This window comes from Hemicordylus capensis, chromosome 2 (assembly GCF_027244095.1).
Source record: "Hemicordylus capensis ecotype Gifberg chromosome 2, rHemCap1.1.pri, whole genome shotgun sequence".
Taxonomy (NCBI): domain Eukaryota; kingdom Metazoa; phylum Chordata; class Lepidosauria; order Squamata; family Cordylidae; genus Hemicordylus; species Hemicordylus capensis.
The window spans coordinates 199663215-199806773 of record NC_069658.1 but is presented as its reverse complement, the minus strand read 5'-3'; the positions used below and the strand labels follow the sequence as shown (position 1 = coordinate 199806773).

At 46.0% G+C, this 143559-nt stretch overlaps 3 protein-coding genes and 1 long non-coding RNA gene across 9 annotated transcripts; 2 read left to right on the top strand and 2 right to left on the bottom strand.

The window, feature by feature from the left end:
• Positions 1–34087: 34087 nt before the first annotated feature.
• On the bottom strand, positions 34088–106226 carry CBX5 (chromobox 5). The gene is made up of 5 exons (XM_053303451.1): positions 106071–106226; positions 63895–64072; positions 60960–61143; positions 45830–45927; positions 34088–41261 (listed from the first exon to the last, which is right to left on the bottom strand). The coding sequence occupies exons 2-5, from the start codon at positions 64029–64031 to the stop codon at positions 41111–41113; spliced, it is 570 nt and encodes a 189-aa protein (XP_053159426.1). The 5' UTR covers positions 64032–64072; positions 106071–106226; the 3' UTR covers positions 34088–41110.
• LOC128347998 (uncharacterized) lies at positions 65147–97614 on the top strand. Of its 2 annotated transcripts, none has more exons than XR_008317872.1 (3): positions 65147–65442; positions 96913–96983; positions 97516–97614. It is a non-coding gene; the product is annotated as an uncharacterized LOC128347998 (long non-coding RNA). The 2 variants fall into 2 exon arrangements; XR_008317871.1 differs by lacking the exons at positions 96913–96983; positions 97516–97614 and adding exons at positions 79744–79876; positions 81752–82024.
• Positions 106227–106797: 571 nt separating the features above from the next.
• Positions 106798–115741, top strand: HNRNPA1 (heterogeneous nuclear ribonucleoprotein A1). Of its 5 annotated transcripts, XR_008317870.1 has the most exons (13): positions 106801–106951; positions 107043–107081; positions 108379–108495; positions 108780–108926; positions 109530–109740; positions 109834–109926; positions 110006–110098; positions 110593–110667; positions 111065–111178; positions 111644–111772; positions 111880–111942; positions 115255–115333; positions 115615–115741. XR_008317870.1 is itself a non-coding variant. In XM_053303447.1 (12 exons), exons 1-11 carry the CDS (start codon positions 106937–106939, stop codon positions 111933–111935), a joined length of 1089 nt encoding a protein of 362 aa, XP_053159422.1. In that variant the 5' UTR covers positions 106802–106936; the 3' UTR covers positions 111936–111942; positions 112175–112497. The 5 variants fall into 5 exon arrangements, 4 of the variants coding, with proteins under 4 accessions (XP_053159423.1, XP_053159425.1, XP_053159424.1 ...); XM_053303447.1 differs by lacking the exons at positions 115255–115333; positions 115615–115741 and adding an exon at positions 112175–112497 and having other exon boundaries at positions 106802–106951; XM_053303448.1 differs by lacking the exons at positions 107043–107081; positions 115255–115333; positions 115615–115741 and adding an exon at positions 112175–112497 and having other exon boundaries at positions 106798–106951.
• A 1414-nt stretch (positions 115742–117155) lies between these two features.
• On the bottom strand, positions 117156–141272 carry NFE2 (nuclear factor, erythroid 2). Its single transcript, XM_053288551.1, has 5 exons — positions 141110–141272; positions 133951–134064; positions 123431–123512; positions 121736–121948; positions 117156–119913 (listed from the first exon to the last, which is right to left on the bottom strand). The coding sequence occupies exons 3-5, from the start codon at positions 123479–123481 to the stop codon at positions 118924–118926; spliced, it is 1254 nt and encodes a 417-aa protein (XP_053144526.1). The 5' UTR covers positions 123482–123512; positions 133951–134064; positions 141110–141272; the 3' UTR covers positions 117156–118923.
• Between the last annotated feature and the right edge of the window lie 2287 nt (positions 141273–143559).

The following is a 143559-nucleotide window of genomic DNA, read 5'->3' as shown; positions in this document are numbered from 1 at the left end:
AATGAGCATAGTATGGAATAAAACTGGTTCAGAACTACCAAAGAAAGGGCTTTTCCCATGCAAGCCTTCATTAACTTGTGGAACTCACTGCTACAAGGTGTGGCTTTCAGAGCTTGAAAGAAATGTATTATTTATGATCATAAAAAATATTGAAATATATTAAAGATATATTAAGTGGTGTCCAGTGCAGAAACAGGTGTGGGGGTGCTGAATCTCAGGAAGTCCAGTGTACTGGAAAAGCATAATTGTGCAACAAGAAAAAAAAGAATGTCCTAGCTTTCTACGCATGCGAACAGAAAGCACCTTAGGGGTGGTGATTGAGGGAAGGCCTGTAAAGGGAGTGAGCTTGCAAAATCTGCTCCCATATGGACAAGAAAAAAGCAGGAAATAAAACAACTGTTTAGCTGTAGATGCCCAAGAATGAATGACTGCCACTATCAGTTCTTGTCATAATTCACCGAAGGTCCTGCAAAACAAGTAATACCCCTCCTCCCTTTCATGAGCATAGTATAGCGGTTTGAGTGTTGGACTAGGACTGGGGAGAGCTGAGTTCGAATCTTCCCTCTCAGCCTACCCTACCCTACAGGGTTGTGGTGAGGATAAATATAACCATGGAGACGGCTCTGGGCTCCTTGGAGGAATAGCGGGATGTTGATGTAACAATAAACAAATGCTGTTATATAAATTAGACCATGATGCAACATTCCCTCACAAAGAAGAAGGAAAGTGGAGCTGAAGGATGGAAGAGACGGAAGTTGGAGGCGGAGGAAGCCAAGAAGTCAAGCAACTTCTTCATGTCCTTCTTTGAAAAGCCCGGAACAAGTAGTTCGACACGTTCCATGGAGTCGCCTGCACTTTTGCAATGTTGTTAGAATCCGAAATGTGTCACAAGCTGAGGAGGAGAAAGTCAAGTCAGATAAATTCGAGTATGACGAGATTAAGAGTGAGGCTGCCACAGAGAACGTGGACATGACAGGAGGGGAAAGTGGTGGTGATGCTGAGTTTATTGACGAGATTTTACCTGACAAGATTGAACCTGATGACACTGAACTCAGTGAACTGGATGGTGTCAAAGAGCCTCAAACTGTCATACTAGAAGTGATTGAACAGCATGACATTGGACTCCTGAAGTTCGACAAGGATACTGGAAAAGCAATTCTGCCTGACACGTTGAGAATAGAAATAATAAAGCTGGGTTCGAAGTATTTCCAGAACAGTGAGGGGCCTTTCCTACCAACAAATAACCACTCAATTAACAAAACTTGGTAGAAGAGGAAATTGGGAGATGGTCGTGGTGAGGAAGTGACTCGCAGACTTTTTAGAAGGGGAATAGACCAGCCATGTGCATTTTGTATCTGTTGTCTTCTCTATTCCCAGTCAGACCATCAATCCTCATTGGAGCAGGAAAGTGGATTCAACCACTGGAAAGCACCTGAAAGGATTAGTGTTCATGAAAATGCCAAGAATCATCGGGAGTGCTTCAAACAGTGGAAAGAAATGGAAAGAAATTTAACTGGAGTTATTGAAGCAGTATGTCAGTCACAGATTGCGAAGGAAAAGCAGAAGTGGCAAGAATCCTTTACTGCATAAAATTCCTTGCGACTCAGAACCTGGCTTTGCAAGGACACAGGGAGTCACTTCAGCTAGACGATGATGACTCCAATATAGGAAATTTCCTTGGCTTACTGAAACTACTAGCTGTCTTTGACCCTGTCATGAAAGAACACCTCACTCATGTGGAAGGTCATCCTGGATCCACGTCTTATCTTTCACCGCCCGGTGTCTAGAACGAATTCATCCACATGATGGCATCCACTGTTCGCCAGAGTCTACTGAGAAGCATTCGTAAATCCAAGTACTATGGTCTCATGTTAGACTCAACTTCTGATCAGGCACACCGTGAGCAGATGTCAGAAGTAGTGAGATACGTGGTAGTTGATTTTGAGAGGAAAACAGTCCGTGTTAGAGAGTCCTTCCTTGGTTTTATCCAGGTAAGCCGGAAGGATGTTGAGAGCTTGGTTGAAGAGATCTTGAAACAGTTAGAGAAGGACGAAATGGAGCTACAAGATTGTCGGGCACAGTGCTATGACAACGCTGCTGTGATGGCTGGACACAGGAGTGGTGTTTTATCAAATAATGAGTGAGAAAAACAACCTGACAGTGTTTGTGAATTGTGAATTGCGACAATCACTCACTCAACTTGGTGGGTGTACATGCAGCCAAACAGGATACAATGATGGTCACATTTTTTGGAACCATTGAAACTCACTATGTGTTTTTCTCTTGCTCAACACAGCGCTGGGAAAAACTCAAAAATGCCGTGCCTGTGGTCGTTAAGTCAGAGTCCAAAACCAGGTGGAGTGCAAGGGCAGAAGAAGTGAAGCCCGTCAACAAGTACCTTGAGGAGATACTTCAGGTTCTTCAGGACATGATAGACAATGAAAATGACACCCTTGAAACAAGAAGTGATGCAAGGCTGATGTACAACTGCATGTTGAGTTATGATTTTCTGACTTTGCTAGGATTCTGGAACAAAGTACTCATTTGCATTGACCATATTCAAAAGAGGCTGCAGGATCCTAGCATGAACTTCCACAATGCTGCCCTGGATCTGAAAGCCCTCCGAGATCATTTTGACGATGAAAGAGAAGTGTTGGTCAGTGAGTGTTGGTCAGTGAGTCCCTCGAAGAAGGGCTTGGTCTCTGTCAAGAATGGAATATTGAAGTTGAAAGACGTTAAAGAAACGAATGGCTGATGAGAACTCAAGAGATGCTGGGTTAACAGCTAAGGAGGAAATGGAAAGAATAATTAAGGGAACATTTGACCATCTTCACAGAGAAATGGATGAAAGGTTTGCTCATTTGCATGACACTGACGCCAAGTTTGGGTTCCTTCTCGATATCGAGGGACTGTGTTACGGTGCCGACAGAAACGACCTAAAGAAGAAGTGTGAAAATTTTGGCAAATTGTACAGCTCTGATGTTGATGATGGACAGCAGTTATATGAAAAACATTTGGATTGCAGAATGTTGCTATCAAGGACCAACATGAAAATATCAAGACCTGAAGAGCTTCTCGAATTTATTATTCAGTATGGAGATGAGAGCGTCTTCCCCAATCTTCGCATTGCTATTCAGATAATGCTAACCATCTCAGTTTCCATCGCCAGCTGTGAGAGATCATTCAGCAAGTTAAAACTAATACTTTTGTATTTGAGAGCCTCCAGGGGTCAAGGCAGATTCTGTGACCTTGCTCTGCTGAGTGTAGAAAGAAAAGAAACTGAAAAAACTGACTTTGATCACATCATAGACCAATTTGCATCAGTGAAAGCAAGGAAGGTGCAGTTATAATTTTCATGTAGTGCCATAATTTGTTAATTAAAAAAAATAACTAGCTTGACTTGTATTTTTGAGCTGATATTATGGTAAAGTTATCTGAAAGATGGGTGTCAGATGTTTGGACCGGGGCGCAATTTCAGTGCTTGCCTTAGGCGCTATTTTCGTAGATACGCCTCACCTGGAAAGTGAGGTCTCAGATTTTTGTCTGTGTAGGTTTGTTTGACACCTACAGAGGGTAAATGCTCAGGAAGATTAAGCCATCTCCATCATCACATCTCTATACCAAGGAAAGGTTCAGCCATTGAACCTCTATCTGTATTTTGAAGATGCAGAAGACCTGCTGAGAGAAAAAGTTGGCAACTTCAGCTTGGTTTTATGCCTCCCCTGCTTTGAATGCTCTTCAAACTCAAGGTGTTTGAAGGCTCGTTGTGGTTATTGGGGTGGGGGGGAGAACCCTGCACAGGCATCAGCACTACATATCATTACTTTGTAGCTTCTGGGAGCCCCTTCTTTTATAAGTAGTGCCTTTCCCTTAGTTTCATATGTGCTGGACTGACTATGGAACTTCTGAGCAGCATTTGGCATATGCTCAGAGGCACTTCCTTTCACAGCAGTTCTGTGACTTTAAAAATTCCACAGCCAAGCAGTGGTTCAGCAGGTGAACTTTTGCTTGGCGTATGAATGCAGCAATGCACTTGCTGAATTTCTGCTTGTCATGCAGCTGCTGAAAGGCACAGAATTCCTGTGGGGTTGGGAAGCTGGTAGCCTTGGGCCACAAAAGCCTAGAACCTATAAAATGCAGAAATTTAACAGATCAAGTTTCCCCCCACTATGTCAGGAAATGCATAGCCTGCTAAATGTCTATGTGTCTGGCTGTTGTTGAAGGCATCAGTATTGGGCCAATAATAAGGAATCAACCATACCCAGGAAAGTCCTGCTCAGCACTTCCATCCCAGAGATGTCTAGGATGTCACTTCTTCTCCTTCAAACGTTACAATAATCAGAAGCTTTCCCTGCACCCCATCCATGAAACATTAAAAGAAGTTCAGCTTTGAAAAATCTGTCTTCCTCTGTTGTTGTTTTTTTTTAAAGGAACAGAAGCCCCTATTTCAGATGGATTAGAGCAGGGTTTCTTAACCCTCGGCCCCCAGATGTTGTTGGCCTACAACTCCCATCATCCTCAGCCACAAAGGCTATGTCTGGGGATGATGGGAGTTGTAGTCCAACATCATTTGGGGACCCAAGGGTAAGAAACCCTGGATTAGAGCAAGGACAAATGTGTCCAATTTGTTGAATAGTTAGATCATTGGTAATAGAGCTATCTTTATTTTATATTGTAACAGCAATGCAGTGTTACGTCATGTGAAAGGGTATCTATCTGTAGGCTTATATAATCAGTAAAGATGCTCCTTAACCTAAAGAATGCTTGCTTAAATTAGCATCCACGAATGGATGACTGGTGGCTACTAGCTACAAACACATTCCACCTGCTTTAGCATGGACAGGGCTCTGAAGGGGAACAGTTTCTGAGCTGGACAGCAGACAACAGGAGAGACAGAAATCTGAATTTGGCGGCTGCTTGGGAAGAAGCAGCCTTAGTGGGCTCCAGAGATCCGTAAACATTTTTGCTTTAGGAGCCATTTATACTGCCTTTAAAACTAGCACTATCTGTCTGAGTGCTTACCTCTATCCCGATGCTCAACATCTAAATCTGTAGATAGATTACCCACCCACCCCCACCGCAAAAAAAAAAAAGCCATAAATCTCTGATCTTCTTTCCTTACAATGAAACTGGCTCTGTAGGAGCTGCCCCCTGGAGCGTCCTAACACTCGGAGTAGCGTGAGAGCACCTAGTAATATCCAGAAGCCCTCCGAGTGCTCCAGTGCAGAAAAACATAGGAAACAACTCCCTCCGCCTGGCAATCTGGGTCCCATCCCCTACCTCCCATGTGCGGCAAAGTTTGCCAGCACGGCTGGGGCGGGCAAAGAAGGCAAGCGATCAATCCTGGCGCAGTGTAATTAACATAAAGCAGAAGCAATTAATGAATTGCATTCCTAGTCCATTAAACCTGCGATGGATTTGGAGTTCCCCGATCTGACATTTAGTACCTTTTAGCCAGTTAAATACCAATTGCTTATTAAAAACTGCTCACTGATGTTTAGTGCCTTCTGCGATGAATGGCTGGCAAGCAAACAGGCAGGTGGGCACCGGGCACTCCGGCTGGCTGGGGACATGCCAGCATGGAGTGTCAGGTTCCTCGCTATGAATGCCCGGTGCTTCCTTCATATGTATTGTGGGGAGGAGGGTCACAATTCCTGGGTTGGTTAGGAGCCACTGGGAACAAATAATTTCAAGGGCCGGACTTATGTGATCTAAGGATTCAAAAAGAGAAGAAATGTGAGGTGAAATGCTTTATCAGGATTCTGGGGGAAAGACCCTGGAACATGGCTTTGTGCCATTTTCCACGCTTGATTCTTTGTGCTGAAAAAGACTACAATTCCCACCCCTTTGGGTGGCTTCTTCTCTCCTGCTGGCACCACCTCGACTGTCTGCTTCCCTGCTGGCTTGAGGCTCCCATCCCCGCTACCGCCGCCAAAACCTCCACCCACTGCTGCTGTCAGACCCACCCTGTTGCCTCTGCTTCTTCCACACATAGGAACATAGGAAGCTGCCATATACTGAGTCAGACCATTGGTCTATCTAGCTCAGTATTGTCTTCACAGACCTGCAGCGGCTTCTCCAAGGTTGCAGGCAGGGATCTCTCTCAGCCCTGTCTTGGAGAAGCTGCCAGGGAGGGAACTTGGAACCTTCTGCTCTTCCCAGAGCGGCTCCATCCCCTGAGGGGAATCTCTTACAGTGCTCACACTTCTAGTCTCCCTTTCCTATGCAACCAGGGTGGATCCTGCTTAGCTTAAGGGGACAAGTCATGCTTGCTACCACAAGACCAGCTCTCTTCCCAAAAACTCCGAATGGGCCTGACCTGACCCACATGCTGTAATCTCCTAGGGCCAGTTCAGACTGCTTTGCGCAACTGGCCCACCCTGCATGATCAAGACGTGAGTGTGCTATGAGCACACACAGATGCGCCATTCCTTAATTGCAGGGGGGAGTTACTGGAACTGCCCTTCTGCATGCACCCCAAATAGTAGCATTTGGGGCGCTTGCAGAGGGTGGTTTGAATGAACCACGCCCAATGATGCATTCAGAGAAAGATGTGTGTGTGTGCTCATGTCTATCACAGGGGGTGGGTTGGCTGGGGGGAAAGATTGTCCGAATCATCCTCTGAGGTGCCAAAATGCATGATGAGACAATGAGGGATAGCAGCACATGGTGCTGTTTTCAGCAATCAAAAGTCTGCCAGACATTTCAGATATCCATGTAAAAGCACACAATCAGTGAACTCAAACCAAAGAGCATACCCTCCAACTCCTGACAGATGGGAAAAGGGACAATTTTATAATGCCCCCCTCTTCTCACCGGAAGGCTTGTTGCCTGAGCCCTCTCCAGAACAGAGACTCGAACCCGTTACATACTGCTGTAGGCTCCACTCTCCACTCCAGCGGCTGCCTGCTGTATTTGTCTACTCTGCAACCACCTGCCTTCCTCCAGTTTCAAAGCTAGGAGAGTGTTTGTTCCTTTTGTTAAAAACATACTAAAAAAATATCATTGTCCTAAAATAAGTTATCAACAGTTCGAAATATCCGTCAGCAGCTGCGGTGTTCATGCACATGCATTTATATGCAATTGCACCGGAGACAAACTGTATCCCCCCTTTCACTCAGAGATTTATCTTCTAAAACCCTCTGGAGAAAGGACTGAAACCAGAAGAACGGTGATTCTGCTTCTAGCCACTGGCACTAACAAAAATTTTAACGTTCTCAAAAGACAAAAATGAGGACAAAATAGGGAGTCATTTTCCAGGGACAATTACTGCAAAAGAGAGACTGGCCTTGGTCTTGGACACTCTGAAGAAGTACAAGAAAAGGCTGTTGACTTATTGTGGACTAGAAAAGTCCACAAGAAGGCTCATGTGCTCTGAGCTGTACAGGGAGGTTCCTTCACGTCCCGGAGCATGACCTGAGGGCACCCGATGCAGCCACCTTGCTAAAGCTAAGCAGATCTAGGTGTGGCCGGTGCTTGGGTGGGTGACCACCTGAGAAACCCCATGTACACCACCCTGTATTCCACAATGGAAGGAAGGCAGGATATAAGTGCAATGCGAGAAATGGGATAAAGGCTCTTAGTTTAGAAACAGAGTGAGGACTTGTGTGTCCAAAGAGTTGGTGGGGGCCCAGATTGCAGATATGAGGGGGAAGTAGAAAGCAGAAGAGCTGAGTGCTTGTTCCCTGTTGAATAGGACTTAATTTGAGCTGGGGCTCAGGTCTAAAAACTCTGTTTTCAGTCCTCTGAGGATGTATGAAGTGTGTTCACTCCCTCACTCTGGAGTAACTAAAACTAGTCTCTACACATCTGGAATTACAATTCCATCAGAGGGCATTGTGACTTCCAGGCAGGCCTAAGCCACTTGTTCAAAATTAATTGTAGTCACTATTACACACACACACACACACACACACACACCCCTACACTTCTGTAGTGTAGGTCACTTTCCTTCATTTGGGTGTGCTTTTGGCTTGCATAGTTTACAGTGCATTTGAGAGTGGTCATGTAGCTGTAAAAAAAAAGGCTTTGAACAGAGCAACCCAGGATGTACCTGGCTGTCCTTAGCAGCCCAAAGAGAGGAAGCAAAGAAAGTGTGTATGTGTAAGTTGCATTGATTAGTAGACAGACAGTGGCTGGGAAGACCAAGGTGAATGAGATCATGGGGTCCCACATTACTGGGTCTGATTCACTATTCAGTGGGCAGCAAAGAAGCACCTGGGTGCAGAATGGAGATGAAATCTAATACCTCAGACCCAAGATAACACTCCAAGATTCTACACAAATTAATTCAGAATAACTGCCACGCAGGGGGTTGTGTACTCACAATCACTAATACAAATCACACTCACTACCCTGCCCATATGCATGCATCAATGGAGGAAAATTGTCCATCCATCTGTGTATGTTTTCTCTATTTATTTGGGATGGTCCACATTTTATTGCTCTCTGCCCTGATAAATCACTGTACTTATTTTGACTTTTTTATTTCTTTATTACATGCATACCCCACCTTTCTTCCACTATGGAACTCAAAGCAGCATACATGGGATTCCTAGCTGGTCACCCATCCAGGCAATGACCAGACCTGCTTAGCAAGGTGGCTGTATCATGTGTCTTCAAGCCATGCCTGGGACCACCAGATTTTTGGGGCGGGTGCTGTAAAAAACCAGAACAAAACACCCTGTTATTAGTTGCGTACTTGAATGCATGTGTTAACTTCCCTTTGATCTCCTCCACAACTACCCATCCAGATGTAGTAAATGTTGCTCAATGTGATTGAGTTACAATGGTTCACCAATAATGACATCCATATCCACTGTGAGACTGAACGTTATATTAAACATCCTTGAATGGTTAAAAAAAATATTGAGCCCCTAGAGGGCTAAAAGCAGGGTATGCACTTAAAATACAATAAAAAAATAAATATAAGGAAACCGATATGGCTGCTTTACTAGTACACCTGCTTGAAGCACAAGCGCTGGACAGCCCGTGGCAGAGTAAATGAAGAGCAGATGGAAATTAGCCATCGGCATTGTAATGGGATACTGCAAAGGACAGAAGCTCAGGCAGCAGTCATGGGTGTGTGGAGAACAGAGGTGTTACAAATATACTACTTTGCATTTCAAGGTGCTCCAAGGTCCCTGTTTTCATCGGGGAAAGATTGGAGGGCATGCATGTAGCATCCTGACTGCAAGGACAACTCTTGGAAGACAGTGACTTCCCAAGGGTCTCGCAAGGTAACTATCTGCCATCAGAGGTGCGCCTAGGTAATTTTGGAGCCTGGACCTCAAGGCCTTTGGAGCCCCCTCTCCCCCCACTGCAAGTTAAGCATCATTTTTTAACACGTAGGTTTCTGAGGGCACAAACCACACTGCCCAGGACAGACTAAAGAGGGTTTCGAGGGCCCCCCCCCGAGGGTGTGGAGGTCCTGGACTTTGGCCCTGAAGTCCAGGGGTAAGAGCGCCTCTGTCTGCTGTTCTAAGAAGGGAGATGCCACTGGAGGTTAGCAGCACCTGGTGCAATGCAAGATGGGAAAAGATCCCTACTGGCATCATTTCCCATCCTGATGATGATGTGCTCCAGGACATGCAGACTTCTAAGAGTTGACGCTGCAAGTATGAAGATTTGTGGGCACAGCCCTGCTCTCGGGGCTGCCATGGCAACACCTGCCATCCCAAAAGCACACAGATCTTGGGAGATGCGGCTGGCCCCCAGATGTAAACCTGGACAAGACCACAGCTTCCCACTGAGTCCTTGCCCAGCCCAATTGTTGGCAGCCCTGGAGCGGCAACAGCAGGAAGCGATCCAGTATGAATGAAGCAAAGACAGATTGAGGGGAGAGGCAGATGCAAAGAGAGAATGCAGCTGGACTGCAAAACAGGTCCACGCTCACACCTGCCGATGCAGCCACAAAGGCACGTCCACCAGAATTGCAAGGGGAAGTCGGTAAGGATTTGTGAGGTTCTGCTGTAAACCGCCCAGAGAGAGACATTTGGGGCAGTGTACAAATAAAATTAAATGAAAAGGGTTTCTTCTAAGCCCACCATCCGTGCACAGGTGTGTTTCAAAGCACTCTTCCAAATGAAGATCTCTTGAGCTTTCTTCTCTGGATGCCAGACACCAACACGCTGGAGGAAAAAGAGGGTGCCCTGAACATGCAGCCCTCCTCAGCTCACCCTACCCCTTTCTGCCAACAGCACACTGCCCCTTCTGTCCCTGGGCCCTTTCTGCTGAGAATGGATCTCCACTCTGCTTGAAATAGAGATGGGGGGGGGCGTAGCTCAGCCGTGGAGCATCTGCTTTACAGAGCCGTTGGACTAGGGTTGGACTAGGACCGAGGAGACCTGAGTTCAAATCTTTGCTCAGCCATTTTAATTTATTTATTTATTTATTTATTTAACAAATTCATTGACCGCCTGACTTCCATAGACTCAAGGCGGTTTACATAAACTAAAACAACAATAGCAAAGACCCATGAAACTCAGTTGGTGATTCTGGACCCGTCACTTATCTCTCAGCTTAACCTACCTCACAGGGTTGTTGTGAGGATGGGCATGACCATGTTGTGCGGATGGGCATAACTCAGGGCTCCTTGGAGGAAGAGCAGGATATAAATGTAAAAATGAATAAATATCCCTGGCCTCTCCAAGGCCGTTCCCAGGCGGTGATTTTACTTTCCTTCACCACGGGAAGGGCAGATATGTGTTCACATATCGTCCAGATTTACATTGAAGTCCCTGCGAGCTTTCGAGGAGCACTTCACACCTGATTCAGGTTTTTTTATTGCACATTGGGAGCTTTGCCTGATTTAAGTCCAGGGTAAAAAATTCCACTTTTTGCATTGGTTTGGGGGGGGGGGATTTGAAATATCTGATGTACCCTGTAACTCACAGTACTTCACCCCTCTTAATCTTGCAGTAAAGCCTGCTGTCTGGGAAAGGCCTGGGCACGGCTGGGAAAGATCCCTGCCGGAAACCCTGGAGAGGCACTGCCAGCCAGTGCAGACAGTACTGAACTACATGGACTGATAGTCTGACTCAGTAAAAGGCAGCTTCCGATGTTCATAAAAAATCCCATGACACTTCAGCCAATCACTGGGGGTGGGCGGGAGGGAGAACATGGCTTTTTAATAAACTGAAGTCAAAGCAGTGCCTGGGGCGAAGCACCAAATGCTGCACCTTCCAAAACTGACCCTTGCAGGCTTTGAAAGTGGTGCAGGGGGTGGGAAAAAGGGAAGGTGGCCAGAAGCCTCCTTTTCTCCCCTTGTCCTTCTTGCAAGCTTTGCAAGGCAAGTGAGGAGAGGCGCTCCAGGTAAAATGTGTGAGGATCAGATCAGTCCCTCCGGGTTGCTCCGATGACAGCAGTGGGGAACATCTTGCTGCCCTGCTGGCACTCCAATAATCTGCCACCTGAGGTGACCACCTCCCCTTGCCTCATGAAAGGACCACCCCTGCCACCCAGTTTCTCTGTGGCATTGCGACAATTCCACCAACGGCTAGGGAGGGCTAGGCGAACAGGGTGACCGCTGGTCTGCATTTATCACAGGTTTTGCTTTTGTTGCGTGCCTGTGGCTTTGAGGTTTTTTGGCAAGCAATAAAAACAATCCTAGTCAATCATATTCTAGCAAACTGACATGTCCTGCATTTTCATTTGACTCCTTGTTTGTAACTCTATAACCATGGCAAGGGCTCCAGGCACAATCCTCTTGTTTGGAAAGGCAACGTAGACATGCGACTGTCGTTCTGGCCAATTATATTTACAAGGCAGTATCCTTTTAGTCGTCTCTTGATGTAGCATCCTGTGGCATGATGTGACTGCATCTTAAACTAAGGCCACAATCCCATGCACAGTTACCTGGGAGTCAGTCCTACTGAAAACAATGGGACTTTGGTCTCTGCTTCCCTCTGCAGACTCCTGTGTCTGCTGAAAAATATGCCCCTACGGTTCGAGGGCCCTCTCAGGGAGGTAATGGTGGCAGGCAAAAGGGTAGCCAAGGGAGGAGGGCAGCAAACGTCTCCCCTTGGGCAAGGGGAAGAGATCAAAAGACTGGCTGGCTGGTCATCCACCTGCCAAAAAGACAGGACACACACCAGCTGGCTCAGAGTTTGCCACAGGCAATTCAGACCCCCTAAATGCCTTATGGGGGGGGCAGGACTAGCGAACTGCAGAAATGTGACCGCAGAGCAAATAGCTTCACTGACTCAGGTTCAAACTATACAAAAGCAGTGGAGTCATTAGCTCAAACCCAGGTCTACCACGGTGTGAGTGTGTGTGGTCAGTCAGTCTGATTTTTAAAGCAAAAGGAGCACACAGGTGAGGGGATGTGAACCCTCCTTGCCACAAGGAGGAATGCAGGCTGGGAAAGGCACCCTTTACCCACACCTCCCCAAATCCTGATTTATGTGTGACTGGGGCACGTCCCGATTTTACTGAACAAGGCTGTCACCATCAAGAAAAACCTCACATGACAGGGGGAGGCCAAGCAAAAGAGGTCAGGTTGCTGCACCTGCGAACTCTACTGCTTCCCTAGTAGACTGCAGGGAGGCACATTTGGTAGATCTCATTGGTCTGCTATTTCCAGGTTAGGTGAACTTGAGGAGGAGAGCTGGTCTGGTGGTAGCAAGCATGCATGGTCCCCTTTGCTAAGCAGAATCCACCTTGGTTTGCATAGGGATGGGAGACTAGATGTGAGCACTGTAAGAGATTCCCCTTAGGAATATCTAAGGAATACTTTATGCTCAGTAGCAGAGCATCAGTCTGCTTGCATGCAAAAGGTTCCAGGTTCCCTCCCTGGCATTTCCAGGTAGGCCTGGGAAAGACTCCTGCCTGAAACCTTGGAGAAGCTACTGCCAGTCTGTGTAAACAATGCTGAGTTAGATGGACCAAGGGTCTGACTCAGTAGAAGGCAGCTCCCTATGTTCCAGGACTGAGATCGGATCCGTGACGTTGGCATTCCCATAGGTCAGTCCAACTCCTTTGCATACATGTATGTGCCTGCTTGTGTTCGGATGTATAGCTTGCTTCAACCTAAAGGTTCAGGGTGGTCACAGAAGCAAACTTCTTCTCTCCTAGGAACATAGGAAGCTGCAGTCTACTGAGTAAAACCCTCAGTTCATCAAGCTCAGTATTGTGACGGGCAGCGGGCTCTCCAAGGTTTCAGGCAGGAGTCTTTCTCCATCCCAGCCCTACCTGGAGATGCTGCTGGGGATTGAACCGGGGACCTTCTGCATGCAAAGCCGATGCTCTGCCCCTGAGCTACAGCCCCATCCCCTCAGCAGAACAGAATAACATGCCATCATGCTCAGTGGCGAACTTGCCCATTCTGATGATCACATGATCACAAAGTCAGCAATGCATTATGGTTGCCCCCAAATGCAACTTGTCCTATCTCCATGTTGTGAAGCTGCACCTGTTGAATTTCTGTCAAGCGGGGTGTGTGTGTGTGTGTGCGTGCGTGTGTGTGTGTGTGTAAGCTGGCAGCCTTAGTTCAGAGAAGCTGCTTTGAAAAGCAATCTGACACAGAGAGTCAGCAGGTGAAGTTTTACCCTCGGCTACCTTTGTGCTAGGAAGAGCTTCCCCTGCTGAATCCCTCTGTGTAGGCAGCTGCAAAAGGCAGAGGAGTCCGGTCAGTTTAAAGAAGAAAGGTGGCAACCTGTGCAGGCAGCCTCTGGCCGTGTTTCAGCAGCAGCAGCAGCATGCCTTGGTCTACTCCGACCCTCCATCGGAACCGGTTCCTTCCCATGTATCCGTCCCCCAAGGAAGCTGCTGCTGTGCAAATGGGGAAGCCTCCCGTTGCCTTTTAATTGAAACGAATGTTGCGCCGCAGTGTGCGCGGGAGGCAATGATTGGTGTAACGGCCTCCCTTGGCACTGCTCCCCTCATGACAGATCTCTGTGCTCCATCCAATTAAAGCCCTCAAGTGCCTTTGGCCGGCTCCATGCGCAGAGAGCTCATAATTCCCACCGCTTTAAACAGGCACTTCAAACAGTGGCACATCATAAACAAGGCTGGGGCCCTGCCAGCTCCTCGCCGGCGCGTCCAGCCACTCCGTGCACGCGGCGGATTCCAGGGGCTTTGGCTGACAGATTGACATCCCTGCCACCTGTAGGCTGCCAGCTCTTGGGAAGGAGAACCACACCGCACCCCGCAGGTTATTTTTAAAACACCGACACAAGTCAACGTCTTAGTGGACTTGATCTTTTGAATGCTTCAGTATGTATCCGGATTGTGAATATGGCTGCCAGCCCACCAGGATTTGCTAGCACAAGTACCGCTAGGTTTTGACCGGATTGAGGCCTGAAAAGCCAGCAAACGCCAGGTTTTGCCAGGCTTCACCCAGAAGGCACTGCCAGGTCCGACCAGACTCTGGCCAGAACACCCTGCCGGGTTCTACTAGGCTTTGCCCTTGATCCCTCCAGATTTCATCCGGGCTAGAAACTAGCTTAGAGTCTGGACTTGGTCTGTCCTCTCAGTCTACCCCATTCCTCCAAGCTCCCCCCATGTCTAGCCAGGTTTTGTCCACCTACCCTGAGTCCACCCATGGACAACATTCTAAAAATCAAAAGTTAGCAACCTTAAATCAACTCATCCTGAACAATGAACATAAGTAACTTGAACCCAGATCATCAGAATCATACAGTATTTGAGTGCAGAAAGGAAATATATGATGGTTCAAACCTCTTTTAAGACTGTGCTCTCTAACCCAGGAGCCCTGGCCCCTAATCACAGCTGTGCATGGGCTGCCTCGTAGTGAGTGCTGAGGCAAGGGCACTCTGTACCTGCTCAGAGGTATTCTTCTCATGCTCTAGAAGTACTGAGCTTTGTAATTGAAGTCATTTTAAGCGCTGGCATGAACTAAGAGATCTGGACAGATTTCACATCCAAAACAAAAATCCAGTGTCTGCAATTAGGGGGATCCTGTGTTTGGACATAGGTCCAGTGCTCACTAATGATTTATCTTGTTTGTATTTTCCCACAGGCAGGTATAATCTCAGGTGCAGGGAAAGTTATATCTTCAGAACAATGTTGTCAGGTCACAGCCTGGAGAACTCCCTTTTTCTCTCTTCACAAAGGAGGATGCAGCCAGCCAGCTGTGACTTCCCCATTTTCTTGGTACCATCACCCCCTTTCCCATCCAAACTGCTATGGGGAGGCAGGGTAGATGATGTGCTCCATCACTAGAGTTGCCAGACTGCAACTAGAAGGCTGGCTCTGCTTTAAAACGACTGAGGAGGTGCAGTAGAAATGGCTTCTCCCATCGTGGTGTAGTGGTTAGAATGCTGGACTAGGATTGGGGAGACCCGAGTTCAAATCCCCATTCAGCCATGATACTAGCTGGGTGACTCTGGGCCAGTCACTTCTCTCTCAGCCTAACCTACCTCACAGGGTTGTTGTGAGGAGAAACTTAAGAATGTAGTACACTGCTCTGGGCTCCTTGGAGGAAGAGCGGGACACAAAATGGAAATAATAATAATATTATTAATAAATAATAATAATAAACCTGGCCCGTTGACAAACAGACAAACATCTGCCACACAATACACCAGATATAACTGTAGTCGAGAAGAAAGAAAAACAAGTTAAAATAATTGACATAGCAATACCAGGGAATAGCAGAATAGAAGAAAAAGAAATAGAAAAAAATCACAAAATACAAAGATCTACAAATTGAAATTTGAAAGGCTGTGGCAGAAAAAGACCAAAGTAATCCCAGTAGTAACTGGCACCCTAGGTGCAATTCCAAAAGACCTTGAAGAGCACCTCAACACCAAAGAGGCCACAGAAATCACCATCAGCCAATTACAAAAAGCAGCTTTACTGGGAACAGCCTGTATTCTGCGACGATATCTGTAATAACAGCAACAACATTGACAACAAAATTCAGCCATCCCAGGTCCTTGGGAAGGACTCAATGTCTGGATAAAACAAACCAGTCAATAACACCTGTCTGACTGTGTAAATAAAATCAATCAATCAATCAATCAATCAATCAATAATAATAATAATAATTTGATCCACTGTCCTCCCCATCTACTGTGTGACATGCCTGTAGTCCTGAGAATGCAGGTTAAAAGACCAAGGAAGGACTACTTGCAGCAATTAGAGCAGATGTTGGCCCACCATTCCCATAATCCCCTGAGTATTTACCACTGTGGCTGGGGATAATGGGAGTTGTTGTCCAAAAATATCACCAGAGCGGGGTGAGTTGTGCAGCCCTGGATCAGAGTGTCCTGCTTCCTTCAGAACTTGCAAATATCTGGGTTGCCATCTGGCAACCCTACTGCGAGACCAGGCTGTGCGGCTGTTAAAGAGGCAGGAGTGGATTGTGGGCTGCCACTTGGCAACTCACCTGTAATGTAGGAAATCACGGTTGGCTTCTTGCAGCCACACGACCGCACATACTGGCAGCATCCTATCATCATAACATGAGAGACTGAGAGAAGCTGCCGTTTAGGCCCGCCTGTGTCTTCCCCACCCCCACCGCCCTGGTACCATTTAGAAAAAGAAATGCCTGATGTGGTGGAGCTGACATAGTTGGCATGCAGAGGGTCCTGGGTTCAAGCCAGAGTGGAAGGATCAGGTAGGTAGCAGGCGATGGGGAAGGGACTGCTGCCAGAGACTCTGGAGAGTCACTGCCCATCAGAGTAGAGAGTAGTGGGCTAGATGAGGCAAGGGCAGCATCCGCCCACCTCCTGCAAGTGACAGCCACTCAACTGGAATGGAAGGGGGAAATAGTGACACTCCGGTATGATGACACACATTTCCTTTTTGCAGTGTTATCCGGGAGACCAAGGTGGGGGGAGGGAACATGGTTTGGTGCAGGTCCAATGTCAGGGGTCAGGATCCTTCTCAGGCATCAAGGGCCTGGAGCTTCAGAAGGGTCCTCTGCTGGAGTTGCCAACCCTCCAGGATGGGCCTGGAGTCTCCGGGAGTCAACATCCGTCTCCAGGTGACTCATGAAAATAATTCTAGAGATCTTAATGGCTTGATACTAGGCATCTCCAGACAATTCTGGAGATAAAGTACAGGATGTTCAAAGCTTTTGCACCAAGCTACCAGCATGATGATCTAATTCCCCAGACACACACTGCTGCAAGCTTCTGTGCTGCTTCCTAGCACGATCTCACCCTCTATACACATGCTGAACTGGAACCGTGTGTGATTTTAACAGTGCCACCTGCTGACCAGTTCTTGCATTCTGAGAAGAATCTGTCCCCTTTTCATTACTACTTTTGTGGCAACTGGGGGAAAGGGTGGGGTTCTTCTTGTAATGCAAGAGCTGGCCAGCAGGTGGAGCTGCAGAATTGTGCTCAGCATGTGGACAGAGGGTAAGAGCTTGATAGAAAGTACCACAGACGCTTGCAGCAGTGTGTGTATGGGAGTGAGATTGCACTTGGAACTTGCATAAAAGCTTTGCATATCTCACAGTTTACTGCCATCTGGAAATGGTGGCTGTGAAAAATCTTGCCGGGGAGGTGGGGGAGGAAGTCTCCAGGAATAGCTTCAGTCAGGGTTGGCAACCCTTCCAACCAGTGTTCCCTCTAAGAGGGATTCCCAGATGTTGTTGACTACAACTCCCAGAATCCCCCAAGCAAAAGCTACTGCAGCTGGGGATTCTGGGAGTTGTAGTCAACAACATCGGGGAATCCCTCTTAGAGGGGACACTGCTACCAACTGCTGATCCTGAAGCTGTGCCCCAGAGCCTCTGAGTGATGCTGGAAGGATGCTGTGCTGGGGTCAGAGAGGGACCGTTGCTCTTCCCCTGTTACTAAATATAAGAGAACCGCCGCTTTAAAAGGTGCCTCTTGGCTCAGTTAGCAGGGGTTACTGAGGGACCTGTGGAGGGCAGCCTGGCAAGGGCCCTCTGGAACCCGGAGCAGCCCTGGGCGGGTGGCAGCCCTTCACCCCTGTGTAACATTTCGCCAGGTCCTTACAGTCAAGCAAAAGGAAGGAGGCAGGAAGCAGCTCATCATTCCTGGGGTCAGACCTCAGAGTAGACACCGTTAGCCGGGCTTAATAATTAATAATAACTAATAATAATAGGTCAGGCCAAGCTTGAGCGTAGTCTGATCTGTGCAGCACTGCACTCTGTGAAATTAATGTCCTCACTGATACCTAATAAATATACATTGATTAATGTCCCCAGTGTTAACTAATAAATATACTTTATCCTACTGGGATTGTTTGGGATGATACTTATTTTGTCTGAACTCACAAAGCAAAAATTTACGGCACGGAGCTGTGGGGCTGCCTTGGAGCTGGCCCGCATCCCCATAATTTTCAGGCTGGATCAGGATCAGGGCAATTTCTCAGAATGCCTTTCTGGCTGTGGGTTTGGAAGGGATCCTTTTGCAGGGAGCAGAGATCAGGAAGGTTTTGGGAATTCAGAGCCATTCCAACCCACACCTGGGCCTTTCAGAGGCAGGGCCCAGCTGCAGAAGTGCGGAGGTCCTCGCTCCTGTGCTGCCTCCAGGGAATGCAGAGGCTTCCTAAGGAGGGCCCTGAACCACACAGAACAGTTCCTGCAGCGTGTTGATTTGCGTCATTTAAGCTGGGCCTTATATATTCCAGATTTCTGCAATAGCGTTGTCTATGCTAGGGATTTAGCATGGGGAAAGGGGGCTATTCACCACACTATGTTCAGCGCATGCACAATCACAGTATAGTTTACGTACGTTCTCGCCCATTATGTCCAATGCATGTACAGCAGTGCTCTTTATCTGTACCCTGCGTTTGGGGGGTGTGTGTGTCTCTAACAAAGTTCACTTCCCAAATGAACACATGTCCAGGCATGTACACAAAAACAGAGACGTGAGTACAGCCGCCTGTGCAGTGCACACGTGCAATGCAATGTCTACACAGAGCTAAAGTAACACAAGGTGTAACCGTGTTATAGTGATTTGAGACCGGCTAAGAACGGGCATCCATCACAGGCCAATCTCTTTCTTACTACATTTCTATCCCACCCTTCCTCCAAGGGACTCAGAGTACTGCACAGGGCTCTCCCCTTGGTCCTCACAGCAAGCCTTGGAGGTGGGTTAGGCTGGGAGGGCTTGATGGCCCTGGCCCAAGTTGCTTCATGGCTGAGCAGGGGTTCCCGTGGCCCCTCTTCCACTCTCTGTTACAGCAGGGAAGCTGGAGGGCCGAGTCACCTTTCTCCTTCCACTGTTCTCCATCCGTGAGAGGTGGAGGAGCAGGAACAATCACCCACCAAGCAGAGAGAGGTGGACAGGACAGGGGGCCGGGCAAGGCAGCCAGAGGCTCCGGTGCATTTGCCTGGCCAGCTTTCTCTGTCTGCCTCCAGCAGAGCTTTCGGAATCTCCAACAGGCAGAGCCTGGCTGCTTTTGACGCAACGGACATCATATTGGCCAAGCTCTTAGGACACAAGGGTGTGCACGGACCGAGGTTCCAGCACAGGCTCAGCGCCGTGGGGAGGGGAGTGGCGCGCGGGATCTTTTAAAAAAGAGGAGAGCCCGTGCTGACCTGCTCTCCACCAGCGCGTGCAGCTTCCAGCTGCGATGGCGTTGGCCCCGAGAACCCGCACGCAGTGCCGGCATGCACAGCGTCCGTGCATGCGTAGGTGCCATTTGCGTGGTCACCATCTGCTGACCACCCAAATGGCACCCGCGCATGCATGGATGCCATGTGCATGCCGGGGCACCGCACGTGGGTTCCTGGGGCCGGCACCATCGGAGAGGAGGTGCGCTCCTCTTTTCTAAAGACCCCGCTCTTTTCTAAAGACCACGTTCATGGTGCTGAACCTGTGCACAAACCTGGGTTTGTTCCCACCCCTACTTCTGGCCCAGGTGGGCTTTTGCTCTGATCCATCATCTGGGCAAGTCTTCTGTTCTTCAGGGGTGGGAAGAATGCATCCTCCCCATGGCCAGAAGCACACACTCTCCTCCTAGGTGATTGCTTTCTGGGTTCAAGGCTTGTGCCTTGGCACTGAAACTAGGTTATTCTAGGGCCAAGCCCTGGTCAGTCACTGGCTTAACTGGAGCCCTGCTTAGCTCTACTTAGTAACTGCTGCAGCAGCACCCTCGAATCCACTTGGCATGCACCATCACCGCCTCCACCCTTCTTTCACACACACCACACTGTACAGTTGCAGAAAGCATCCCTTTGTCCTTTCTGTGCGTTCCCTCTCAATGAGCAGCGCCACCTTGTGGCCACTAGAAAGCCTGTCAAGTGGGATGTTACACCAGAACAAGCGGCTGAGCCTCCAGCACACGCCTTGTACGGTGCGCTGTCCTGAGGCTGATGCGAGGGCTGTATTTGATGGCCCCTAGCACAAACCTGTGGCTCAACTGCATGTTCAATAATGCACCACCGGACCATGGAATCTGCATTGCAACAAATGGCTGTGACTGCAAGTGCTGCACTGCATTGGGTTTGCTCAAACTAGTTTGCTTCAAGAGCGCACTCATACCTTTAAATGTAAAATAATGGAAAGCTGACATGCATACATACAATATATTCTAGTTCTTAGAGTTCTTCTGTCTCTTAGAGAGGTAGGCCATAGCTCTGTGGGGAGGAACACCTGCATTGTATGCAGAAGGTCCCATGTTTAAACCCTGGCAGCATCTCCAGGTAGGGTTGGCAAAGATCCCCCTCTGAAACCCGGGAGAGCTGCTGCCAGCCCAGGTAGACAGCACTGAGATCAACAGAACAATAGCCTGACTCACCATATATATATATATAGCATTGCACTTTTTGTTGTTGTTCTTTAAGAGCTCCACCTTCTGTGACTGGCTGCACATTTTAAAAGAGCCCTGTTTAAACAGATAGAAAGATAGATAGATAGATAGATAGATAGATAGATAGATAGATAGATAGATAGATAGATAGATAGATTTTTTTTAACAGGGCTTTTTAAAAAATGTGCAACCATTCACAGAAGGTGGAGCTCTTAAAGAACAACAACAAAAAGTGCAATGCTAAAAGAACATTTGTGCCATTCAAAAATTCAAGGCATGCAAAAGTATTGTTAGAAGATGTAAAAAGTGACTAATAACAATAAGAAAAGTAAAGTGAGTAGGCTGGGCTCCTCTAGAACCCCAAGCCTGATCAACTGTACCCATTTGTCCCCCTCCTGACAAAGATGCTTCGCACGATTCTACTGCCACTCCCCACAGAGTCTTCACCTGTGAATATTTTATCTATCTACCTCTATCCTATTTCTATACCACCTGATATAGACATCTCCCATATCACACCACAGTCATCTCATATAACAGTCTTCTGCAAAAATACTGCCAAAATCCCAGTTTTGAGGATTTTACCTATTCTATACAGGCTTCTAAACAGCAAGCAATGTGACCCTAGGCAACGAAGGAGGTGTACGCAGACAAGCTAAACGCACAGGGTGGTTGCAGCATATGCTGTATACACAAATTACGCGCCCATGCCATTGTGCAGAACTGAATTGTCCTTTTTAAAGCCCTGTATTGCTGTACCCTTGGGGGTCTGGAATGGAGTGTGGTGCAGGCACTAGAGGACTGGGTGTAGGAAATTCAGGTTTGAGTCCCTTCTCAGCAATGGAGTTCACTGGGGGAGCCTGGTGTGAACTGCTGTTCTCTCAGCAACCCCTCTCATATGGTAATTATGTGCCTAATAGGGGCCTACAACTAAAGCACCTTTATACTGAATCACAGCACTGGGTCATCTAGCCCAACCTTCTGAATCCCCCCCCCCACTTCCAATGGTTACCTTCTGCTCCCCGCAACCCATGGGCGTGTGGCAGTGCTTCCTCGCTTCAATTCCTTCAAATCCTGCCTCAAAACCCACCTTTTGCAAACATATTCTAGCTTAACCCTTTACTCCCCATATGCTGCTAAAACTAAGCAGGATGTAAACCAAGCATATGTAATGGCAGGTAATGTAGATTCTTCCCTTATCTATCCACCACCTCTATCTCCCTCCTCTTTTTCCATTGTCCCTCCTGTGTCAAATCTTTACAGTGTAAACTCCTTGGGCAGGGACCTATGTTCTTCGACACTGTAAAGTGCCATGCACAGTGTGGGTGCATTCTCTCTGTGACGAAATAAATATCTCCAGGTAAACAATTAAAAGCAGCAGCAGCCAAATCTGTTAAGAACCAAATGCCCTCTTGAAAAGATTTATTTTTCACTTCCTTTGGAAGGACAGAGAGAGGAAGCCGTGCCAAACATCAGACAGGTTGCTCTGCAGCCTTGGAGCAACTACAGTTCCATTTAACAAGAGATGCCAGGAGTTGGAGCTGGCACCTTCAGCATGCAAAATCTGGGGGTGCTTTCACTGAACTCCCACCCCTCTATGTTCACTATATTTACTCAGTGATGGCGGAAAGGCACTCTGCACATGGCCAGAGGTGCTCTTGCTTGCTCTCTCATTTTTTCAATGTTCAGCGGAAAGCTGCTGGCATGGAAAACAAGTGCTGCTGTTGCTTCCTGATGAACCCTGACGCAAATTAAGCCCTGTTCATCCCTCAGTAAAGTCATGTTTCAGTAATCCTCTCCTGCCCACACTGCGTTGTTATGATCACCAATGAAGCATCAAGCCACAGGGGGTGACTGAGGGGTAGCCAAGGTGGGAAGTGCCATCTCCCTCCTATCGCCCCTCCCAATCAACTGGCTTGTGGGGGAACACTCTCTTTCTCTCTCTCTCTCTCTCTGACCAACACCTGAGGAATTTGCCTGAAGCCACACGGCTGACAGCTCCCAGATGCCACCCCACCACAGCCGGTGCATTTACAGCAAGCAACCAAGGGTCACGTATCATAAACCCAGGCAGTGCTACAGATGTCTTCATAATATTTTATGAGGCCGTGTGCAGCGTTACCCGTAATTCAACTGGGAGCATGAGGAAGCCGCGGGAAAGGGGACAGTACGAAGGAACAAAAGTTTGAAGGGGGGGGCAGACTTGGGAGTGGAGACCGTTGTGATGGTTTAACGTAACTGGGGGGAGTGGTGGTGGGGAGGGGGGTGGCAGAGAGGGGAGGGTGTCAAACCCTGATCACTTAGCTCTTCCTCCCAACTTTGCTGCCATGTCTTTGGCTTACCCTTTGCTCCTGGATTGCTGTCTCGGAATTCCGTCAGAATTCCAGGCTGGAGTAGGCGTGGGCCCTGAGACAAAAAGGGAGGGTGGTGGGTCTTCTCGCTCCGCCCCAGGTGCGAGGGGGAGAGCAAAGAGCAAGCTGTCACCCAGCTAGTGCCAGGGACACCCCTCCTCCCGCTCAATTGTACCTACACTCCTGGCCCATGTTGCTGCCACCTGTGATGTGGGGTGGCACAGAGAGAGAGAGAGAGAGAGAGAGAGAGAAGCTCAGTGGCAGAGAATGTGGTTTGCATGATCAAGTCCCGGCTTCAGTTCCCAGGCTGTCTACTTAAAGGATTTCAGGAAGCAAGCCTCCGAAATACATTCCCCATCCCTAAGACCCTGGAATTAAGCTACTGCAAGAAGAGTTTGTACCGGGCTAAGCAGGCAGCCCCAAAGACCCAACTCTCACCATGCGTGCCACAGGCCCGAGTGCATGCTGATGATGTCACTGGTGTGCGCCAAGGCCTCAACCAATGGCTAAGTCCCTTCTCAGATTGGTCTCCTGGCTGTTGGGGAGAAGAACTGAAAACTCGGTTCTCCACCTAAAACAAATTCAAGGTTCAAGAATCTTAAGAGTGAAGACAAATATTTTCTGAACCTGTTTGGTACTGCTGGGGAAGAAAGACCCTGAGGTAGTTGTTGCTTTGGTTTCCTAATCTTGAGGGAGAGATTTGGGCTTAATGTTATCAGGAGAGTTTTGAGAATGGATATTTAAGATAGCGATGGTAGAGGGATTGATCGCTGCTGACTTCTTTCTTGCTGATTTATATATTGAACCCAATTGTGTACATGTACATTGGCCATATGTTCTCCACCCGCAGCATTGGTAATTTTCTTTTTTTAAAAAAGAACGTTCATTCACATTAGTACATCCATCTATCTATCTATCTATCTATCTATCTATCTATCTATCTACCTACCTATACAGACACACACACACACACACACTGCTTTTCAACAAAAGTGTTCAAAGTAGTTTACACAGAAAAATAACTAATGAATAATAATAAAGAATAAAAATTAAAGATGAATTTAAAAATTAAACCAGAGTCAAAAGATTTCACGTGCAAATTCAGAACTCCAGAATCCATGCCTCCATTCATTCATTCATTTCAGCAACTGCCTATTCCAAACATCTAGAGCCTTTCTGTAGGACACATCCGGGCCACTTCAAGCTCTATTGCTGCCCTGGGTTCAAAACATCTTCTTGTTTTGGGAAGGCAGTGGTGAAAGAAGAATTGTTGTCCCACCTCAAAGGTTTCCCCATAAGTGAGTGGAGCAAGGGGAAGTGGATGCAACTTGATAAACTGGGGGAGTGGAGTGGGAAAAGCCTGCCCTAGACAGTTGCTCCAGTACTGAGGGCTTTCCAGGCTAGCATGGCACTTTTCAAAGTCCAACACACTAGAGCCCTATTCAGATGTATCCTTCAACATGCATAGTACAGTCTGTGTGTACAGTGTGCACACGTACAAATCCGTACATATAAGCAGTTGTTCATACATTATGTTGAACACATGTACAGTAGTACACTTTTTATCCATACCCTGTATTTGAAGGGGCCTGTACTCAGATTCACTTTTTAAATGAACACATATACAGTAATTCACACAAAAAAATGTGTATAGCATCTGTGTGCATATACATTCTGACGTCTGGACAGGACTTCTGTAGCCTTTGGGGTTAGCCTGGCTCTGCTCTCAAAGCAGCCTCGGCTGCATTTCCATCCTCGTGTGCTACCTGCTTGTGATTTCTCTGCAACCAAATTTGCAGCGCCCCATTTTGTCTGCCATTTGTCCATCACCAAGCTGAGCCTCCTCCAACACTCATTCATCATTGGAGAGGAGAGCTGGTCTTGTGGTAGCAAGCATGACTTGTCCCCTTAGCTAAGCGAGCTCCGCCCTGGTTGCATATGAATGGGAGACCTGATGTGTGAGCACCACAAGATATTCCCCTCAGGGGATGAAGCCGCTCTGGAAGAGCAGAAGGTTTCAAGTTCCTTCTCTGGCTTCTCCAAGATAGGGCTGAGAGAGATTCCTGCCTGCAACCTTGGAGAAGCCGCTGCCAGTCTGTGAAGACAATACTGAGCTAGATAGACCAATGGTCTGACTCGGTTATGGCAGCACCCTATGTTCCTATGTTTCCTATCACAAAACCCTATACACAATATAAACAAACACTTCCAGTTCACAGCTTTTAGAGAGGCAGCCCTCTTTAGTCTGTCACTGTGGCAGCAAAAACACCACAGTCCTGTAGCGCCTTAAACAGCAAGTATTTGACTCAAGTTCACCAAGCAAATGCTCCAACCGAGGCTGGTCCTTCTATGAGGCAGGGTGAGGGCAGTTGCCTCAGGCATTAATAGGGGTGCAGGTGACAGCAAGCGCCACCCCACAGACCTCCCTGCCACATCCCTCCCTCATCCCACGGGCATGCGGTTCATTTCCCCCTCTTTGTCCCCCAGGGCACACCCCTGCTTTCCCCTCTTCCACCCTGCCCCTGCCAACACAAGCTAGGTCTTCGCGGCCACCACTGCCTGGCTTAGTGGCATCATGCTGCCACCATTGTCTCCGTACTAGCATGACCTGAGAAGCTGAGCACCTGTCCTCAGATGTGGGGAGTGTCGTATCCCTCAAGCGCCAAACAGCCTTGGACCTCCCCTGCCTCCAACCCTCTTTAAGGTGCTACACAACTCTTTGGTGGTTTTCCATGAAGGAAGCCTACAGACAGCTTGAAAATGGCAGCACCAACAATATTGGTACCAAAATTACAAAGCGTAAAATGTTTGTGCCCCTAGATGCAAAGCAGAAAGACGAAGATCTTCTCAGAGCAGAGCCTAAAAGGGGCATCTGTAACGTGATTTGCCACAATCTCTCCGAGTTCGGCTCACTTTAACCTGTTTACCCACCCAGCGGCATTTGAGCATTTGAGCCCGGAAGAAAGGTCCTGGCCCCTCGGTCACAGGCTTAGCCACAACATGAGGGGCAGCCTAGAGCTATTATGATGCCTGAAATGCTGCCTCACCCCACGACCTTGGTGGGGACTAGCCTCCTTGCAAAACCAAGCCTTGCAAGCTTTGACAGCACCTAGGGGACAGGGAGGAGGGAGGAGGCAACTGCCTCATTCCGTCTCCCAGAAGGAGTGCCTCCAGCTCTTATAGGCTTGCAGAGATTGAGGACATACCTGTAGCCCCAAACAAAAGAAGGATGAATACTGGATTGTATGAGGAATACATTGGGATCAGCTTCAGTTGTCTCAGGGCAAAGGCAATAGATGGTTTCTGGATCATTTCCATCATCTAGACTCGGTTGCTTCATTCACACATTGGCATTATATGTGGAGGAACAGCAGTGTTAGCTAGGTGCTGCATTTGACTGACAGCTTCACAATGATGTTAGTGAAAAGAGCCTTGCGACCAACCCTTTTCAGTGGAGGAAAGCCGATAGCAACACCGTGGGAATTCCCTGGTTTTCTCCTGGCACAAGCGCCATCTGGTGGTCAAACAGAAAGAGGCAAGCCATGCTTGTTTACAAAGCCACGTCAAATTGATTAATATCTGGCAATTAATAAATATGCACAGTAAATTCATAAAGTTTCCATGTACTATAAAAGAGCAATAAATTCCAGGCATCTATGGTGTAGATTAACAGCATATAAATACTGAAGATATAAAATATTGCCGATAGTAAACGAGTTTCTTATATTCTAATTATGGTTCTTACTTTTTTCCCATCGCATTGTATTTTTTAATTCTGTTGTTATACAGTATAACTAAACAGAGTAAACTACGCCCAGCTTCTAAGAGAGTTGAGTCATTTTGAATGTCAGTCTTTTAAATTAATGTTTAACTCTGCTGTTCCTTTCATTACTAAAATAACAACAATCAATCAGTGCACCAATAAATAAAACCAATCACAGCTCCCAATCCTGCCCATGTTGTCTAAGGAGTGAGCCCCACTGAGTTCAGCAGGACTTACTTCCTGTAAGTGTTCCTGGTTTTGCAGCCTTAGTGCTTTGCTACTTTTCCGAACTGTCCATTGAAACCTATCAATTGAAATACCAGATATCAGGCTAACACATAAAACTAGAAACTATTCCAGAAGCAGTGCAAGGAGGAAAAGAGCAGGGAAAACGTTTGCTATCATTGTTGTTATGCCATCTATGTCTATGGCACTTTACAAAGAATGAGAGGGCAGGCCTCTGCCCTGAGGGGCTTACAATATAGATATTGACATTTTCATCGTATAAAGAAGACCACACAGGAAGACAAGGAGGCTGTTCTCACGACCAGCCTAACCTAGCCTGGGGCAGCCGGGGCAGGGTTAGGCTGCTAGTGAGAAGCGGCAGAATCTTCACGGATCCCTCTGCTTCCTGCCCGCCTAACCCTCCTAAATAACCCAGCTGTTAACCATTCTTAAGGGTGCACTCGCACCCTTAACCCAGCTGCTGGGTATTGTCTCTCTCCTCGGCCTGAGTTCTACCCAAGAACTTGCAAGAAGACACAGAGAGGGGCGCATAGAGCTCCCGTCTGATGGGGGGATCTCCTAATGAACTGTGTGTGCTGCCTAGTGCATTGTGGGATGCCCGGAGGCTGGAACAACAAGTTCCGGCCCTGGATCCCTCCACTCTGCTCCATATTTCATGAAGCTTCACGGAGCAGGGCTGCCCATGTAGGCGTGTGGAGAATGCATCGCTCCCACCACCTTCACCTTGCTTGTCTATGGAGAAGGTAAGGTTTAACCCGCCTTCCCCACCCCTGCCCGCCCGCACACCCTAGCGATCGTGGGAACACCAACACAACAAAACGACACAGAAGACTGTTGCTGCTGCAGGAGGTTTTTCACACCCAGCTTTGAGTTTGCATGTCCTCCGGAATGGAGGGTGTGCATTCACGTATTGGCCAAATTTACCCTGAAGTCCCTGTGAGTTATCGGGGAGCACTTCACACACGATTCGGGTTTTTCATCGTGCATTAGAGTGTAGCCCGATTTATATCCGGGGTTAAAAAAAATCTGCTTTTTGTGTCTTTTGGCGGGGGGCACTTCAAACTCGCAGCAAAGCCTCGCAGAAAACTCACAGTAAAGCCTGCTATCTGGGAAATCACCAGGCGACTGAGAAGAAAAGAAGCCTGCATTGACTGCTATGTTAAGGGGATGGGCAGGGGTGGATCAAGATGCTTTGAGGACAGTATGGTGCTCCCCCCCACCCCACAACCATCTGCAGGTGGGTGCTCTCAGGTCACACTGCCACGCCAGACCATGGTGGCAAGGAAGCATCCACAGACTATGCCACTGGGTCACTCCTAGCACCCATACCTGAGAAGACCACCTCACCCTGCCTCATGGCAAGGCCACCCCCTCAGGTTGGGATTCCACCAGAGCTGCCCTTGCCAAGGGCCTCCTCAAACCTGGAGATCGTAGTACTGGTCAAAGGGAGAAGAAGCTGGATTTTTTTTGCAGTTGCATAGACTGAGGCCTAGCTACAATAAGAGTCAGTAGGAAACAGCGTCGTGATTTTAGCAACTGTGTGACGTGCAGAAATCTAACAGGCTCATTTTCTGCATCTCCATGCTGAAAAAAGCCTCACCTGTTCAGTTTTGACCTGTCATGAGTTCTTAAGGACAGTGTTTGCATTCACAGCAAAAGTGGAGGAGAGCAAAGGGAGTGAGAGAATTGTAGGCATTCTAGGCACCATTCCACAGCTCATACTGAGACTCTCTCTCTCTCTCTCTCTCTCTCTCTCTCTCTCTCTCTCACACACACACACACACACACACACAGAGCAGGAGCTACCTTGTCCTCTCCTGTGTATTGGGGAATGCTGTAAGTTCTCCACAGGGCCAGAGACTGTTGTTCCCTGTCTATTTTACCCCTTGCTGCAATTGGAAGAAAATGGTCCCAGCCCATATGAAAAGCTGTGGAACAGAAACACCCCCATGTTTCTGGGGGGCAGGGTTTCTGGAATGCGCTCCCTGTTGAGGTGAGAGCCTCCCCATCTCTGGCAACTTTTTAAAAGGCACTGAAGGCATATTTGTTCTCCCTGGCTCTTAATTAGATTTATAGTTTTACAAAAATTAATGTTGGGTTTTAAATGAGTTTCATGTTAATGATTTTCATGTTTATATTATTTTCACTGTAAACTGCCCAGAGATGCAAGTTTTGGGAGGTATAGAAATATGTCAAATAAATAAATAAATGTGGGGACCGTCCAGTGGGATTCAGCCACTTGGCTCCATGACGTTATTTATTTATTTATCATCCCACTCTTCCTCTGAGGAGCTCAGGGCAGTGCACATGGTTTATGTTTCTCCTCACCACGACCCTGTGAGGTAGGCTAGGCTGAGAGAGAAGTGACTGGCCCAGAGTCACCCGGTGAGTTTCATGGCTGAACAAGGATTTGAACACGGATCTCCCCAGTCCTAGGCCAACTCTCTAACCACTACCCTAGGCAGTAATTCCCATGAGAAATCATTTAATTCAGTAACGAAAGGACCCCCTTGCCGAGGAGCTGCTCCATACTGATTTGCGGACCTCTTAGCAGTCTGTCTCCAGTGTGGTGGGTGATGCATCGGAACATGGGCATCGGATGTGGTTGCCTGACCCATTCCCACCTGAGGGAGAGCTACGTCAGAAGTGCCTGCCCTCTGAGTGAGGAGGGAGGCACAGTCAGGAGGGCAGTGACTCACACAAAAGCACAAGGGGCAGACAGGTCTCTACGGGTCTGCTGCCTTCTACCAAGCCCGGCCCTTGGTCCCTCTCCAGGGTTTCAGACAGAAATCCTTTCCCCAGCCCTGCTTGGATTGAACCTGGGACTTCTGTGAGCAAAAAGCTGCTCTTCCACTGAGCTGCCACTCCTCCCCCGACTTTATGCTTTTGCAGCCTAAAATGCATATCCAGAAATGTCTGGCTGTCAGAACAAAGTGCATCTCCAGTTTTGTTTTGTTTTGAGATGTGCTCTAGGCACCTGTCTCTGTGTCAGCGCAAACGACACATGATCCTGGGAGCTGGGTTAAGGGCGCGTTTGCAAAGAGCCAGGCTTCGGCGCTGGGTTTGGCACAGCAGCAGCACCAGGATCTGTGCAGATCCCGGCGGTTCTCATGGGCAGCCAAGCCCAGGTTTGGCGGCTGCTCGTGAGAACAGCCTCAAAATGTGAGCTCGCACATTCCATGCAGCTTGAATGACCCAAGTCCCCTCTTTTTAATAACTTCCAGAGAAGCAGCCAGGTTAAATCTGTTGCAGCACGGCCCTCGCAAGGCTAACAGATTTATTGGAGCACACGCTTTCATCCTGCCTCTGATGAAGTGGACTGTAGTCCATGAGAGCTTCTGCTATATTTATGAGTCTTTAGGGTGGCACAAGTCTCCTTGCTCCTTTTAAAAAGTATGCCTTTGCAATCCGGTGTACAACCCACTATGACAAATACTTCTCCCTTTTTGCTTCGTATTGGTTGATTGGTGCAACCCTTTGCTTAGTAATCCCCACCTTTCCCCGGGAGACAAGAGGTCTGGCCACGGCTATGGCCCTGTATACATCTGCATTGCAGAAGAGCACTTTAGCCACCAGATGGCACTGGAGGAAAAGCCCAGGGACCCATTCCGGCAAAGAGCAGGGGCATCGCCAAGGACCTAAAGAGGCGGCAGGAGGCTTTCTGGTGGTATTGAGCTGAGCACTGAAGCTTTGGCAGTGGAGGAGACTGACACTGGCTCCCTGGAAACTGTCAATGTCACATCTGCTTCAGCCCTGGGGATTGGAGCAACTGGAAGTGGTGCTCCAATCAGAGGTGCACCTTGGTAATTTTGGAGCCTGGACCGAATGGCCTTTGGAGGTCCACCCCCCAAGCATCACACCCCTACACACTCTCTCTCTCTCTCTCTCTCTCTCTCACACACACACACACACAGTGACACGTGCAGTATTTTTTAACATGTGTGTTCTTGAGGGTACAAACAGCAACTGAACTCACAAGAATGTAAGGCTATAAAACAGGTATATTTTTGCAAATATGCATTAGCAGAACATTTCCACACACAACTCGACATATTCATTCATTCATTCATTCAATTTCTATACCGCCCTTCCAAAAATGGCTCAGGGCGGTTATTCCCATCCCACATATTTCTTTCCCCACTCCCCACTTTGTCTCTAAAGCAGAGGACATGCTCAGCCACCCAGTGCAGTGACCACACCACCCGGGACAGACTAAAAAGGATTTGGGAGCCCGCAGGGGGTGTGGAGGCCCTAGACTTTGGCCCGGGCTGCCGTATCACATCCTGCAGAATCCTTGACAGTGAAGACTAGCCATAGAGACACAGGAGAGGCAATATTTCACATCCACATTGTTCCTGCACACAGCCCTTTCCCACTCCCAGCCCAGACTGATCCCAGCCATGAAAGAGTTAAGCCTGCTCTGATCTACCTCGCTCCGTTCTTGGTTCTGCTTCTTGGTCGCACTCAGGCATGACGGCATGGCAGGAGAGCGTGATGGAATGTCGGCCACTCGCTTTTTAATATACAGCTTCTGCTTCCACTGACCCATTATGGGGACAAGGAACAGGCCGCGTGGCACTGAAGCCCAGGCCCTGGCCACTAGAAGCCCTCAGCTGGCTTCAAAGGTTTTACCAAGCATTGCTCATATCCAGTTAAGCCCATAGTCAATGACTTGCTACAGAATTCCTACTCTGAATTCTGCACCCAGCTTCTGTGCTTTGGTGGTGCTGGCACAGAATAGCAGAATATTAAATTTTGGTGCGTTTTTCTTGCATGGGAAGTGGCCTTGAGTTCCTTGTGGGAGAGGTGGGTATGCATGTGTACAAGAGACGAACAGCCCTGCCAGAGTCTCTCTCCCGCTTTGTGCCAGCAAGCACAGCTTTGCACTGACCTCATCGTGCAATGTCACAAGAGAGGCAAGGAGCCTGTCCGCGTACTTTCGGAACCCAGCACTGCTGCACAGCATCATACTGTAAAAGCCACCATTGTCAGCTGGCTACCTTTTTGCTGGGGAAGCTGGCCTGGCTAAAGAGGTCACTTTCACACTAGGGCCTTGAATGGGGCCTTGCCCTAGACAGACTCACCCTGTGCACATATTTATTGATGGCATATCTATCCCACCCTTCCTTCCAAGAAGCTCAGGGCAACACATAGGGTTCTTCCTTCCTTCGCCCTCCCTTTATCCTCACAACAACCCTATGAGGTAAGTTAGGCTGAGTGGGAACAGCTGGCCCAAGGGCACTCAGCAAGCTTCATAGCTCAGTGGAGATTTTCAGCTGGGTCTCCCCACTCCTAGTCCAACACTCTAACCACTACACCATCATGTCCTCCCTGTCATAATTATGGGCATTTTGATCATTATCTACTGGGTGAGTTTCCTCTGGTGAAAGACTCACACTGGTCATTTTACAGCCGTGGGCCACAACCAAGACCACGTACACTTCCCCCTCATTTGCCACTGCCAATCTACCAGCAGAGCCTGGCCTCAGCCATCTTATAAAAAGCCCCCATGCCCCCAGAGTATACTACGTGGGTGTGAACATGGTGTTTGCGCAATGCTTTGAAGACACAAGTCAAGAGTTACCTCCAAAGAGTCAGCAAAGCCAACTTCCAGAAGGCGCAATTGGCTGCCTTGGTATTCTTCTTGGTAAACCAGATGCATTATTTAACAGTGAGAATGTGTGTTCATAGTGGGTCTTTACCATCGCCTTCATATTCCCATGCCTTTGGGTAGTCCCTCCCCTCTTTTCCATCAGCCTATGGAGGGCAAGGAGAACAGCAATGCCTCTCTAGTGCCCTTTCAGGCTGGTCTGTGCAGCTTCAGCATATCATGGGAGCAGAGCATGCCACACCCACGCACACACTCCTTGCCATATGTACAGCAGAGGATCACTTCTGAAAGGACCTAATTCAAAAGGACACTTTCAACATTTTGTCCCACTCTCCCAATATTCCATTACTTTCTAGGGTGACCAAGAAACTGATCCTAGGATAGGCCTATGCAAGCAGGAAGTGTGTTTCTTAGTAGCTGGGCCCACGGGCCATTATGTGTGTGGAGAGTTGCACATATCTCAGCAATGCTCAAGCTGCTACTGAGAGTATCCCCCTGGTTTCTTGTGTAAACTTTTGGCTTAGTTGGGAGACCCTTCAAAATAAGCTCACACACCTGGACAACATGGCTCACATGGACCACAGCTGAACAAGACCTAGAGGCAACTACTAGATGGAAAAGGAGGAGGTGGCCCAAGGTGCCTCAGTTACAATGCACCCACCAACGGGAAGTGTTGCAGCTTCCAGTTCTATCCCCACCCCCTGCACTTTGCCACTGATTGTCAGGAAAGAAGGGGTTGCAGAGTGGGGGAGGAAGCTAGACGCAATCTGTATGGTATCTAACCTAGCTTCGTTGGGTACCTGCATATCAGCAGTTAGCCCAAGAGTCCTGTCTAGGCTGCATTGCAGGAGTGGGGAAACAGCAGAGCCTCACAGGAACTGGAAAGCGGGAGGCCAAAACAGAATGCTAGAAAAGTTCAAGACCACTGGGGCATAGACCATGATGATGATGATGATCACAAAAAGTGATGGAGGAAGTGGTTCATGTCCTGCTCACTAACACGGCTGCTGGCAAACTCCAGGACTGCCCTTCTTCTCCAGCACTGTGTCTGGATCTATGCAGACCACTGGAGTCAAATGTGGAACAATTTGAAAGAAGCAAGAGAGGAGGCACCTTTTCTCAGATCACCTGAGCCATGTTCTCCTTTCTCTCGCCTCTTCCAACCCCTCCACAGAGCCTACCTTCTCTGGGAAGCTTTTGGCACAACCCCTTACTCCCACTCTAACGAAGCACAAGCACCTCTTTAACTGAAAGAATGCTTCCCATTCACCCTGCTCCCACTTTCTTCCCCCGTTGCCTCATGTCAGGTATCTAGACAGTACGCTTCTCAAAGACAGAGACCTGACATCCTTTATAAAGCAATACACAGCGACATGAAAGGGCTAAAAGAAAGGGAAAAAAGTAAAACAGCCTGTATTGAAAAGTAACCATTTATTAGAACCAATACAAGAAGTATGAAAGAGTGGGGATGAGGGATACAGGGCAGAGGAGAGGCTTGTTTGTAACATGTCAAATTGTACGACAAATCGCACCTTGTTTTAAAAACCGGTTTACACTTTAAAAATCAGCGTAACATACATTAGCTTAGAGTCAAAGGGTTTGGCTAAAAGATCACCAAAAAGGGTGGCTAATATACACACACGCACACAGTTAAAAGTTCATTGACAACCTGCCGGGGATGGCATGTGACAGGATGGGGAGGGAGAGCCAACACATCATCCCCCAGGAAAGCCTCCCCCTCTTCACCAGATTTCTAACACTGATTATCCTTGACACGGTTCACTTTCTTGCCCAGCCCCAGTATCTTAGCAGCAAACCCTCTGGGCTCTTTCACACAGCCATTCTGCATCGAGTTAGACTCGGTTTTTCCTGCCGGGATCCAGCCAAATGCTCATGGATCATCTGAATGATTCGCCACAAGCAGAAGTGGCACTTTAGCATGTCTCCACAAACCTGACAAAATGGTGGATGGGGAATGGCAACTCTGGCAAGCTGCAAACTATTCAGGCAACCTTATCTGCCCAAAGTATGGCTGGATCCCGGGGTGTGTGTGTGTGTGTGTGGGGAACACTGGACCTTGAGCAGAACAGCCATATGAACTGGCCCTCAGAGGAGAAGGAACTGAGGCGTTTGCTTTTGAAGCAATAACGTGAGGTATTATATTGAGGACGTTGCCCTTGAGCAGCTCAAATTAATTTCTATGGGGCTTCCCACAGGGGAAACTCCCAGTGAACTGTCTCTTGTCCTTTTGGAAACTAGAACTTAAGACCTGGCACTTGAAGCTGCCAGGGGAAAAGATCCAGCTCCAAACAGTGAAGAGGTTTTTTTGTTTTTTTTAAAAGGCCTTCCCCCACCCCCACCCCCCTTTAATCAAAGCCAAAACCAGCCCCAAATGTGCACAAATTAGGTAGAAGTTGTGGCTCCTACAGCTGCAGCAAAGGTTGCCTGTACTCTAACATACTAGGTCACATTTCAAACAAAAGGCATCTGAGGATATTCAAATCCTGGTGGATGGATGTGTGGTTCCCCCCTCCTCTCCCTGCCTTTTTCACTGATCCTGTTGATGGGAGGAGACAGAGTGTCATTACAGTCTGTACAGCCAGGAAAAGATTTAGATGCCACCCCAGGTAAAAATTAGATCGTTAATCAAAAAATTAATGAGTTTAATTAAAACAAAATTAATTCTCTCTCTCTCTGTATTTTATTTCCTTCTTTGAGGCAGCTGGGGGTAACAATTCATTTTTTGACAGCTTGCTAAGAATGAGCTGCATCAGAAGACTGCACCTGCAAATTGAATGTCTCCCTATGAACTTAATGTGTAATGAATTCAGAGAGGAAGTACTTAATTAAAGACCTAGATATTAAAAATGGGGGCAGGGGGAGCCAAAACAAAAACCACAAGTTACAAACCTCTGGTGAAAGCCCAGATCTGAGAGTCAAACCTCAACCCCCAATCTCATACATACTGCCCACTCCAACAACCTCAAAACATAAGACACTCAAAAAAGTTCACATCAAAATGTTGTTTTGCCATTGAAACATTGAGACCAGGAGCCAAAGAGTGAGGGGGTGGGATCTGTTCAGAAGCCACCTAAGTGCAGCATGAATGGCTTAGAAATCCTGGATGTTTTGAATCAGCTGGCTAGCTCTACTGCACTAAGAAACACTTGACTTACAGGATCTTCAGCTGGAAAGAGGAAACTGAAAAAGAAGGGAGAAGAAATCCTTATTTATGGGTACTATGCTTGGGGGGGGGGGTTATACAGGAGCCTTTATAAGCAGGGTTGTAGCAAGCCCTTGTGAACAGCATCGATTCACATGGAGTAGGGAAACTTGCTCCAGGCCTTGAGTTCCTTGCATTTCAGCCTCCCGAGAAAGCCGAAAATGATTTTTCAGGTTCTCCATCTTAGCAGGTTAGGCAGCCCTTTTGTGGTCCAGCTGATCCATTTTGTTGGTGCCTTTAGCTTGGCAAGGCGCTTGGAGTGCCTCCTGGATTATATCAAACTTGTCCCACTGAGAAGGGCTCTCTGTGCTGCTTCAGACTAATGATACAGCGGCGGGGGGGGGGGGGCAGGATGACTCCCTAGTTATCAGAAACATTTTCTCCACTTGGAAAAGTATCTTACACATGAGAGGGAACTGGACTGCAAAGAGCAGCAGATCTTTAGCAAAGGGATTCTCTCTCTCTTTCTCTCTCTCTCTCTCTCTCACACACACACACACACACACACTTCTGAGAAATGTTAGCACAAATACTAGCAGAGGAAAGGAAGTGCCAGTGTCGTTTGCTTGTGATGGTTCTGAAATATGTATTGTCTCCTTGGATTGTAACATTCTCAAATATCTACTTAATCTCCCTACGGTTACCTCTGCTGTCTTTTTTAGCCTTGACACACAACTACTTCTGATCACCACAAATCTTCCTTTTCAGCTCTAGTTGGACACTTATTGGATGGAAGCAACTGGTAAAAAGGAAAACGTCTGCACAGCAGTGGGAGGGAGCCCAAGAAAGGAAGATGTGTATTTTTTTTTCAGTCTTCTTGTGGTCCTTCTCCTGGGCACTCTACAGTAGGGAAGAGAAGGCTGAAACAGACTGTTGGACCTGTTACTGCAGAGCTAGTGGTAACTGTGGGACCTTCCAGACACATGTGAAGGGAAATGGTTCTTGTTTAACAATGGCTTCAAACCTGCCCCTTCCAGAACTCAGCTTGACAATGGCCTGCCCAATGCACTTAGCACATGAAGCAATGCTTCCTGCTAGGGGCTCGGTGAGGTGCAAAGCAGGCTAACAGCAATGGGGAAACCTCCGTTTAATTTATGCCTTGTTCTACAGGTCTGCCACACAGGCAAGATATTCCCCAAGGCAGACTCCAAACATGAAAAGCCTCTGCCCCACAGAGGCAGGGATCTCGCTACAAACTCCCAACACTTCCTCACTGCTTCTCTTTTCACTTCCCCATCTTCTAGACAATGCAGAGATAACTATGGCAAACAATGAGAAGCTAAGAATCAGAGAAAGGCCAATGCAGGGCTGTGCTGGGGGTGGGGGACCAGCCAGGCAAAAGCTGAGATGCCTCCGAAGGTGAGCCTGAGAGCAGCTGGCTGCCTGGCAGAGGGCAGCCCGCTCTCCATGCTGTCTTCTGAGGCGCCACAGCTAATTTTCCTACACCAAAACCTCTTAATGATTTGCTGATTCCACTTGCTAAGTAGCAGATAGCTAAGAACACCATTCCCACCCTCCTCCCAGAAGCTACACTGAGTTACACCTTCCTGTGGGGAAGCCCAATAAATGAAACACCAAGACTTCAGGGGCACAAATACAATTTTGGGAGTATCCAGAGGCTTTATTTTCCTAGTTGCTTGGATAAAAGTGGATGGCTTTGGGGGTTTTTTTAAAGCGAGACTTCTATGACCCCAAGCCACTTACTCTTTCCAACTTTCAAGGTGAGAACACAGAAAGTGGTTGGTCTTTTCTAGCAGTGATACAAGATAACAGCAGGCAATGGAAAGAGATACATTTGCCGAAAGAGAGCCAGTTTAACCACAAAAAGAGGAAGTTGTTGTTTTTAATTAAGCCCAGAGCCTGAGGGAGGAGGCTCCAGAGCCTCCTGTCTCAAGATCCCTCCAAATGATCATTTGTTCTCAGTACATTCATGGCAGACGAATGCAAATCCAAGCAGACTAATAAATCCATCTTTCTTCACAAATCCTGTTTAGCAGCTGCTACACTCCCCTAGCTCAGCATGTATGTGTGAGGGAAGCAGGTGGATGAAAAGATGCTAAAAAAAACCCGAAATGTTAGAGCCACACATCAACAAGACTCCAGAGTGGTAGGCTGGTCGCCAACTGAACACACAGACACATGCAGGACACCAGATAGCTACAGGAGTTAGAGCAATTTCTCTTGTGTTGTGCTTCAGCCTCTGCCTACATATGGCAGCTGGTTCCTGAGTGAAAGAAATGCAGAACTGTGACTTCAGTCTTTTGCTATCTCTAGGTATTCAGTGCTTCCACAGATGACTACTCATACTTAATAAGGAATCCTAAACATGAGCATTACACACATTTTTACCTGTTGATGCTTTCTCACTGACTGATCTCATGAAAAATTATTTCAACTATATGGCAGAGAAAATTCCTAATATGCCATCACCCCCATGAGCACCATGCAAATGGTGTGCCCTCCAAAGACAGCCCCTGGGATCAGGCATATATCGAGGCTATTCACATGCAAAACTAGGCTAAGGAAGCCCAGTCCGGTTTTGCACGCCTGTGTGAACCGCCGGAATTGGACCAATCCCAGCAGCATCACGGTGGCAAACCTGCCAAAGTAGCCACCCTTTAAAACAAGGTTAGGGGAGTGCACACTCTCTTAACCCTGGTTGTTGTTTTTTAAATTGTCTGGAAGGCCTGGGGAGGGGAGGGGGGAATCTCCATGATGTGGGGGATCCCCGTGATGTGGCGAGTGCATGGTGCATCATGGTATTTCCGGGGGCTAGGACAACACATCCCTCCCTGCTGCCTAGGCGTGCAGGGAATTGTCTGGGCACGCGGGGAGGACACCCAGCACAAAAGGAGAGGGGAAGGTAAGTCTAACCCACTTTCCCTGCAGACCGCTCTGGAGCCCTTCTCACCGGTCATGAGAAGAGGCTGATCATCTTCCAAATCTCTGAAAGGTGGGATGGAAAATAACATGGGTCTCAGAACTACATGCCCTGAATCCCTTTGGGATTCTGTCCCAATATGGTTGACATGACATCCAGCGATTGATCTGGAGGAATTCTGAGAAGCAATTTTTGCACTGAACTTCCAGAAGCAAAGTTTACTTGCTGCAACCAGCATCCTTCAAGAAAGTGTGCTGGAGAGAAACATGTTCACTGCTGACAAGCAGTGGTCCTATGGCAGCACAAGCTCAGTTCTTATTACTGCACCATATCCCAACCACCCACAAGTAGCAACCACTGACAGAGCGACAGGGCTTAGAACAGAAGAACCAAGAACTGTTTTTGACTGTCTGCTGTAGGAATAGAGAGAAAGCTAAACTCCACAACAATACAGCACTGAACCACGCTTTCACACCAAACAGAGATTTGCTAGCAAGCTCTGGTGGAAACTCCCCTCACCTTCTACAAAAAGCAAGGATGAAGTGGCTGGGAGAGCAGGGGCAAAAGAATAAGGAAAGTGAAATCTCAGACCCTGAAAGAGATTTGAAGGAAATGCAAGGAGCAGTGCCATTTCAATTCCACCGTGTAAGAAGCCTAGCCCCACTTCAAATTAAGCCTTTTTGCAGGCTCCCATCAAGTCTATTACCAGCACACACGACCCTCACCTGCCCTCTGGCATCTAAAAAGCAGCTGGCGAGAAGTCAGCGCCGATCAATGTTAATACTGTCAAGTGTTGCCTTTTATTGTCAAGAGTTACAGCAAAAATCTGTCTGTGAGGAGGGAGAAATGGAACTATGAGTACACTTCTAAAATTCTGAAGGGTCCTGAAGTCCCACCTAGACTACACAATACAGACATTCCAAGTGAAAAGAAAAGAAAAAACCATGCACAAGCATTGTCACGGGGAAAGGGCAGGATATAAGGGAATGCCACTACCTGCTTTCTGTGACCTGCTCCTCCAGCCTCTCACCATATGGGACATAAAAGGAATGCCTACAGATGAAAGGAGTTCAGTTAACAGCCCTGACACCCTAAGCATGGAACCATTCAACTGCCACATTGTGCAGCAGACAGTATACATTTCAGGTGGCAAGCCAAAGGGTGGGCACAAAAAGCATGTTGGCCTAGAAACAAAGCGGGGGAAACCCAGCCACTCTGCACCTTCTGAGTGGTTTCTAGGCCACCTCGTTATGTATGAACAGACAAGGGTAGGTGCTTGCAAACGAAGCATGCCCATGTGAGGCAGTTCCTCTGCATAGTTTCCCCTTAGACAGAGTCAACTGCTGCTCATGGAAACAGAGCAGGCCCAGATCCCAGAGCTCTTTTAAACAGAGATGATCCTGCTAGGGAAGCCTGCAGCACGTAAAGAAGGAACTAAAGGACTCCTGCAAATGGGGACTGCGCCCAGAAATGAATCCAGTTTGGGGCCTGTTGTTGTTTGGTACAGACAGCAACAGAGAATGGTCTCTAATATGGCACAGAATTTGGCTGGGCTGCTACACTCATTTCTACATAACATATAGCCAATGCAGAAAGGGGGGGGGGGAGGGGGAGATGCTGAATTTGATTGCATTAAATGACAGGTCAAAATGGTATAGTGGGCGAGGATGGATTGTTCTGTCCAGCTAAGCAGTCTCTGCTGGTTCCCCCCTTCCCACATTACCAGTTCCTGCCCCACAGCTAGAAAGCAAGGATGTATGGAGTTGGTGCAAGTGGAGTTGGCACTGGGGGTCAGGAGGAGCACAGCTATCCAGCATCCTTAATTCCAGCAAGATGTCAGCCATTCTCAAAACAACTAGAAATAGACTAACTTGGCAGGGAGGAAGGGGGGCGGGGGAGAAGAGAAAGAGGAGTGGGGTTATCCGAGTAATCTCAGAATCCAAAGAGTGTGCCGAGTCAGATGGGGTCTTCCCCCAACGCAGGTAGCTCCTGTCACTTTTACAGCCCTCTCTTAGAACAATGGGACACAATAACCCTCCACAAACAACATGATGAAGAAGATGCAGAGCTTTTAAAGGCCTGGAGGTTCAGAGAGGGCTTTCAAAGTGAGAACCGTTTGGGGGGTGGCGAGATGAGGAGAGGGGAACACACACAGCATGGCAACCTGAGGGGAACCAAACGTGACTCACACCATTTATGTTATAACTAAACCAACCAATATCAACGTTTCTCCTGTGGAGCACAGTAAGAAGCACATTTTCATGGATGTATTTAGGCAGAGGGGAAGGGAGGGTGGATATGTACAACTAGGGACGGATGGAGGACCCTGGCCACTTTAGCTTTTCACTGCTTCCCGCTCTTTGTTTTCAGCGTCTTCTGGGTATGCGTGCCAGGTCAGTCTCTCTTCATAAAACGCTATCACAATCTGTGGGCACTTCACGTTGGCTTCTTTTGCTAGAACCAGGTCAGCCTCATCCGTGTCTTTCCTGAAGAGGGAAGCAAGAACAACAAGGAAAAAAACTGGTCACTGGTTGATCAAGCAGTAGCATTCCACCCAGTGGTTTGGAACATGAAGAGAAACAATGCTCGAGGCTCATATAACATGACTGAAGAGAGCAGGCAAAAGCACACATTTAAACTGCCAATTAGCTTGGGACAAAAATGGAAGGCAGTGACTGCAAATAACATCTTTGAACCCCAATGGTAGATGCCTTCTTCGTGTATCCTTATTGCGTAATCGCACCTCGTCATTTTCTTTTTAATGAAGAGGCAATTCACAAATAAAATAAAAATATTCAAACAGTACTTGTAATTAGGAAACACAAACAAGGCACACTTTTAAAGTATTGGGGCTATTATGCTCCTGATGAATTAGTGTAATAGAAGGTCCCAGGGCATGGTCTGAGGACACATGATGCCACCACCTTGTTGAAGCCAAGCAGATTTAGGTCTGATCAGTGCCTGGAGGGGTGACCATCTGGTAACCCCACATGGGCCATCCTGAGCTCTGTAGTGGAAAAAAAGCAGAATGTACATGTAGTAAATAAAATTATAGCAAATAATTACCAAATATGGTAATATGGTATTTTGGAAAATACCAACAATTTGGTATTCTTCCAATGATGAGTAGTAGCTATTATTTATTAAAATATTTCCCCCAATATCACAATGAATTGACTAAAAAGTATATGATTAATCAACTATTTTTTAAAAAATGGACAGACAACTCCTGTTATAATACCAATGCCCTGGTCAGCAACTGGTTTTCCTGGAGGGGCTCTTTATAATGAATATGAGGGATGATGGGCCAGGGCTTCAACTCCCATTCCTGTAGAATGGCCTGCCAGCAAGCTCTTTTGTTATAGCTGCCCTTTCCCCACATCGCTTTTGCCTTTAGACTGGAAACTGGAGGGCCAGGTTGACACTTTTTAGGGGACTTTATTTGGCCAGGGAGTCTCCCATGGCTGAAACCCTACACCACAGGAATAATACTGATATTCACATTTACACTCAAAAAGGCATCTCTACATTGTCACCCTCTCCTACTCTGATCTGAAAGTATATGGATGCATTCTTTCAAACAGTTTACCCACCCATCCCCACACCACACACAGACATTCCTAAAACAGGACTTTGGGATTAGGACTGGACTGTAAAAAGGAAAGACTCACTGCATGTCCAGAATCAAAGATGATCAGAAAAGAGGGAGGGGGCAACTCTCTGTGCTCCCTTTTCCCCGGAAGCTGTGTGATTTCAGGAAAAATGAGACTAATTCTCTGTCCTTCTTCCCCCCCACTTCCTGTGTCTCTGGCAGCACAATTTGACCCCTACACTTTTCCACATTATAGCCAACTGCAGAGTCACTTGCACTGTGCACGTTCAAAAGGATGCACTGCCTATTAATCACCTACTTTTAAATATTGCTGATGCAGTATAAGCAAATCCTGTGTTTGCAATGCAGTGCCCCAAAAGGGAGCCCTCCAAGTTTTGATGGCATCTATCAGCGGGATGATGTTTCTGTTGTTGCTTTTGCCCACTTGTTCATCATGTGTGACGCCAAAGAGAATCATATATTTTTAAGCATGGTTTTGTTTTTTAATCTCAGGGGCCCCTGCAAATGCATGCAACTGAAAAAGACATCACACAGAACTGCTGCACAAACACCATGCAGACCTAGCAAGCTAGATGAAATAGTAGCTTGAGTTACAATCCAGCATTTTCCCCTACAAAACAGGGAGAGGCAAAGCCATGAGGACAAACCAGCTTGGCTCAACATTCCACAATCATTAGAGATGTCCATCTCCACACGTTCTATGCCTTGTTTAAGCAGCTTTTAGTGGTACCTACACCAATCTTCAAATCTTCAGTATGGACGCAAGGCAACTGCTTATGTGTGGTGCACTCACAATGTAGACAAATCTTCCATATCTTTGTATTCACACAGAACACAGAGACAGTAATCCACCTGCCTAGGTACTTACCCAACAGTACATATTGCCAAACATGGCATATCCCACAAGACTTTCAAGTACAGGCTACCTAGCATAGTTTAGGGCTACAGGTTAATTGGTGTAATCAATCAACTAAACACAAATTAACCTACCCACCCCCAAACTCCAGACAGACCACTTAATGAGAGAATGAGACGAACAAAGACTCGGGGACCAGAACTCTTCCAACAACCTGCCACTGTGAAGACCTCACAGCCATGTTGGCTGCATCCTGCACCACATTCAGTAAAGTAAATTTAAAGATGGCTTCTTCCAAGTTTGTATCCAACATTTGTCACAGACAGTTGCATCCAAAAAGGCAAAGGTGTTAGTAATAATTCATAACTGAAGTTGACAGATTAATGCAAATAAATCTTTTAAAGCCTAGATCCTACAAAACTAATGAGCCACAAGCATGCTTTTTATGTATATATACCTATACAAGCTATTTTAGCTTTGGCATGCTACAGATACAGAATATTTCAATTACTACATCACATTGCAAAGAAAATATTTAAACATACAAAGATATTTAAACATATCTTTTATATATGTTTATAGCTAAATAAGATATAGCTATTGTTTATTAAATTGTAAGCAACTGTCCTTTCTTCAAGATCCTCAAAATAGAATTTTGTCTAAGGTTTTGTGTCAATTAGTATAAATTTAAAATTAATTGATTGATTAAAAAAACCAGACAGCCAATACATTCTACTAATGAGCACTGAGTGATGTCTGTTGCAAAGGTAAGATAAAAAGTAATCTAATGCATAGTACAGAATGCAGTTATATTTTGCAATGTGTCTGCAGCAGTTTACAATATAGATTCTTCCTATCCCCATCATCTAGAGAGAGACTGAGCTCTTCTGAAATTGTTCATTCATCAGACTACAGAGTCAGTGTAGTCTAGGGTATAATTTAGTTATGGACCTATAAAACCTGGATTTATCTTAAAAGTGTTGGACCCATTGGGCAGGACCTGGACCAGTGTTGTGCTAGTGCAAGGAAACTGCACAAAGGAAGTAACCCCTGCTCCAGAGTTCTTGCACTAGTGGAAGATGTTGTGCTACCTCTAGTGCAACATTGAGTCTTAATTAATTGTTGCACAATATGCTGTACTACCTCTCACACAATCTCATGTGTGTCCTGGAGAAGGCCTTCTGCTAACAGTTGTGCAACATTGCAGAGTACCACACAACTTAAGAGGTTTGTATTTTCACACATTATGCTAGTGCAACACTAGTTTGGCTCCTGCCCACTGAATGGCCTTGGCCAAGCTGTGTGTTCTTCACCTCAGTTCCCATTTGTGAAATGACAATAGAGCAATCCACATCACATGGATGTTAGGAGAATGACAGCAGACACTGTAAATAATCTCACAGATTCAGAAGAGCCTAGAAAATATCCTCATCCCGATCTGCAGATCCTTGGCCTCACACTAAACAGATTTCTTGCCCTTCAGAACCCAAGGTAGCGAGAGATGACCAGACTGGGTATTCAGCAGCTATCAATCACTGCAGGCACCAAGCCTCCCTCAGATGCATCACCTGGGACCCAGCTAGTTCTCACAGATGCAAACAATTTTAAGAACAATTGTTAATTGTAATACAGGTGAAATTACTACAAATGAGGCTAACCAACTGGCAGTTACAACAATTGTAGTGTGTCGCAGAGCATTTTTGTGATCAGAAAGTGCCAAGAAAAACCAAATTGTGTTTGGTCACACAGTAAAGGGGGGGGGGCATGAAGCTGCTGAGTCCCCCTACCTCAAGCTCTTCCCCCAAGAGCTGTGCACAGCCTGGGGCCCCTCCCCCACTCTGCCTTGTGAGCAGCACCATCCATCTCAACCCAGCCAGCCTTGAAAGAAAACCAAAGGAGGACAAGGGCTTATTCTCTGCTGCATTAGCACAGGGCCCACTCCCCGAGTGTGGAATCCTGGCAGGGAAGGTTGGAGTGGGGTGGGGGGAGGGAGGGAGAGATTGGGGAGCAAAAGGCAGCTCCCTTGAACACAGCTGTGCTATAACCTCTGCCAGACAGATAAGCTAGGCTCACAGCTCTTTGTCTCTGCTCGCAGTGGGGGAGGGGCAGCCGCTGCATATGCAGGCAGTGCTCCCCCCCTCGCCTCCTCGCTCAATGCTCGCTTGCTCTCTCTGCCCCCACAGGGAGGCTTCCAGCTGAGATAAGCCCAGGAGCAAAAACAAGAGGCAAGTCAAAACCTTTCCAGAAGGATTTCCTGTGCTCTCTGCATTTGGGGGGGCATGCAGGCGATCTGGAGAGAGGCAGGGGCTTGGGGTCTTGCAGAGCGAGACACACAAGCTGGGGGGAGGCGGTATTTACCAAGCAGAGGCTTAGCCACCCACTCCAGGGAGAACAAAGCCGCAGCAGAGGAAGAGTGAACTGCCCTTGGGCCATTTCACCATGGCATCTCACCCAAGACTATTAATTTACTGCCTGCTTTGAGGGCAAAGACTCCAAGAGCAGGAAAAAAACCTAGGCAACAGGGATGGTTTTAAAATGTAAAAATAATAAATAGGTTAAAAAGAGAGAGAGAGAGGCATACTCACCATTTCATTAGGAACATTAAATCGCCGCAGGAGTCTGTGGCTCCAATGATCTTTTCCGGCTCCAATCCTCTTTCAAAGCCCCTGGCAATATCGGTGCTCTGGTAGAGAGAACGAGAGAAAGAAGAGTTAAGAAATCTTGTCCCCCTCCTGTTCCTTGGCCATTTGTTAGTCTCCCTCAACCATGAAGCAGCGAGGCTTCAAAAGGTGCCCAGAACCAGGTGATAAAACAGATGCAGTACATGGCTTAATGTTGGCAATTAGCAGTTGAGGGCCTTAATATATATTTTTTTGTCTGTATGGTGGCGGTGGTTGTTGTTTTTTAAATGAGCTCTTCTTTATTAAATGTCTGGGGGGGGGGCAGCGAGGAGGGAGAAGAAAGCAAGCCAAGGCGAAAGTAAGAAAGAAAGAAAGACTGAGACGCCATTAAAATGGGCTGGAGAGGCGATGGGCAGACCTAGGGAATTAAGTCATCTTGCCTTCGCAGCTGCAGCCGCCGCAGCCGCAGCAGCAGCCATTCGTGATTTCCACAGCTCCCCATCCCTGCTACGCCTCCCCCGCTCCAGAGCGCACCACCGCTACGGGCTCACACACGGTCCTTGAGGTCTTTGTGCCGGTGCCGTCAATGGGTGTGTCCCATTCATGCGCCTCTCTTTAGCTGGCAATGGAGAGAGAGCGAGAGCGCGCTCAAACCGCCGGGGCCCCAGACAAGGGTCGGTCAGCTCCCACTGCTGCACATACCATCTGAAGGCTGGTAACAGCTTTCAGTCGCTGCAAGCCTGGAGTGAGCGTGTCCTCCCTGCTAGGCGGCTGCAGCAGCAGCAGCAGCAGCAAGCAGCAGCAGCGCCACAGCTATTCTGCTGCCGGAGATCCACACATTTCTTGCTTACACATACGGTCTAGCTAGCAGATGCAGCCTTGCAGACCGAGCAGTTAACAAAAGAGGCAGGGCAGCCTGGCGGTTTTGGAGGCACTAAAGCCGGTTGCCAAACGAAGAGGTAGAAGGGAGAGGAAGGCGAAGGCGAAGGCAACGGCAAGGGGGGGGGCGGGGGGGGGGCTGGGCTGGGGAAAATACATATATAGACCGAGAGAGCGGAGGGTACCCGGTACACGTTGGAGAAAACAGACTGCAGCAGAACCGAGCTAACTCGCTTAGCGACTGCGGGGAGGGGGATTTATCAATTCACAACTCATGTAATATGACACAAAAGAAAGTCGCAACAGTGCTTCGTTTCTGTGCTCCTGCATTCCGCATAACATGTTTAAATCCAAACTCCTTGTTCAGGACACCTCTCGCTTCCATTTATCTCTGGCTTTAGCTAAAAGGTTTTTGTTGTTGTTGTTTTTAAAGAACTCCTCAAACAAAGTCAGAATGTACAGGGTCTGAGGGCCAGTTTACAAGTCATCCTCTCCCAACAGAGACAATGTCTCTGAGGACAGTTTTAACATATGAAGCATTTTGGTTGGTTCCCAAAGCCTGCTGGTGCAATGCAGTTGGGAGGGAGGTGCTGGGAACTTTAGTGGAGAATACAAACTGGCCACTATGAGCAACAGTCCATATATATATATATAAATTTATTCATTCTTAGGCCACTCTTCATCCTTTGATCCCAAGACAAATTTTGTATATCTGCTCATATGCACATGCGCACACACGCACGCACACACGTTAAGCAGGAGGACATTTTAAAAAATGCCTCACTCCCAGAAGTATTGAGATTGCTGTTGAAGGTCTTAAAAGATCCATAATTATTAAATTCTCCTTCAGCCTGGTGAAAGAGGATAACTTGGTTTTATCAAAAAGCAAAGTCTGCTGTGTGGCAGTGTTTTCTTCTAAAGAGCAATAATTGCATGATGTGCCAGCCAAAGAAAAATTATATTTCTGAAATATTGTATCTCTCCCAGCTATGGTTATTTGTTTCCATTTCTAGGACAGTACAGGGCAGTGTCTGCTATAGCGGTCACCAGCACATGGTGAAAGGCCAAGCTATGCAAGATTGCATATTTAAAGGATATGCCTTTAAATGCAGATCTGTTCCAATCACATGTAAAGCAGAATGCAATTCAAAGTGCAATAGGGGAGGTGCTGAATCTCTCCCCTCCCCCGCCAGCAACCCATCCCCATGAGGTAGTTTTCTCACAGCCCAACTGCACACTGGAAGTGTGTCTGGCTGGAGGAGGAAGTAGTGGGGGAGGAAAGGGTCCCCACACCATGTGCTCCTATTGTGCTTTAAATCGCACCATCCACCCTGCTTTACATGTGACTGGAGCAGACTGGAGCTGTGTCCTAGGCTTATAAGAAATGGGCCACGTATGGCCCATTTCTGTATTTTTAAAAAGCAGTTTGTACTGGAATTGAGACAGAAGCTCAAAGCTACCTCTCTACCTTTTTTGTTCGTTTTTAATCAGTTTATGCTCCAGGTTATCATATACTTGGTCTGGACCAAAATATCACAAGACAGCCTATCCTTAAATACTTGGGGGTCAATATCTATATATTTAATCCCCGTAGACGTGCCTCTGTGGGGATGCGTCCCGGCAACCCAGCTGATTGGCTGGGCAGCAGAGCGGAGGGATGCACCTGATTGGCTGAGGTGCGTCTGTGGTGGAGGACAGAGGCGGCGGCGGCCGGCAGCGGTGGGCCCGGCCCGAACGCGGAGGCCAGCGGCATTCCAGCCGGAGACTGGGGCGGGGGGAGAGAGGTTGCCAGCGGCGGGCCCGGCCCGAATGCGGAGGCCGGCGGCGGTGGGCCCGGATGCCAGGCAGCGGTGGCACTCGGCCGGGCCGGAGACTTGGGCGGGGGGAGAGAGGCGGCGGATCCAGCCCGCGAGGAGTCCAGGCGAGGAGGCGGCGGCGGCGGCCCGGCCGGAGACTGGGGTGGGGGGGGAGAGAGGTTGCCAGCCCCAAAAAACGAACAGATGCTCTGTGCGGGGGTCGGCTTGTTGTGCATTAAAAACCTAGTCCTCCCATCATTTTGTCACGTCTGAGGTTTAGGGTGACCAAGCTGATGAACGGGGGTGGGGTGGGGGTGGGGAGTGAGGCAGATGTATGCTTCACGCACAGAGCTGTGTACCTTTTCCAGTGGCTTCATCTTCTTCTCTGTGCTGGGTGCACAGGAAGCTGCCTTCTACAGAGTCAGACCAGCAGTCCATCTAGCTAAATCTTGTCTACACGGAGTGGCAGTGGAGTGGCCAGGGATTTAGAAAGGGAACTTTTAACTGAGCTACCGTCCCTCACATAAATCCAGCACGGGCACAAAATGCACAACATATTGTCACTTTCACCAAGTTAATCTTTCCCACCTTAACTCACCCCCCCCCACACACACACCCAATGCTGATCCACAGTCTGGTAGAAGCTATATTTCCCTGATATAGACACTGGAATAATGTTGGCATGGGAGGGAAGGGGAGCAGAGAAATCGAAAACACTCTGACTTGTCTTTACCTGTCAAATATGACATTTAGCTAGAATGAAATACAGACGTCTCTAAATTACAAATAAACTGATCCTGTAGTGCCATACTCCTTAAGCTGCAAGACAAGTATAGCCTAATAAGAAACAAAATCCAGGCTCCTTCTCTTTAGCCCAATCATTGTGTTCCTTTGGCCACACTGCAGATGCAGTATATGGCTTTATTCCTCATTGCAGTGTCTTGAACTGAGATGCCAAGTTCCTTTATCACTCACAACCAACCAACCAACCCTCGGCCTCTTGGTGTTCCTGAGCTAAAGACCACCACAGCCTAATGTGCAATGTTTAGGACTGAAGAGTTCAATCTGGGTAACACATTTGGTCAACCTGAACATGTACAGAGACAAAACCAGAAGTTTCTCTATAGCTACAAAACTCCACCCTTACAAACACAATGGCTGGATCAACCATCCTGGGATGTGATTTTAGTGACTGGTAAAAGTGGTTTGATTTGGCCTGAGATGCATTTATAAAATTATTAAAAACATTTCATATACATATATTTTAGCAAACTGTCATCTGCTCTAAGCTTCTGCAATGGGATACGCTGAATGTCCAAATATATGCGTTGCTGCTCCCTCTAGTTTCGACTACCTGCTACGCATTATAATCAGTCACAATAGTATCTTCTTTCAATGCAGCACAAACACGGTTATCCCACTTTATCCTTATAACCACCCTGAAAAGTAGTTAAAGGTAAAATTGTGTCGACTCCTAGTGACCACAGAGCCATGTGGTTTTCTTTGGTAGAATACAGGAGGAGTTTACCTTTGCCATCTCTCGCACAGTATGAGATGATGATGCCTTTCAGCATCTTCCTATATCGCTGCTGTCCAATATAGGTGTTTCCCATCATCTGGGAACAGGTTGAAATAAAGCAAGCAACTGGCCCAAGTCCATCTAATGAGCTCCATGGCTGAGCAGGAACTGGAGCCCAGTTATCCCAAGCTCAAATCCAGCCCTTTATCCACAACACCATAGTAGCTTCCCTAGACCTGGGATGAGAGGGAGCTGTTCACCTTTACTTTGTTTATCAGAGGACAGTTCACAACAGAAATCTGAGAGTTCCTTTTTTATGACTGGTGCATAAGTAGTGCTTAATCATGGTTAAACATTACATTAAAATGGCTATAATTTGTTATTGGCTGCAAACCAGAAAGTGAAACCACGGCTTGAGGTAGATTTGCTAACCATGGTGACAGTAAACCATGGCTATGTCTGCCCCACAAGTCACCACATAACAGAAAGGGAATGCTAAGCAGACATAATGCAAGCTGAAAATATCTCATTCATGGCTCCCTACGTATGCTCTCCTGAGTACATGAACCCCCAAAGCCATCTTCTCTTTGCCCACAGCCCAACCTATGCCTCACACCTGAACAGGGCAGGGCCATCAAAAACTTGTATCTACAATTTTGACAGTCTGACCTAATTGTCCTAGTGGAGGGGGGTGGGGAGGCATAGAAAACATCTACCTAATCCTCTGATATTATGTACCCAACATAGTATTGATTGATTGATTAAATGTCGTCAAGTCAGTTTCGACTCTTAGTGACCACATAGATAGATTCTCTCCAAGATGATCTGTCTTCAACTTCTTATGTTCCACATTCTCATTGTAATTCTGTCTTTGCAGCTTCGGATCTTCTTTTCCCACATGGCAACATCAGCCACTAGATGTCCAAAAGTCTTTAATCTAAATGCATCATAAACATCATCGGTACTCTGAGAGATCATCAGCTTTTCCTCAGTAGCATTTGAGTACCATCCGACCTGAGGGGCTCATAATCCAGTGCTATATCGACAATCATTCTATTTTGTCTATCCATGTAGTTTTCTTGGTAAAATACAGGACTGGTTTACCATTGTCTTCTCCCATGCAGTATGAAAATATGCCTTTGTCGTCACTGAAGTGACTGCCCGCCTCCAGCACCTTCCTATATCACTGCTGCCCAGTATAGGTGCCTGCTTGATTTAGCTGGGCAGCTGGGATGACCTTAGAACCTTGAGTGATCCTACTGGAAGTATACCTCCTGGTGTACTTCGCTCATCCCTCCCAGGAACACCCCACCACCACCATGATGAGGCAGCATAGCAGGACGTTGCGGGAGACGCAACATAATATAGAGCTCAAAAATCTCAGTGATGGAGATGGATCATAGCTATCCCTTCCCAGACAAAAGTCAAATAAGTCAAGTCATGCGCAAACTAGGAAACTGATGATCTTGTTGACATGGGACTGCAGCCCAGTTCTGAAATGTGATCATCTTCACCTCGTAAGTCCAGGAGACTGCAGCCCTAGTTCTAAAATGTGGCCACCTTCACTTGGCTGTTGGAGGATATGCAGACAAGACGGAGGTAATGTTGGTCAGTAGGAGAGCCAATCGGGATGAGGAGATTTTACCAGTTCTGGATGGGGTTGCACTCCCCTTGAAGGAACAAGTACGCAGCTTGCGGGTATTACTGGACCCGGCTCTGCTTTTGGAAGCTCAGGTGGAGGTGGGTGCTAGGGGTGCCTTTGCACGGCTTCGGCTAGTGCACCAGCTGCATCCCTTTCTCGAGAAGGCAGATCTGGCCACAGTTACCCATGCCTTAGTCACGTCAAGGCTGGATTACTGTAACTCGCTCTATGTGGGGCTGCCCTTGAAGAACATCCGGAAACTGCAGCTAGTGCAAAATGCAGCAGCTAGGGTTTTATCTGGAGCTGCCCGGTGGGAGCACATCACACCCATTTTGAAAGAGCTGCACTGGCTACCAGTTTGTTTCCGAGTCCAATTCAAGGTGCTGGTTTTGACCTTTAAAGCCCTAAACGGTTTGGGCCCGGGATACCTAAGGGACTGCCTGCTCCCAAGGGTTGCTGCCCGCTTGACAAGGCCATCTGAGGGGGCTCTGCTCCGGGTGCCGACAATGAGGGAGGCTCGGTTGTCGTGTATGCAGGACAGGGCTTTCTCTGTTGCTGCCCCCAGACTCTGGAATGCTCTCCCGGTGGCTATTCGCTCCTCAGTTTCCATCACAGCTTTCAGAAAAAATGTAAAATCTTGGCTTTTTGCCCAGGCATTTATTTGATTCTCTGCTGCTGCTCTTTATAATCTTTATTGCTTTTATGCTTTTTGTATTAAATTTTTAAATCAGATTTGTTTAATATCCCCCCCCCCACTCAATATTTTAATTGTGTCTTTTTTACCATCTTGTGTTAAAAATTTTTTTGCTGTAAACCACCTTGGGATTGCTTTAATGAAAGGTGGTATATAAATTTAACAATCAATCAATCAATCAATCAATCAGTGAGAAGAGGGTCTACAACATAGTCAGTAGCCCAGGAGTGGGTAGGACTTGAATCTTTAATCCTATTTTTCTTTCTCACTTTGAGAACCTTTCTGTTTAAAAGGTGGTGTGTGTTATAAAATAATAATAATTTTGTGGGATCCAATTTTATGTGTTGCTTTTCTTTTCTTCATTTTATATGAAAACCCCAATGTCTACCGATGGAAGCCATGTGCAAAACAATGGCTCAGGAAGGCAGGCACACACTGAATGAAAGACCAGGGTGCCTCTGAGAGCATGCTCAGTCCAGGAATTTATTTTCAGTATCAAAACTGAGCTCACAGTTCTTTCACATACAAATCCACTCCAATTTTTCCTCCTTCATTTCATCCGTCTTATTTGCGATGACTTTTTTGTTGTTGCTGCTACTGATAAACAACTGAGATTCAGAAATCCTTGTCAACCTATTGCCTAATGTTCCAGGTGATCCATTAGTAAATCCTAATCTCCTTTCTGCCGACCCCTGGTTTAGCCAGGGCCCGGAGAGAATTGACCTCCCCATGAAAGCCTTACAAAGAAGTGACAACCCACAATGCTCAATCTGGAGTAGGAAAGAAAACCACACCTGAAAGAAAATGATGTCAGTGGAAGGAGGGAGGGTGCAAGGAAAGAAGTTGCTGTTTAGTGCCAGCTTCAAGGGAAAGGGTAGCTCCACTACGTCTCTGGGCCCCTGCCCCTTCTTCCTATAAAAGCTGTGTCTCTTTGGAGATGGGATAAAATGGCATGGGTGAGTTGTTGCTAGGCAAACCTAATTGAACAGTAGAAACTGTTTCTACTCCCAAGTGACCGCACATTTGGGGTGAACAGTGTGCTTGCTGTCTGCTTGGACTACTGCTGAGGTGACAAAGTCACAGCAAAGATCCTTGATGAATTTCATCCTGCTCCTAGCAGAGAGAACTGATCAAAACTGTCATAGATGCTGGGAAGGTAGTGGCTGAAAGTAACAGGTAGCAGAGAGCCGACATTCTGAGGAATAAGATTCTCTGTTAGCTTGCAACCCCTAACTCGCTATTCCTTTAGAGCATTTTGAATTCCTCCCACACCCCATTTAGCAACTTGCTCTGCAGATACTTCAAAAAGACAGATGCTTGTAGTGCTTCCAGTTAAGCGCCTCCCACTCACTCCCCCTTACATTCCTTTGTCCCCTGCTGAGGCCACTGTAGTCTAGAGAGTCTAAATTCATTTCCCTTCATTCCTCAACCAGGGGAACAGCAGTCATGTGTGTGCTGGGATAGCACATTAGCAAGCACTCGGTTTATATTCACTCCTCTTCTGTAGCAGGTGGAGGAAGCAGAGTCTTCCAGCACCTCAGGAGGAGCCAAAATGACCCCCACAAAAACCACCAAGCATAACGAGCACCGTTGGGAGGCAAAACCAAGCCTCTAATGCCATAAGCAAGCACATCTGGGAAAGTTATTTCCATGTCTTTCAAAACCAACTGCTTCCTTCCTTCCAGCTCTATCCCATCCTTATATTAGCTGAAACAGAATGTTCACCTGCACATCAACAGGTATATTTGGTTAACCAAAAGTAAAAACTAGTTGACTTAACATGGTATTGCGCTTATCTATATATTTAATTCTCTTAGCCGGCATGCGTGTCTTCCTGGATTTGGCGGCGGAACTCTCGCGAGAGTTCCTCGCATTGGCCGAGAGTTCGGGGGTGGGGGATGGCGGCGGATGGCCCCAAAACGGCCTGAGGAGGCAGCCTCGGCTGGCCGGCAGCAGCAGGACGGCCTGGCCTGGCCAGGCCAGGCTGTCCCGGGTTAAGGGGGAGGAGGCGGTGGCGGAGGCAAAGCCCGGTCTGTCTGTGGTGGGGGGTGGGGGTGGCAGTGGCAGGACGGCAGGCTGGCCGTCCCGGGTAAGGGGGAGGCGGCAGCGGCAAAGTCTGGCCTGTCCGCTGGGGGCGGGAGGCAGGGTGGCAGGCCTGGCCATCCTGGGTAAGGGGGAGGCAGCAGCAAAGCCTGGCCTGGTAAGGGAGAGGTGGCAGCGGCAAAACCCAGGAAGCAGCAGAGAGACCGGAAAGGGGGTGAGTGAGTGGGAAAGAGAGAGTGCAGCAGGAGGGAGGGGAGAAGGACCAGCCCCAAATAGCGCACAGATGCTCTGTGCGGGTCAGCTAGTATTCATTTAATTACTTAATGGAAGCTGGGTAAATGATGGGGTGTGTGGGGAGGGGTGATGCTGAGGCTGAACAAGAGCTGTAGGTGAAGTTAGTTACAGTTGATGGCTATTAGATCAAGGATTTGGGTGAAGTAGGGGAAGCTTGGGAAGGGATGACAGATGGATATCAGGAAGGGTAATGTTTTCCAAGCTGGAGGAGTATCAGCATCAGTGCTGCTACTCCACAATCATAGGTAAGAGGAGCTACAAAGTAGATGAAATAAGTTGGGTATATGGGCAGAGGAAGAGGAATGATAGCACAATGGATCCTAAAAACACAAAAATCTTGGAGGGTGGGAGGCCACAACCTTTGGAAACTCAGCTGGTGATGCTGTGTAACCACTCTTTGTTGTGCAAGTGCACTGGAAACAAATAGGAATTCCTCAGATTTACAACACAATTGGTTTCCGAACACTGTGTTTTAAGTCGAAACTTCTTTACTCCAAATCTATTTTCCCACTGGAAACAATATTATAAATGGGGGGTTGGTTTATGAACTAAAGCCAGATACTCTGTTGTTGTTGTTTTTCTTCGGCTGCTGTCAGAGCTGGTGGTGTATCAGTCATATGTGCAGACATTGATGGTGGAAAATCAAAAGTTGCTCACCCTTGCCACCAACTCCCTTCCTGGAACTTTCTCAGTTTTCTGTGGAATGAAGGGTGGCAACTGGGCAGTCTCCTCCACCTCCTCCTGAGCAATGGTTAGAAGGGAAGGATAGATAGGAAATGTCATGTGGGCTGGGCTATCTCCCGCACACCATCACAGCACAACAGTTGAACTTGGAGGAGGAGGCGGCGGCAAAGCAGCAGCAGTGGTGGCAGGGGGAACATCTTGGAGCAGTGAGTCAGATCCTTCTGCAGCTTCAAATACAGCAGCTGCTGCTGCCACCAGGATTGCCAGTCTCAATGACAATGTGAGCCTAAGCAGCCACTGTTGTCTCCTCTAGCCTTCACATCTGCAACTATCTAGCAGAGTGTTGTAAGGTTGTCCTCTCCCAGCAAGTGTTGTGAAGCTGAAACAAGGTGGCAATTCACAAACATCTAAAGTGCCTTTCATCTTAACTCGGAGCATCTCAAGCCAAGGACTTCCTGTACATGAGTTTGTAGATGAACAGGAGCACTAGGGAAGCAAGAACCAGAAGGATGTGATAGCCAGCGTTTGACTAGTCATGCTCCTATGTTCTTAGCAGATGGCTGGCAGGCAAGTGAAGCTTTACACAAAGCCAGTGTAATCTTCAGCTCGCTGGATAACTGATAAACACAAGTCAGTGGCTACCAAAGGAGAGAGCAACTTGCATTGCTCTTGAAAGTGCAATTACTTGATCTGGGTGTTGCAACACACACACACACACACACACACACACACACACACACACAGAGTATTCCACATCTTGAGTGGGGTATGTGTGGGGTCAAGAGTGAAGACTGCCCTTTTCATTAAGGCTTTTGGCCAATGAGCCGTCCCTACTCTCTTTAAATGTTTAGCTACGTTTTGTTCTGTTTTTATATTTTTTATTGAATTTGATTGTTTTAGCAATAGCAATAGCAATTTGATTGTTTTATCTTGTTAACCACTCTGGGGTCTTAGGACAAAGGGTAGGATGGATAGATAGATAGATAGATAGATAGATAGATAGATAGATAGATAGATAGATAGATACATACAGTAGCAGGCAAAGCTCTTCAGGGAAAAATTTGGAAAGAGCTACATCTGATGGTGCCTGTGGAAACTAGTGCAGCTGCCTCCTGAAGGAAGCAGATCTGAGAGGGGGGAAAGGGCTTGGATAAGAACTGAGACACTGATAGTACTAGAAGCCATAGCTCCAGTGTCAGTCTCTGAGGCTAGGGGAGTTTACAGCTCAGGGAATGAAGGGAAAGGGACAAAGAGAGTGGCTCCAGAGAATGACAGCTGAACTGGAGGCAAGAAGCTGAGAGCTGCCCAGCAGATGCCAAGGAATGATGTCCTTGGCTCGCTCACTTGTCTGCTGGAAGCAGCAGACCAGCCCACATGGTATGGTTTTGGTATGGAGAGAAGAGCTGGTCCTGTGGTAGCAAGCATGACTTGTCCCCATAGCTAAGGAGGGTCTGCCCTGGTTGCATCTGAATGGGAGACTTGATGTGTGAGCACTGCAAGATATTCCCCTCAGGGGATGAAGCCGCTCTGGGAAGAGCATCTAGGTTCCAAGTTCCCTCCCTGGCTTCTCCAAGATAGGGCTGAGAAAGATTCCTGCCTGCAACCTTGGAGAAGCCGCTGCCAGTCTGTGAAGACAATACTGAGCTAGACAGACCAATGGTCTGACTCAGTATATGGCAGCTTCCTGTGTTCCTATGCTCACAGAAGGGCAAAGTAGAGCAGCACAGGATCACATCTAGGAATACCTACAGAAGGCAGGCATGCCACAGGATAGTGTAGCAAAGAGGGAAGGGTTTTGCTCAGCAGCAGATTTTTTTGGTAGGCTCTTGGTGAAGCAAGCCCCCTCCCCTCGTGCACATACACAGGCCAGCCAGCCGAGGCTGGAGGCTGCTGTTCAAGCAAAAGCAGCCACGGAAGCACCATGCTGAGCTGAATCCCCAGAATCCCTCACTTGCACTCCCACACTCCCTCCCTGTCATCACTCTTTGTTCTGCCCCTGAGCACTGCTGTTGCTGATGTTGGTGCTGTCCAGCCAGGAACTTAGTTTCCAACAAGGGCATCTGTGTGGAGTGCAAGTAAGAGTGATTGTGTCCTGGAATGCAGACCCCTCCTTTGTTTTGATCTATAGGGCTGTCTAGGGAAGGCAGACAGGAAGCAGCAGTGCACGAGAGGCGGAGAGGACTGTGTTGCCACAATCTCAGTGCGATGCAGTGGTGGGGGTGGCAGCAGCAAATGCAGCCCAAGCCAGTCCGAGGCCAAGTGGAGACAATGGGAGGGAGAAGTGCGGCTCACCACCACAACTCAGTCCTCCGTGGCCTCACCCTTTTGATGATGACCAGGCTCCTCCCCTCTGGCAAGGAAGTTCCAGCCAACCAGCATCACTGCCACCATAGGCCCACCTATGATTTGTGACTGGGTTACAAACAGCTAGCCAGACTACTGTGGGAGCAGCACCAGGATTGGGAGCTTCAAGCTGTCAGATTGAGAGGTTGTTGTGATCAGACCTGGATCTTGCTGGTGAGCAGCAGAGTAACTGCTCTTGAAGAGCTGGGCTGACTAGTTGGCTTGGGGAATTACTTCTCCTCTCCTGGCAGTGAAAGGAACCACAGCAGTTGCTGCCTGGCCATGTTTCCAAGAGGAGTGAAGTCCGTGAGTGCCAGCTGAGCTAAACATCTGAAAAGAGTCCATCATCATTATGCACACCCCCGGCTTCCTATTGATTGCAATGAAGGCTACTGGGGCAACAGAACCGCATATTCACCACACTAGTCTACAGAAATGCATAAAGCTAGAACTACAAAGATAGTGGCACTGGGTCAGTGGTGGGCCCCTTGCTGGTCTGCAAGCCCCAACAACTGCTAGATCACACTGAGCACGGATTCAGAGCCAGCTCATCAGTCTAAACTGTGGACTGACTATACATGTGGAATCATAACCATGATTAAGGTTCTAAACTATCGTTGCCACTAGCCATGGCTAAGTGCTATGTCTGCACCAGGCTCAAAAGGCCAAGCCCTGAAATACCTGAGGCACCATTTCCAAGGGGAATCATGGCAAGTTAAAATGCCAGATGAGGAGATAGGATGCTTCGGCAGGAACCAAACCACTCATTTTCACAGTGGACAGTTTTACTTCCCAAACTTTAAGGAGAATACATAATGGGTTATAAAACTGTAATCCAAACGCACTAAGGATAACCTGCTGGATATGAAATATACGACCTTATTACCCCTTATGATTTCATTAAGGGCTGACGGTAGCCGTGCAGTTTTGAATCTCTAGTGACTTCGCCATAATTTTGTACAGACACAGCTGTAAAGGGCAGGGCATTTCTTCAAATAAGGTTATAAAAAAATAACGAACACATAGAACTGCAGGAGATTTTTCTCCTCCAGGAAAGGAAAAAGACAAGACATAAAATGCCACTCAACAGATCCTCATTTATACAGAATTTCATATGTTCACATTCCTCTATAAAGATGTATTTTAATAACCCATGTTCTCATGTCTCCTCATGCATTGGCTAGTGAATATGGCAAATTTCAATATAAAGGGCTGCGGAAATAATGCTATTAAGCTTTAACCAAGGTGATACTTTTGACCTTCACTGTACTTTGCAATACATTAAGTATTGGCTTTATCAGCCAATATCTTTACATCACACTCAGAGCCGCATGTCTTCTGACATTTTGAGATCACAGCACGCAAAACAGGGAACAGAGATCAGAATTCAGTACAATGAGAATCTTAGATTACTACTTTAAGCTCCTAGTCCTTAAGACTGTGAAGAGAGGCCTTAAAGTAAATGCATGAACTCATGGTATCTAAAAAGCAGGAAAAATGGGGTGGTGAAGGGAGCAGCATGACAGTATCCTACAGGTCTTTTCAACCCTCCATATCATTAGCAGAATAAATTATGCACACACAAAAAGGTGCATCGCTTTATCGTACCAGGTCACAGAATCCAGCTTTTCTTGGTGCAAAACTTTGATTTTTCTTAGCAAGAAGTACACACTGATCAAATTAAGGCAGGCTGATTTCAAAGCAATTCACAAAGAGTCCAACCCTCAAGCTGGGCATAGGTTGCTCTGAAACATGGCTCACTGACCCATTGAAAACTACAGCTGGGTTTTTCTTCCCAATCCCAAAGAAGGCTTATCTTACTACTTTCCTGAACTGAATACTCAACTGAACAGTCAGTTCATACTAATACTGAACAGTCTGACTAGTGTGCACCAAAAAACAGTCTGATTAGTGTGCACTTGTGGAAGCCAGAGAAGCAAAACATGGCGACTTTTCTTGCATTGTAATGCTAACAGGGCCCACCTGGACAGCTAGGCCCAGACTGGCCATATGCTCATCATGGCCTGCAATGCAAATAGGCAAGGACAAGAAAGGGATCAGCACTAGCTAGTAGCACTGCCATGTCTGGACTGATAAATGTGCCCTGAATGCACATCTATCCTCATCCAAAACCACTATCTGAGCACATTCTTAATCCAGAACCTGCATCCAGTCTTCCTGCAAATCAGCTTCTGGCAGTACCCTCTGGTCACAGGTTTACAAATAAAGCACAGAATTCAATCTGCTGGTTACATACTTGATGGAAAAGAATTCTCAGTAACTTCAAGAAGAGGCTTAGCCCTACTGAACATTAAGGAAGGCCTTGCCTCTGTAATGCCACAGCAGTTGCATAAGATCATCTCCACCTTATTCAAGGACAAGGCCTATCTTCGGGACCCCTGTGAGGTTATCTGCACAATTTCAGCCTTTCACTCCCTCTGGATGCAGCATAGTTGCTCAACACATCCTGCAGTTACAGCACCGAGGATCGGGCATTTGGGCAGCACATTCTTCACAGAGAATCCCTGGATTTCTGAATTACAGAGTCTTGTTGTGCTTTCAGCCCTGTTTCTACCATGCAAAAGGTAAAGGCAGAGAATCCAGCCAAACACAATCATGACAAGTGTAAGTGTGGTTCATTCATTCATTCATTCATTCATATATATATATATATATATATATATATATATATATATAAACTCTCCTCTGACATGGGCTTGTTTATTGTCACAATTACAAGAGTGCTTTAAAAGGAATCCCGTTTCAGGCAGGCTTTCAAACAGTAAATTGCATTTCTCAAATCTTAATGTGCTCTAGATAGGACTGAGAGGCTCCCGGCTTGATTGTTAATCTTTATTATATTTTTAGAGGCCATAATTATTTTAGTGATTCTTTTCTTTACAATGAGTGGCGGCAATTAGCTCATCCTGTTTTACAGGGTAGTTTTCCCCGAGAGTGGCGTGAAAATTGGCACAATGAAGTGCAGCCAACTTGAAGCTTTGTTCTGAGACGCAGACGCCGCCATCTTCACTCCTGGCATTTCAAACTTAAAATCCTAAACCATTTTCCCCATGCAATTGTCAAAGGAACAAAATAGCTACCACTAGCATAAACCTATGCATCTCGTTCTCAAAGAAGCTTTATCACTGCTTTAGAAAACGACCTGATAGCAGTGTAAAGAGAAGGACCAAAAAGCTTACCTCCCTCTTTTTTTTGGCTTTGATGTCCTCGGTATTGTTGGCAAGACTCGATTTCCGCTTGGCACTCTCCGATTTCTCTCGGGGCTTGTTTTCACCTTCCTTCATTTTTTTGTATTTTTTCATAAACTCGGAAATCAGTTCAGGGCAGTCAAGATTCTTCTCAGGTTCCCAAGTATTGTGCTCCCTGACGCAATAAGAGAAGGGCAAGAATGGGGGAGGAAAATAACAAACAGAAGAAAAGTTAAAAGTTCCCATCCAGTGATCACAGGCATCAACTGAGAACTGAATGGAGAATTATCATATGGAAAGAACTGCTCCAGGTTCCAAGGGAAGGGAAGACACTTATAAAGTCAATGTAGTTGACTTGGTTCTCATGATTTTGTATACTCTGAGAAAGATTTACTTTAACTATCTAGCCAGTAGCAGCCGGTAGGGGGGCGGTAAATGTAAATGGTATGGGAGCAGGTAAATATCCACATTGGTGGCTGGTATGGGGTGGTGGTAAACAACTACAGCTCGTTCAGGCTCTCCTCTCCCTGACCACCTCTCTCTATTTTGTTTTACCCACTGCTGTGTTAAACCTTGGTGGTTATTTGCCCGGTTCCCCAATCCCCAACCAGATGAATAACAGCCAGCACACCAAGGGCTAACGCAGTGGTGGGTGGAACAAGACAGAGCGAGGCAGCTGGGGCAGGGAGAGGAGAGCAGGAACGAGCCACACCCACAGCTTGTTTCCCGCCCCCTGTCCTGCCCATACCAGTTGCTACTGTGCGGAAGTGCTTAAACACAGTGCAGTGGCAAACTGGGGCTGATTTCAGCAGGGCTGGAATAATGCCAAGTACATGGTTGTCCTGGTGTCTAAAAATATAACACAACCACAATTAAAAATATTGCCATCCTTTCTACCTTGATTCCTGCACAGGGCTGGCACCTAAACATCAGATTCTGACATCTAGGTATTTGAAACATTTTTCCAGCTCTTATTCCAGGATGGCTTTTTAATTAAAGAAAGCCAAATGGAAAATTATGAAATGCTGTTCAGAGATGGGTGATAATTCATGGGTGAGTGATACTACCAATTACTCCTGTTTAGGGGAACATCCTGAATTCCACAGCTGAATGTTTGAAATACAAAATATTTGTTCTTGTTAATATACCTACAAACCATACAAGGTTTCTGAGAACAGTGCTGTAGTTGCAAACTAGACACTATTTAATGGAAACAGTAGCATATTATTATCATCATTATCATGATCATCATCAACAACAACATTTATATCCCGCTCTTCCTCCAAGGAGCCCAGAGCGGTCTACCACATACTTAAGTGGAGTAGTGGTTACAGTGCTGGACTAGGACAAGGGAGCCCCGAGTTCAAATCCCCATTCAGCCATGATACTAGCTGGGTGACTCTGGGCCAGTCACTCCTCTCTCAGCCTAACCTACTTCATAGGGCTGTTGTGAGGAGAAACTTAAGTATGCAGTACACTGCTCTGGGCTCCTTGGAGGAAGAGTGGGATATAAATGTTAATAATCATCATCATCATCATCATCATCAATTAAAATCACGAGGCCGTAAGCCAGATTTTGAGGTTCACAGAACTTGTTGTCAGGCTTGATGTTAGTGGGGGGGGCAGTGAGTGTGGTGACAGGGGAAGAGAAAGCACTTTGCAGATAACTTGGGTTAGTCTGCACCTAGTATAAAATATCACAGATTGCACCAGAGCATATTGGGATGAAAAGCAAGACTACTCACTTTCTGAACATATAAAATATATTTACATTTTCGTTGATTCAGATAAAAATAGGTACTGTACTGTGGCTTTTCAATAAAAGCAGTTTGCAACAGAGTATTGGTCTCAGGTTAGTAGGGGATATGGAACCCATTTGATTAACTGAATCACTGCAAGCTTGAAGTGTTGAAAGTCCCTCCGCTTTGCCATAGTGCTGATGAAGGTTATGTAGCAATACCTTCTCAGCTGTGGCACAGTAGGGCAGAGGGGATCAACGCCTGGTAACTTGCCTTCCCAAAATAGAGTAGTGTGCATCCATTTAAACACCTCAGCCTCACATCTGTACCTTGAATCACAATCAAACATCTTAGATTTAAAGCAGACTATCAGGAGCCGGGACAAATACACATGCGCACGCGCACACACACACACAAAATAAATTATGCAAATATGTATATATTTGTTTTGCATAATTTATCCTGCTTCTGCTAAATGTGGGGAGGGGTCACTGAAGTTCAGTCCCTTAATCCCTGCAAATTCTGCTTGGCCCATCTTAGCTTTGGAGATTTCACCAAGCACTGCCCACAACTTTCAAGCTTATGTTGACAGCCTTAAGGGCTAGAAAGTTGCTTTTCAAAAATAAAAGTATAAAAAATAAAAGTGAAAATAAAATAAAAAGGTGAAAGCAGAGATTCTTAGGATGCTCAGTTTGGCACCCAGTACCAAATTCTGTGCTTGTGCAGTACAACTGCAGAATTCACAGAGTCCTGTAATGAAGGGGATGGGATGAAGATCCCTTTCCCTAAGCACAGCAATCAACAGAAGAATCATCAGGGTATTTGACCAAATGCCTAAGGTGCCCCCCTCTCAAAAGAAATCAGATAACCCAAATGAGGAGGAAGACTATTTAGACGATAGTGCTGGTGAACAACTCAAGTGGAACTACCAACTCTGTGAAGTGAGAGAGGGAACGCAGATGCCAGTGTTTCCAAAACGTGCTTTAAGGTCCCAGGCCCTTGCCTCGTGACCCACTCATTTAAATGGATGCACGCCACTCTGCCTGGAGTGAAGAAAGCAAGCTCCCACCCATGAAGGTTTTTAGGAAAGCTTGAAGGAGGGCAACAGAGGTTAAATTTGAAGCACTGCCTGGAGCTCTGCTAACAAGAAAGCTCAAAGCCCACGTCAGAAGGAAAGTTGGACTTACTCAGAGAATCCTTTCCACTTGAGAAGATACTCCACTTGACCCTTCACAACACGCCTGTCTAGCACCTTCTCCACAACATATTCCTCCTCATCTTCAGAGGACGAACTATCTGCTGTCCTCTTGTTTCTCTTTCCCATAGCGCGGAAGTTGCACCTAACGCACCAAGGCTACCCAATTCCTGCAAATCGGAAGGGAAACGTTAATTGGTGGTCACTGAAGCAGGCTTTGTTTCCAAATCTCAGCACTCTCATCACCCACCCATGTGGTATCTCTTCTTCAAGGTCTCACTGTCTGCCTGTTCAGAATCTATGAGAAGGTCTAGAGGAAGAGGCGGCCAACAGTTACGATAAGCAAAAGGGAGGAAAGCATGATGCACCAGTGAAAGATTAGGCCGTTGATTCCAGGTTCCAAAGCAAAATTAACATTCTTGATACACATTTGCCATTTTGCGGAGCCACGTACTATGCACAGCCTACCTATATTCTGCTGGCATCTGCTCATCCCTAGCTGTTAAGCACTGTCCCATCTGAACTAATCATTTCTGAGCATCACAACAAAGGAGGCTGCATTTACCTCAGAGAAAAGGGAAGGATAAGGCAAAATCATTTCAAACGGTGTTGAATACCAGCCTTTAGCATAGCAAGTCTGATTGGAGTGGGGGAATTGCCTGGGTGCTCATTATGAATATGAAACTCATCTGATTGGCGTGGTGGGGGTAGAGGAAGCTTCATGCTCTAGTCTAAAACCAAAGATCCTTCTGCAGCATTTACTCATTTACTGGTATGTTCATCTTCCCTGTGCACTAAGCAATCACCTCTACAAGAAGCAGAACAACCAGTTCAGCTTTTGCCTCCATCTTAATTTGTGCCATTTACACAGCACTTTAAACTAGTAACATGGTTTACAGTCTTCATCTTGTTTGGTCTTTACAAGAGTAAAGACCACAAAGTTGCTTAGCATTTTTGTTTTTGCAAATCAGGATGCAAGGCTAAAAGGCAGACGAAGGTTACGCAGAAAGTGTGGGGGCTGAGCAAGAGAACATTTGAACCCAGGTTCCAACAATGGACTTATGCCCATTCATCTCTGGAAACCTAGACAACACTACTCTCAATTATACAAAGCTCAGCATTTTAAAACCGACACGTCTAATCTCAATATGTTCAGACTATAGCAGAAGTAGAGTCCTAAGCTGAAATGACCAAGATATCTTGATTTGGGCAAAGCTGCCTTTGCTTTTAAATAGCCTGGCTCAAACTGGGATGTTGAATTAGGCTGCAATCTTAAATACACTTACCAGAGAGCAAGTGCTATTGAACTCTGAATAAACACGCTTAGGATCGTGCTGCTAGATCCCTTTGAGCATGAAAACAGCTGTGCTCTAACTTCTGATCAGGTGGTTGTGAATTTGCTCAGCCGAGAAGTCTCAAGCCACTTGGCAGCATTTCTGGGCCAGATGTGAAGGGAAGAAAGGCACAGAAGATCAGGAAGGCCAGGGTGGATTCACCAGCTGAGCTACTATGGAACGGAAAGCCGTTGCTTGTGGTCCAGGTAATGAAACTTTGCATAACCAATACCAAACTGACATCAGTGTAAAGACAACTGTTTGTATTTCTAAATTCACCCTATTTCACATGCTAGCTCTGAAGGGAAGAACATAAAATACAAAAGTTTTAGCACCACTTTGTCAGGTGGTGTTTCATTTGGGCAGGGCTGAAGGTGTCTATCAGCTGCATATTAGAAAGATAACATTTGGAAGACTAGAAGTAAGAGGGGGAAATATTTTTCAAATGGCAAGATCCCCCATTTCTATTTTATTTTATTTAAGAAGGAAAAGAGAGAAAGGAAAACACTTGCTTTTTTCCTTTTGTCTGCTGAAACTGTGCAACCACTTGACATCCCAGGATTCCCTTAAAATTAGAAAGGATTTGTCAAATAACCTTAGAGGGCAGGTGTTGCATTTTATCTTGTCCTAATGACATGTTGGGAGGGGGGGATATCCTTGAAAATTGATTACATTTTTGTAATGACTGATTATATTACCTAAGTCTCTGCCTCTTCCCCACGATAAAAACAAGATACTTACAGCCTCAACAGGATAATAGCATACATTCAACATTCTGGGAGCATGCAAACTTTAATTGGAAGATGCAATGTAAGTATTAGCAGTCTGATAAATTATCTAAACATAAAAGAAACCACACACAAACAAGAGAAAATCTGATTCAAAAGCAGAGTTGAAATAACGGAAAACTGAAATAGACAACAGATTCTTTCAGCAGTCTAGAGCCTCAGTGCTACAACTACAATAAACTGGACTGTAGCCATGCTGGTATTCATGGATCAGTAGTTAAAGTTCTGTCACAGCTAGTTATAAAAAGGCATATTTTTCCAAGGATTTATAACCTGGCTATAAAAATTCACTGCAGCTTGAAATATGGGCTTATGAGGTCTCAGACCCTGAGTGAAGTTTAATACCTCCCCCAAAAACGTATGTGTCTGTGGAAGAGAAATCAATTACACCATTCGAGTTACAAGACTGGGGGAAAAAAGAGTAGTTATAGTTGCTTTGTGCTCTTATAAATTACACAGCTTCCAATTTTAACAAGTTTGAATTTAGCAGATGATTAGTCCATAAACACTGTGTGGTCCAGCTGCTCTCGGTACGGAAATTTTATTTAACTTTTACTTACCAATGGCTCCCTACAGCCCCACCCTCACTTTAGCACTGTGGAACACGCACACCCCATCACAATTCATTACACATTCCATATGCAGACGGGAAATTAGGTGTTGCAGCCCTGAATGAAAAACAGTATGAAGCTTATAAATGGAAGTTCTTAATAATTTTCCAAGTGGGGAGACGTTACAAGTTCCCTGGAACTTGCATATTTGTATAAGCCTATTAACTGTGGTTTTAAAAGAAATTAAAACACAACAACAAGGAGACTTCTTTTGACGGAAACCAGGAAATTCCATGTTTGCGCAGACTCCATCTCTTAACGGGAATTTCCTGACTTGTGTCAGTTTAGGTCAGACAGCTAACATTCTTTAAAACAGATCTTATAACACGTGCTTTGCCTATAGGTGCCGAAGATCCGGTCCCAGGGCAAAAGCAACATAGCAAACAGCACAGCCACCTTAGTGTGTGTGTGTGTGTGTGTGTGTGTGTGAGTGTGAGAGAGAGAGAGAGAGAGAGAGAGAGAGAGAGAGAGAGAGAGAGAGAGAGAGAGAGAGAGAAATTGTGCTATTCTGAGGTACCCATGTCCTTGGACTAGTCAATGCCCAAATGGTAGCTTGAGTATGTTATTTACTGTGCAGATTATGCATGGTGGGTGTCCCACACAGGAAGTAGGGGGAACCACAAGTAGATGACAGATGAAGACAGCATGCAAAACAAGGTAGTGCATCTCAGCTTTTGCTCCTCTGTCAAAAACAGCTGTCTCTAAAGGAAGCAACTTTCAACTGAGCATGCAATGGGCAGAATAATGCACTTTATTCCTGGTAGGGCTTCTAAGGCACTAAAGCTCTAGGGTAGGAAAAGGGGGGGGTTCTGCTCCATCGGACACATCAACAGAACTGCCAAAAATGGCTGGGATCAAGCTAGCATTTTACAGCAATGCTAACAACATGCTGTTAGCCACTTTGTGCCTCTACAATATAAGAAGCATCTGCACTTTGCGATGGAAAACACCATATTTAAGCCAATGGAGTTAACGCTGTATGCAGCAGCTATGGTAGTGCTTCACACCCTGTTTTAAATCTTATTTTGCAAACTCCACAGCTTTAAGAGCCATATGTGTACCTCCACTTAAAGTCCATTAAATATCGAGTGAGGGAACAGAAATGAAAGTACACATCTAAACCATCTATACATATAATTCTCCTGGGTGTGCCTTTAGAACGTGCATCCCGGCAGCCCAGCTGATTGGCTGGGCTGCGGGGGTGCCTGATTGATCCTGGCGCACCCAGGAGAATTGGCTGGCTGGGCGGCTGTGGAGGCAAGGTGGCGGGCCAGGCCGCGGCGGGCCAGGAGGCGGCGGGCCCCAGCTCGGCCGCAGATGTGAGGCGGTGGGGGCGGCCCAGTGGTGGCCCAGCCTGGCAGCACGGTGGGACTCGCAGAAGTGGCGGCGGGCCACGGAGGCAGTGGGCCTGGCTGCCAAGGCAAGGCAGGCCCAGCCGCAGCAGCAGCACCTCAGCCGCCACGGCGGCGCTCTTATCCGGCAGCCTGGGCCCGGCCAGAGACTGGGGCAGGTGTGGTGGGGGGAGAGGTAGCTGGCCTCAAAGAGCGCACAGATGCTCTGTGTGGGGGTCAGCTAGTTATTTTTATTTAATCATTGTGAACTTTAAGCATGCTGTCCCAACAAATCAGTAGTAAGAGACTGGCCACAGAGGTCTCTGTTCTGGTTACTACCTCGTGTTGCAGTGCAAGTTAAAGCTGCTATGCCAACTGCTATGCCAAATACTGACAAGAAGGAGGTACAAGTTGCATATTTAACGTTTGGTGTTTGAGTAGTCCTAAGCTAAAGCATCTACTCTGCCAAATACTATTACCCCTGGGGAATCACCAGAACAAAGAGACTAGTGTTGATGGTAGTGACTAGCTACCATCAGATCACATTCTCTTTTGCAGCCCAAAATCATGCATAAGTAACCTGACAGGCACACCAAGTTTTTATGGCGATGAATTGTGGGTATGCACAAACATTTGCCTATCAAACAGCTCAGCAGAACCAACCGCTACTAAACATCTTAATTTAAAGTCAGCCACAATAAACCCGGAACTGGGGCGGGCGGGGGGGGGAGCGGAAGCATTGTCCAACTTTTAAGAGGTCTGCTTAAGCAATCAGAAATACACATGCAAGGCAAGTATGATATCCTCAGTCACTGATACTGATGAACCCAAGTAATGAAATCGTTTGCCACACTGAACTGCTATGATAATCAATACCCTACAAATACCTAAGAGCAGAAAATTAGTAAGCTAGTGAAGTCTTATATGTGACTAACCCTAGTGAAGCACATGATGGTATCCCCCCCGCCTCCCGACCAAGGAATTGAGCATTTAACACCCAATGGTTGAGGGATAGATACAGCCAAGCCAGTTGAGGCCAAATCCAATTCTCAGCAGCCCTTGTGACCCATGGAGGGCAGTGACAACTGGTATTCTCGTTATGGGGTCCAAACAGCCTTCTAATTAAGTTTGAAAGCATATAAATGAAATTTTTAATGGGGGGGGTCAGTTAACAAAAATAATGTTAACCACTCTGTCCCTCTGGAATACAGCAAATCTAATTTTTAAAACACACTTATTAATATGTTCAGCTAAGTCTGACAGCTAGGATCTTAGCTCTTGGCGTATAACCTTTACTACAGATGCATGTTTGGCTACTGCCAAAACAGCAAGCCCAGACTGCACATGCAATCTTGAAGCCCAGATAAACAAAAATAAAAGCATTTTACAAGTAGGCTTTCTCCTTGCAACTGAAGGACCAGGTCATAAACTTTAAGCCTTATTCCCCAACCCAACTATTACCAAGTCTTCTGTGCTTGTTGATAGAAAGCAATATTAATTGGGGGGGGGATAATTAGAAATTTGTGCAGTTTATATAAGTCTGAGTGCCATCTGTTATTTGTAAGTCATAAGGAGCTGGCATTTACAATATTCTGGTAATACTGTAAAACAATCTCTAAAAGAGAGCATGTAAGATTTAAACCTTTAGTTACAAAAACATAATCAAGATATGCATTTCCTATAGTAACTCCAGTCCATAAAGTTTTGTTATGCTTCCAGCAACACTCACAATGCACTGTTTGATGCAAAAACAATCCTTGCAAATAGCTCCAAGCTTTTTAAGTTTTTAAAATGTTAACATAACCACCACCAACAAACTGAATGTACAGATCCTGTTAAATCTGCTCATCTACAAGTTCATATCTATCTATCTATCTATCTATCTATCTATATATGAATGAAGCTCTTTTAAAAGGCTCTAATACTCAAGAAATAGCCTGGCTACAATAATAAAATATTTTCATTTTTAATTAAGATAACAAAACATCAGAAGATGTAGCAATATTGCCAATAAGATTGAAAGGGACCCAAATTTTCCAATCCCATTGGACCTGTATACATGCAAGACTGAGCCATGATTTCAGGATTGGATCTGAGCTGCAGGATGGCATGCCCCACCTCTTTCACACACACATTTGCTCTCTGTACTGCTTTACTTTGGGTTGATATTATACATGATTGCTAACCCTGGTTCACTTAAACTGGAGTTGAGGAAATCCCTTAACCAGAGTGAGCAACAGTCACATTTAACACAGCCAGGGCAGGGGGAATAAGGAAATTCAGGGAAGGAAAGAGGGAAGGTGTGGGAAAAGAGAGACGTGATTCTACAACCTTAGAACAAAACCATGATTCTAAATTATGTCTGCACCAACCCAATCTACAGAACTGGTTGTTCTAAAGACTACTATCATTTGTTCAAGATATACGGTAGATTCAAAGCAGACACCATTTTGCCTAATATATAGTAAAATCTTTTGTCTAGTATATAGTAAAACGTTCTTCAATTAAGGAAGCTCTATTTGGTATATTTGCTAAATGTCAATATTCCTGCCCTCTGCCCCAAGGAAAAAAAATACCCTATAGAAAATTGGGATTATCTGTTGTTCAGAAACAAGGCAATTAAATTGATGCCAGATGTTAGAAGTCACATAAGAGCTCAAATCCAACCTGAAATATTTGCCTAACAGGGATTTTCTGCTTCTAGATGCCATTTAACTTTATAAAATTCACATGAAAATAATTTGCTTTTATGTGCTTAGAGAGCCAGTGACCAACTACACCATGGTGTTGTTTTTCAATAACTTTAATGTGAGTTCCCTGAGCCCTCTGGGGCGTACTGAAACAGGAGCTTACCCATAATCAAAGGGCAAACATTCATTGCAAATCAAAAGCCTAAATTCCACAACCAGATAAAAGCTTGGATCCAAAGATCCTACCAAGCAAGCAGAAGGCAATTCCACTCACAAGGAAGAGTTTTTGAACAAAAGAAAGCTGGGGTGGGGGAGCTTTCTGCTCACTGTGTGAGATCTCTGGAGCCAAGCCATATTTTCCAACTTCACTGTGAACAAAATTAATTTATCAAATTCCAAAAATCATTGAGTGGACAGAATGCAGAGTTTGAGAACTGGAAATCTATATTCAACCGCCTGTTCAATCATTAAGTTCACTGCATGGCTTTGGGCAGCACACTGCCTCGCGGGCTAGCCTACCTCACATGGTTGTAGTGAGGATAAGCAACAGGATACGAGACTGCTCCAAACCCCTGCGTTAATGCAAGGAGCCGATTATTTAAATTACACATCCGCTGTTCGATTAAGAAGCTAATAAATCCTCTTGAAATTAATCTGATGGGCTCATTGAATTCTGGGCCAAGAGTCAGCCTCCACAAATTCACGGTGAGATTACAGCCACGCAATAAACCAGTGCCCCAGTTTACAGTAACAACATTCCAAGGCAAAGGCCAGCATAAGCTCCTACTGAAGCCAACAAGAACATTTGTGTGCATGCCAAGCCCTGGAGGAGCTCCAAACATATTTTCACAGAACTAAGATAATGGCTGAAGTTTAATCTTATCCCAAAAATCTGATGAAAAGTTTTGGCAGTACCTCTTTTAATGCGCAGTGTAGTTTTGTAGTCCGGTATCACTTCAATGCATTTGTCAAACAAATTATATTTAAGCTATATAGCCTAGAACTTAGACACATAAAACCAAAATAGTATTGAACTTTCATCCACCCCGTGCAAGGGTACCCTTGGCAGCCTCTTAACCATCCATTATAATCCAAAGCAATTTCTCTCTGTAGCAATTTAAAAGCTGTAAAAAATATAATGGCCGATGACAGGAGAAACAAACCACACCAGAAGTTATTGAACCTTGCAGGTTCTCTCAAGTGTCTCTATTGACATTTAAGTGTGAGTTATTGTGCCACAATATCATAAAATGTGCTCAGTGTTGCAGATATATTGTTATTTAAATGGCACCCACAGAAAAAAAATATATCAGCTCCAAAGAAGAGGTAGCTACTTCTTACAGAAAGGGAAAGCTCTCTTATAACCTTGCTGCTCTGGAATAGAAATTTCAGTTACTTCATTTAAGAATAGATACAAATGGTTTTTCTGCCCAGTACTGCTCACCTGGTTCAGAAACATAAACATCCAACAGACCTCAAGAGTCTATATCCAAACAGCACAACATGAACATGTCATGAAAAACACTGATAGGAGTAGCAGTCATTTGATGGTTTGTTATAAGCTATGCTAAAATTCATGATCGTTCTTCTATGATGTTTACCATCCCAATAGATGGTGTGGAATCCCATGCCCAGAATCCTGATCACTATCTAAAAACTCTACCTTCAGTTACGTGAGCTTCTGGACAATGTAACCCAAATGTCAATTAACACTCAGTTTTCCCATTCCCATAACGGATGGGAGTCCGCAACGTTGCATACTATACACCAGGCCTATTCAACTTTGGTCCTCCAGCTGTTTTTGGACTACAACTCCCATAATCCAATAGCCAGGGATTATGGGAGTTGTGGGCCAACATTTGCAGGAGGGCTGAAGTTGAGCAGCCCTGGCATACACCAAAAAATCACAGGCAAGGTTAGTAATGGCCAAGAACATTGGGTAGTATTCCAAGTGTTTGCATAGAGGTTTGTGGTGGCCACAAGCCCCTTCCATGAGTAGAGAGTTTACACTCACAAAAAAGGATCCTTGCTGAAGCATACAACCTATAGAATTTGAACACTCTCATCATATACACCTTCTGCAGCATTTTCCAAATGCTGATTGACTCCTGCTGCACTAAGCATATGAGGGAGGGATTGGCAGCAACTTCAATCTAATAACAGCAAAGTGTCATTCATACGGCCAATGGCTTTTTTCATGATAATTGGTTCTTAATATGTAATATAAGTGTGTTAAAAAAGTTTCACTTTGTGAGAGTGTTGAAAATGGCAGTGCTAAATAATCCAGAGTTTTTACTGCGCCATATGGACAGACCCCCACAGATAAAGCCAGAGGTGGAGGTGTGGCTACCTGCCTGAGAGGGACTTTGGGGAGTGTCAGCTCGGCCTGCCACTGTTTTCAATTCCTAAGCAGACAGGCTTGTTTCCTGTCCCCTGCAGTCAGTTTCTAGTCAATCGAATTTTATTTCTTCCCTGTGCCCTTGAGCACTGCCAGCAATGCACTAGGACAATGGACAGGCACACTGCGCAGGCAATCCAAAATCCATAGCAGCTTCGCACTCTGTACTATACTCAGAAGCCTATATTGGATTGGATATAATCCAGAAATATGATTAAAATTATCGCTAACCTGATCAGAAAATCGGAAGACAAAATGTCAGTGGAAATACAAAATGATGTCCGTAGCTGCTTTCCACTGTTCTAGCAATCCCGCCCCCCCCCCAACTGCCGCCGCAGTAACTGTTCTCTGAGCTTTTTCTCTCTTTTTGTTTGGCAAGGTGGTCTTGCACACCACTGCTATTGCAAAAGGAAGAAAACCAGTCAGAAATCTTTCTGAAGTAGCACAGTTGTGCAAGAGCACCTTCTCAAACAAAAAAACCCCCACAGCCATCTATGGGGAAAAGAGAAAAAAATAGAGAGCGTGGTAATGGCTGGGCAGAAAGCTCTGAAATCTGATACATGGGTAGTGGAGGATGGCAGAACTCTGTGTATTTAATTTCGAGTTAATCGGTCAATCCACTGGTTTTTAATTTTTTTTTAAGATTAAGCCGAAGTCACAGAGCAAAAAATAACTTCACAACCAAGAATCATTTAATTTTAAAAAAAATCATTATAAGTCAACAAATGCACTGATTTACTTGAAATTACTGCCATTCTCCACTACCTATGTCCCAAATTTCAAATCTCTCTGCCCAGCAACCATATTATGATTCCCCCCCCCCATAGATGTCTATGGGGGTTTTGGTTTGAGAAGGTGCTCCAGCACAACAATGCTACTTCAAAGGAACTTCTGACTTGTTTTCTTCCTTTTGCAATAGTCTGTGTCTCCAAGAGCAACAAAGAAATAAAAAATGGAACAAAAATATGCATCTGCAGAAGCTGGTGTCTGGGCCCAGTGAGAGCTCCAAAACCGAAGCAAAACTTAACGACAGCAGATAGAATAGGGAACACTGGCTTGTGTGCCCATGCAGATGTATTTACACAAGATCAATGGTAGAATTTTAAAAAAAAAGATTTAAAAAAAATAACTAGAAACCATGCATGTGCACACACTCCTTGCCTACCTGGGCACAGGTGCATGCACCAATAGGAAGCAGAAGGCCCTCGTCTCTTCTGCAACCATATTGGCCAGAATGGGTGGGATGGATGCGGAGAAGCCTATCATATGAACAAGGCAAGGTTTGAAAAACCATAACAAACCACAATCAACCACTCAAAAAAATCAGCAATGTGAACAGCCCAGATTTACTCCAGTTTATGTTTATTTATGTGAAAACAACAACAAATATCTATATACCACTTTTCAACAAAAGTTTCCAAAGCAGTTTACAGAGAAATAATAATAAATAAAGATGACTCCCTGTCCCCAAAGGGCTCACAATCTAAAAAGAAACATAAGACAGACACCAGCAACAGTCACTGGGGGTACTGTGCTGGGGGTGGAGAGGGCCAGTTACTATCCCCCTGCTAAATAAAGAGAAACAACACGTTAAAAGGTGCCTCTTTGCCAAGTTAGTGCACACACTTAAATACATTTTAAATACTTTAGTCAAAACACCAATTCTTCTTGCAACGAAGTCCCGCATCTGGGAAACCACCAGGATAACCAACAGTGCAGGAGTACTCTAAGGTTTAGCTTTAATCTGACAGTTTTGCTCTAAACTGATGTCAATATAACCTCTCATTAATACAAAAGGTATGAAAAATATATCCAGCTCAGACCAAAAATATGCAAGCCTAGTCAGGTCTTTGTTCTGTAGAAGAATTGCAAGAACATCACCTTCATGCACACCCTTAGCTTTTATATCTATCATAGTTTCAGAAGTTCAGAGCGGTCTGCATTAGATGATTTACAGCCCTGTTTTGGTGTCTCAAGATGGACCACTGTCTTAGGAGCATTAGCATTTAAATTGTGACAACTAGGCTTTCCCATTAACACTCTATTGAGATAAATAAGGGAAATTTACACCGCTGTGATGCAATGTCCATGCATATGGCTATAAATACCAGACATAAAAGGCGATCTTTTTGCCCAAAAGCTCTCCCTAAACCAGTCCTTTCTCTATCCCATATCATTCCCCTGTATTTCACATTATTCTATGATAACCAAATTAGTGTGACGTCAAATCATGCTAAGAGCTGGCTACTGGGAATTATAGAGTTAATTGAGGAGTTGAGACTTCTTCCATATAAATGCAGGAGTCATTCAGGAGGAGACCAGTCCATATGTCTGCACTGTTCATATACTGCTTATGCAGATAGCCAGGCAAGCAAACAAGCAACACATCTCAAGCACAGGGGCATAGGTATATTATTATTATTATTATTATTATTATTATTATTATTATTATTATTCGATTTCTATACCGTCCTTCCAAAAATGGCTCAGGGCGGTTTACACAAAGAAATAACAAACAAATAAGATGGATCCCTGTCCCCAAAGGGCTCACAATCTAAAAAAAAAGGGGGGGGGCAATTTCCCTCGGCCCCTAAGTGATAGATGCTCGCCAGTTGAGCAGCAGGCTGCACTTCACACTCCCGCCTCTCTGAAGGAGGTGGGAATGCAGGGTGGAGAGGCCTATCTTCACTTTTTGTCCCAGGGCTTTGCTCCGCCCTGCTTAAACAACAGCAGCATGCAGGCAAAACAAGTCCCAAGGACTCAGGACACAGTCCAGTGACAGTGGTTAAAAGAAAAGACAGTGTGGCAGGGAAGAGTAGCTGATGCTGGTTTATAAAGAAGGGGTGAAGCTGGTGTAGCATAATGGCTAAGAGTACAAGTGAGGTAATTCCCAGTTCACATCTTACTTCAACCATAAACCCAGTGGCCTTAGGCAAGCCACTGTTTCTCAGCCCTGCGGCTACATTTCAGGGACAATGCCACTACTATATTTTTTAATTTTATTTATTTATTTTTACATTTCTATACCGCCTTTCGTTAAAAGAAAACCCCAAGGCGGTTTACAAAAATTAAAACATACAATAAAAGCAATAAAAACACGAAGCTAAAAACATATCAGACAAGCATAAAAAACAAGACAACAGATAAAAACACACAGAAGCAGCAGTAAAAACGATTATGTAAAAGCCTGGGTAAAAAGCCAAGTCTTTACAAGCTTTCTAAAAGCCGTGATGGAGTCTGAGGAACGAATGGCCACCGGGAGAGCATTCCAGAGTCTGGGAGCAGCAACAGAGAAGGCCCTGTCCCGAGTGCACGACAACCAAGCCTCCCTCATTGTCGGCACCCGGAGCAGGGCCCCCTCAGATGTCCTCGTCAAGCAGGCAGCAACCCTTGGGAGCAGGCGGTCCCTCAAATACCCCGGGCCCAAACCGTTTAGGGCTTTAAAGGTCAAAACCAGCACCTTGAATTGGACCCGGAAACAAACCGGCAGCCAGTGCAGCTCTTTCAAAATGGGGGTGATATGTTCCCAACGGGCAGCTCCGGATAAAACCCTCGCTGCCGCGTTTTGCACTAGCTGCAGTTTCCGGATATTCTTCAAGGGCAGCCCCACGTAGAGCGCATTGCAGTAATCCAGCCGCGATGTGACTAAGGCATGGGTAACCGTGGCCAGATCTGCCTTCTCGAGAAAGGGACGCAGCTGGCGCACTAGCCGAAGCCGTGCAAAGGCACCCCTGGCCACCGCCTCTACCTGAGCTTCCAAAAGCAGAGCCGGGTCCAGTAGTACCCCCAAGCTGCGTACTTGCTCCTTCAAGGGGAGTGCAACCCCATCCAGAACCGGTAAAATCTCCTCATCCTGATTGGCTCTCTTACTGACCAACAGTACCTCCGTCTTATCCAGATTCAATTTCAGTTTATTAGCCCACATCCAGCCCATCACGGCCTCCAGCCCCCGATTCAGGACATCCACCGCCTCCCTAGGATCAGTTGACAAGGAGAGATAGAGCTGAGTGTCATCCGCATATTGCTGACAACTCAGTCCAAGTCCCCGGATGACCTCTCCCAGCAGCTTCATGTAGATGTTAAACAGCATGGGGGACAAGACTGATCCCTGCCGGACCCCACAGGCCAACGGCCACAGGGCCGAGCAGTAGTCCCCCAGCACCACCTTCTGGACCCTCCCCTCAAGAAAGGACTGGAACCACCGCAACGCAGTGCCTCCGATTCCCATACTCGAGAGGTGGCCCAGAAGGATACCATGGTCGATGGTATCGAACACCGCCGAGAGGTCCAGCAGAACCAACAGGGACGCACTCCCCCTGTCTAGTTCCTGGCGTAGGTCATCCACTAGAGCGACCAAGGCAGTCTCAGTCCCATACCCGGGGCGGAAGCCAGATTGAAAAGGGTCCAGATAATCTGTATCATCCAAGACCCTCTGCAGCTGGGACGCCACCACATGCTCTATCACCTTGCCCAAAAAGGGAAGGTTAGACACAGGTCTATAGTTGTCCAGGTTGGAGGGATCAAGGGAGGGCTTTTTTAATAGAGGTCTTACCACCGCCTCCTTAAGGCACGATGGCATCCTGCCCTCCCTTAATGAAGCATTAACGATCACCTCCAGCCATCTGCCTGTCCCCTCGCTGGCAGCTTTTATTAGCCATGAAGGGCAAGGGTCAAGAGCGCACGAAGTCGCCCGCATACGGCCCAGGATCTTGTCCACATCCTCAGGCCGCACCAACCGAAAAGAATCCAACACAACGGGAACAGATGGTACCAAAGGCACGTCTGCCGGAACTGCCAAAACTCTGGAGTCCAGGTCAGCACGGATGCAAGCAACTTTATCTGCAAAGCGACAGGAAAATCAATCACAAAGAGCTGTAGATGACTCCTCCCCCATTGTCTGGGGGGATGTGTGGAGCAAGGTTTTTACCACACGAAACAGCTCTGTTTGTCTGCACTGAGCAGACGCAATGGAGGCGGAGAAAAAGCATTTCTTCGCCGCCCCCACCGCCACGGAGTAGTCCCTAAAATGGGCTCTAGCCCGTGTTCGGTCAGACTAGTCATGACTCTTCCTCCAGCGTCGCTCCAGCAATCGCCCGAGTTGCTTCATCGCCCTAAGCTCCGAGGAAAACCAAGGAGCAGAACAGGCTCCACCAAGCTGGAGAGGACGTTTAGGAGCAACCGTGTCAACGGCCTGGGCCATCTCCCCATTCCAGAGATCAACCAAGGCCTCGACAGGGTCACCAGCTCTGGACACTGGAAACTCCCTGAGGGCTGTCTGGAATCCAAGCGGATCCATAAGCCTCCGGGGGCGGACCATCCTAATCGGCCCACCACCCCTGCAGAGGGCAGACGGAGAAGTCAAACTAAACCCCACCAGGTGATGATCTGTCCATGACAAGGGAGTGATCTCAAATTCCCCCACCTCCAGATCATTTATTTCTCGGTCGGCAAAAACCAGATCCAGAGTGTGTCCCGCCACGTGGGTAGGGCCCGATACCAATTGAGACAGGCCCATGGTTGCCATGGAGGCCATGAAATCCTGAGCCGCACCCACAAGGGGGGGGCCTCAGCGTGGACATTGAAATCCCCCCAAACAATAAGCCTGGGGGAACCCAAGGCCACCTCCGAGACCACCCCCGCCAGCTCAGGTAGGGAGACTGAAGTGCAGCGGGGTGGTCAGTACACCAACAGAATCCCCAGCCTATCTCGGAGGCCCACCGTCAAGGACAAACACTCGAAATTCTGAGATTGCCTGACCAGGCACCTGGAAACAGGGAGGGTCTCTTGAAAGATGACTTCAACACCTCCTCCCCGACCCTCGAGGCGGGGCTGCTGCACGATCTGGAAACCTGGAGGACAAAGCTGAGAGAGACCAACCCCGCCCAGCACATCCAACCAGGTCTCCGTCACACATACCAGGTCAGCACGCTCATCCACAATCAAATCGTGGATGAGAGATGTTTTTGCGTTAACTGACCTGGCATTCAACAGCAGCACCCTAATCCTTGAAGGAGTGTTCTCAGAGCTCCCTAGGGTCAGAGGGTTGGGAGAAGGGCCGGAAAAAGGAACAGGCCTCAATTGCCTGGACCGTTTCCCCCTGTAATGGCCTGCCCAACTCCCACCGCCATACCTCCCTCTGCCCGCTACCTGTGATATTGCCGCCCCCACTCCAGACCCACTTTTTTGCTCTCCCAGACACATCTCCCCAGACTAACCCACCACAGCTTCTTGGCTTAATAAAAACCAAAACCAGACTTGTACATCTCCTGCTAGCTTCTTAATTGCAGAGAGAAGGATCCTCAGCGCAGAAGGGGAGAGATCTTCAGGGCCCTGGGCAGCTCGCCCCACGGCTGAGAGCCAAGAGGCTCGCACCCTTGGGCCAGCCTGCCCTATATAGTGGCAGAAGCCCCAGCACAGCAACAGCCCAGGAGATGTTACACACCTGGAGGAGAGGTGGGGCAGAAGCAAGAGACAGCAAAGCAGTCAGTGCGCCACCCAAGCTGTTCCCTTCTTCCTACTACTCTTTACGCTTTTCAATACTGATCTACCTTATAGGATTGGTGTGAGGATTGATGAGATATTTTGTGAGCAGCTTTGAATGTCCAAAATGTATGTTTAGTACAACTGTCACTATTTCGAGATGTCCTCTAGTATACTAAAATGCTGAATGAAAAGTCTTTAATTTGCAGAACCCCTGTTATGGACAACATCACTCACTGAGTGCCCTTGGGCCAGTCACTATCTCTCAGCTTAGCCTTCTTCATAGGGTCACTGTGAGGCAAGCAGTGGGAGGAAAGTACCTCTCAGCTCCCTGGACAAAGGGTAAGTTTAAAAATGTAACAAACAAATACACTCAATTTTCCCATCAGTACACATTCTTCTATTACTGCTGGGTGGGGGGAAATGGTTTTGACTAATCTACAGTCTACAATTAAGCCACTGAGATCAGAGATGATATCCAACAATTTGGGTCACCATGGACCTTTGCTGCAAAATTAATGCAATGCAACGGCCATGAGATCTTAACTTCACGTGCTCATAACTTCATAAGGTCTTCTCATCCCTAGCTAAATTTTTCCAAGTCTGATTTTTAACTAATATTTTATCATAAGACAATTGAGTGTGCCATACATTAATTTGATAAACTGCTACAGCTTTCATTTAGTTCAAAGGAGGGCATATATCCATAGCAATCTCTCTGGGACTAGTGCTTCTGCTTCATTGCAGAAAATGCAGATTTGTCCTAACAAAAAGTTTCAGAGAAATTACTAACTACCAAGCAAGTTTTGAAACCTACAGAAGCTTATCTACAGAAACGTTATTCTCCTAGTTCTGTTTGAGTTTAAAAACACACACACACACACACACACACACACACACACACACACACACACACACACACACCAGAATTATGTCAATTTGTGTGTCCATTCTCTCTCTCTCTCTCTCTCTCTCTCTCTCTCTCTCTCTCTCATAAAGCGCAACACATTCTCTCTGAGGGGCGCAACACATTCAGGCTTCATCTTAGCTGTACAACAGTGAGGGATGGAGGTTCTCAATAACTTTTCATGCATGCCTTTTTCTAAGGACTTAGCTGTCCTGCAAGAGGGTACTGCTACTTGCCAAAGCCAGTGGCAATACCCTCCAGGAGAGTATCTGACCGGCAAACAACTCCGGTGTTATGATACTTTCAGACCCTAACCCCTCTCTTTGAAATTCATTATTGTGTCACCAGATAGAGGGCTCCTTAGTCCCCAGCCCTATAGGAATCTCCCTGCACTGCTCTTGTATTTGCTTTGTCTTAATCTTCACCTGGGTTTATTCTTCCCTCCACAACAACCAACGTAGTTATACACATATCCGATTAATGACCCTGTGTAGCCGATATACTCCTTCCTACTAGAACTCATACAGTACCATAATAAACCAAGTTACGCCATGCCTCCACTAGACATCACACCAAGCCATGGTTTGTGTATAGTTAAGAAGCCACATAACAGCTTGCGCTTCCAAAACATACAACAGGCAACCCATAGTTTACAGCCACTTCTCTGCTTTCATTTCTCATTTACTCAGCACTCTTCTTCATAAATTCACTCCAGTCTTCATTGTACATCAGCCTCTTGAGGTGGAGCAATGACCCTAACTATGGTTTTTGAATTCAGACATAAACAGCCAATCACAGTTAACACAAACTGCGGTTTGCAAATCAACTTCAAACTATGGCTTGGCAGCCTTTCACAAACCATGGTTCGTAAGCTGGCATAGGTTCAGACAGAACACTACATCACTGTTTAGCATCATGTCTGGATGTATTCCAGGAATGCTCCAAGGCATTTTTAAAATCAACTCTTATACTTATTTAAAAAATCACCAGGGTTAAGCTTCAAATTTATGCCCATTTCATTAATGGTCCAAAACAATGCCCGTTTCAAAAGAGCACTGTATTTCCTCATTGCAATATTGTTTCTGAAGAATCTGAGACTGCTACCTTGAGAGGCAGCTTAAGTTGAGAGAGTGACTGGCCACATAGCAAAAGCTACATCTCCACAGGGAACACAGAGAAGCATAAACAGGAGAGGTACAGAGTTGTTGCCCCAATGGAGAAGTACAGTGTTCCTTTTAGCCCTAATATATAAGCAGCAACATCATACTGGCACTGTTCTCCCTACTCAGGCATGTGCTGTCTCTTTCTAGCTGTGCAGCAGAGCTCTCTTGCAACTCAGAAGAGCCACGAGAACACCAGTTTGTGCTGAAGAAACAACCCGGATAGGGGAAAAACAAAGGGGGATTCTATGGAATCTGCAAAGCACATTCTCATGTGCGACACAGCAAAAGAGTATAAGTATACAAAGCTCTCTCTAAAAGAAGTTGTGGCATTATTCCATGTTATACCGATAAGAACCTTGAAAGGTTGCTTAAGTTGAGAGTGATTGGCCACATATCACCCAGTGAGCTTCATGTCTGAATGAACCCAGGTCTCCTTAGTTCAAGTACAAAATTCTATCTATTCCAGAGCTGCTCTGTAAGAAAAGAGATACACGGGGAGTAAAAATAAAATGTGTAAATAAAAGAGCAAGAAATATGGCATGCTGTAGGCTAACAAATTTAGTGTGACACAAACATTTGTAGGCAAGAGTCTACTTTGGCAAATGCATGAAGTGGACAGTAAAGAGACTGGTTTTTTTACACACAGAGACACACACTCGAGATAACAGAAATAAACTAAATTTCAGCATAAAGGGTCAATGGCCCTACAGAAGTAGATGGGACCAGGTAAACCACCTTTTGGAGGTTAGTGTGCAATTCACAGGACACCACAAGATATAATACCCGTTCACAGCACCATCATCAATTTAAGACAATTTGAGCTGGAACAAGTCAGTGAGGTCATTCACACAACTGAAAACTGTGTTCTACCCGGGTTTGGGATCTGTGTATACTCCCAATTTTTGATTGTGTGGAAGCAAGGTTAGAGGAAAACCTGGGTAGAAGTGATTGTGTGGAAGCAAGGTAGGAGGAAAAGCTACCCAGGGTAGAACACAGTTTTCAATTGTGTGAATGACCTCAATGTATTCCAGTTTAGCAGCCCCCAGCTCTGTCTAGCCTCAAACTATTTTTTCTTTGACTACGGTGCCCTTGTGGTCAGATATGGAAGGTCCAGAGAGATGGTGATAATCACTTGTTTGTTCCTGCTGGCATCTCAACTGCTCTTTTTGTGTTCATCCGTTCTTTTCTTATGCAGAAACTGTCTTATTTATCCTATGTTAACCATAAAAAGTTACTATTGAGGAGCCCCTGGTGGCGCAGTGGTAAAACTGTTGCCCTGTAACCAGAAGGTTACAAGTTCGATCCTGACCAGGGGCTCAAGGTTGACTCAGCCTTCCATCCTTCCGAGGTCAGTAAAATGAGTACCCAGAATGTTGGGGGCAATATGCTAAATCACTGTAAACCGCTTAGAGAGCTCCGGCTATAAAGCGGTATATAAATGTAAGTGCTATTGCTATTGCTATTGGCAGCTGATGCCATTCATTTTGGATGATGTACAATTGTATGAATTATGTATTTATCATATTTATATACCACTTGATATGTGTATCCCATATACAATTCCTGATAGTTTGTTGATCTTATTTGGTCCTGTAATAATTTCCCCACAAAAATATGAGGGGAAAGCTGGCACAGGGATATATGCATGTGAGAGAGAAAGAGGCTGAGTTTGCATCTGATGCATGTAAGAAAACAAGATTAAATTGCTGAGAGTTTGTATGCAACGTTCCTGTATACATGCATATGCATAATTAAATCTGTAGAAAAAAAGAACAGGTATGAAGCAAAGAACTGGTTTGTGTATATTATAAGGGAAGATAAGAGACACTGTCAGAGAGGGGACATTAACAAGAAAGTACAGCAAGAGCACACCAGAAAACAATGAAGAAAGAGACAAAACAAAGGCATAAACCCCACTAGAAGCACTTGTGATCAGATTTCTGAAAGGCAGGACTCAGCATTCACTGATCTTACTTGGGCTACAGGTGGAATAAAAGTCCTCAGCATCTGTACCTTGCCCTACACAAAATGCTGTGTTTTTTTTTTTTTAAGTATCTTGTTTCAATACAGCTCAAAGATTTTTCTCAGAGACATATAGAGCTTCACTAGGACAATCTTGAATCCTAGTTTTAGTGAGATGTAAGCTCCTGGGTCCTTTTCTGGACAAGGCCTGACCAAGGTTGACACAGCCTTTTAAAAACCTTGATTCCAAAAATAAGACACATAAAACAGTCATGTGGCCATCGGCTTTGAATGGAAACCAACATTTGTGATTGTTTTTATTATGTTGAATAACAAAGACAGATGAAAACTGTGTTGATCTTAGAAAAGGGGAGAGGGAGACACAGGAATCCCCTTCCCAGTTTAGTTCATGCAAAGAACAAATGATGGCACAGAGAGAGGGCTGGTTTCAGGTTTGAGGGGCCCTCTGGTAGGCCCCCACCTACATGTGAGCGCCTTCCTAAGGTCATGAAGAACCACCAAGTTACCTTGGTGGAGGGGCTTTGCCTTTCTTTTCTGCATGGCTGCTGCAACAGCAGCACCTCTCTCAGCCAGCTGAAAGTCAAGGGGCCCTTGGCAACAACCTCAGATGCAGCAGAGATACTGTAGCTGCAGCGGAGGTGGGCAGAAAATGCCTCCAAACCAGGCAAAGATGTCTTCCGCCACTTGTGGAAAGGATCTCTATCCAATTTGTAGGAATTGACCCTGCAGCCACTCACACTGCCTGCATCTGATGTTACTACCAGAGATCCTCTGACCCTGGAAAACACCTTTTCAGGAGGGGCTTTAGCAGATGCAGTGAGGGGGAGGGCGAAAACAGCATACATTGCTTTGGATACTATACACTGTGTACATAGGACATGTAGAATGGCCACACCACACTATTTTAAGGAAAAAACATATCCTTTAAAATACGACAATGGAGATATCTATCTATCTCTGTTTAGTCAAATATAGCCCCTGCTATCTGAGCAAAGAGGCACCTTTTAGAAGTGGTGATTCTATTTACTGAACAGGGGGAGAGCAACTGGCCCTATCCATCCCCAACACAGCATCCCTCCAGTGGCTGTTGCTGGTTATCTTATGTTTCTTTTTTAGATTGTGACCCCTTTGGGGACAGGGAGTCATTTCACTCACTCACTCACTCAAATATATCTATGTAAACCACTTTGGGAACTTTTCTTTAAAAGCAGTATATAAATATTTGCCGTATTTTATGCTGATCTATAATAAAGATGATTGATTGATATCTAGCAATAGCAATAGCACTTACATTTATATACCGCTCTATAGCTGAAGCTCTCTAAGCGGTTTACAATGATTTAGCATATTGCCCCCAACATTCTGGGTACTCATTTTACCGACCTCGGAAGGATGGAAGGCTGAGTCAACCTTGAGCCCCTGGTCAGGATCGAACTTGTAACCTTCTGGTTACAGGGTGGCAGTTTTACCACTGCGCCACCAGGGGCTGATTGATATTTGCCGTATTTTTAGTTTTAAAATAAAATGTTCACACATGAATGACAGCATTCACCAGGCTTTGGAAGTCCGCTGCAGCCCTGGAGCACAGTGTTCTGGAGCCCTAACAGTCTGCATCACATTAGCCACTTTTTGGAATATTCAACTTTATCCCAAATGCTTCAAAAGCTTTGGAAAAACTGGAAGTATTTTCAATCACAGCTGAGAATTTTCTTATGCAGTAGCCCATATTCACTTTTATTATCCTCCAGAAGGTCTGCAATATTTTCAAATGAATACATCCAAGGAATCTCTTACTGGTCAAGGCTGCTGAACATTTCTCCAGGCTTAACATTTTCAATCTGGAAAAAAGACAAAATACAATTCTAGTGATTTTGAATTTAGTTGCAAATGAATTCTTTGAAAATCAATGAACTGTCTCAATTTCAGTAAAATAAATTACACTACTGAGATCATGCATTAACATGTACCAGCCCAGTACAGCAACATCCAATATACCAAGAGCATTAATGGACCAAATGTCAGCTTTCAAATAGATATACTTCAAAATGCATCTTCAACTTGCTTTTCGCTATAGAATAGTCATTGCCAATGCACCCAGCTAGCATTTATCTACAGGTACCTACTGCATTGTTATTTAAACCTAAAACATTAAACATTTAAAATGTTGCCCATGGTGAAATAAGTAGCAATCTTTTTATGTGTAAAGTATGACAGAATATGGCCTAAAACCAAGGTTCTCAAGCTTTTTTTCCTTATGGACCATTTGAAGAATGTTTGGGATTTTGGTGAACCACTTAATAATATATATATATTTTTAAAAATGAATGAATGAATGAAACAAACACACATTTTGCTTCTGGACTGAATAATATATAGTAAGAAAAATAAACACATCTGTGGCCACCCTAGGGGCCCAGCCCCTCACCATAGCTGGAAAAGCACTGCCAGTCTCTTCCACTTGGATCTTGTACTGACCCTGGCTCTGTCAGGGGCAAAAAGAGGGAGTTGCAAGTTCCCTTTTCCTGCCCTTCCTTCTTGGCAGCTGATCGCCTGGGCCTCAGCAATAGGATGGGGCTGCCCATCACCTTTTTCTTCTCTCACCATGGCAGTTGTTTCCTTTAAATCTGTTCCTCTCTGGGAAATCCAACCATCATCTCCCAAGTTGCTTCTTTGCTTGGTTCTTCTCTGCCTTTTATTTTCTATCCCCAAGTCCTACTCAACATCTTTGGGGTTTCCTCCATGTCTCCCAAGAAGTTACCAGCCTCTCCCAAGACTTCTTCTTCTGGGATAAATGCTGTCTGTGGACATATTGTCTCTGCAACATCAGGTTCTGCCTCTTGTAAGTGGCAATCCACAGAACAGCCAATTAACAGTTCAGACCAGTTAGGGACATGATCAGAACTGTTTCTCCATTGAATCAGCAGGCCAATCTCAACCTCACCTGAGTTCTGTCCTGCTCCCAGTGGGCTAAAGCCAGACATTGTTTCCTTCAGCACTGGCAACATCATCCTGCAGACCACAGTTTGAGAACCCTTAGTACTGTACAGAATTGGCATTCTTTACCACTTAATGGCGCAGCGGGAAAGTAACTTGCCTAGGGAGCATGAGGTTGCTGGTTCAAATCCCCACTGGTAAGTTTCCCAGAGATGGAAACATGGAGATGGCAATGGTAAACCCCTCCTGTATTCTACCAAAGACAACCACATGGCTCTGCGGTCACCAGAAATCGACACTGACCCGACGGCACAACTTTACGTTTACCACCAAAAATAAAGGTTCTCAGTAAAGCCTGTAGTTAATGGCTCTGAGCAACTTCTTAAGTTGTCAGTTTAATGATGATGTTGAAGACTCAGACAAATAATATGCTTCTTTTCTTGCCCAAAACTTAAATATGTAAAAAAATTAAAAATACAGATTACCTGATTTTCAGGTGACTTCCACATTGACATGTAAGCTTTAAATTCTGGTATGCTACTGGCATGGATTCTCTAAAAGGTAATTCAAGAATAAAATACATAAATGAAAAAATTAACATTGTAAAGCTTTAGTTTTAAAAGCACATATATTAAGAAAAAGGATCTAAAATTCAAAAGTGTTTGGGGCAGGGGGAACTCACTCACCCTAGATGTCTTTTGACGTCTGTACTTGCTTCATAGGAGCTGGAGATTACCATAGTCTGAGCTGGTTTACAAAGCATGCACTGTGCCTTGATGTGTTTCCCGTCTTCTGATGCATGGGAACAGAGAACTATATCCCATCTAAAATAGCACATGACAATTTCACTGAAGGAATTAAAGCACTTCTGCTACCTTCCTCTTTAGCTGTATTGAATTAAAATATTTTATGTTTCCTCACAAACAAGAGAGCATAACTCACAGAGTCAGTTTGGCCAACTCCCCAGTCTGTCACCAGAAGGCACTGGAAGTCTGAATATGCCCCAGTAAATCTAATGTAGACGACAACAAAGTTAGTGTCGCGTAGAGGGTTGAAAATCAACTGAGACACCCTTCAACAGAGCTCACTGAGTAACCCTGAACCAGACATTGCACACTCAACCTAATCTACCTCACAGGGCTATTGTGAGAATCAAATGTATGTCATAATTTGCTCTTGGGGGAGGTGAGGGAGGTGAATAAAAATGTATTTTTAAAAATACAATATATAGTTTTATCATATTAATTTTACTATTACAGGAGATAAAGAGGGTGATCTAGATAAAAATTAACTGGTGACAGGTTTTAAGCCAAAAACACAGGTGTGTATCTAAGATTCATCTCAGTCTGACAGTGAATTGCATTAAAAAAAGATGTGATGTGAAAATGAGAAAGTGACATAGCATGCAATTATGAAAATGCTGCTTAAAATGCTTGGATTAACACAGATTACATCATTCCTGCTACTATACATCTAGAAATAAAACCATCAAACAATTTTTTTTTGTCCCTGAAGCATTTTCTAGTTCAGGAAAGGCACCAGTTTAAGTACTAGAAGCAGTTGCTTAAAATAAAATGTTCTCCTAGAACAACATTCGTTTTATGAAGGAGAATATAAAAGAGCAATTAAAAGTCATGCCTCTGCAACCCAGGAATTGCAACAAGATAATGCATTTACAAAAACAACACAGATGTCTCAGAGATAATGTGTCTCACTATTTATTGTAGCATTTTTAGTCCTGAGAGCAATGAGGTTTCAGTGCTGCACATGACCCTTTCATGGAAGCCTCCAGTCCTGTTTCTTCAGGTGTTCTGGACTTTTATCCTTCTTGGGAAGTCTAAGAGGAGTCTACCGCCCTCTCTCATAGTCTCTAGACCAAATCTTTGTCTTGGAAGCTTTATCCGGCTGCTTCCTCAAATATCCGGTAGATGGCATTGGAATTTAACATGAGTCTCATTTTTGTCGGAGGGGGAAACTCAGCATTGCTTTCTCTTTGTGGTTAATGCTGTCTTTTTAGTTCTGCAGATTGAACACTAAGTGGCACAAAGTGAATGTACCCTCTGACTACTGTGAGATGCCAAGATCCCACCCCTCTCCCCACTAAACTCAGATTGATTTAGACACCAGCACCGAGAAAACGGTGATGGTGGCGGGCGGAAAGAGGGGACAGCGATGGGGGAAGGAGGAGGCGGTAGCGGGCGGGGGGGAAGAACAAGGCAGAAATGGGTGTGCAGGGGAAGGAGGCAGCAACAGGCGGGCGGAGGAAGGAGGTGGCAATGGGCGGGTGGGGGAAGAAGGAGGCAACAGGCGAGCAACAAAACGGTGACAGCAGGGAGGGGGGGGCAGCAACATATGACAAACTAGAGGCACAGATGCTCTTCGCCCGGCTCAGCTAGTTTATCATATTCCCTCTGCTCCTGCCCATTCTGCTTCCGTTTGCTTTAACATCTTGAAGTGGGTACAGCTGACTACAAGGACTTCTGCACTCCAAGGCAGTAAGGACTGGACATGCAGCACGCCCAACCTAGTTTGCACAAGGGTAATTTGCTCACCAAACCTAGCATATAGTTAATGAACAAAGGAAGGCCTAAAATCCCACCTTACTGTGGCTTGTTTTCATCACTAAGGACTTTTTTTTTTAAGTACTCAATTTCACACATAATTAAAAAAAACATACCAAATGCAGCAAGAAAACTCCAGTACAAAATACCAATACTTTTTCAATGTGTATTTCAGCTATTAAATGTAATTCAAATTGAATTTTTACTACTGCCCAGCTCTATTTCCCATTTTTCTCAATATTCCAATAGGATGCTTCCTCAATAGGAGGAAAGACACTTGAGCTATCTTTTTGATACACATTTGGATACCAAAAAGTATAAAATGTCACTCCTCCCTCAAGGCATTTTTAAGGTTGTGATAATATGTGCACTTGGAACTGTATTCAAGTCTTTGTAGGTTAACTTCCCAAAGTTGAAAGCTTTTGTTTTGGAGTTCATCTTTATTGGCCAGGATTTAAAGGTATTTTGGGCATGAAGCCTTGACTTCCCCCTGCCCCCTCAAAAAACGGTTCCTGAGAGGGATTAAGTGCACCATGAAGAGCTGAAGTTGGAAAGGAAAAATGTTGGCAACCCCGTCTCCTAAAAGCGAAAGAGCTTTCTGCGCACTCCACAGGGCTGCTTGGTCCAGGCCATCATGATCCACTCCAATGATTTAAATTATGGGCAAAGTTTAACAAAAAAATTATTTTAGCAGGAAGTTTTCCAAACAGTTATTTACTCCTGCTTCACTCCCCTTGGAATGGGGGAAGTTCATACAAAGGAGGGATTTACCGCAACTTCAATACAGTAGTAGCAAAGTCCTGTTCATACAGCAAACTGCTTCTTTCAGGACAATTCATGACAATTGGCCCTTAATACGTAAATATAAGCTTGTTTTAAAAGTTGCACTTGGGTAGAGTGTTGAAAAATGGCAGTGCCAGATACTCCGGCATGAGCTGGTTGTGTGGCTGGCCCCTCTGTGCTGCCCCCCTGCCTTGTTACCTCCTTTTTTGTCCCAGCCAAAGATCAGGCACTTCAGATGTAAATAAAGGCTCAGTGGCTGGGAAATCTAGCAAGAGTTGCTACGCCACTGCCTTTGCTTTCCTTGCTGCCTTCACCTTCACCACTGTCCTGCTCCACCTCTTATTTCTGCCTCCACTGTCCGCCTCACGTAGGCTCCTGCATGGTGAGTAGGTGGATCAGTTGTTGTTTTCCTTGTATGAGTGAAAGAAACACCCCATCTATCCTCTTGCCAGCAAGAATTAACTGGAAATGGCAACAGGCACACACTCCTCCTCCCACACGCCTCCTCGTGTACCCACTGCCATTCCTAGTCGGCTCTTGCCGGCAAGAGGGTGGATGGTTTGCTTCTTCTCTCGCTCACAATCCGCCTACTCGCTGGCAGGCAAGTGCAAGGCAGGCAACAGAGTGAGGTGGTGGCAACAGCACAGCAATGTGATCAGCCCAGTTTTCTCCAGTGTATGCTTATTTACGCTTATATGTGCTTAAAAGTGTTTTATATATGCTCGTCCTAACTTAAGCAACTTCCTTCCACAATAAAGCTCACCAGCTGGAAAAGTGCCAGGAGTGTCTGTTTGTCCAAACAGACAGTGCTGTCCTTAGAAGCTACTGGGTTATCTCTGTTTGTTTAAAATACAATACACGAATCAGGAAATATGCTATAGTAAATTCTATTTCATCTTCTAGCTACAGTTATGCAAAATTTTGGGTTTTTTAATGATAGATCCAAAAATGTTTCCAATTACACCTTTTATTGCATTAAGTAGGTGAGTTGGAAAGTGTTCAAATTATGTTGAGTCTTCTTCAGGGAGAAAAAGGGGGGAAATTAATTGATTAAATAGGATACTAGGGTTACATCAACAACTACAGATTAGTAGTTCTGATTGGTCTTGTTTACTATATGGATGCAACCCATCCATATACCATCCATGATGTGTTTTTCTAAAAATCTTAAAATCAAAACATGTTCCAATACTCCAGAATTATCAGGACCTGATTTAGGACACCTGACTAGCTTCATTAAAGACTTAACAAATATGGCACGTTCATTTTAGGTACTACATGAACATCTTAGAAGTTGTTCTACTAGCCAAAAGTTTTTGAACTGAAATATTTGATATTTGTATTGGAATAAAGGCAGGTTTCTTACCTGTAACTGTAGTTCCTCAAGTAGTCTTTTGTGCATCACACTTGGGGTTTGCACCTGTGCACAGCCAAGTTTCAGACCATTCTAGAGCTTTACCAAATAAGGAAAAAAGAGCACAAAAAAGGCTCCCTCTTGCTGACAGCCTACTTCTTTCTCTCAGTCTGAGCGACCACCACATACCTGAAACACTAGGTGACTGTACCCCAGGCTGCACAGCAGGGAGGCAGGGTGGGTCATGTGAATGCACAGACCACTCAAAGAACTACAGTTACAGGTAAGCAACCTGCCTTTCTTCTTTGTGGTCTCTGTGCATCACACTTGGGATAATAGCAGGTGTCCTTACCCGGATGGAGGGTACAGCCTCACTGGAGAATAGAGCCCAAAGGACACATGAGATCTCGAGTGGGTCCAGCACATAGTGATGGATGGATGCAGCCAGGCACAACCACGTAGCAGCCCTGCAGATGTCTGTCAGGGAGGCACCCTTGCAGAAGGCTACATAGATTTAGACAGAGCCCTTACTGAATGTACAGTACTCTGACTGGTATAGGCAGCAGCTCCAAGGCAAGTTGGGAGGATAGAGATATAGTCTCCTTGACCCAGGGGCCAATCCTTTGTGCTGAAATAGGAAGGCCCTTCGTGGGCTCAGCATATGAAATGAGCAAGGACTGTGACCTGCAGAAAGTGTTAGTCCTATCCAGGTAGAAGGCCAAAACTCTTCTAACATACCACTACTACAACAAATATTTATATACCACTTTTCAACAAAAAATTTCCAAAGCGGTTCACATAGAGAACTTATATACAAATAAAGAAAAATTGGTCCCTGTCCCCAAAGGGCTCACAATCTAAAAAGAAACATAAGACAGACACCAGCCACAGTCACTGGAAGTACTGTGCTGGGGGTGGAGAGGGCCAGTTGCTCTATCCCTGCTAAATAAAGAGAATCACCATGTTAAAAAGGTGCCTCTTTGCCCAGTTAGCAGTAGGGATGTACATAAACTGGTTTGTGCACTCCCGGGAGGCAGTGGGGCCTTTGAGGGGCAGGGAGGGTGCCCTTACCTGCCCCACCATTTCCCCCCTGCCAGTGCTCTCCCCAAAATTGTTGCCGCGGGGCTGCAGCGAACCTCCCTGCAGCCCCTTTCACCATCATACCAGAAGTGGCCGATGCGTGTATATGTCATGAGCGTGCACGTCGGCCACTTCTAGTATGACAGTGACCGGGGCGGCAGGGAGGTATGCTGCAGCCCCACAGCAACTATTTGAGGGAGAGCACCAGCGGAGGGAAAGCAGCAGGGCAGGTAAGGGCACCCTCCCTGCCCCTTAAAGGACTCCTCCCCACCTCCGAACCGGCTCGAACACCGCACCAGTTCATGCACATTCCTAGATAGCAGGGGTTGTTAGCAAGGACTGGTAGATCCTCAGGGAAGAACATGGGTAGAGAAATGTCCTGTGTCAAATGAAATTCCGATACAACCTTAGGCAAAAAGGAAATGTCAAGTCACAAGACCACCTTGTCCCTGTGAGAGACTAATAGGGAGAATCAGAACACAGAGGGCTCTCAACTCACTTACTCTCCTGGCTGACATAATTGCAACAAGAAAAATAATTTCCAAAAGACAGATTACAAGTTGCCAGGGGCTTGAAAGGTGGTTTCATTAATTGTTTAATGAACTTTTCCAGCAAAAGTTCCCAAAGGGGTTTACATAGATATAAATACATAAATAAAATGGTTCCAGAAAGGTGATATGCCTCATATGGAACGGAGGAGGCATATTCACTATCTGGAACTGTTGGCCATGTTCAAAGCACTCTAAGTTCCCTGTTAACTGAGCAAAGAGACAGCTTTTTAAACTGGAGATTCTCTTTATTGAGCAGGGGAGAGCAACCGGTCCTATGAATCCCCAGCACAGATTCCTCTAGAGGCTGTTAATGGTGTCGATCTTATGTTTCTTTTTTAGATTGTGAGCCCTATGGGGACAGGGAGCCATTTTATTTATGTATTCATATCTATGTAAACCACTTTGGGAACTTTTGCTGAAACACAGTACCGTGTTTCCCCCAAAATAAGACAGTGTCTTATATTAATTTTAGCCCCCAAAAATGCACTAGGGCAATTAGTGGTACAGCAGAAATTACTGCTAGGTCTTACTTTCGGGGTAGGTCTTACTTTCGGGGAAACAGGGTATATAAATATTTGTTGTATTCATAATCAAATTAAAGGCCTTCCACCATTGGATAGCCGGAGACTTGGTTCTTCTCCTGATGGACAATACTACAGCTCGGTCTTACCTTAATAGGCAAGGAAATACAGCATCCAGATCACTACTCTATCTGACGTTCTTCCTTAGGTCATGGTGCCTAGAATGGACAATATGGCCCTTAGCAGTTCACATCCAGGGAGAAACCAATACTCTGGCAGACGCTTTCGGTCAACAGACCTCATGCTCTGGAACATGGTCTCATATGGGAGATCACGTTCTGGCGACCACCAGGTCCCTGAAGTGTGCCCTGCAACCCTTGGTAGAAGCATCCCTAGAAATGTTTAGGTTGGGCAAGAGCCTGTGAAACAGGACTACCCTGGGAGAGATTGGATTCCCTCGTCCACCAAAGTACAACATTCTGAATCCTAAGAGGCATGTGTAAGATTTTCCTTTGAGAGTCTCTTTGGGGATGGAAAGTGTCTAGGAACCATGACTGTTCATGCATAGGCAGGCAAGGTTTAGGACCACTGTCAATGAGGCCATTAGGCCTAGCAGTTGTTGCACAAACCTTGCACTGTGCCTGCTTGTAGTGCAGAAAGTCTCTGCAGCAAGGTGTATGGATTGAATTATTTGGTGGGGAAGATAAGCGAAAGCGGCTCTCAAGCTAAGGAGTGTGCCCAGGAATTCTATTCATTGAGCAGGTGTTAGTTTTGACTTCTTGTAGTTTATTTGCAGGCCAAGGGAGTTGAGGAGGTGCAGGGTCAGCTTTATGTGGACAAAAAGCTGTCTTTTCAAAGATGCGACCAGAAACCAATTGTCTACAAATAGGAACACCCTGACACTTTGCAGATGAAGATGGGCTGCTACGACAGACTTACATTTAGCAAAAACACGTGTGGCGGATACTAGTCCAAATGGGAGAATAGAGTACTGGTGGGTATGAGGGCCTATGCAAAACCTGACATATTTTCAATGATTTCTGGAGGCAAATCAGAAATCCTGGTTTGATCATGAGGATGGCAACCATGCAAAACCTTTTGTAGTATACAAATTGGTTTACACCTCTCAGGTAAAAGATGGGTCTTTGTCCCTCTTTGGGACCATGAAATAGCAGTGTAATAACTCACATTCTGGTTGTGATGTACCCTTTTGATGGCTCCTTTTTGCAAGAGGGATTGGACGTCTTGTAAAAGATCCTGTGAAGGAGGTGGGATTCTGATCCCCAAACAGGAAGGTAGCAACTGGAATGCAAATTTGGAACCATTCCATATAATAGCCAGAATCCACACACCCAAAATTATAGCACCCCATGCCCCATAATAAGCTGACAGGGGTGATGTGGCAGCATCAATGTCTCTTTGAATAGGGAGTCTTGGGCTTGAGAGCAGTTTGAGGTCTTGAACCAGAGGAGGAATTGGTAGGCTTGTGGTGCTGAAAATGGTGGTTTCAAAAAGAATCGCTACAGTAAGACGATGAGTGCTTAGATTGTAAGTAAGTAACATGGTCAAAACCTTCTCCTTGTACGAGTCGAAGTTGATGCTGAAGACTGCAAAAACCCCATCGATTTTGCTGCAGAACCTAATCCCTGGACCCTTTCCAAAGTACTGCTGGTTTTCTGGCCAAAAAGTGCCTCTCCATTAAATGTCCTCAATATATGCCTGTTATTTGGCCACAAGGAGACCTTCATTCAGGAAGATCTGGGCTGCCTCTCTTGATCTTGCTGAAGTTGGTTGAGGAAAGGTGCCAATTTCTCTAGGATGAAATGCTGGTAACACGCCCAACATGCTTGGTGGTTTGCAATGTATACAAGCAGGCTAGCAGTGGAATAGACCTTCTTGCCCATGGTGTCCAGTTTCTTTCCTTCTCTATCAAAGGGAGTTGACAGTGGACATTGCCCATTTCAAGACTGAGTGGATTCGACAACCACTGGGTGTTTGGTTAGGCAGGTAGTGTCCTTTTGTTTTGGAGGTTGCAGAGACTGATACTGCCTTTCCCGATGTAACTTTAACAGCCTGGGCCAGCATGGGTAATAGAGGCAGCGCTATTGGACTGTGGGTGTCTAACTGGATCAGTTCAAAATTTGTTTATTATTATTATTTATTACATTTATAAACCACCCCATCCAGAGGCTCTGGGCAATTTATAAATGACCTCTAATGGTGGTGCTTGCAGATGAATACACAGTAATTGTTCCATATAATACTTTGATTCTCCAAAAGTCGTATCCTCTGTCTCTCCCTATGCTATCTCGTCTGTCAGCTGGCACTTTTTCCGGTGGCTCATCGGAGTCAGAGGTATTCGAATCAGCATTTGAAGGGAGCCCCAGGTCTGGAAGCGAGTTTGATGGCCATGGTTTAGAGATGGCCAGCACAGGTGCAACTGCTGTTTTAGATTATGTAGCAGCAGGGACAACCAGCGTGCTAGGGCCTGACAATGTTGGGTGTTCCTTGTGCTTGGACCTACGTTCTGGCCATTTTAGAGAACTATGTGGTGTTCTAGAGCAGGATCGGATCCTGGATCCGGCTCTAGATCAGGGCTTTGATCTACAGTGGGATCTACAGGCATAATAATCCCGTGATTGTATGGTAAGTCAGACAGCTTCCCCTCTGATAATTGAGGCAGGGACTACAGCCACCTCTACAGGATCTGGGGGCACCACATGCTTTTTATTTTTCTGTTGTTCACTAGGGACATTTTCTCTAGGGGTTTTGTGCTTCTTTTTGTCCTAGGGCACCAAAGACTTATTCCCTGTCAATACCGAGGACCCCGGCACTGCAGTAGCAGTCCTTTTAGCAGGTTTATAGGATTTCAGCCTTGGTACTGACATAGGCAGCATCCCCTTTCTTAGGTTTAGGAGGATCCTTTTTTATTCTGATGCCCCCACTGCCCTTGAGTAGAGACTGGCGTGAGGAGTGTTGCTGGCTGCTGGGCCCGAGGGCTCTTGAGGGAGTGGCCTCGGCAGTGGGAGCAAGGGAGCAGCATGTGTCATAGGCAAGGCTGTCAGGGCCTGCAGAAGAGGTTCGGCCGGACCAGTTAGTAGATTGGGGCCAGACTGCATTAGTGCTGTTGATCCCTTAGCCGCAGTACAAGGGGCATTAAAATCAGGTTCTCCAACAAAGGAGGAGCTTGCTAAGAGAACCCTCTCTGACAGCAAAGCATGGAGTCGAATGGCCCAATTATGGCAGGCTTGTTTCGTGAAGCCGTGGCCGACTGAGCATGAGTCTGTGCGGTGTGATTCTCCCAGGCAGGCTAAACCGATTGAATGGGTATCCGAGAAGGGCCTTTTGGCTGTGCACTGGAAGCAGTGTTCACTTTTGTGGCCAAAAGAGGGTGAGGGGGGAGGAGAGGCATGAGAGTAAAACAACATGCAACACTCTAAGGAGGAAATGAGAGACAGATAGGTAGAAGAAATTAAAGTCAAAAAACCAATAGGAAAGAACTGGAAAACTACTTGCCAATCCTCGTAAATTTTGTCAGCAGATAAAGGACAAAGCAGAAGAAGGTAACCAAAGTAGTTACTGTGGCAGTTGGCGAAAGACTGAGAGAAAGAGGTAGGCTGTCCGCTAAGGGAATCCTTTTTCCCACTCTTTTTTCCTTATTTGGTAAAGCTCTAGAAAGGTTCAAAACGTGGCTCTGTGTAGGCACAAACCCCAAGTGTGATGCACAGAAACCACGGAGAACTGTAAATACTCGCTGAACCCACACAGAGCATCTGTGCACTAGGACTTTGTTGCTCTCCTTGCCCCGGCCATAGCCCCTGCTTTATTGCTGTGTCAGCCACTCCCACCCCGCCACTCACCCACTCCCTACCTGCTGCTCTTCCCTATCGGCATGTGGAATCCCCACTGCCCAATCCCCACTGTGCACCTGCTCTGTTACCTCCGACTGGTAAAGCACTGTGTGGGTGTGGCTTGCCACGTACGGCCTTAGCATTGTGTGTGTGTGTGTGTGTGTGTGTGTGTGTGTGTATGTGTATATATATATGTATGTATGTGTGTGTATACATACACACACACATATATATGCATATATAGAGATTTTAAGACCCAATAACTCAGTTTCTTTATAATGTTTAAATTTTAGGTGGGAAATATGAAGACATTGAAACATTCACCAGGTTACTAATTAAATTTTATGAGAACAATGTGGTTTTTAGAAGTGGAAGACTCTCCATGGAAAGAGAACATCAGAAAACCTTCTTCTACCACACATTACTGGATGCAACCATAACTGTAAAGTAGTGAATAAACCAGTATGGGTACTGATTTCTTGGTATGTTCACATAAACGGATTTTATCTTTATTTCAGAGTTGTAGAGTTGTAGCCTCCTCAATGAAGAGGTACCCTCAAAATGCATCAGGAATACGGAATGCAGTCTTCTATACAGCTGTCTTCTAGGATTTTCCTCCATGATTTATCCATCCTGGAATGTCCTGAAGCAATTTATCTTTCCTTTTGCAAAAGCACAGCTTCACTAGCACACTTTTGTGCTCTCTCAGCCCTTACCAAACATGCATAGCACTACAAGTAGTATTCAAAAGTGGCCATTTTTGATCTTCAGTAGCAGCCATCTTGCTGAGAAGCCACATATATTGAAGCCTCATAAGATTTAAACATCCAGCTTAAAAGGCAAGATGTAAACTAGTCTGCAAAACAGGAGAGAACTTAAGTTCTTAAAACATTTGCTCATTATTCTGATAGATATAGTAATTTAAATTAAAATATCACTAGTCATTTGCAATTCAACCACTTAAATTACTGAAATACTTCGTTGTAGGATATGAAGAGGGTTTTATTGGTACAGCAAATCAGGAATACAAACGTTTTGTTGCATATTTCAAATTAGGTCTGGACAGCTAATAAGCAGTTCTGCCTGTTTGTTCAGGAAATGCTCAGACAGCATGCTGCGGAAGACAATATACAGTAACTAGATAAAAGTTACATTGTAAAAGAAAATACAAGGATAAATTATTGTTGCCAATTTGCCCAGTCTAACTTAATTGGCTTCCGTTTTAATGTGCATGAAAATTTTTCAAGACAGGCTACGTCGTAACAGAACATTTGTCATTTTGGCAACAGTTGTATTGTGTGGATAAACACTGAAGCACAAGAGTTGACTAAGGAATCAGATCACTAACCTATAGTTCTAAAGACTCTTCCTATTGCTAGTGTTAGAGTGACTTCACACATTTGTATTCTGGTAAGGATTTCTAAATATAGATTACACCAACATACAGTATCAATAAGGAAGGGCCAAGGCTTGCATACACTGTCTCTGTCCCTTTTAAAACAACAGTGAGGGTCAGATCCTCTATTAGCTCCTGCTTCCATTTATTATAAACAGAGAAAAGCAGCACCCTCTATGTGTGTGCTGCCTTCATATGCAACAAAATGTGCAGGTGTGAGTGTGTTTAATGAGTAAGAGAAGCCATTCAACTCTTCCCTGTCTGCAGATCCAATCAGTTTTCCCATGCTGTAACTATATACACAACCCTTAAGCCAGGAGTTGACCAATCCAAAGCACCAGGGAGCCATGGGTCCCAGAACTTTAAGCTAGGATAGTAAGAAGTAGAGTTATTTCATTTTTAAAAAAATGTTTCAAAATTTGTTCTGTTCTATGCTACCTGTAAAAGGGAAATAGAGAAATCAATTTACCTTCTCCCCGCTACCCACAAAGTCATCACTGTCCAGTAATTTTGTCCCGTGCCCATTGTCTGGCTCCTACATTTTTGGGCTGCTCCTAGATCCAAAGAACATTTGTGAAAGCCCTACCTTAAGTAGACTCCATTCTGAGTACCTTCCTTTCTCAAAATTAGGCCATAGCATATGAGATAGGACTTATTGGACTTATCTGTGCTCTCCACTCCCCCACCCTTCCTCCTCTTCATATACTTGATACTTCTACTTGATCCATATTACTTGTACTTATACTTGAGCCATATACTTGAGCCAGGATACTTGCTGGGTGACTCACTCTGGGCCAGTCACTTCTCTCTCAGCCTAACCTACTTCACAGGGTTGTTCTGAGGAGAAATCTAAGTATGTAGTACACCGATCTGGGCTCCTTGGAGGAAGAACGGGATACAAAAATGAATGAATGAATGAATGAATAAATAAATAAATAAATAAAAATGTGTGTCCCACTGATTGAACACTTCCTGGTTTCTTAAACCATAAGTTCCCCAAGACATCTGAACTAGGGAACTATGGTTTAAATTATTCCAAAAATCCAGGATATCAAATCAGGCTTTCATGGTAACTTGCTGGATCATCTGAATTGGGCCACTGAGTAGAGGCTGTATTCAAATTACAGGGGGGGGTGGGGATAGAGAAGGCTCTTAATGAAATCCACATGCCCCACCCCCTCCAGTTTAAGCTAAATTGAGGGCCTTCTGCAATCTTATAAAACAGTAGCTTAAAGGGCCAGCACAAAAGGTAAGGGCCGGGCTCCCACTGCCCCCCTATAATTCAAGCACTGAATACAGCAGCTTTGAAAGAGCCTTCCCAAGAAGCAGCTTTAAGAATTCAGTTAAAATGGCTGATGAATTATTAAAATGTTTATGTTTCTGTTTAGATTGTGAGCCCTTCGGGGACAGGGTTCCATCTTATTTGTTTGTTATTTCTCCATGTAAACCACCCCGAGCCATTTTTGGAAGGGCGGTATAGAAATCAAATCAAATCAAATCAAATCAAATCAAATCAAATCAAATAATAAATAAAATATGCCACTGTTTTGTTATGATTTTAAATTTGTACATTTCTAGTTTTGTGTGTGCTTTTTTTAAAAAAGCTTCAAAAAAGTATGAAGTGTCTTTATTGGTAGGAATGAAAGAAAGGTAGGAGGGCACCATGGAAGAACCACCAGGAGAGGAAATCCCCAAGGGACTAGAAATTGTTTTTATTATTAGATATAAGTTAGTTATACTTTTTCAGGAGTACTGATAAAGCAAAGCAACCATGTGTATTATTTCAGAATAATTATTTTGAGATAATACAAAAGGCTGCTTTGTTTTATCAGTATCCCTGAAGCAGAATAACCATACAAAATGTGTTGGGCCTAAAGCCCCCACCCACCCCCAATGCTAGTGCATCTTTGAGATTTTCTCTTTTTATGAACACAAATGAAGCCACTTTTTTAAAAAAAATGGGGGGAGGGTTGGATTTAGATGAACCACTGAACACCATGCTGCTCTGTTAAATATGATTAGAGCCTGCCCAGTACTTTCTGATACCTTGACGCTGGGAAAGAGAAATTGCTCCCCATACAGAGTGGATTAGAAATGTGATTAGAAATATTTTAAAAATATTTCTGAATGTCTTTTTTAAAAAAAAAACAGTTTAAAGGAAACCTGAATGTAATACAATTTGTCAAATGTTTACACAAACTCTTAAAACTGAACAATGACCATGTATATTGAAGGTTGTTCTTCTAAATAAGAGAGAACCATGGAGGAAAATATCCAAGATTCAGCATTATACAATACATGACATTTTTACCTACTACTAGAGATTAGCAAATCAGAGGCACAAGGATTGAGAAGAACTATTTTGTTCTACACCAGGATTATCCACAGAGCCCATATGGATGATCTTGTACTCCTATTTTATGCTCTTCAACTACCTGAACTCTGCAATATGCTCATTTTCAAATTATAAATATTTATGACTCTACCAACCAAACAGCATGGGCAATTACATTCCATCTCATGGAAAAATAGCATTTTATCCAGTAACAACCAGCCTATTTTTATGGAAAGCTTTGGACATCTGCAATCTCATGCAGCACATGCTTACTCAGAAGTAAACCCACTCTGTTCAATGAGCATGCATAAGATTACGCATTAAGAAAGTGATCTCCACAAATACAGAGAGAAAAGAAATGTCTATCTCTAAGCAGAAATATTTCTACTACGTACAACATACAACACTCATGGTTATACTTTTAGATTTTACAGGTGGCCCCTGTTATCTGTGGTCCCAGAACCTGCAGTTTCACATATCCGCGGCTGACCTATATGTAGGCCTATATGTAGCCCCAACCTTGTTATCCGCGGTTAAAAATAATACCGCCTATCTGCAGTTCTTAAATGGCCAGAAATGACTTCCAATGTCATTTTCGGCCACCATTTTGCACAATGGAAACATTTTGTTGCTCTTTCTTTAAAAAAAATTCCCCCCACACTTTTTCATGTAAAATTGGAGGGGTTGGGGGAGCATTGGTGGTCAGCTGGAGAGCATGGTACGCTACTTTATTTCTGCCTCCTCCCCATTTTTCTAGCCCTTTTTAAAGATCTAGGAACCTAATCCCCCAATTCCCATTGACTTAAGTCCTCGTTATCTGCAGTTTTGTTATCCATGGTAGTAGGGTAGAATGGAACCCCTGCAGATAACAAGAGCCACCTGTATTAGATATAATAGCTAAAAAAAATTTGCTACTGTGATTGTTTGTGCAAACAATCTATTATACCTTTTATACATTTTGAATAATGTGTTTATGTGAAATAAAGTAATATACTTACAGATACCAAATTTAGCATAAACAATTCTGCCACTGAAATTAGCTGAATGTACTACTTTTAAATACCAGAATATGCTTGGTGAAAGTTTAATATTATAACTAATCATATGAATTATATATATATGATTATATGATATATAAATATATATGATTTTAATGTTAATTATTTTAATGTTAAAATCCTTTTGTTTTAATTGTTTAATTGATTATTGGTGCGCCTGGTGGCGCAGTGGTAAAAACTGCCGCCCTATAACCAGAAGGTTACAAGTTCGATCCTGACCAGGGGCTCAAGGTTGACTCAGCCTTCCATCCTTCCGAGGTTGGTAAAATGAGTACCCAGAATGTTGGGGGCAATATGCTAAATCATTGTAAACCGCTTAGAGAGCTCTGGCTATAGAGTGGTATATAAGTGTAAGTGCTATTGCTATTGCTATTTTAATGTTCAAATCATTTTAATTGTAAACTGCCCAGAGATGAAAAGTTTTGGGCAGTATGGAAATATGATGAAGGAAGGAAGGAAATAATGCATTTTAAAGAAAAAAATCTGAATATTTCCCAGTTACCTACATATATCAATTACCTTACACATATCAAATTCTGCATACACAATCCTGCCACTAAATTAGCTGAATGCACTACTTTTTACACCAACATATGCGGGAGGGAAGGCTTAATTTTAAAAAAAAAAATCCAAATATAATCATATTTAAACTATTATTGTTCCCAACAGATTTTTAACACTCAATCATACCAATAATTCCAAAATGACATCATGCCCAAGAAAAGAAGTTATTTCTCAGATTCAAATTTACCATATATGGTAATTATTCAATAAGATGAATAATGTTTGAAGGTGAAATCCTACATATTTTAAACTGTTCTTTTACTACCCTTTTGCAAGCATATTAATAAAAAATTATATTACAAATATCTACTTTCTTGAACTATCCTAAAAGTATAATGTGTGCAAAATGACTTTGCCTGGTCAATGATGCACCTCACCTACTGGGATATATGTATACTTTTGGAAGAATAATTCAATGTATTGAGTCAAATAGATATATTGGGAGGAAATCATTCTGCAATGCAAGATAAAAATGAGATGCACAACAACAAGGTTCAGGTTATGCTCCTAGGTTGCATAAAGGCTGTGTCAAGAGGTTTTATTTGCTATACCATCTGTTAGTATGCATGCATGCTCAGGAAGTATGCAGTTGATTTTCAAAATAGGAAACTTCATTTAAGACAATCTATATTATTATTAAGAATATTTATGTACCACTTTCAGCAAAAAGTTCTCAAAGCCTTTTGCATAATAAAAGAAATTTCTCAGAGGGACTCATAATCTAAAAAGAAACACAAGGGAAAAACCAGCAACAGTCACTTGAAGGGATGCTATGCTGGGCTGAATAGGAACAGTTGCTCTCCTGCTGCTAAATTCTGGAGATCCAGCACTTTAAAAAGTCTCTCTTTGCCCAATTAGCAGTGGTAATACTGGTCCAAAAATTATCTACAAAGCTTCTTTGCAAATAGACTACTGAACAGCTGCTTAGGCTTCTATAGGACTCCTTCACTTTAAAGCCCTCTCAGAAGACTAGCAGATCTCAGCAATCAGATGATTGCCAAGATGCATGCAACTGCTGTTGAAAGATCTCAAGCATCCATTCCACTTTTCTTCAGTCCCTCAGCCCTTAGCAAGGCTACCAAATGCTGCCACTCAAATTACTACTCATGTGCCAGGTTTGTGGCTCCCTTGTCTTCCTGCACAGTCACCTTCTTATTAGCTACACTGTGCAGTGCAACTGGTCACCTAGTAATGGGCCAGGAAGCTCTCTATTTGCTTTGAGCTTCTCCTTTCCCATGTTTATTCTTCAAGATTTCTTCTGATTTACACCGGACACGAAGGGCACAAAACACACTTACCTGTGCAGGGTTCCACCCAGCCCTATATGTGTTACATGCAATGAAGGCAATAGATTGTTGACTTGCAAACCCTGCACAAAAAGGGGATGGTGGTCTGAGTTAAGAATGTGATATTAGGCTACAAGGAACCTTGCACAGATGGGGGTCTGAAACATCCAGCATCTCATTTGAATTGGCTCCTTCATAACTGTGGCTGGGAGCCAGCTACCATCTCCTGAGCATCCCAACTGCCAAAGTTCTATCTCTCCATCACTTGCAATTCTGCAGATTAGCTTCAACTGGTATGCTCAGAACTTGCACCTGCCACAAAGCACACATCAATTCTTCACCTACAAAGGCAGTGGAAGGCCTCTATGCAAGTTCAATGCTGGTGTAGAGTGAGCCAGACCCCCTTTTCTCCCTGGCTTTCCCGCTTCCTTCCTTTCCCCACTGCTGGGGGGAAGTGAAGCAGTGGCCAACATCCAGAGATCAACAATGTGTACATGGAAGAACGAGTCATGCGTGCAAAAGAGGCAGGACAATGTTCATCTCTCACTGTTGCACACGTGAAATGCTTTTAGCCTGGAGATTATTATTATTATCATTATTATTAATTTGATTTCTATTTCTATATATGTCAGCCAATGGTTTACTGAGCGTGTTCTAAAAGCAGTACCCTATGTCAGAAGATCAGAACATAGACTCTGAGTGCAGTTCAAAAATTTTATTCCCTTTATTCATGGAATTAGGTGCTTCACAAAAAGTGGGTCCAAACCAGAGGTTTCGGAACCATCTTTTAAACACTGTCAACAGCAGTCTTAAACATATACATCTATATAACTGCAGTGTGCCAAATCCAAACATAAGCAAGGGAAGAGAAATTATAGGAGAATTTCACTCCACTACTTTAGAAACTAGAGGTTTAAGTACATCCATACAGTGATTGGTGACACAAGTGTCTCTAGATTGAGAAGTAGCTGACTATAAATGTTTGACTCTGCTTTCTTGTAAGATTACAGATTTAATTACAAACATCTCAGTCTGTCAGAATTGTCTGCAGCCTTCCAGAGAACAAAGGATTTATATATCAAATGTTTAACTACAAAATAGCACACAATTGTTGGGAAGACAAACATAATAAATAGGGTAAAACAGTTTGCTTTATTATTTTTTAATGCATTTTAAACAGACTTTTCAGCCCAGTTGTCTCCCAAATTAGTAGCAACAGAAGCCACAACAGGACAACACCAGAACTTGCAAAGTTTTATGAACAGTGTTGTTTAAACAAACTACTGAACACGGCCTTCCTCTACCAAGGTAATGAGCAGAGAGGCGGTCGGAATCCAGCACATACCTGAAAAATCCCAATTCTGTGTGCCTTACACACAGGACTGAACTACCACTAGGCTAGGAAATGTCATTTTGGTCATGGAAAGTTTCGGAGATGCTTGGGATTTAGAAAACCAAGGCAATGTTCGTATCAATGAAATGCTCACAGCTGCACTACCTGCACACATAGTTGCAGGAGAAAGCTTGGGAGTCGTGTCAGCAGAGCCCAACCCATATGTACGACGGCGCAGACACCGGGCTGCCGCTTATCTGTGAGGAAGTCACATTACCAAGGGTTTCCCCATCAGAAGTGAACTGCTGACCACAGAATAATGGGAAATGTTCCGTTAGGAGACCTAAATGGAGACGAGGCTTCAAGTCATGAATGGGAAGAGCACGCACAGGGCTAGGCTGCAAAGAGCAAGATGTGAGCCAGGGTAGCATCTCTCTCTACAGGGCTCATGGCGGGAAAGCCTTTCATTCTCCTGCGTGCGCGGCGCGATCGCTCCACCCCTGTAGGAAGGCTACATACTCAGAGACCAACAACGGCTGGTTATTAGCCACTCTGAGCGTCGATCACACAGAGTAGCACCACCCCCAACGAAACGGCGGCTTGCTCATTGGTTTGAACACCTGCTACTCCATGTTCCGAGAACTCGACGTCCCAGCAGGAACTCCCCCCCGCCCGCCACCACCTAAACCCTTCGACCCGTAAAGCTGTCAGTCACAGGGCAGAGCCCCGCCCAACGCACGAAGCCCCGCCCCGTTTTCAACGGTACCTCACGGTTCAGTCAGGTTCCTAATCATGCCGAGACCACGCCCCCTCCCTCGAAATCAGTAGTTCCCGGTAGCGCGCCAACGTCCAAGACGGTTTCCCTTGATCGCTCACCTGGGGAAAGTCACGGGCTCGGTGCGAAACCAACTTCTCCCTCCCTGGATTGTACCCCCTCTCAGCCGCCGCTCCTGCGCAACGCCCGCCAAAACACCCTTCCAGTGCGCACGCGCGGTCCCCTCCACCCCCTACCCAGTCTCACTGCGCTGGCGTGCGTCGCGCGCAGCTCTTTACTCTTTTCTTTACCCCCGTCTTAGTATCAGCACTTTATGACGCATGCGCAGGTTTTGCGGCACGCCTCGTCGCCGTACATGCCTGTCCGCGGGCAAGTATATTACATTGCCTTTCCCCCTCACCGACACTTTCTTTGCTTCAAGAATGAATAAAACTACCGACAAGCACCATCACAAAAAATAAAATAAAATTGGGAAACACCAACTAACTCTCGCATGTACGAAAGAGAATGAAAAGAAAGCTGACCAATCGCAACAGGTATCCGGTCAAATTATCCATTCGCAAAACACCTGCGGTCCGAATTGCCCAATTAGAAGAAAAACTGTAGTGCGGAGGCGGGAGTCGCCTAATGACTGGCTGTCTACAGAGCAGAAGGCGGGAAAGGTTCGCTAGCGTAGAGGAGTGACAAATAGGTAACCAATGGTCAGGGAAAGGAGGTGGAGCAGTGAAGTGGAAACGAGCGTGATTGCTATCTTATAGTCCAATGGGAGACAGGCAATCTGTCCATTGTCCAATGAGAAGCCCCTTAAGCTAACCGATCAGCCAATGAGAATGAACGGGGGTGGGCGCTGATAGTGAGGCGGCTGCTCACTGCTGACTCTGCCTCTTTTCGTCTCGGTGCTCGCAGGAGGTAACGTCGTGCTCGCCGAAGTCAATCTAGGCCTTTGTTTCTCATTTTCGCCGTCGCTATGTCTAAGTCTGAGGTAAGTGCCCAATATGGGCGCTGCTACAGTTTCTTTTCCGACCCTAAACCTGTGGCTTGTTTTTGTGGAATTATGTTTCCTTTGCCTTTAGGGATCGTCCGATTACGGGTGCGATCTTTCTCCTCACGAAGTAAGTGTTAAAAGTGTTTTTTGACCTCAGTTGCATTTTTGCATTGGTTTTCCGTTTGATTATTTTTCCCGCCCGACCTGCTTTTTAAGGCCTTCCCCTCTGCTGCTTGGGCCTGTTTTTTCCTTCGCTGATCTCGGGCCGCGCATGCGCGCTGTCTTCCACAGTGTAGGCGCCATCTTTACAGTGCGTGGCGTTCGCAGCTGCTCTTCCGCGACGCCTTGCTCGATGCGCCTGCGCAGTGGGGGGTAGGAGGCTTATGGCACAGCGCGCCTGCGCGCTGCTTTCTACAGTTTTTTCTTCCCTTTTGAGCTTTGTGGGGGATGGGTTGGTGTATAAGCCACGTGCTCGCTCGCTTTTGTCTGCGCATTCTTCTTTTCATCTCCCCCGCTTTGGGCTTTGCATAAATGTGGGGATACGACAGTGGGCCCTCACTCTGATCTTCCCTGCCACCACCTTTTCTCCCTACAACACTTCCACCACCTTTGAGATGAAGATAATGCATGTTTATTCGCAGCAAGTACCACTGTGCTCAATAAGGCTCATCCCCAGTAACTACTCATAGGGCCTGAGTGCTTGGATTAGAGAAGAGCCATGCTCCTCAGGAGCACATAGACTCTGTGATCTCCTCAAACTGCTGTGAGTCCTAAAAATGCTAGGGCACTGTGAATGTTGAACTAGATACTTCCTTTCTCTCCTTTTCCTATGCAAGTTGGTGGCTTGTGTTGGCCCTAAAATGTATCCATATCAGTCAGTGGTGCTTGGTTTTGTAGAAGTGTTCAGATGCATCTCCTGACTGGTGAGGGATTGAAGTGGGGAGCAATAGTCTCAGCAAGCATTAAAGGTGTCTTTTTTAAAATTTTCAAGACTATAACTTTTTTTAAAAGCAGTTTGTTTAATATCTCTGGTTGTTCTATATCTGGGTGCATTGATACTTAGTTTCATAATCAAAGCAAGGATTAATCACTTCATCCTTGGCACATATAGGACATAGGCTCATCCTGAATTATTAATAACTTGGTGTGTAAAGCTGGGGCAGTGGCCTAGGGAGACATAGGAGTCTTCAGTGCACTCTGAAACAGCTGGTGGGAGGGGACAGAACTTTGCAGCTTTTATGTTGGTAGATTAAAAATAGATTATCACTGGCATACTAGCCTTTAGCAGTGATGATTCTATGGTAAGAGTAGGTGTACTCCAGTTATTCTAAATTGTGGCCTGGTGAGTGCATCATGTAGTCCCAGCTCTTGTGTGGTGTAGGTGGTGGTCCTGTTTCTACTTCACCCTGTTTTTTCTCTTTCAGTCCCCCAAAGAGCCTGAACAGCTGCGCAAACTGTTTATTGGTGGCCTCAGTTTTGAGACAACAGATGAGAGCCTTCGCAGTCATTTTGAACAATGGGGCACACTTACAGATTGTGTGGTGAGTGCATGTGTGAATTTTGAGGGGAAATGTGCCAAAAGGGGCACTGATTTCACATGTTACTCAGAGCTTAAGATGATCTCACCCATTAAGAACAACATATGCATTGGTGCTGTAGGACCAATAAGGAGAGAGTGGCCTGGAGTGACTGAGAAGCTTAATGAACATGAGAACTTCCTTGAGGATTATTATAAACTGAGTATCCAATGAACCAACTACATGTTCCAAGGCATGCCATGATGCACACATATTGTGACAGCTCATCCAGTTTTGCTTTGTTCTAGGTAATGAGAGACCCAAATACAAAGCGCTCCAGAGGTTTTGGATTTGTTACTTATTCAACAGTAGAAGAGGTTGATGCTGCTATGAATGCTAGGCCACACAAGGTTGATGGTAGAGTGGTTGAACCAAAGAGGGCTGTATCCAGAGAGGTAAGCAGCTGCACAGGTGACAGCCCTTTATAGGATTGAGCCCCAAGTGCTATGTTGTCCCTAGCTGAACTCCTGAGAGACTGTGACTTTGTATTTAGCCATTAAAGCTGTTCATAAAACAGTGGCTTAGGTAATATAATTGCCAATTTTGTTTTGTTTTATGCTAATATCTGCCATTCTGTAACATGCCTTTAAGTATGCACAGAAGGGTAAATGTTTAAAACATTTTCTGTCCCTGTAAGTCTTCATCTTTATCCAAGTGCAGTCTATTTTGCATTATCATTAAAGCATGGGAGCCAATACAACTTACTTGATTTTTGAATAAACATGTACAAGACTGGACCTTTGCTATAGCATAGCCCATGTTAATTCAGTAGTTCCCCTGCAAAGAGGACTTATCCAAGCACATTTAGGAAAGTGGCTTTATCAGGATCTGCATGTGGCACTGGGGTACACAATAAACAAGTCTTAGAGTTGAGCTGTGGTATAAGCACATGCTCTGTATGCTAGTTGTCTCCAGGACAAATGGTTGCAGGGCAGTGAATGTTTGCTCATAGGCAGATATGCAAGTCTGATATCATATTTGTCCTGTATTTGTCGTAGGACTCTCAAAGACCTGGAGCTCACTTGACAGTGAAAAAAATCTTTGTTGGGGGAATTAAGGAAGATACAGAGGAGCACCACTTAAGAGACTATTTTGAACAGTATGGCAAAATTGAAGTTATTGAGATAATGACCGACCGTGGCAGTGGCAAAAAGAGGGGGTTTGCTTTTGTTACTTTTGATGACCATGACTCTGTGGACAAGATTGTCAGTAAGTGTACCAGTTACTTAGTACAGTTTACCTTTGTGTGTATTTTTGCTATGTGTGTTGCAAGGAGAATACTGACAAAACTTTTGCATTCAGTTCAGAAGTACCACACTGTGAATGGGCATAACTGTGAAGTCAGGAAAGCCTTGTCAAAGCAGGAAATGGCCAGTGCGTCATCCAGCCAAAGAGGTGAATTGCAGTCCTTGAAAGAAAGTAAAACTGGTGGTGGTTCATCTTCAGGATTGCTGATTGTTCTTGTTGTTGTTAGGCCGTAGTAGTTCTGGCAGCTTTGGGAGTGGCCGTGGAGGTGGATTTGGCGGCAGTGACAACTTCAACCGTGGCAGCAACTTTGGTGGCCGTGGTAAGTAGCCGCACTGGTAAGACTGACATGAGTCCTGAAAATAATATTGTACAAAACTACTACACTTACCTGTAGAGGTCAAGACCCTGTTTAGATGTCTTGTACTGCTGAAGGACTGGAAGTATGGCCTTGGGCTCACATTCCTCTCCACTTCATACTGAACTTGGATAAATCCCACTTTCAGTGACAGCTCTAGACTCAGATGTCAGTTTCACATTGTCATTTTCTTCTTCCCATGGTAAGTGAAGAAGAGCAGGCTATCTAGGGGACTCACTCCCAATTCCTTTCCCATGTTGTAATAGGCAAGTGGAGGGATTAATTTCTGAATCGCGTCTGAATAAGCCCTCTTAAACTGAAAAGCTAGAGAAACAAGAAAATAGCTTGCAGTTTGGCTTCATACATGTCACCAAATATTTCTATAGTAAGATAATGGATTAAAATTTTAAAAGGTTCCTGTGAATGTAACAATCTAATGGCTCTTTTGTTCTGTTCAGGTGGGTTTGGCAGTCGCAGTGGTGGAGGTGGCTATGGAGGTAGTGGAGATGGCTATAATGGATTTGGCAGTGATGGTAAGTTTAGTTCATAATCTTCTTGGTCTTCAGTTGGTTAGTCTTGTATCTAGCAAGCAGTCCTGATAGGATGAGGAAACTGTCCCTAGTGATGTATGCTTTCCAGGTTATTGCAAGGATTCTTTCATATATCGTATTTACCAGAGTAGAAGGTAACTCTGAATTTAAGATGCCTTAAAAGAGAGAGGTTAAATCCAGGTTATACCTATATTTATCCCCCAAAGAGGACTCTGTATTCAAGGTGGTCTCCTCCACTCCTTGTTTAATAGGAAAGAACGGGGAGGGGGGGAGATCTTGCCTTGGATCTGGGTAAATGCGGTAGGCTCTCCAGTATGCATGCATTGAGAGGGAACTTCATGCTGTAGTAGCTAAACAAGATCTGCTGCCTTTCCTGCAGGTTATGGAGGTAGTGGCCCTGGATACTCTGGAGGAAGCAGGGGATATGGTAGTAGTGGCAGCTATGATGGCTATAACAATGGTGGTGGCGGTGGTTTTGGAGGCGGCAGTGGCGGTAAGTGTTATAGATGTTGACCATCAACTAACTTGTTTGAACAGCATCATGAACTAGCTTAGTTCTTTTAACATAATTGCTTTCTTCTGGATTTTGATCTCTGAAATATTCCAGGAGTAAATCTCTAGTATCCTTTAAATTGTGCCAGTTGAAATAAAGCATTTAACCATAATTTAGTAGCATTAAGTTGTTACTTGGTGACTTGCAATAGAACACTCCAGCAGCTGTTAAATCTGTGATCACTCTTACATTGTAACTTGAATGCACGGATACCACCGTTTACAAAGTGGTGCATAGACGGGAGCAATTGACGCTCAGACTTCAAATCTATATCAATATGTGAGACAGAACTGGGAAGAGATGTATAACTTTATCTAGTTCGGCAGATGCAGGTATACCAAGTTTTGAAAGAAATCTGCTTTGCAGAAGTCACTTCAGTAAATACGTGCTGCTTATTCTATCCAGGAAGCAGTTTTGGAGGAGGTGGAAATTACAATGACTTTGGCAGTTACAACAACCAATCCTCAAACTTTGGACCCATGAAAGGAGGAAACTTTGGAGGCAGGAGCTCCGGCCCATACGGTGGAAGTGGTGGTAAGTATTGTAAACTAGGCAGTGTGAGTTTGAAAGCCACACCAATCTGTATATATTTCTTTGCTTCATGGTCCTAACTTGCTATTTGAAAAATTTCATGTTTTTAGGTGGCTACGGTGGCTCTGGCAGTGGGAGTAGTTATGGTGGTGGAAGGCGGTTTTAATTCCTAGGTAAGTATATTTTTCTTTAACCTCTCTTGGATATGCTGTGCTAATGAATTGTGACAGTAATGCTTAATGTAGCCAAGCAAGTTAATGAATAGCTTAAGCATATTTGGACTGAAATGCAGATGTTAAAGCTAATATGTGGACTGGCAGTCGGTGGGAACAAACTTGCTATTGGATTGTAGCCTTGAGTCTCATTATGTTTAGATTAACAACTTTATTCCATATTATTCAACAGGAAACAAAGCTTAGCAGGAGAGGAGAGCCAGAGAAGTGACAGGGAAGCTACAGGTTACCACAGTTGTGAACTCAGCCAAACACAGTTGTGGCAGGGTAGAGCTGCCTCATGAAGACATGTGTTAGACAAACGCTTGTTTGCAAACATCAGGACTGTATTTGTGACTAACTGTATAACAGGATATTTTAGTTTTTGTGTTCTGTGGAAAGTGCAAAGCATTCCAACAAGGGTTTTTATGTAGATTATTTTTTCCACACCCATGCTGTTGATTGCTGACTGTAATAGACTGATCATGACGCTTAATAAATGTGTCTTTTTTTAAATATGCTGTGTAAACTTAGTTTACTGTAAGTTAACATGTATTGGTTTAGATGCACAGTTGGTGTGCAGCTTTAACTTACGAAAGAGCATAAATGCCGGAGGACAGGTGTCCTTAGATTTTAATTTGTATACTGATAGGACTGACCACAGTTGCAATTGGCAGAGCAGCCAGTATGAGCTGCTGTCTAAGACTACTAATAAAAAAAAAAGTTTGGCCTTTTGGGACTTGCTTGACCAGTAAAGTTACTGGGATTTGCTGAGATTATGTAGACTGCTTTAGACGGTCAAATCCACTTGGTTCTGAGATGTTCCAGATGCTGCACCAATTTTACCATCTTATAAGACAAGTTTTCACTCCTCAGTACAAGCCTTGCAGAACATGGAGGGCCAGCCAGCTGGTTGCCAAGGGCTGTGGGATCTCTTGTTCTGAGAAAGCTAATGCCAGGCTTTCACAAAGTCTCCAGTGCAGAGTTGGGAGCAGATTTGTTTCTCTGCTTAACAGACTGGCAAACCTGATTTTTCATCCACTGGTAGATGAATGTTTGGGGTGGCCCCTGAGAGAGATATCATTTGCTGAAATGGGTATGAAGGTATGCATTGAGCATACGTCAGTGGGGATTACAGAAGAAATTGAGCCAGGTTCTGCACTGGCTTTAATACCTAGTCAGTGGTTGGTTGTGGTGGGGGTAGGACCATGTGCACCCTGCTTCAATGATTTCAGATTAGGTTTTGTGCTGGGAAGATAATATAGGGATGTGCACAAACCGAGGCTCATGCACAGTTCAGCGCCGAATCATGTGCATGCTGGTGTTGCGTGTGGGATCTTGAGGGGAATGCTGTTGCAGCAGGAAGCTGCATGGGGCAGCAGAGTGCAGGCAAGGACCTGCTCGCTGACTTCTCAAGGATCCCGCTCCTCCATTGGTGGCACTGAACCAGTTTGGACCTTGCATGAACCTAAGTTTGTGCACATCCCTAAGATAATGTTTAAACACAAGGGAAAGTCTTACTAGACTGAAACAATAACTCTGTAGAAGTCTGTGTGCTTGAAGGCACCATCTGCAGAAACTACATAATAGGAACTCATTATTCCTTCAAAAAAAAAACTCTTCTCCAGCGAGGGAGGCAGTGCAAGATCTATGAACTAGCAGTCTAGTTGCATTTTGGAGCATCGGAGTCTTATCAATGGGATAATTGATTCATGTTCTGTTCTATGGTGCAACAGCCCCAGGCATCTCAGTGCAGCATACTACAGTGTGCAACATAGTTAGAAAATTGACCATTTAGGTAGTGCCACCACTTTTGGCACTATCTAAAGAGGGTTTTGGAACTCTTTCCTATGCTCATTCCATGAGGTAGAGCTGGAACTGCACTTAAAATGGAGGGGTATGGTATAGAGCAGTGTTTCTCAACGATTTTGGAATCATGGACTGGTACATTATTCATGCACAGTTTCCTGGACCAGCAGTTAGTAAGGGGGTCGCCCCTTCGGCACTCCCCAAAAAACAATTTTGGGCAGCTCTCCAGAGCTCATTTCTAGGCAGCCCACACTGCTTGATATTGTTCGTTTCGAGGAAGCGAAATGAACATTATCCAGCAGTGAGGGCTGCCTGGGAATGAGCTCCGGAGAGCTGCCCAAAATTGTTATTTTGGGGGGGGGGTGATTTTTATTAGTGATGCCTCACGGACCGATACCCAACACCTTGAGGACCGGTGGTTGAGAAACACTGGTATAGAGGGCTGTCCCACTTAAATTTGAGATCTAACTGCACCATAAATATTTCTGTTCCAAGAATTTCTATTCTTGTGAAATAGTACCAATTTAATCTGTTCAAACCTGTTTACAGTTAACAGTGGTGCATGTGTGTATATAAAGTGTTTTAACTGGTCAATGGCTTCATTTAGAATGCAATATAAATAGCCCTGATGGGATTTACGTGGCTGAGTTTGCAATAGCAGGTGGATCCTTATTCTTTTGAGGGAGACGAGACCTCAGGATTCATAATCGTTTTTGGCTTGGTAGCATAACCACAACAGAGGAGAGCACACCAGCATCCGAAAACTAAGTAGCTTTACAAATCCAGGAGGCATGCAGATGGTTGAGCTACTAGGAACGGCTAGCAAGCATAGCTCCGAATGGCTTCCAGCTCAGACGCTACCACAGCTGAGAGTAGACACGTGTGTTGAGTCGAGTGGACAGATAAGCCAGGTGCAGGCTTCTGCTGTGAATAGAAAGGAGTGCTCAGTGACCACCGGAAGGAGGCAGACGAGAGTCAGGATCCTTGCTCTTAGGACTAGCAGTCAGACGCAGAAGGAAGGAAAGGTTATATTACTGTACTGGTAGGTAAGAACAGATTTTACTTATGTCCTATACAGTTTTGTTATCCTGCTAAACTTTCTCAGAGGCTGAGTTTACCTTGTGTAAATAGCAGTTTGGCTACTTTTAAAAAAACTTGCCCAGTGCTGTAATATACAGGGAACAGATGGGTAGAACATAATCTTGATTTGTCTATTGAAAATTAACTGTCACAGGCCTGACAACATGGCTGGGGAAATGTATTTAATGAAAGAACTGCTGCTCATCTCCGTTCTTGGGTGACAGTGGCAATTTAAATATTTAGCATAGTAGCCTAATGCACTGGCTGTGCTGCTGTAAAGGCAGTGGATTACTACTGGGGGTGGGGACATTCTGTGCAAGACATCTGTAAAATTTGTGGGGAGAGCTTATACTGGGTGATATAAACTGGTCTTCCTTTTTTTAGGAGAAGAGGAGCTGTCCCATCGTTCAAACGCCTTTTCTCCATGCTGGTGGAGTGGCATGTCTGGATTGCCTGTTACAAGGTAAAATGGGCCAGTTTGGATCCAGAGAAGGTGGGCAGGCAGGGGGTAAGAGGCCACCTGAATGAAAGGGTGATGAAGCAGAATTACTACAAATGTTCTTTTTAGGCCCAGTTTATGAGTAGACTGCATTGTTTGGGGTTTTAACATATTTCTGGCTTGATATGTAGCTCTAGGCTGCTTCAACTTTTTAAAAAAATTGTAAATGTGTAGCAACTACTACAGTGGTCTGATGTGGCTGTTTTATTCTTTAGCATCACAATTGTTTTGTTCTGTTCCTGCAGGTCTCTTCAATTTGCATACCGTAAACCTTTCAGTGAAAGTTAAAATGGCTACTGAGTAGCTGTACATGTAAGCTGTTCTTCTGAATAATCTTTTTGTATCTATTGAATAAAGCTTTTACAGTTACTAGCTTGCATTTTGAGGCTTGTTAATAACCAAGAATTCTGAGTTTCTGTCAGTTGACACCCGCTTCTCAAACAAGTACTGTTGAAGCATTTGTTTTAGCACTAAAATAAATGGTGGGAATAAGGCCCCAGCTGTCTGCTGAGCAGGTAAGAAACAGGAGGAATTCCTTTTGAGCAGTAGGAAAGGGCTTCCACTGTTCCTTACCCTCTTCATAACCTAGTGCCAATGTGAGACTACCTTCTTTCTTAGGCCTCCTGACTATGTGCCAGAAAGGATTTGGGGGAAGGGGGAGGTTGGTGGTGAGAACAAACAATGGCTGGCTGGCGGGCGAACTAATCCTGAATCTGTGGGCCCCTGCTGGTCCAAATCTGTCCCGTGGCAAACTGAGAGAGACTTCAGTACAATCAGGGGCGTAACTACTATTAGGCAAGGGGAGGCGGCTGCCTGGGGCCTCCCATGCCTCGAGGGGGCCCCCAGAGGCAAGTCACATGTGAAGTGTGTGTGTGCATCAGCGAGGGGCCCATTTTAAAATTTTGTCTCTGGGCTCACTCCAGCCTTGTTACGCCCCTGAGTACAATATTTTGTTCCCCCACACTTCATGGATAATTATTTGCAAGGAACCCTGCTTGGAATGATGACAAGGTACTGGAATCCTCCCCTCTCCTGAGGGTAATAACTTCCTGAGGGGATAGAAAAGCATGCTTACACGTTCCTAATCAGCAAAACTGAAATTACTGTGAGCATGTGCTGGCACATGTTGCCACAGAATATGGTGGGTGTGGCTCTTTACAGTTCTCCTTGTATACAAGTGAATTGAAGGTAGGTGGGGGGAGGACCTGCAACTCAGTGAGGACCAGACTCTGCTTCTGCCTCTGCTCTCTAGTGTAAAGGACTACTGGGCCTCATCAATGGTTTTGCAGCTCTTCTGCCAATCATCTTCCTGCTTGTGCCATTGTTGCCACTAGGCGCATGTGAGAAATCTTAACTAGCAGCTGGAAGATGTGCATGCCTGTAGATGAGGATCAATGCAGAGCTTCCTCATTCAATAAAGCTATTTATTCATTTACTTAATTTATATCCTGCTCTCGCTTAGAGTAGTGTACATGGTAATACCGATTCTCGCAACTACTGTGAGTTAGGTTAGGCTGATAAGTGACTGGCCCAGAGTAACAAAGTGAGTTTCATAGCTGAATGGGGATTTGAACTCGGTACTTCCCTGCTCCTTGTCCAGCACCCCTAACCCCTATACCACACTGGCTCTAAGCTCTGCTAGGGAAAATCCAGTTCCTATCTGAATCTTCGTTCTTTTGGGTCCTTGGGAGTAGGAGGCTGTAATTCTAGTGCCCCGGTGACACAAACCACGTTTCAAAAATACCTACACCTTCTCAATTGCATTAAGTGACATTTGAGGCATGAATTAACCAGTGAAGGAGAGTTTATTTTGAAAAAAGAATTGTGTGGTTATTTACAAATAGGTTTCCAGAGAGATGTGCTGCTTTGCAAGTTGGGTGCATTCTGAGCACATAATTGTCCAAGTTTGCCTCAAAAGCACCCACAGCATCTTCATTTGGAAAAAAATGTGTTGCACTGCAGTATATGTGGCTGTCCTGCATTTTTGTTTTAAGTTCTCACTGCCTGGTAAATAAAGCATGCATGCTGGGCTGTGTTGTGTTGCACACTAGGACAACTCTAGGAAAAGCACAGATGTGATATAGCTAGAACTCATTCACATCTTTCCATCCTTATGTTTAATGGACTGGCAATAAATGCATGACTTGGACACAACAGTTTTAAGAGCCATGTTCCCACTCCTCAAAACTTGAGGGTCATTCATAGAGGTTAGAATCATTTATGAGGACTTCAGACAGAAGTGGTGTAGACTTAAAACACGAGCCAGCTTCCTTATAGAAGCCAGAACTGCATGAGTGCTTTGTTCTCAGAAATCTCAACCTTGCAGCCAAGTCTAGGCAGTTTAAGTTGCTAAAATTTCCAATGTGGTGTAGGACTGCAGAGTGTGTAAAGCTTTTTTCAGGAGTAGTAGCTGTGCAAAATAAGAGCATATATTTGCTCACTTGGCAAGACTTACTCACAGCCTACTACTCGACGTCCTCTTGCAGAATTTGGGTTAACTTATGCAAAGTTTCCTTGTTATCTCTTAAGCATGGAGGACTTTTATTATTACTATTATTTTTACATTTATATCCTGCTCTTCCTCCAAGGAGCCCAGAGTGGTGTACTATATACTTAGGTTTCTCTTTCACAACAACCCTGTGAAGTAGGTTAGGCTGAGAGAGAAGTGACTGGCCCAGAGTCACCCAGCTAGTCTCATAGCTGAATGGGGATTTCAACTCGGGTCTCCCTGGTCCTAGTCCAGCACTCTAACCACTACACCACGCTGGTATGTAGACTGATAAAAAAGATTAAATCTCCCAAGTAGCCTCTTGCAATCAACGTCCTATTCAGTGAAGCAAAATACATCTAGTTCTAGAATTCTAAATCTAGGAGAACCAAGCCTGGAATTCAGGTGACTGACATACAACAAAGCTCTCATTGCTAGTGCTGCTTGCTGAGAGGAATATCCAGGCTAGACGCTTATATCTTTAGAAAATCCAGTGGTGTAATTAGCTATAATAAAAGAAACACGAAGTACTATTGACTGCAGAGTTCTTGCTACTAACAAATTCATCCCCAACTCAGATTCAGGAGCAACACATAGGAGCTCTGGTATGTGAGGGGAGAGATGGGCAATGGTGAGAACACTGTAAGTTTTTTAAAGTATGAGAATACTTCAGCTAAACCTTAATTCTCACACTCTGTACCGGACCATATCCATTTACAAAAAGCATGAAGGACAAAGCTTAAGCTAACCAAACAGGTGAGGTGAGAGTTGGACTGTGTGCCTGAAATGTGAATCTGAGGATACTTCAGACTAGCTGTCTGGCCCAAATTCCTGGGCTTGATTCCCCCGCCCCCTAAGTACTCTGTATATTTCATGGCCTGAATATAAATGTAACTTTCAAAGGTATGAAATTGACTGGAGTTTCAGGTGCCATGTGGTTTGCAACTTAAAATACTGCAAGCCGCATGAGGTAGTCTCTAGCCCAGAGGCAGATGCTTCCTTGGAGTCTTAAAAGAGCCTTTTCCTACTGGGTCTATTGGCTCCATGCAGTCCCACCATGCTATATTCAGTCAGTGATCGTATCTGGCTGCTTGGTGCGTGGCACAAGGAAGACACCACCATCAACAGTGAGCTGTAGTGCATACTCCTCGGGGGAGTAGGTGTTGCCAGCCTCATCACGAAGCATGCAAAAAACCTGGTGATACAGCGCCCCCAGTTTCTGCTTGGTGAGTGTCAGAGTCCTATCAAACTCGCCACGGTCCCGTAACAAGCGCTGCCGCTCACGACTCAGCTCGGCCAGCTCCCGCTCCAGGTGCACCAGCGTCTCAAGTTTGCGCTTGCGGCAGTTTTGGGCTGCAACTTTGTTCTTGCCGCGGCGGCGGATGTCTCGGATCAGGGCCAGCTGGGGCTCACTCAGTGGGAAGTGTGACACCAGCTCGTTGAAGTCGTCCACTGGCAAGTTGATGATCTTGTCAACAGGGAAGGGGATTTTCATGGCCAAGGCTCGACGCTCGTCCCGACTGCCAGCCAGCTCCCCACGTGGGCTCCGGCCTTTCTCCAAATAAGGTTCTAGGTGTGGGTTGGGGAAGGGTATCTCTGGCACAGGGGGCAATGGTGGGTAGGCTTGGGCATGGTCCATAGGGTACAAAGGTGCATACTCGGACCGCTCCAGCCCTTCTGCTTCCGGGGACTCTGCGTCGCTGTAGTTGAGTGACAATCCGGAATCTGATTCTAGGTCTTCCTGGGGCTTGTAGGCCCCCTGGGGCCCATAATTGCTGCTCAAACCCCCTGCTAGCCCTTTAGATCGGCCCAGTGTGGTGATTCCCGGTGGCTCAAGGGAAGATGAGATCAGCATGCCAGTGTAGCTGTAGATCGCACAAGGGGCTGTCAGGGCTTCTGGGTAGGGATGCTCATATGCTGGCGCAGGGTGGCTATAGCTGGAAACAAAGTTGTCCCCCATCATTGAGCATGGTCCATAGCTGGGAGCTGGGATCATCTGTTGCCCATGGCCGCACGCAGCAGGGTCATAGCAGCTCTCATTTGGCATATCAAGGCCCTGTAGGGATAGGAGAGGCAAGATGAGCAGCGGGTAGCAGATGGCACTCCTGTACCGAGGAGGAGGAGGACTTCACCTATTACATAGCATCAAAGAGCTTTAGGAACAGAAGCTGGAACCAAACCCAGGTGCTCTGTCTCCTAGCCCAAGGCTGTCCCCTGACTGCCAAGCCCCAGTTCTTCCCTGAATACAATCCATTTCCCCTTGTCAGTTTATCTCATTCAGTTGCACTCTGCTCTTTTTCCAATTCCTCTTCCATCATTGTTCCGTCTAGGATCTTGCTCTTCGCTCAGGATGTAATTCTTTTCTGGCCTACTGTACCATGCCACCCCAATCCCAAACTCTTTTCTGTTGCTTGCAGTGCCTCCTGCTGGCAGAAAAGTCTCCTTTTTGAGGAGGGCAGGGATGGGTAGGTGGGAGGGGAGCTGAAGAGGACTGCGCAGGTGCCTGGCTGGCTGGCTGGCTGAGATGGATGGGTTGATAGCGTTCCCCCTCTGAACAAAGGGGCGATTCATCCCCTCAGACAGATCCCCCATTGTGCACTATTCCCCCCACCTCACTTCTCTCCAGGGTCAGGTGCTGAATGGGGCAGTGTGTTGGGAGAGTAAGGATTAAAGAGGCAGCTGTGTGTAATGGATACCTGCCACCCCTCAACTGGGACTTTGTCCACACCTCCACAGCGGGACTAAACCACCCCATATAGGGAGCAAATGACTCTCTCTTCACCAGTTTCATGGAGCTCTGCTTTAATTCCTCCTCCCCACCACCCCCCGCCCCTTGCTGGTACTTTAGAAAATCCAGCAGGGACCTTCCTTAATGCTGGGGAGGAAAGAACTCAGAAATAGAAGGCCCTGTTAGTTTGTTCTCCCTGGGTGCAGCCCTGGGGCCCATGTCACGTAGAGGGCTGAACTGTGTATGTCCTTGGAAGGAGGAGGCAGGGAACACACTAGTCTGCAGCCAAGTCCTCTGAGGGACTGGTCCAAATGAGTCTCTAATCTCTATAATAACATTGCAGATGTCTAAGCATGTCTGTCCTGAATGTCTCTGCTTGCATCAGCAAGAGAGAGACCATGAGAAAGAGAGCAACGGGAAGCTGGTCAAAGATTCTCCAAACATAGCTTTCGCCTGGGAGACAGCCTCTCAAATGGCCAAGACAGAAGTAAGAAAATGCATCTCCCAAGATCAGGGCAAGTCTGTTTGATGTTTCAGATGTCATTTCTGAGTTGGGCATCATGCATCAGAGAATACTGTAAACATTTCATTTCTCATAGGGTATACACTATTATCTGACACTTGTCCTGTGCTAGTTATGTCATGGGGATGCTGGGCTTCAAATACAACATTCAGTTCTTGAGGTGGGGACACACAGATCAAAGGAGCAGTCGCTCAGTGGCAAAGCACATGCTTTGCAAGCAATCGGTATTGGGTTGAATCCCCAGCATCTGCAACTGGGGCAGGGAAATACCCCTGTCTGGAGTCCTGAAGAGCCTCTGCCAGTCAGTGATGACAATACAGAACTAGAAGGACCAATGCTCTGACTCAGTATAAAGTAGCTTCCTTTATCCTCTTTGGGAACAGGAATGAGGGAGATGGTTCTGCCAGCCCTGAAAGGAAGGAGCACAATAATGAACACATCCTCTGCTCATCCTTGCTCCTCATCCCCTCTGCTCCCATCTTTCTGATACAAGCAAAAAGGAACCCTCTCTTCCTTTCATGGCACCACTCCCTGGGTAGTGGCACTGACTCTACACCATTTCTCCTGGTACTCTTGTCCTCAGGTCTTGCCCTTAACCTTTTGAATCCATGGTTTGCCCATGCTTACCTGTAATTCTGAGATGGACAGAATCTCCTGCCAGGTGAGCTCTATCTCCCCCTGAGACCCAGATTCTCCCGCTGCCAGGGGGTTGTACAAGGGCAGGAAGGTGCCCCGAGCCCATCCTTGCTGAGGTGGGCAGGGTGGCATTTTGTCAGGCCGGACCCTGCTCAGCGTCTGCTCCAGCAGGGTCCCCCCAAAATCAGCCGTGGCAGCAAAGTTCTGCAAAGTGGAGAAAAGATAGTTGGGTTGGGTTAATTTCAACTCCTCCATATTCTGTATGCCTTGGGTTAGTCCCTAAGGACACTGGATGCAAAGGTCAGTTCTCAGGCTCAGATTCTGGAGAGTGGTGCTGGTGCGGGTGGTTTCTGAAACTGAGCAAGTGCTTTCTTTGCAGGGGAGATGCTGTATCAGCTAATGATGTTTCTCTGCTTGACTTGGTCTTGCAAAGCATCTGAGTGGACTTTATGTTGAGTTTCAACCTGGCAGACTTCCGTAGGCCATAGCTCAGTAGTAGAGCTCAAGCTTTGTACGCAGAAGATCCTGGAAGATCGGGTGGCTCTATCATCAGGCCATGTGAGGCAATAGACTCAGGTGGCAAATGCACCACAAGGCAGCAATTGCAGGCCAGCCCTGCTTCTCAGCTTTTTCCTTTGGCCGCACCCCGCTCGCTGGCTCTCCCTCCACCTCATCAATCCAGACTATCTCTTGCCTCCCCTTCACCATCAACCTCAGCTTCTAGGGCATGCTGCCATGGCAAACAGTGGGCAGTGGTGCCTGAGAAGCTGAGGTCAGCAGCCAGGGGGTGGGGCAGTGTCACTGCCTGCCCAGGGGTTGGGCCACCAAGGGGGGGCAGGGCAGTGCGTTGCCATTCACCTCAAGCGGCGAAAAGCCATGAGCCGGCACTGTTCGATCCTGGTAGCTCCACAGAAAAGACAGATAGCACCCCTGGTTAAGATCCTGCCTAAGACCGTGAAGATCTCCTCCAACTTAAACAAAGAGGACTTGGCTAGGTGGGCCAGTGCTTTGACACATGTTCATAATCTCCCCCAAAGACAATCCATCTCTACCCAAGATGCAGGTCAGGGGTGTGTGCGCAAAGCATCAGTGGCAAAGCATAATTGAGTCCCCACAGGATTGGCAGGAAGGCTATGTGGACTGAGCATGTGCCCAGGACATTTCCCAGAATACTCTGCAATACAGGGGCATTTTGTGGCAGACGTTCTTGGGCAGATGTGATGCAGCAAGAGCTTCTGGAACTCATTGATCTGCTGTATCAAATGTACCGAGCTATGCTTGGTAAACTACCTATGTCTCCTCCCCTCTTCTGACCTCAGAATTGGCTCTGAATCTGAACTTTTCAGGTGAATTAAATGTGAAAGTTTCAGCATTTGTTTTTAGGGGGGAAACATTTACAGCAAAAACAAAACCCACTAGAACCCATAGTGTATGTATGCGGGAAATATCCAGTGAGCATCAAGATAGTAAATGGCAAAAGAAAAGAAAATCTGTGGAGTTGGTTTAGACACAGCTCGAAAGCTCTGAAGCCGAAAGCAGGCACGGAGTTGGACAGTAGTCTACAACCTTCCTTTTCTGGCTGACTTCTGAGAATCCAGTTTTTGCACTCTGGTTCTCAGACCCAGTTTGGCACGGATGGGGCTGCCCATCTGGCCCTTGATAAGCTATCCCCGCCCCTCTTCTCACCTCAGAGCAAGCTCTGTGAATCTGCAGCGCGCAGCTGCTGAGATCAGACATTCATGAAGCCGCGAGGGTGCTCACTCTGTTCCTGCAAGACAAAGATAACAGCCTTCTTATCAGCCGCTGCAGTGCTGGCCCTTCCCAGAGCTGCTGGAGTTTTTTCGACTACTGAATGCCATGCTCAGAACCTTACCCACTGCAAGCATCATGCTTGGAGACTAAGGAAAGGTGACTGCAGGGAGCAAGGCCAGATGGGGGAGAGAATTGTCCAAGGATTTGATGGGGTGGGAATGAGGTTGGAATTTGGTCTTCTCCCTGTCTTTTGGGGTGATGTTAGAGTCATTTTATTGCAAACCACCACTACTGCACTTATGGCAGTTCATAAGTAAAATAACAATAACAGTAATACGTAACTACCCAAGCCCTAGCAACAAAAAGCACAATCCAAGCAATAAGCAACAATATAACATTTGCACCCAGTAAATAACAGAATGCACTACATTAAGCAAATAACACATTTGTGTGCGCATGTGTGCGCGCACACCCACACATACCAGCTACTGATACCTTTCAGCCTGTCATCACAACACCACAACCAGCAGAGATAAGCAGATGATTTTAAACAGCTGTTGGGCCAATCCTTTCTATTACACACTTTTTGTCTAGGTAGACTGTGGATTCTATGGGGCTGAGAATCTTTCTCCCTTTGAACTGTGTGCCATGCAACACCCAACCATAGAGACTTCAGCTTAACATGGCTGGCAACAACATGGCAAAAATCTTGCGGTTTCCCTTTAAAATGTGAGCCACAGCCAATAGAGGAATTCAAATTTAATCTGTGGAATTGGGAAGAGGGTGTTTAATTCTTCCCTTTGCTGATGTTTTTCCAATTAAAAGCACACAGACACACATAGCATACTCTTGTTATTGCCCCCTGGGGCAAAATGTACCTGTATCTATATGTATATCTACAATATAATACATGCACCTACAGCTAGTGCGTGTGTGATTTTAATTGGGAAAACAGCATGAAGGGGAAGAGTTAAACAAGCTCTCCCCAATGCCAGAGGCTTGATCTGAAGCCCATCCTACCCCCAGCAGCTGCTATTATGATTTTAAACAAAAACTGTGTATTCCCCCCACCCCCAAAGAACCCCAGTATCACATCTAGTTTGATCCTGAGACCACTATTAAAAATAAGAGGGAAATGCTGAAGAGTTTATTTTGCGGTTTTCCACCACTTGCTGAAGAGGAAAGCCCACTCTTCAGATTCAGTTGCAGAATTCACCCTGAAAACTGCTTGCCTCTTCAGCAGGACAAACCGCTGCAACAGAAGATTCAAAGGAACTCCAATTTATGGCAGGGAGAAGACCAAATCCCAACCTCATTGTGCAGATTGCTCTCTCCCATATGCACGTACAGCTTTGTTGTGTCATGGCAATAGAGGACAATTATAGCAGCTGAGGTTTTAATTCAAGGGTCCTGCCACAGTCCGATGGTAAGAAAATATGGTGGTCTACAAAGAAGAAGCAAACCCCACAAAAATAAGTCTGGAGACCATAAGGTTGAAAGACCACTGCCACTGCCACAGAGGATGGTGGTGTAGCAGTTCAGCTGGGCCAACGCAGATGCTCCCAAACCCTCCCATGCAGACTGTTCCCATGGATGTAGCCATGTGGCAGAACCAATAACATTCTGACCGGCACCACTTCCTGGGAAAGAGTTGCCCAAGGGTGGTAGTCCATTGTGACTTAAATTGCCATGAGGAAGCAGTGCCTTTCAACATGGTTGCACCAGGCCAAATGTGACTTCCTCAATTCTGTGCACAGGGGTTTCAGAGCTTCTGAACAGGCCCTCTGGCTGCAAAGGCATTTCCTTTTCATTTAACTCAACTTATGGGTTCAGGACAACCATTTTGTCTCTTTCTGTCTCTCAAAGGGTGTGCAGTTTTCAATGGCTTCAGTCACAATTATTTCAACTTTTTTTCACTTTTGAGCTGCCATGCAGCTTTCTTCAGTACATGGTTTCTAGACCAAAGATCCACAGCTAACCCTAACCAGCAACATGGGATCTACCATAAGGGAACGGAGGACTAATTCACTGCCTGGCAACCTATGGGTTGCTATCCGAGTGGAGTTGCGTGTGTGCCCTCCCCCGCGTTATTGCATTCAGTGCTGAGAGTGCTCATCTCCCATCCAAGTTGTTCAAGGTTGATTCTAATGTGCAGCTGGACACATTTTGTGCAGTTTAAAAAAAAAAAGGTGTAATGGAAACTACATTTTTGTACAGTTGGGCCTATGGAATTCAATAAGGAAGGAGGTTGCTTCTTAAAATGAAAAAGGATAGGAAAGGAAAGAGAAAAGGCAAAGGCAAATAAAGATGAATACAGCTTCCTTTCATAACTCAAAGAGTACATGAGAACCTTCCTTTCCTCTCTCCCATTCTTTGCAAGGCACCTCCGTTTTCCTTGTTTCCTCTCCACACAGCTGCTGGCTTTAGGAGGGGGCAGCCTGGGAGAGAGTGCCCACTTCAACAGGATGCCAGGCTGAGCTTGACGACTCGCTGTTTGTTGAAAGTCCTGTCTGCCATGAGCTAGAAAGAGAGAAAAGCAGAACCAGGAAGAGGTTCTTCTGCCTAATTTCTCTCGTATGGCACTTTATTATTCATTTATATTTTTCATGGTACTTAGTGGAGGCTGTTCTCACAGGAGGCTTAGCCTGGGTTAAGCTGTGTGTGAGAACTGCCGGTTGGGCAACACTGCCTAGCCCAGCTTTTTAGCCCAGCTGTTAGCCTGGGTTAATAGTGCCAAAACAGTGTTAGTCCAGGGCCATGTCTGTGTCTCCTCAAGTTTCATTTAGCATTGGGAAATCCCCCACTGCTTGGTGTAGGGTGCATTGTGGGATACCCAGAAGCCGGGATGGCCACTCTAGGTGCCTGTCTCTGTGGCTCCACTGGCTAAAAGAAGCCTGGCACTGTTAACCCAGGCCTACAGAGCTCCATGCTGCCTAGCAGCAACACATGGTTCATCTGCTGTGCGCTCCCAGAGCCAGGGGTGTAGCTATAATTGTGCAGATGGGTTAAAAGAACCGAGGCCCCACAGCTCCTGAGGGCCCCCCAGCTCCAACCCTCTCTACTTTCTTCATTCTCTGCCAGGGAGAGGGGTGGACACGGGCCCCCTGTCCCCTAGTGATGCCCTTGCCTGCAGCAATTCATGGATCATCTGCGGAGGAAGGTAAACTTTGTGCAGACTTTCCCCCACTCGTTCGCCCGCCTGTGTGAATGGCCCCCATGGTCTCTTTTCAGCTGGAAAAAAGGATGGAGAGAAAGACTTGGAGAGAGGGAAGACGACTGAAGAAGAAGCGACAGAAGGCCTGTGAGGCTTCAGTGGGATCCCAGAACTAGAGCAGGATTGTGCTGGGAACAAAGCAGCAATTTTATTCCAGTAGTAACTCTGGGCCCTTCTCATGGGTATTGATGGGGAAGGCTGGGAACAGCAGTAGGGCCTGTTACAGCACCACTAGGTTTTGCAGTCCTACACAAGCCACACAACTTGGCAACACTAGTAAATTAACCATGGGGGAGAGGGGCACCATCTCTCATTTTTAAACAGGGGTGTGCACGGACCGGTTGGCACAGTCCTTTACTTAACTGCGAGTCCCCGAACCAGTTTAGTCAAACCCATCAGCTGAGGCAGTCGGGTCAATGAACCGACTGTTTTCCTTCTCTCTGCCTCTTTCTTTTTCTGTTTATTGCCATTCTCCCATCTCTCTCTCTCTCTCTCTCTCTCTCTCTCTCTCTCTCTCTCTCTCTCAAAATTCTGGAGTAAGGGGATGCTCGTGGATGGGGGTGGGCTGCACCCACCAAGTTGTGCAGGAGGAAACAAACCTTAGAACAAACCCTGGAGTTGTGAACAGCGATTCCTAATTAACAAATGAGGATCTCTGTTCTCCCTCCCTCCACAATCAGCCCCATTGACTTTGCAAAGAACTTTGCTGGGAGGAGAAGCAGAAATAGTGCTTGCCTCTGCTTTGGAAGAAAACAACTGCACCCTAACCCTTTAACCCCATTGTGGCACATAACCCCTATGTCTGGCTGTGTGTGCATGTGCGTGTGCATGCGTTTCTGTGCTCACGTGTGGGAAGGAGGGGAAGCAGCACATTACAGTTTGAGTGCTGAAAAAACATTGACAACTCCACAACCAATTTGATTAAAAGCAGAGTCCTGTCTGGCTGCCATTAAGGGGCCACTTTGCATTCCTTGCAGTAAAAGAACATTGTCTGGAAGGCCCTTGGAAGCACCAGGTTGGAATTTGCTGTCATTAGGGAGCTCTGATGGCTGGCTCTAAGTGTCCAGAGCCCTCTAGTTGTGGAACATGCCCTTCTTTGTGCAGACTGGCGCACCAATCCCTGCCCCCCACCCAAAAAAGCCTGTTCCCTCTGTAGCTCTGTGAATAGCTTATTGAAGGGGTTCCCAGCCTTTTAAAAACAAACAACAAACAAGTGTTTAAAAAACCCTTCTGTCACAACCCTTCCCCTTAGGTACTCCATAGAGATAGGTATGTACACAACACACACACAACTCTCACTGAAGTTAATGGGAGAAGGAAACTTGTACCATTATTTTTGATATGTCTACTTATGAGTAACCTAGTGTGGATGTAAGCCAGTGACTGGAGTAGCTTGTCTCCCTAATGGTAACATTGAGAGCCCTTCTCACGATCAATATGAGTGGGCTTGCCAGAGGGTGGCGGCAAAGGCTGTCGAAGCTCGCTTTCCCCACAGACAATCCTGGTGCCAGGTCTGGGCCTGTGGATCGCGCACCCAGACATCCCACTTCTGCCTGAGGCAGTGCCGAGGTGTGGAGGCTGGGATGTGTCCTCCTGATCCCTGGAGATCCCACAATGCACTGTGCACAGTGCATTGTGGGCGTCCCCCTGGCAATGGCAGGGAGCCTGCTCCTGTGTCAGTGTCGGCTGGGAACAGCTGATGCTGACACACAAGCAGTCAGCCAGGGTGAGGGGCATACTCACACCCTTTACCTCGGCCATCAGGCCAGATGCCCAGGTGGGTTTGCTGCCGTGAGCCATGCAGCTCCCGGTGGTTCTCACGGGCAGCCAAGCCCAGGCTTAGGTGCCCTAGCCCGGTCTTGGCTGCTTGTGAGAACAGCCCCTTAAGTGTGTGTGTGTGTGTGTGTGTGTACACAAATATGCATAAAACCACAGATGTTTGTCTTACATTTAGGGAGACAGGCTACTACAATCACTGGCTTACATCCACAATGAGTTACTCACCAGCAGCCTTATTGGGGGAAAAATGAGGCAAATGTACTTGTCCTATTAATTTCAGTGGGAGTAAAAGTAAAGTGTGCCATCGAGTTGGTGTTGACTCCTGGTGACCACACAGCCTTGTGGTTTTATTTTGGTAGAACACAGGAGGAGTTTACCATTGCCTCCTCCCATGCAGTATGCGATGATGCCTTTCAGCATCTTCCTATATATCGCTGCTGCCCAATATAGGTGTTGAAACATATCAGCGGAGATTCGAACCAGCAACCTCTGGCTTGCTAATCAAGTCATTTTCCCGCTGAGCCATTAGGTGGCTCCATGGGAGAACTCAGTGCTAATTTTCGGAAGCCTGACAGTCAGGCTGAGGGGAGGGATATGCTGACATTTAGCCCATAGTCAGCCAGTCAAGAGCAGAGGAGGATGGTCTTCTTCCTCTTCCTCCTCCTGGGGCAGACCCACACTGCTGAAGACACACCGGCTTCAGGCCAGCAGTCCTCAGATCAGGAACACATAGTGTGGCTGCAGCGTGGGGAAGCAGGAGGGCTCAGAGGACCTCATGAGAGCCTTCCTGCTAGTACCCCCTGTTGGGAGCAAAGACAGCAGAGATCTACTTGCCCGAAAGAGATGAACCCACAACTTGGAGAGGAGGGAATGCATAGCTCCCAGACCAACGTGAGCAGCTGGCAGAAGGGGACTTGCAGCATTCTGTAGCATTCAAGAATGCTTGCGCAACCCTGGCATGGAGAGCCCAGATCCCAGGGCGACCTAGTTTCCTAACACAGGAGCCAGCCATGCATAATTATACAGCATGTCATGTCGCTTGCTCTTTGAGTGATTATTATGAACATTGTCCCATCCTCTTTCCAACAAGCTCAGAGTGACATGCATGGTTCCCCCCTTTTATCCTCACAACATCCCTGTGAGGTTGTCTAGGCTGACTGAGGGATAGCAACTGGCTTAAGGTTGTCTTTACCTTGCCACGCCTGAAGAGATTGTTTGAGATAGACAATTCAGTAGGACGCTTCCCAGTAATAAAAAGGCTGCCTTAGAGGGAGGAAGACATTCCTCTTTGTACAACATTCAGATTGCCCTTCCCCTCTCCTTTATGGGAGCAACCTCATTTCCCCCCTCTCCTTTCCTGGATTCCCAGTCCCCATTCGTTGCCTTGTGGTCCCCACTCCACAGCCTCTGAACTTAACCTCCAGATCTATGGCACACAGGCCTCTTGGATCCTTCACCCTAGGGTGGGTTCTACGCAACAGCTGCGACCAGGCATTCCCTCAGAACCTGAGGAGGCAACTAGAAGAAGTCGCTCTTCGTGGGTATCAGAAATAATAACCAGCACTGGCATGAGGGGTTTGCATTGCTGGGCAGCTCTTGAGGGCCCAGGGCCCTCAGAAAGGTTCACTGCTGACTCCCAAGACTGCCTTTCCGGTAGTGGTGGTGGTGGTGGAGGAGGAGGAGGAGGAGGAGGGAGGGAGGAGGAACAACAACAACAACTTTATTGGGATCAGGTAGGAGGAAGGAGCCCATGGAAGGCATTTAGCTGAGGGCCCCCTGAAACTTGGAGCTGACCCTAAAAGCACAATTTTTGGTTCCAGTCCCCCATTTAGAGACTTATCTCTGTTAAGACTTCCTTCATATTCATGAACTGCACCAGTCTGAAAAATAGAATAATAAATCTGGAAAGTATCTAGTGTGTCATCTAGTCATAGGAATATAGGAAGCTGCCATATACTGAGTCAGACCATTGGTCTATCTAGCTCAGTATTGTCTACACAGACTGGCAGCGGCTTCTCCAAGGTTGCAGGCAGGAATCTCTCTCAGCCCTATCTTGGAGAAGCCAGGGAGGGAACTTGGAACCTTCTGCATGCAAGCAGGCTTATGTCCTTCCTAGAGCGGCCCCATCCCTTGAGGGGAATATCTTGCAGTGCTCATACATCAAGTCTCCCATTCATATGCAACCAGGACAGAACCTGCTTAGCTATGGGAACAAGTCATACTTGCTACCACAAGACCAGCAATTTTCATGCTTTCCAGGCCAAGGATCCGCAGCTAAAAGGTAACCTTGTAGCATGGGACCTGCTGCTGTAATTATAATATTCTTATGGGTTGGACTATCCCAGAGATAGATGGTGAATGGACTGATCTTTGGATGGGGCTCACAGCTCACTGGCAGTGCATCTGCTTTGCATGCTGGAAGTTCCCAGGTTGAATCCCTGGCTTCTTCAGGTAGGGCTGGAAAAAATTCCTGCCTGAAACGATGGGGAGCCCCTGCTGGTCAGTGTAGTGAGCAAGATGGACCCAGGGTCTGATGCAGCAGAAGGCAGCCTCCTATGTTCCTGGCCAGCACTTCTCTGTCCTAGGGCTTTGTGTAACCTGTCAACTGGTGGTAAACAAAATCCAGCAAAATTACCTATGTCTAAGTCCTGCAGAAACCAATGGAACTTAAGTTCACTGTGGCTTATTCTTATATTTGCCATGGGGATAAGCATCCCTATGGTGAGTCCCACCTACCCAGATATATCATTCATTCCTTCATTCATTCATTCCATTTATAAACCGCCCCATCCAAAGGCTTTCATTTAGTAGTTACTGGGAACATGTTGTGTTCCATTGCCCCTGATGACGGCCTCCAGCGTCACAAAGCAAGGGCAAGGAAACTCCTTCTGCAATGGCCCTAACCCATGCAGTGGGCTCTTTTGAACCATATGAGTGGGAGTGCAAAACCCACTACAGAACTGCCAGGCCCCTCTTGGCAAATGTAAGGACTAGACCAGGAACTTGGGGCACAGTCCTAAGCCTGAAAACACACTCACTCACTCACTCAGAGGGGCATAGGATAGGACAGAAACCCCCACTGACCGGGGGAACTTGATACATACCATCGCTATCAGAGGCGTAACTATAGGGGGGGCAGGGGGGCATGTGCCCCGGGCGCCATCTTTTTTGGTCACGTGGGGGGCGCCGCCATGACAAAAAATTTTTTAAAAAAATTTAAATTTTTTTGTGTTAATACAAATGTTTCCTGCTCAGTACAGCAGCGCTGCAGCAGTCAAAGGAGCGTGGCGGCGCCCCCTCCCCCATGAGTGGTCCCTTCCGCGCCACCCCCCATTGCTTTGCTGGCGCCTGGCGGCCAGTCAGTGGCCTGGCACGGCGGCGGCGGGCGCTTGTGAGGAAAAACTTAAGTATAATGTAGTATGTTGGGGGGCGCGGGGGGCGCCATTTCAGTGCTTGCCCCGGGCGCTGTTTTCCCTAGTTATGCCTCTGATCGCTATTGCTGTTCTGTTAGTAGAAATTCATGGATGCAACTGCATTGCTCGAGCAACGCTGCCAGCATATGGTTGAAAATAGGGCAGGGCTGCGAATGCATGGAGGGCAGGATGAGGAAGAGAAGACCTATGCCAGATCCTACGCACCACTCAGACCTCAGCAGCCCCACCCTTGCTGATAGTATAACACGATGCCAACATTGGGGCAGCCTAGGTGCCATGCCACAGTAACCTGAAGACAGTGTGCCCAGCCTCACACAATGACATTTTGCGGGATTGTGCTCACCGTTTTACAAAGCTCTGGAGCTCCGCTCCTGAGCTTTGGGGGGATGTGATGGCTTTAAAATCTATTTATAGCTTTCTTCATGAAGCTGGAAGGGGAAGTGCATGCGGAGAAAGATAAAATGCACAGTGGCGCTTGGTTGGTAGCCTCCGCTCTTCCAGAGAGACCAATTCCTGCTGTGATCAATGCACACACACCATGAGAACAGAAACCTCTAAGGGGCTACTTCTGTTTATGAGGTGCCATCAGAACACAGGAAGCGGCCTTGTACCGACTCCGGCTCTGGGTACATCTAGCTCAGCATTGTCTACACAGACCGGCAGTGGTTTCTCCAAGGCAGGAGTATCTTTCAGCTCTATCTTGGAGATGCCAGGGAGGGAACTGGCATGCAAAGCATGCTCTTCCCAGAGCGGCCCCATCCCCTATGGGGAAGATCTCCCAGTGTTCACACATGTAGAGGTCATGCACACGACCAAGACTGGTGGTGGCGGGGAGGGCGGATGGCGGTGAGGAGGACAGGCAGGCTGGCTGGTTCCTGCCTGCCTCCCCACACATGAACGGAGGTGCTTAGACGGCACTGCTGCTCACCATAGCACACGAGTGGCACCATGGCAAGCAGCAGAGCAGGGAGCTGGAGGAGGAAGTCCTCCGGCATCCCTCAAAGCACTGTGCCTGGAGTGTGGTGCATTGAGGGATCCACCCTCAGCCAGGTGCTCTTGCTGCCCAGCTCAGTGCATGCTTGGCCTGGGTGCTGCCCAAGCATACACACGACCCTGGCGCTGGGGTGAAGGATGCGCTCATGCCCTTAACCCTGGCTAAAGACCGGGGCAAAATGGAGGTTTAGGCAGGGTGGGAGTGCCGGAATCAGGAGCAATTCCAGCTCTCCACACCGGCAGCCCAACCCAGGCTGGGCTGCCCTAGCCTGGGTTAGGCTGCTCATGAGAATAGCTTTGCAGCCTCCTGTGCAAATGCAAACCAGGGCAGACCCTGCTTAGCAAAGTGGACAATTCATGCTTGCCACCACCAGGCCAGCTCTCTTCCCATGTCTGAATTGGAGAAGGCTTTGAGTCTTGGCTAGCTGACTAGCACCGTGGACAGCCCTGGGGAAGACCGAGTTACAGCATGACCATCTGCTGTTAGGACATAAGCTGCATGCAACAGAGCAGGGGTGGGCAACCCTGGCTGGGATGATAGGAGTTGTAGTCCAACCACTGATGGAGAGCCAAGGTTGCCTGCCCCTGCAATAGAAGGCCCGGGGGTAATGGTAGAAATTGAAGGACACACCCGTGCAGATTCAAGTTGATAGAATCCCAGGCACCCAAATGCTTGGGCATGCAGAAATCTAGTGTGACTGCCTAGGAATGAGGACATCTGGGAGAAGATCCCTGGAAAACAACATTAAATACAAAGATGGTGCTCCTTCTCCCACATTTTAGGGCAGAGTTTTCAGACCTAGGAGTGTGGCTTCAAGGCGCATCTGAGCCCCAGCACCTCTCTTCTGAGCCACTAACCACTAGCCATGCTTTCCGGTGCAATTATGGTCTGCTCCTTCCGCCTGGTATGTTTTTGATGTCTGATGTTTTAGAAGGCAAGTACTGCTATTCTGGGAAGCCTCAAGGATCTGAAAGCTAATAGACCCAGCCTTTCTTCACCCATCCTCTCTCTGTGGTCCGTTATCGCATCTTACCCTTGGCTTTTCCCGTGTATGTTTCGACAGACACAGGCCTGCAATTTCCTCCTCCTCTGCTGGGATGTTGCACAAGAGAAAAACCGCACCCAAAGCTTCTTGGACAACTCCAGTCTAGAGAGGCCAACAGCAGGAAAGAAAATATTTTCAGATGAACAAGGTTCTACGGTAGCAGAGTTTCTGGTCCTTGAAACTACACTAGATTCTTTCTCTCATCCCAGAACAACTAATCAATCACACAGATGGATGAGACCAATTCATGCAGACAAGAATACCACTGATGGCAATTAGCCATGAAAGCTAAATGGAACTGCCATGTACAGGGGTAGTCTACCTCTGAATTCCAGGTGATTGAGCCAAACAACAGTGGATGGGATGGCTATTTCTATCATGCTCTGCCTGTGACCACCAGAAGTTTCTGTCTGGAAGCTTCTGGAAACAACGAGCGGGATTAGATACAGCAAGGCAGTTCTTTTTAACAGATAGAATTCATTGTTGCAAGATATGGTGGCAGCCAATAGCTTAGATGCCTAAAAAGGATTAGATGATACAGATTCATCACGAAGGAGAGGTCTGTCAATGGCTATGAGCCATGGGAGCTAAATCAAATGTCCATGTTCAGAGGCAGTGTGCCTCTAAGTTCCAGATGCTGGAAACAAACAAGAGGAGAAGCCTCCATCCCTGTGATTCCCTGCTCCGGAGCTTCCAGAAACATAGGAAGGCTGGTTGATGTTGGAAACAGAATGCTGGCCACCAGTGCTGTTTGCGCATATACCCAGCAGTGTGGGAGCATTTCAGTCAGCTGCAAACTCACACTGTAGTGCAAATGCCCGTATGTGAATTACACAACCATCTAGGAGGAGCCAAGAGCGTGGGTCTTCCCTATAAAACTGGTGCCAACTCTAGGGGAAAGACCAACACCCATGACTCTACCCACGCAGTTGTGTTAATCATATGTGCTCTTCCTCCACTGAAGTGGGTGATTGCGCCACATTGGAATGGCTCAGCTGGACATGCACAGGACGGGCCCATTACCCCACAAGGCCATTTTGTTGCTGTGCAAACAAGAAGCAGCTCTCAGACCCAGGCAGGTTTGGCCAAGGATCCCCCAAACACGGCAAGTTCATCAGCCACAGGACATGTGCAAAAACAGAAGCAGAGTCTTGTTGCACACTTGCAAGGTTTCAAGGACTACAATTTGCATGTGCAGTATGCCTAAGACACCTTCCCATCCCATCCCATCCCATCCCTTAAGTGATGACCTGCCGGCCACCCCAGGACTCCTGAGACTTCCCAACAAGTTGACCAAGCTGCTGCCTTCTCATCTATCCAATCATCCCCATTGGCACTGATGGTACACTTGCCTCATCATAGCCTCCCAGACTCCTGTTCCAGTGACCATAGGAATATACAGTAGGAAGCTGCCATATACTGCGTTATAGGTCCATCTAGCTCAGTATTGTCTACACAGACTGGCAGCGGCATCTCCAAGGTTACAGGCAAGAATCTCTCTCAGCCCTATCTTGGAGATGCCAGGGAGGGAGCTTGGAACCTTCTGCTCTTCCCAGAGCGGCCCCATCCCCTGTAAGGGGAATCTCTTACATTGCTCACACATCAAGTCTCCCATTCATATGCAACCAGGGTGGACCCTGCTTAGCTAAGGGGACAAGTCATGCTTGCTAACACAAGACCAGCTCTCTTCAGACCATGCCTGAACCCGATCATGAGCAGCATCACCCCAAATTGGGCAGCCAGTTTGGGTGGCAGGTGCATAGGGCAGGCATATCAGGGGGAGCTTCACCGCTTCATGGAGTAAGCACTACTCTACAGTAATGCAACTGCCAGCGGAGCATTCTTATTTCAGAGGTATTTCAGACAGACAGCGTGGTATAGTGGTTGGTCTAGGACTGGGCAAACCCAAGTTCATATCCCCGCTCAGCCATGCTATGCAACTCACTGGGCAACTCTGGGTCAGCCACTTATCTTTTGGCCTAATCTACCTCACAGGGATGTTGTGAGGATAAACATAACCTGTACAATGCCCTGGGATTCTTGGAGGAAGAGCAGGATATAAAGGTAGGTAGAAAGAAAGAAAGAGGTTCACATGTATGGTGTTTATATTCACCTGGTGCATATAGACATGGGTGAGGGCGTGCAAGGTCTGAGCAAAGTGTGTGTGCATGGTATACATGTGGATTTGTGAGGTCTGAGTGATAAATGCATACATAGTGCATATGTACCCAGATATGCATATAGGACCCACAAGTCAATAGAAGGAAGAAATCCCAACTTCTGTGTCAAGAGCAGTATGTGAGGTGAGTTTCAGATAGCCCTGTGGACTCCAGTCTAGAGAACCCCACATGAGAGATGGGAGGGCAACTTGTGTGAAGGTATGTTGTCCTACCAGTCTTTTTTGGTTGTATAATTTGGTACCAACTACAGCTGGTACACCAGCTGCGACCCTACTTGGAGAAGTTGGACCTGATCTCAGTCAATCATGCATTGGCAACATCCAGATTGGACTACTGCAATGCGCTCTACATGGGGCTGCCCTTGAAGACTGTTTGGAAGCTTCAGCTGGTTCAGAATGCTGCTGCAAGGATGCTCGTGGGTGTGGGTCGCTTCATGAGTATTACACCCATCCTGCGGAAGCTTCATTGGTTACTGGTCTGCTTCTGGGCTAGATTCAAGGTGCTGGTCTTGACCTTCAAAGCTCTACACGGCTTGGGGCCAGGGTACTTGTTGGACCGCATTTGCCCATATAAATCTGCCAGGGCCCTTCACTCATTGTCTCAGGCCCTGCTCATGGCCCCGCCAGTAACAGAGAGCTGGTTGGCGGGGACTAGAAACAGGGCCTAGAAACAGGGCCTTTTAAGTTGTGGCCCCTCAGCTTTGGAACACCCTCCCTGAAGAGCTTCGCCATGCTCCCTCCCTCAGTGTTTTTAAAAAAACAACTTAAAACACACCTTTGTAAGGAGGCTTTTTAATGCTCAATTTTTTGTTATATCTGGTGGGTTCTTTAGCTTTGTATAACTTTGTTTTTAACTTTTAAAAATAATTTTTAATTTGCATCTAATAATGATTGTAGTTTTTAACCTTTTAACTTGTTTGTTCAACTTGGTTAATTTTATTACTTTTATTGTGTCTTGTATCTATTCTATTGTTGAAAGCCGCCCCGAGCAGTAGTGCTGGAGATGCGGGGTATACATATTTTAAACAAACAAACAAACAAATTCCCATTATCAGGCTGATTATGGTTGATGGCACTCTTGTGTGTTGGCATTTTAATATCTCTTCAGAGCTCTTGATTTGGCTGATGAAAAAAAAGGATGGATTATGTTTTTCTATGAAATGCAATTAAAATGCTGGTATTATTATTTTTTAAATGAATCAATACATATGCTGCATTGATATATTGTTACTCAAATGCCCGTTGCTGTTGCTGGTATGCATGATATATGCAGTTATTGTTTTTATTTTATGTTTTGGGAGACACTTTGAGAGCAATCTCCTTTGTGGAAAAGAGTCAGACTAATTAAAAGTCTAATCTAACCTAATCTTTTTTTTTTTTGGACACATTCACATAGTACCCAGTTTGTAGTGGTGGCTGGTTGATGTTAGAAACAGAATGCTGGCCAGCAATGCTGTTTGCCCATATACCCAGCAGTGGGTGAGAGAATGTCCCTGTGCCCCTATGGGAGAGGGGCCCCTCTAGCTGCGCAACAACTTGCTCTTCGCTTCTTGTCCTCTAACACAGGGATTCTCAACCTTGGGTCCCCAAATGTTGTTGGACTTCAACTCCCATAATCCCCAACTAAAGGCCATTGGGGCTGGGGATGATGGGAGTTGGAGTCCAACAACATCTGGAGACCCAAGGTTGAGAATCCCTGCTCTAACACCTCTCTCCATGGGCCCACCTTCACATGTCCTCCCAGGGCTCACTCCAACCTTTCTATGCCCATGCTTGCTGGCCATTTCCTTCTGGTTGTAGCACATGCCTGGAAGCATGATTTTCCAAACTAGGGTCGCCATTGCCAACTCTGACTGAAGCTATTTCTGGAGAACGTCTCACCCAAGATTTCCCACAATATCAAGCCATTAAGATCTCCTGGGCTGCTTCCGATAGTCCCCTGGAGATGGATGCCAGTTCCTGGAGACTCCGTCCAGGCCACTCCTGGAGAGTTGGCAAGCTTATTCTAAGCCCAAACATATGGGTGCAGAGCAGGCTACAGTGTTTCTACGGTCAGAGAAAGTGACTCCACATCAGGGCTGCACAACTTCGACCCTCCAGCTGTTGTAGCAATAGCAATAGCAATAGCACTTACATTTATATACCGCTCTATAGCCTGAGCTCTCTAAGCGGTTTACAATGATTTAGCATATTGCCCCCAACATTCTGGGTACTCATTTTACCGACCTCGGAAGGATGGAAGGCTGAGTCAACCTTGAGCCCCTGGTCAGGATCGAACTTGTAACCTTCTGGTTACAGGGCGGCAGTTTTACCACTGTGCCACCAGGGTTGTAGGACTATAACTCCCATCATCCCCAGCCGCAGTAAGGGATGGTGGGGGTTGTAGTCCAGCATCTGCAGGAGGGCTGATGTTGTGCAGCCCTCCCCTACCTATTCTCAGTTGGGCAGCTGCTGAGAGCCAGACCCATTGCTGATTCCAAAGACTCCCATGCCTGGAGCATTCATGGGGAGGTAGCAGCACTCTCAGGGCCCCAACTAGGAGGGGACCAAAGAGGGCTGTGGAACAAAGCTCCCCCCCTTGAAACTCAGAGCTGGTCTTGCTCAGATACATTTGCATTTAAAGATCTGAGCTTTGCCACAGATTGTGGGGTCAAACCCCAGGAGATCCCTACCCTAACCCAAATTAGTTCTGAGTCATATTGAAAAGAACAAATGAATTATTCACCAAAATGGCCAGTTCTCCCCACCAGCCAAAGCATCAGTTCTTCAGCAAATTTGGTTTGAGTCAACACCTCTTGAGTAAAGAGTTCTTATGTAATTTATTTGATATTGTAAACCACTTTGGTTGCCTTTCTCAAGGCAGAAAGGCAGTATAAAAACAGTGACTGTTGGTGGTGTCTGTCTTATGTTTCTTTTTAGATTGTGAGCCCTTTGGGGACAGGGAGTCATCTTATTTATTTGTTATTTCTCTGTGTAAACTGCCCTGAGCCATTTTTGGAAGGGCGGTATAGAAATTGAATAAATAATAATAAATAATAATAATATGGGCTGGAGGAAGGCAACAGCCTTTTTTTTGAGAGAGATCAAAAATGGCTTGAGAGAGCTTTGCACCCCATAGTATACATATACATTAACTCATTGTTGTCTCTGGTCAAATAAACTTTGCAGGTTTCTGAAATAATACCCACACCTACAAAACCTGTCTATCAGAGGCAAAAGTGGGATGAGTGTACGCAATACAAGCAGCAATCTCTCTTTCAAAACACTTTCAATTACCTGTTTTAAAACCACCCCACTTGCATCTGGTCACAGATTACCTTCTTGCTGAGTGGTTACATGCACACCAGAAGATCTTCCTATGGAACCTCACAGCTGAGCTTAAGAACTGAACTTGCCCCCTTCCCGCCCTCCTAACCCCTCTAGCCACTGCACTGCACTACACTGGCACCAATACTTCACAAAGACATTTACTTTATTGTTCTACTTCAAACATATTCCTACTTTATGTCCTATTCAAGGGATGTTCGAGGCAGCTAACAGCATGTTGTAAGAACAGTTTAAACAGATAAACAGCAACTAGAAAGAGGAAACAAATAAAAACTGGAAAACTAATACAATATTTCTTAACACAGGAGTCAGAAAACCTGAAGCACAGGGACCAATAAATAAAGATATTGGGGTGGGGAATATGCTTGGATTGCCTGTTTAAAAGCTGGCAGTGCTGGGGCCGATCAGGCCTCTGGGAAGAAGGAGTTCCACAGGTAGGGCATCAATGCCTGTGTCCATACTAGCTGAATGCTTACAAGTAATAGAATGTGCAGCAGAGCTTTCAATGACATTGCAAATGTTCCTAGAGAAAGCCGTGACATCTTAAACTCTAGGCCAAAGCTCTCAGGCCAGAAGAACTTGACCAGCTAAACACATCCTAAGTAGTACAGCATCTAAAAGTTCAGGTTTTTTCTTCAGTTCTGCATTTCCTCCTTGCTTCGCAACATAGGAAAAGGCCCTCACTGACACATTGCAAACACCAACATTAATTCAGCTGGGGGTCTTTTTGTGTATGTGTGCACAAACACTGAATATTTTATTTTTCTGCTGTTGTATCTTGTGCAACAACAACGTTGTCACACCTTCACTGGTTTCTTGCATGTACGCACATGAATAGACATGCAAGAGACTTGACGACATACAGGATGCTCTTCATTTGTACATCTCTGCATTGCAGAGTTTGGTTTACGCCTGGGGGTGCTTGTATGCTGGGTTGTTTGCAAGTCCACCTACATACTTAGATGTGTTTCTGCACACGTATATCACTGCTGTTGGTGTCTACTCCTGTGTGTGTCATTTGTGTGTACACATGATCTGCCCCTCCACCCCTGGAGTTAAGATCCCTCCAGAAAATCATTGGATTTTTCTAGTTAAAGACATACTGTCTAGAAAGGGAGACTCAAGAGAGTCAACCTGCAGGCTCCTGAGAAATACTACAAAAACATAGCTGCAACTTCAATGTCAGAGCAGAACTGCTCAGAGAAAGAAGATACTTGTTGCTCCTGATTACACATTTACACACACACACGCACGCAGACAACGGGTCCCTAGGACTGTGTTTCATTATTCACACTCTGAGCAAGGTACTGGCACTCAGGTGGAAAAGGACTTGAAAATGGAGAAAGACTCGAAGGGGTCCGGTCAAGACCACAGTCCGGTAGGATTCTCTTCAGAAGACAATGCCTAGCCCTATGGACCAAGGAAACGGCGGACACACGTGTCGGTAACACATTCGGAAAGAGAGCTAATGAATAAGAGCAACTCTGTCTGAGAACCTGCCGCTCTGGAGCCTACCTCAGACTTTAAACACCCCCCACCCTTGCCCAGCATCACATTCAGGGACACAAATGCCCCCCCCCGCCCTTCCCTAAGAGGAATAGGAACAATAGTATCCTTTGAGGCTGTAGCATGGTCCCTTACCTGCTGGAATTCCCAGCTGCCGAGCCAGGTGTGCAGGTGGGGGGTGGGGAGAAATGTCTCCTTCAGGAACGTGTAGGAGAAAGGACCCCAATTTCTCCAAGGCGTGAGCGCTGTTCCCTTCACTGGGCCGGGTTGCTAAGGAACTTCAGGGTGCCTCCATTGCTGCTGCAGTCCCACAGACCTTCAGGTGGTCAGAGCTGTACAGTGTGCCCCGCCTTGCCTCACTGGGGGCTGCTGATATTACATAACGGGGGCCGCCCCTGAGCAAGGGGCAGGGAAACCACACAGGGTTGGTGGCGGAGATGGCCCAAGGGTTCTCTTCCCTCCCACAAGCCTTCTCTCACGCCCAGCCTTTCCAAGAAAGGCCACAGAGAGCTTTGCTATCTATACCCGCAGCACTCAAGGGGAGAGAGGACCCGGAACACCACAGCATGCTCAGAGAAGGAAGAGAGAGAGAGAGAGAACGCGTATGCCAGTGTGACACTACCATACACCAACACACACATATACATACAAGGAAGCTGGAGAGGCCAAGAGGAAGAAAAAGGGAAGAACGCTACAGAATGCACAAGGCTACACTTCACTACAACAACATTACAGCATGAGCTTGGCATACCCACACTGTCTGTGACACAAGTCACTGGCCTCCAGAGGGACATCTGACACAACAACAGTGCACCTGGCATTCAAATGTCCGTATAGGCTCACAGCAAAGAGCCTCTCAATGAAACACTGCAAGGTACGGAGCAAAGATAATGTAGACACACAGCCCACCCATAAAGAAAACACACACACACTCACTCACTCACACACACACGCACAGAGACACGAATCAGTGAGCATAGTTTCAGTGCAAATCAAAACCATTTTAAAACGGCTTAGCTGTTGGGGTATGATAGTTTTGTGGCAGTGTTAAGCATCCAGAGAGTGTCTTACTCTGCTCAGGAAACGGCGACTCCCAGGGTGCCAGGGCATGGAGCCATGACAGTTACACTCAATTACATTCGCAGTGCAGACATACTTGCCTAGTTCTACCACATTCCAATTTTCTCTCGCACACTCGCCAATTTCCACATCCTCACAAGGACCCCTCTCAAGTGCTCCAAATGTGACCCTGAAAATGAGGATTTACATCTGTCCCTCTGCCTGCTTATCTCCTGCAATGCTTTGGACTTAGCCTATGGTTGCCAACTTTCTTTGCTAGGCTTGTTTCTGTGCATTTAGTGGGACCAGCTAAATTATGCTTGACCTGCATAAGGTGAAGCTTTTCCTGTTACTTACCTCCATGCCAGGAAAAACCCCACCTATTTAATTACTGCAGGTTAGGCTGTTAAAGGCACAGGAGAGAAAGGCTAGTATAAATTGTGGCAACCCTAGACCTGATCAAAAGCAGGAATGCCTTTCACAGTGAGGGATGGCTAAGGGGTCATGCTCACAGTGATGGGTTCAGCTCCTGCACACAAAAGCAATTGGGGTAGGGACATTTCTGTCCCATTTCAGTACACAACAGGACCCCTTTGTGCAGGAATGTTCCACATCTCTAATATGGTGACCAGCCCTGCCGAGAAGTTACTGACACTGCTTTGAATGAAAGAATCCACAAGAGCTGGGATCAGTGCAGTGTACTGGCACAGCAGTTTGAGGAGGGCAAATGTCCACATGCATCCTGACCCCACAGCCAACATAAGGCTGTAACCTATGCACTGGCCTCTCCAACTGGAACCTTCCTTCATTTGCTGTGTATTCATTTATCACACTGTACAAGGGCACAAGCTAATACTGGGCACAACATTCAGCATCCTGAGAACCTCAGCATTTAGGTCTATTTGTTTTTAGTATTAAAAAAACAAGATTCTAGCCCTTAAGGCTCTGAAGAGAAGCCTGCAAATGGATTGAGGAGCATTTTACCCAATGGGCAAGTGTAAATTTTCTGTGTCCTGCGTTGCCCTTTCTCCTGCTCCAAGTGATTCATTCCCATGCTGACCCCAGTGTAAAAAGAAAAGACAGATCTCTTAGCCAGCATGTATACATCTGAGAAGTTGTGTGCTGGTACATCCTGTCTGCATGATGCATCTTACTAGGGTATCCTGGACTGGCCTACATATGTGTGCGGTAAATTGCAGGAATAAAGCAATTGTATGTGCCTATGCACAAGCATGTGTGTCTGCTATGCATGTGAATGAATGTGTCACCACCGTTTCCTGCCCATAGCTGCATGTTTGAAGTGCTTCAGGCATGTGCCAATCTGACAGCTATCGTGCACATCGTGTATGTTTTTGCTGTGTTCTGATCTAGGACGTCCATAGATGTGAAGAGGACGTCCTGCAACAGGATTCAGTTGTGGAGTTTTATTGTAAAGATCAGGCATTATGTTTTATCCCCATATTGAGGCTGGTTGCGGATACAAACTGTTGCCAGTACATGTAACCTTCTATGCAAGGTTCTGACCG

What these genes read in the sequence shown, in the direction of transcription:
- CBX5 (XM_053303451.1), bottom strand. Translation starts at nt 64,031, where the DNA reads ATGGGAAAGAGAAACAAGAGGACAGCAGATAGTTCGTCCTCTGAAGAT. An exon ending in AAGCCAAAAAAAAGAGGGAG is followed by an intron (nt 45,928 to 60,959) that starts GTAAGCTTTTTG and finishes TCTCTCTACCAG; the next exon opens with AGCACCGATATTGCCAGGGG. An exon ending in TTAATGTTCCTAATGAAATG is followed by an intron (nt 41,262 to 45,829) that starts GTGAGTATGCCT and finishes TTCCCTCTTCAG; the next exon opens with GAAAGACACGGATGAGGCTG.
- HNRNPA1 (XM_053303447.1), top strand. An exon ending in CAGCAACTTTGGTGGCCGTG is followed by an intron (nt 110,099 to 110,592) that starts GTAAGTAGCCGC and finishes TGTTCTGTTCAG; the next exon opens with GTGGGTTTGGCAGTCGCAGT. An exon ending in TTTTGGAGGCGGCAGTGGCG is followed by an intron (nt 111,179 to 111,643) that starts GTAAGTGTTATA and finishes TATTCTATCCAG; the next exon opens with GAAGCAGTTTTGGAGGAGGT.
- NFE2 (XM_053288551.1), bottom strand. Translation starts at nt 123,481, where the DNA reads ATGTCTGATCTCAGCAGCTGCGCGCTGCAGATTCACAGAGCTTGCTCT. An exon ending in TTCACAGAGCTTGCTCTGAG is followed by an intron (nt 121,949 to 123,430) that starts GTGAGAAGAGGG and finishes TCCACTTTGCAG; the next exon opens with AACTTTGCTGCCACGGCTGA. An exon ending in TGTCCATCTCAGAATTACAG is followed by an intron (nt 119,914 to 121,735) that starts GTAAGCATGGGC and finishes CTATCCCTACAG; the next exon opens with GGCCTTGATATGCCAAATGA.